Source organism: Convolutriloba macropyga, chromosome 6 (genome assembly GCF_964194025.1).
Source record: "Convolutriloba macropyga chromosome 6, txConMacr16.3, whole genome shotgun sequence".
NCBI classification, from domain to species: domain Eukaryota; kingdom Metazoa; phylum Xenacoelomorpha; order Acoela; family Convolutidae; genus Convolutriloba; species Convolutriloba macropyga.
The window spans coordinates 33,481,898-33,608,469 of NC_134473.1; the positions used below are offsets into that span (position 1 = coordinate 33,481,898).

At 35.6% G+C, this 126,572-nt stretch overlaps 2 protein-coding genes and 1 pseudogene across 2 annotated transcripts; 1 reads left to right on the forward strand and 2 right to left on the reverse strand.

Annotated features, from left to right (window-relative positions):
• Positions 1 to 63,318: 63,318 nt before the first annotated feature.
• On the reverse strand, positions 63,319 to 74,854 carry LOC142341629 (uncharacterized). The gene has a single exon (XM_075392730.1). The coding sequence runs from the start codon at positions 74,767 to 74,769 to the stop codon at positions 63,610 to 63,612; it is 11,160 nt and encodes a 3,719-aa protein (XP_075248845.1). The 5' UTR covers positions 74,770 to 74,854; the 3' UTR covers positions 63,319 to 63,609.
• A 362-nt stretch (positions 74,855 to 75,216) lies between these two features.
• On the reverse strand, positions 75,217 to 112,882 carry LOC142341630 (alpha-ketoglutarate-dependent dioxygenase alkB homolog 4-like). Its single transcript, XM_075392732.1, has 4 exons — positions 112,741 to 112,882; positions 112,367 to 112,672; positions 89,237 to 89,524; positions 75,217 to 75,520 (listed from the first exon to the last, which is right to left on the reverse strand). The coding sequence occupies exons 1-4, from the start codon at positions 112,843 to 112,845 to the stop codon at positions 75,311 to 75,313; spliced, it is 909 nt and encodes a 302-aa protein (XP_075248847.1). The 5' UTR covers positions 112,846 to 112,882; the 3' UTR covers positions 75,217 to 75,310.
• On the forward strand, positions 77,438 to 88,973 carry LOC142340637 (uncharacterized; annotated as a pseudogene).
• Positions 112,883 to 126,572: the final 13,690 nt, after the last annotated feature.

The window sequence follows — 126,572 nt, forward strand, 5'->3', positions numbered from 1 at the left end:
GTCAATTTTCTGCTGATATGGGTTGGTGTCATGACATCTTTGGGCGATCTTGATGTTTTGATTATGACGGGGCTCTGTTGTGGTGAATCTGATACCAAACTGAATACTTCAATGGTGGCTGGGTTTCTCCATTCTGTTGAGTCTGTAAAAATAAATTAAAATGGGATTCCATTTTTGGCGATGTTCTGTTTTTCCTTGTCTTGATTGGGCGAGTGCGGATTCTTTAGATTTTGTGTCGAAGTTGGATAATGTTCTTTTTTTGCAATTGACATTCTTGTAGGCCGTGCTTTTGTTTTTGCGTTTTGGGCTGCCCGTTGAATGTCTCATTCAGGTTCTTTGCTTCTTGGGGTTTTTGATCGTCGATGATGATGGTCCCAGACGGGTCCGTTCTTGATTTTTTGCTGGTCGTTTCCTGCTTTTTTCTCTCATAAACAAAACGTTTTCAGCTTGGTTTCTCTTACGCTACCCGCTGTTTTTGCGCACTACGAAATCGTCGCTGTTTAGTATCAGTAGTTAATGCGATGTAGCTCTTAAGGATGGTACTATCTGGGATTATGTTCCATAGGGTTTTCACTGTGGTTCTTGGTTCTTTTGCAGTTCTCGTCAGCGTTTTTTCTGCTACCTGTTTTTTTTGTGTTAATGAATCCCAATGTTTCATCTCCAAGGGTTACGCTTAATTTATCAGGTGTGATACGGACTGAAGACCTGAAGACATATTTTTACGTTTTAGTGCTGATGCGATGAGTTTGCTGCTTAGGGGCATTGCGTTAGAGTCTGAGTCCAAGTTTGATGGGGTTGGATACTGGATATCCAACCTGGGTCTCTGAATGGAAACCTGGTTTCACATCGTTGTTTCTCTCAGCATGGCTGTTCGCCGTCTCTTCTTCTCTAGATCAAATGTTTTTATTTTATCGTAGGCTTGCTTGAAAAGGCTGTGTGAGTGTGTTTGTAAGTTTTGTGTTTGGTTTTCTACCGCAGTGGTTTCAAAAGGTGTGATGCGTGTAGTTGTGTTTGGAACGAGTTTGATATTTTCTATCAATTGTGCTAATTGTTCTGCGAGTGTTTTTTCGCCGGCGGAACCGACGTTTAGAACTGACGGGCGTGTTTTTGAATTTTGTGTCGTTCGTTCGACCATACCGGTTCCTCTATGATCGCCAGTTGGCGCTATAATTAATTTTTTCGCATTGTCCTTACAAAAAAATTCAAAACTTTTTCATTTGAATGCTTGTGCTTAGTCGCATACTATTGAACGAGATATTCCGTAATTTAATATAGCTTTTAATTTTTTTGTTGCGTCTGCGTTGCAGTTGTGATATGCTTCTTTCAAACCTATCTTTTAACACTTGGACTTATGACTCCTTGTTTTTTATCAGGGATTCGTCCCGCAAAGTCTATTTGAAGCTCTTCATTATCTTCCGATAGTGGACTAAGTTTTCTATGTTTCTATGTTTGTTTTCGGGAGTAAAGTCTTTGAAGCTCTTACCAAAAGCAGTGCAGGATTTGCACCGTTGTGCGATCAGCACTATGTCCGCAAAGATTTGGAGGAACGTTGCTTGTTGTGGCATGTACATCAATCCAACTTGGCCCGTATGGGTTGTATGAATTGATTGAATTACTATGTCATGTAATTGTGGAGGCAATTATAATTTGCTATCGTAAAGGATACATCCGTTCTCATTTACGGATAAGTCATTATGTAACGTATGCAAGTATGTTGAGTAGTCTTTTAACGTTAACCAATCTTTGTTGGCGATCGTTTTTCTAATTCTTGCGCTTTCATTGTCAATTTTAGGGGCTTCAGCTTTGAAGCCTTCGCTCAGGGCTCTATGGATAAAAGTTAATTGCTGGAGTTTTTCTTCCGATAATAGAATATCAAATAGATTTTTGATCTGTTTGTGATCTAAGGGTCAAATGCTTTTATACCGATTGTACCTAACTACCGAGGGGGGGGGGAGTTGTTAATCGATAACAGGCTATTTAGTAAGTTGCTGTTTTGTCGGAGGAAGTTTTCATTCAATTTGTTTCTGTTAGCTGCACGGAATTGTTTTAATTCTTGGTCAATTGCATTTATGTCTTTGCGCGTTATTACTTGTGCTCACAGACACTTTTGAATCAAATGAATAATGTTTATTTACTGTGCGCATGTGCGACTGATTTTGACGAGACAAAGGCGAAAGGTGTGTGTTTTAATGTTGTTAAGTTCTCTACTGTTTATGACTTCATTTCTTTCGAGTGAATTTGTTGCAATTTTATAGGTTGAAATTCTTTCTGTGCGTTGCAGTGTATGTTTGAATGTATCAATTAGATGCATTCAGGCAAAAAGCCGTGAACCAACGTCAGTCAAGCTGACCGTTAAAGTGTTAACAGAGAACACTGGTTACCAATATGTTTAACAACTCAAATACTTATCGCAGTTTACATACTAAACAGTGGATCCCTATCCGGATTCGCAAATTAGAATAACTATGAAATAGTTTAGATGTATTTATCTTAGTACGTCGATTTCTTGGTTGCACTCCAGATTACTGCTTTACTGTCAGGGAAATTTTCCATTAGTTTCATTTTCCAGCAATAATATGGGACTGATATCACCGATAGCCGGCCTTGTTATGTCCGATGGGGCCGCACTGTAGTTTGATGTTGGGCTGCCGCGTACTTCTACTATATTTGCAATAGTTTGTTTGACCTCAGACAATGTAATTTCAATTGCGTAGGTTTTGTGAGTGTCAAGTAGGCGCGTTGACTCTAATTGCTTGAGTTCGTCTTGTCGTGGTATGTTGATGGTCGAATTGGGAACACTGAATAGGGAGTTCGTCCCCTCGTCGGTGTCACTTATGTTTTGATTAGGTTCCCAATCAGGACGTTGATGACATTTGGGACGTTTGGCTGCTCGCGACTCTTGCGGCTCGTGCTTTGGCTTCTGTTTACTTTCTGTGATGTAGAGTCTGTCAATTTTCTGCTGATATGGGTTGGTGTCATGACATCTTTGGGCGATCTTGATGTTTTGATTATGACGGGGCTCTGTTGTGGTGAATCTGATACCAAACTGAATACTTCAATGGTGGCTGGGTTTCTCCATTCTGTTAGGTCTGTAAAAATAAATTAAAATGGGATTCCATTTTTGGCGATGTTCTGTTTTTCCTTGTCTTGATTGGGCGAGTGCGGATTCTTTAGATTTTGTGTCGAAGTTGGAGAATGTTCTTTTTTTTAAAAAAATTGACATTCTTGTAGGCCGTGCTTTTGTTTTTGCGTTTTGGGCTGCCCGTTGAATGTCTCATTCAGGTTCTTTGCTTCTTGGGGTTTTTGATCGTCGATGATGATGGTCCCGGACGGGTGCGTTCTTGATTTTTTGCTGGTCGTTTCCTGCTTTTTTCTCTCATAAACAAAACGTTTTCAGCTTGGTTTCTCTTACGCTACCCGCTGTTTTTGCGCACTACGAAATCGTCGCTGTTTAGTATCAGTAGTTAATGCGATGTAGCTCTTAAGGATGGTACTATCTGGGATTATGTTCCATAGGGGTTTCACTGTGGTTCTTGGTTCTTTTGCAGTTCTCGTCAGCGTTTTTTCTGCTACCTGTTTTTTTGTGTGTTAATGAATCCCAATGTTTCATCTCCAAGGGTTACGCTTAATTTATCAGGTGTGATACGGACTGAAGACCTGAAGACATATTTTTACGTTTTAGTGCTGATGCGATGAGTTTGCTGCTTAGGGGCATTGCGTTAGAGTCTGAGTCCAAGTTTGATGGGGTTGGATACTGGATATCCAACCTGGGTCTCTGAATGGAAACCTGGTTTCACATCGTTGTTTCTCTCAGCATGGCTGTTCGCCGTCTCTTCTTCTCTAGATCAAATGTTTTGATTTTATCGTAGGCTTGCTTGAAAAGGCTGTGTGAGTGTGTTTGTAAGTTTTGTGTTTGGTTTTCTACCGCAGTGGTTTCAAAAGGTGTGATGCGTGTAGTTGTGTTTGGAACGAGTTTGATATTTTCTATCAATTGTGCTAATTGTTCTGCGAGTGTTTTTTCGCCGGCGGAACCGACGTTTAGAACTGACGGGCGTGTTTTTGAATTTTGTGTCGTTCGTTCGACCATACCGGTTCCTCTATGATCGCCAGTTGGCGCTATAATTAATTTTTTCGCATTGTCCTTACAAAAAAATTCAAAACTTTTTCATTTGAATGCTTGTGCTTAGTCGCATACTATTGAACGAGATATTCCGTAATTTAATATAGCTTTTAATTTTTTTTGTTGTGTCTGCGTTGCAGTTGTGATATGCTTCTGCGTGGGGTATCTTTCAAACCTATCTTTTAACACTTGGACTTATGACTCCTTGTTTTTTATCAGGGATTCGTCCCGCAAAGTCTATTTGAAGCTCTTCATTATCTTCCGATAATGGACTAAGTTTTCTATGTTTCTATGTTTGTTTTCGGGAGTAAAGTCTCTGAAGCTCTTACCAATAGCAGTGCAGGATTTGCATCGTTGTGCGATCAGCACTATGTCCACGAAGATTTGGTGGAACGTTGCTTGTTGTGGCATGTACATCAATCCAACTTGGCCCGTATGGGTTGTATGAATTGATTGAATTACTATGTCATGTAATTGTGGAGGCAATTATAATTTGCTATCGTAAAGGATACATCCGTTCTCATTTACGGATAAGTCATTATGTAACGTATGCAAGTATGTTGAGTAGTCTTTTAACGTTAACCAATCTTTGTTGGCGATCGTTTTTCTAAGTCTTGCGCTTTCATTGTCAATTTTAGGGGCTTCAGCTTTGAAGCCTTCGCTCAGGGCTCTATGGAGAAAAGTTAATTGCTGGAGTTTTTCTTCCAATAATAGAATATCAAATAGATTTTTGATCTGTTTGTGATCTAAGGGTCAAATTCTTTTATACCGATTGTACCTAACTACCGAGGGGGGGTTGTTAATCGATAACAGGCTATTTAGTAAGTTGCTGTTTTGTCGGAGGGAGTTTTCATTCAATTTGTTTCTGTTAGCTGCACGGAATTGTTTTAATTCTTGGTCAATTGCATTTATGTCTTTGCGCGTTATTACTTGTGCTCACAGACACTTTTGAATCAAATGAATAATGTTTATTTACTGTGCGCATGTGCGACTGATTTTGACGAGACAAAGGAGAAAGGTGTGTGTTTTAATGTTGTTAAGTTCTCTACTGTTTATGACTTCATTTCTTTCGAGTGAACTTGTTGCAATTTTATAGGTTGAAATTCTTTCTGTGCGTTGAAGTGTATGTTTGAATGTATCAATTAGATGCATTCAGGCAAAAAGCCATGAACCAACGTCAGTCAAGCTGACCGTTAAAGTGTTAACAGAGAATACCGGTTACCAATATGTTTAACAGCTCAAATACTTATCACAGTTTACATACTAAACAGTGGATCCCTATCCGGATTCGCAAATTAGAATAACTATAAAATAGTTTAGATGAATTTATCTTAGTACGTCGATTTCTTGGTTGCACTCCAGATTACTGCTTTACTGTCAGGGAAATTTTCCATTAGTTTCATTTTCCAGCAATAATATGGGACTGATATCACCGATAGCCGGCCTTGTTATGTCCGATGGGGCCGCACTGTAGTTTGATGTTGGGCTGCCGCGTACTTCTACTATATTTGCCATATTTTGTTTGACCTCAGACAATGTAAGTTCAATTGCGTAGGTTTTGTGAGTGTCAAGTAGGCGCGTTGACTCTAATTGCTTGAGTTCGTCTTGTCGTGGTATGTTGATGGTCGAATTGGGAACACTGAATAGCGAGTTCGTCCCCTCGTCGGTGTCACTTATGTTTTGATTAGGTTCCCAATCAGGACGTTGATGACATTTGGGACGTTTGGCTGCTCCCGACTCTTGCGGCTCGTGCTTTGGCTTCTGTTTACTTTCTGTGATGTAGAGTCTGTCAATTTTCTGCTGATATGGGTTGGTGTCATGACATCTTTGGGCGATCTTGATGTTTTGATTATGACGGGGCTCTGTTGTGGTGAATCTGATACCAAACTGAATACTTCAATGGTGGCTGGGTTTCTCCATTCTGTTGAGTCTGTAAAAATAAATTAAAATGGGATTCCATTTTTGGCGATGTTCTGTTTTTCCTTGTCTTGATTGGGCGAGTGCGGATTCTTTAGAATTTGTGTCGAAGTTGGAGAATGTTCTTTTTTTTGCAATTGACATTCTTGTAGGCCGTGCTTTTGTTTTTGCGTTTTGGGCTGCCCGTTGAATGTCTCATTCAGGTTCTTTGCTTCTTGGGGTTTTTGATCGTCGATGATGAGGGTCCCGGACGGGTGCGTTCTTGATTTTTTGCTGGTCGTTTCCTGCTTTTTTCTCTGATAAACAAAACGTTTTCAAATCGCTTGGTTTCTCTTACGCTACCCACTGTTTTTGCGCACTACGAAATCGTCGCTGTTTAGTATCAGTAGTTAATGCGATGTAGCTCTTAAGGATGGTACTATCTGGGATTATGTTCCATAGGGGTTTCACTGTGGTTCTTGGTTCTTTTGCAGTTCTCGTCAGCGTTTTTTCTGCTACTTGTTTTTCTTGTGTTAATGAATCCCAATGTTTCATCTCTAAGGGTTACGCTTAATTTATCAGGTGTGATACGGACTGAAGACCTGAAGACATATTTTTACGTTTTGGTGCTGATGCGATGAGTTTGCTGCTTAGGGGCATTGCGTTAGAGTCTGAGTCCAAGTTTGATGGGGTTGGATACTGGATATCCAACCTGGGTCTCTGAATGGAAACCTGGTTTCACATCGTTGTTTCTCTCAGCATGGTTGTTCGCCGTCTCTTCTTCTCTAGATCAAATGTTTTGATTTTATCGTAGGCTTGCTTGAATAGGCTGTGTGAGTGTGTTTGTAAGTTTTGTGTTTGGTTTTCTACCGCAGTGGTTTCAAAAGGTGTGATGCGTGTAGTTGTGTTTGGAACAAGTTTGATATTTTCTATCAATTGTGCTAATTGTTCTGCGAGTGTTTTTTGCCGGCGGAACCGACGTTTAGAACTGACGGGCGTGTTTTTGAATTTTGTGTCGTTTGTTCGACCATACCGGTTCCTCTATGATCGCCAGTTGGCGCTATAATTAATTTTTTGGCATTGTCCTTACAAAAAAATTCAAAAAATTTTTTCATTTGAATGCTTGTGCTTAGTCGCATACTATTGAACGAGATATTCCGTAATTTAATATAGCTTTTAATTTTTTTTGTTGTGTCTGCGTTGCAGTTGTGATATGCTTCTGCGTGGGGTATCTTTCAAACCTATCTTTTAACACTTGGACTTATGACTCCTTGTTTTTTATCAGGGATTCGTCCCGCAAAGTCTATTTGAAGCTCTTCATTATCTTCCGATAGTGGACTAAGTTTTCTATGTTTCTATGTTTGTTTTCGGGAGTAAAGTCTCTGAAGCTCTTACCAATAGCAGTGCAGGATTTACACCGTTGCGCGATCAGCACTATGTCTACAAAGATTTGGAGGAACATTGATTGTTGTGGCTTGTACATCAATCAAACTTGGCCCGTATGGGTTCTATGAATTGATTGAAATACTCTGTCATGTATGTGGAGGAAATTATAATTTGCTATCGTAAAGGATACATCCGTTCTCATTTACGGATAAGTCATTATGTAACGTATGCAAGTATGTTGAGTAGTCTTTTAACGTTAACCAATTTTTGTTGGCAATCGTTTTCCTAATTCTTGCGCTTTCATTGTCAATTTTAGGGGCCTCGGCTTTGAAGCCTTCGCTCAGGGCTCTATGGAGAAATGATAACTGCTGGAGTTTTTCTTCCCATAATAGAATATCAAATGGCTTTTGATCTGTTTGTGATCTAAGGGTCCAATGCTTTTATACCGATTGTAACTAACTACCGAGGGGGGGTTGTTAATCGATAACAGGCTTTTTAGTAAGTTGCTGTTTTGTCGGAGGGAGTTTTCATTCAATTTGTTTCTGTTAGCTGCACGGAATTGTTTTAATTCTTGGTCAATTGCATGTATGTTTTTGCGCGTTATTACTTGTGCTCACAGACACTTTTGAATCAAATGAATAATGTTTATTTGCTGTGCGCATGTGGGACTGATTTTGACGAGACAAAGGCGAAAGCTGTGTGTTTTAATGTTGTTAAGTTTTCTACTGTTTATGACGTCATTTCTTTCGAGTGAATTCGTTGCAATTTTATAGGTTGAAATTTTCTCTGTTTGTTGCAGTGTATGTTTGAATGTATCAATTAGATGCATGAGGTAATTCTTAACTATGTTTGATGGGGGTGGTGATGATGATATAGGATATGTACAGAAATACTCTGCAAATCCCCTATTCTTGAGGAAAGGTGAACTAAAAAATGGGAAGGAGGTAGCCTATCAAGGCATCTTGTTAGGCGGCTTGGATATGTTCTCTCTGTTGTTTTTGAGGTCTGACAAAAATGCCTGGTGATCGGTTTGCAGATCGAAAGTTGAACCATTGAGGATGTATTTGAAGAGTTCTAATTCTTTGTGCTTCAATTTTGTTCGTTGCTGTTTAAGAATCTAGTGGCGTATGATATAGATTGCCAGCGATTGTCTGTCTGTTGTTCTAGGCAGGCGCCTGGTACGTTTTTACTTGCGTAGCATCTTAGTCTTATTTGTCTTTCAGTATCAAAAAGTTTTGTTTTCGATTATTTTGTCTATGACATTCTTTGCATTCGCAAATGCTACGTCTTGTTCCTGTAACCATTTATTTTTGTACACTTGGTACGGTTTTTTGATGAAAGTAATGGTTTAAGGGTTGTTGTAAATTCTGCTATGTTTGGTATGAATTTGGAAATGTGGTGTATGCTCCCCATGAGTTAGCGTAGTTGTTTTAGCGTTCAAGGTTGTCCCAATTGAGATATTCCGTTTAGTTTTTATTAATGATGGTGAGATCCCATTTGGGTTTATTTGGTAACCTAGCCATGTAATTTCTGTTTTGCCAAATTCGCAATTTTGTAGGCTGATAGCGATCTTTTGGTTATGATCATTATATCGTCTATCAAAACGTGTGCTGATTTGATCCGGTATAAGGTGAAGTCCCTTTTTTGGAATGTAGACGGCTTATTGGTAAGGCCGTAGAATCCGTTGAAAAATCCTTATGTTCCTGTTGCATTGCCTCCAAATATCTCTCCATATAAGTTGCGGTATTTTTGTGTATTTTTGTGTAGTGGTATTTTAAGTCTAGTTTTGAAAAGTAAAGTTTACCCTATTTGACGTTCAATTCGTTAATTTTGTTGGAGAGTTTATCCATAAGGTCCTCGATACTATGAATTTAGTATTTTTTGCGTATTGCATCACTTAGTTCAATTGAGTCGAATGTTAATTTAATTGTGTTGTCCCCTTTAATTATGATTAGGAGGGGATTTATGAAGTATTTGTCTGAACAGCTTTCGAGTTTTATTATTTTTTTTAGTCTTTTAAATTTTGTAGCTTTTTTCCACCTTATTCATTAGGTGGATGGGAACTCGGCGTCGCTTGTGTTGTGTTGGTTTGAAGTATTGTTTGCATGTTGATTATCAAAAATGGTTGTCGGGTATACAAATGTAGAAAAATTTTTTATGCTTTTTGTGTTATGTTTTGGGGTTGTGTTGTGGATAAATTCAAAATTTTCACACCTGTATTTCTTCATATCACTAGATTTTGTAGTATGGCCTTGCCCAGAAGGTTCACTGTTTTCTGCGGTACTACCATGATGTCGCAACTTTTTGTAATGCTGTTTCCAGACGCTAAGTCCATTTTCACGATACTTCTTATGTGTATATTTTTGTTGAAGCATCTACACCCTCCGGTGCGCTTTGAATCTTTGAGGGTGGTTTTTCCTAAGAATGTAGTTAGTAGTTTGTGATAGAAAGCTCTGTGGACTGCCTGTGTCTACTAGCCATTTTAGTTTTGGTCCTCCCGAATGGGTTTCCAGCCAGATAACTCCGGGCTACATTTTGTTGATTGTGTTTACTTTTGTTGCCGTTGGGTTTAGTGTGTTCATGAAATCGACTGTTTTTCAGTTTTCCATCATGTCCCGGGTATAGCATGTGCTCTCGAAATCTATTGGTTTCTCTTCCTGTGAATGAGTGCTTCCAGGCTTTGACATGTTTTCTTCGTTTGTGGGTTTGATGCTTCTGTCTCTTCGTGTGTTTTGTGCAAAGGAGCTGCTTTGTGAGTTGTTTGGGTTGAATTTGTTTTGCTTTATGTTCCTATTGCGTGCTCTTGGCGTTGGCCTTTGTGGAATCTGCGCTTCATACATTTTGCATAGAGTGCAGTCTTCTTACAAATTTGGCTTTTTCCGTTTTTAGCCGGACATGAGTTTAAGTGGCCCGGTACAAACTTGTGGCCGCCTTTCCAACTGTCTGGAGTGGGTCCTGTTTTCATTGTGGGAAGTGTGCATCTTCTATGTTGGTTGCTGCCGCGTGTTACGTGTTGGAGGTCTGACGTCCCATCTGGGTGTGCGCTTTTGCAATTGTGGAAAGTGTTTGCATTGGATATTCTTTGCTGATTTTCTGTCCTCCCTCTCGGGCAAGGGCGTACAGTAGTGTGCCCAAAGGGTCTCTGTCTTTTGATAGTAAGTCCCTTTGCATTTGTCAGTTTCTCGTTCTTTGTATGAAGATGGTTTTTAGTACACTGTCTTCTAAGTCTTCCGGGCTGCAAAGTGCTGCTTTTTGCTTCACTCTCGAGTGGAAATTTTCCAGTGGTTCATTGATGTTTTGCTTGCAATTGAAGAATTGATATCTGTCAAATGTCTCGTTGCGTATCTCTTTAAATGTATCCATTAGCTGATCAACGAATGCGTCTGTTGAGAATTTTACCATTTCTGTATGTGTGTTCCTTTGATGGAAAATGTTTGTGGCTTCTTGTTCAAGTGATTGATACATGAGACTCTTTGCCTTAGTATCTGACTCTTCCCATGGTTTGTTATCAACATAGAGGCCTTTGTTTCGACCGCCTGGCAGAAGTTTTTCCAGTCTTTTTTTTCTCTTGATGTTTTTTTTGCTCCCTTGTCGTAATTTTATTTCTGTTTCATCTACAATTGGGAGTTCATAGAGTGGCTCTTGGGGGTAGTCTATATCTGCGTTTGTGGGACGCGGTCTGAGTAGTTTCTCAATTTGAAGGTCTTCGTTCGTTATAATTGCCAGCTTGGCAGTACACGTCCATTTGTCCCAGGCCATGTTTGGTTGGGGTCACTTATACCAAAATAGTATTACCCCAAATGGGTAATTAGCTGACTGAGCCATGTGGTAAGTAAGAAAAAAGAGCAGTTGAAAGAAATTTTTTGAACGTTTAACATAGTTTGTTCAGGCAAAAAAGCCATGAATCAACGTCAATTATGCTGTCAGTTAAAATGCTACCAGACACCACCTGTTAGCACTATGTTTAACAACTCAAATAGCTACGTCACAGTTTACACATTAAATATTGGATAGTATCCGGATGAGCAAAGTAAAATAATAATAAAATAGTTTAGATGTATTTATATTAGTACATCGATGTCTTGGTTGCTCTCTAGAGTACGTCTTCCCTACCAAATTAACAGTAATAGTTATGTAAAAAAGTTTAAATTTTAATAAGATTAAAAATGTTGCCAATGGCCCGGTACAAACTTGTGGCCGCCTTTCCAACTGTCTGGAATGGGTCCTGTTTTCGTTGTGGGAGGTATGGATATTCTATGTTGGTTGCTGCCGCGTTTTACGTATTGGAGGTCTGACATCCCATCTGGGTTTGCGCTTTTGCATTTGTGGAAAGTGTTTGCATTGGATATTCTTTGCTGATTTTCCTGTCCTCCCTCTCGGGCAAGGGCGTACAGTAGTGTGCACAAAGGGTTTGTTTCTTCTGATAGTAAGTCCCTTTAAATTTGTCGGTTTCTAGTTCTTTGTATGAAGATGGTTTTCAGTACACTGCCTTCTAAGTCCTCCGGGCTGAAAAGTGCTGCTTTTTGCTTCACCCTCGAGTGGAAATTTCCCAGTGGTGCATTGATGTTTTGCTTGCAATTGAAGAATTGATATCTATCAAATGTCTCGTTGCGTATCTCTTTAAATGTATCCTTTCGCTGTTCAACGAATGCGTTTGTTGTGCATTTTGCCATTTCGCTATGTGTGTTCCTTTGGTGGAATAAGTATGTGGCTTCTTGTTCAAGTGATTGATACATGAGACTCTTTGCCTTAGTATCTGACTCTTCCCATGGTTTGTTATCAACATAGAGGCCTTTGTTTCGACCGCCTGGCAGAAGTTTTTCCAGTCTTTTTTTTCTCTTGATGTTTTTTTGCTCCCTTGTCGTAATTTTATTTTTGTTTCATCTACAATTGGGAGTTCATAGAGTGGCTCTTGGGGGTAGTCTATATCTGCGTTTGTGGGACGCGGTCTGAGTAGTTTCTCAATTTGAAGGTCTTCGTTCGTTATAATTGCCAGCTTGGCAGTACACGTCCATTTGTCCCAGGCCATGTTTGGTTGGGGTCACTTATACCAAAATAGTATTACCCAAATGGGTAATTAGTTGACTGTGCCATGTGGTAAGTAAGAAAAAAGAGCAGTTGAAAGAATTTTTCTGAACGTTTAACATAGTTTGTTCAGGCAAAAAAGCCATGAGTCAACGTCAATTATGCTGTCAGTTAAAATGCTACCAGACACCACCTGTTAGCACTATGTTTAACAACTCAAAAAGCTACGTCACAGTTTACATATTAAATATTGGATAGTATCCGGATGAGCAAAGTAAAATAATAATAAAATAGTTTAGATGTATTTATATTAGTACATCGATGTCTTGGTTGCTCTCTAGAGTACGTCTTCCCTACCAAATTAACAGTAATAGTTATGTAAAAAAGTTTAAATTTTAATAAGATTAAAAATGTTGCCAATGGCCCGGTACAAACTTGTGGCCGCCTTTCCAACTGTCTGGAATGGGTCCTGTTTTCGTTGTGGGAGGTATGGATATTCTATGTTGGTTGCTGCCGCGTTTTACGTATTGGAGGTCTGACATCCCATCTGGGTTTGCGCTTTTGCATTTGTGGAAAGTGTTTGCATTGGATATTCTTTGCTGATTTTCCTGTCCTCCCCTCGGGCAAGGGCGTACAGTAGTCTGCCCAAAGGGTCTCTTTCTTCTGATAGTAAGTCCCGTTTTATTTGTCGGTTTCTCGTTCTTTGTATGAAGATGGTTTTTAGTACACTGTCTTCTATGTCCTCCGGGCTGCAAAGTGCTGCTTTTTGCTTCACCCTCGAGTGGAAATATTCCAGTGGTTCATTGATGTTTTGCTTGTAATTGAAGAATTGATATCTATCAGATGTCTCGTTGCGTATCTCTTTAACTGTATCCCTTAGCTGTTCAACGAATGCGTTTGTTGTGCATTTTGCCATTTCTGTATGTGTGTTCCTTTGGTGGAATATGTTTGTGGCTTCTTGGTCAAGTGATTGATACATGAGACTCTTTGCCTCAGTATCTGACTCTTCCCATGGGTTGTTATCAACATAGAGGCCTTATTTTCGACTGCCTGGCAGAAGTTTTTCCGCTCTTTTTTTTCTTTTGATTTGTTTTTGCTCCCTTGTCGTATTTTTTTTGTTGTTTCATCTGCAATTGGGAGTTGAAAGAGTGGCTCTTGTGGGTAGTCTATATCTCCGTTTGTGGGGCGTGGTCTGAGTAGTTTCTCAATTTGAAGCTCTTCGTTGGTTATAATTGCCAGTTTGGCTGTACACCTCCATTTGTCCCAGGCCATGTTTGGTTGGGGTCACTTATACCAAAATAATATTACCCCAAATGGGTATTTAGCTGACTGTGCCAGGTGGTACGTAAGAAAAAAGAGCAGTTCAAAGAATTTTCTTAACGTTTAACATAGTTTGTTCAAGCAAAAAAGCCATGAGTCAACGTCAATCATGCTGTCAGTTAAAGTGCTACCACACAACACCTTTTAGCACTATGTTTAACTACTCAAATAGCTATTTCACAGTTTACATATTAAATATTGGATAGTATCCGGATGAGCAAATTAGAAATATAAAATAGTTTAGATGTTTTTATATTAGTACATCGATGTCTTGGTTAATCTCTAGAGTACGTCTTATTTACAAAATTAACAGTAATAGTCATATTTAAAAAAGTTTGAATAATAATGAGAATAAAAATATTGCCGATGCAAATTCGTGTGAGTAAATTAAATGAGTATATTACTTGTACAATGACACAAATTTTTACAAATGGGATATAGCCTAATGGTCAGATCCTAGGTCCCTTAACTTAGAGCTCGCGATTCGAGCTGCGCTGGGAACCAGATTTGCACTTTAGTTTAATTGGAAATTACCAAAACCTGAATTTTATTACAGATAAATTAGCTTTGAATCTTTTATTAAATTTTTAGCAGCGCTTGCTTCGTGCAGGAGGAGGAGGCAATGAATTGGGATGCACATAAAGATGATCTAAGGGCAATTGTAAATCTTATGGCAAACAAGATACCGACCGCTAGAAAAACCGCATCTGCGTCAAATTTTCCGAAAAATTTTTTTTCGACGTTTCTGATATTGAAAGGAACAATCCAAACCCTTCTATTTGAAGTTTCTGACATTGTAAGGAAAAAAACCACATTCTCTTATTTGACGTTTCTGACTTTGTAAGCAACAATCCAAAATCAGTTTTTTTTACGTTTCTGACATTGTAAGGTAAAATTCAAAATTTATTTGACGTTTCTGACATTTTAAGGAACAATAAAAAATCTTCCATTTGGCGTTTCTGAAATTATAAGGAACAATCCAAAATCTTCTGATTGACATTTCTGACATTGTAAGGAAAAAACCAAAATCTCCTATTTGACGTTTCTGACATGGAAAGCAACAATCGAAAATCATCTTTTTGACGTTTCTGACATTGTAAGGTAAAATTCAAAATCTATTTGACGTTTCTGACATTTTAGGGAACAATCTAAAATCTTAAAAATGACATCTTTGACATTGCCAGAAACAATCCAAAATCTTCTAATTAGCGTTTCTGTCATTATAATGAACAATCCAAAATCATCTAAATGAAGTTTTTGTCATTGTAAGGAACAATCCAGAATCTTCTACATGGCGTTTTGGACATTATAAGGAACAACCCAAAATCTTCTGTTTGAAGTTTCTGAAATTGTAAGGAACAATCAAAAATCTTCTTTTTGGCGTTTCTGACATTATAGGGAACAATCCCAAATCTTCCAAATGACATTTTTGACATTGCAAGGAACCATCCAAAATCTTCTATTTGGCGTTTTTGACATTATAGGGAACCATCCAAAATCTTCTAAATAATGTTTTTGACACTGTAAGGAACAATCCAAAATCTTCTATTTAACGTTTCTGACATTTTTTAAAACAATCAAAAATCTTCTATTTGGCGTTTCTGACATCTTAGGGAACCATCCAAAACTTTCTAAATGACGTTTTTGACATAGAAAGGAACAATACAAAATCTTCTATTTGGCGTTTTTGACGTTATAGGGAACAATTCAAAGTCCTTTATCTGACGTTTCTGACATTGTAAGTAACAAACCAATATAATATATTGACGTTTCTGTTTTTGTGAGGAAAAAACCAAAAACTCCTAATTGTCGTTTCTGACATGGTAAGGAACAATGCAAAATCTTCTATTTGACGTTTCTGACGTTGTAAAGATCAATCCAAAATCTTCTATTTGACGTTTCTGACATTGTAAAGAACAATCAAAAATCTTCTATTTGGCGTTTCTGACATCTTAGGGAACCATTCAAAATTTTCTAAATGACGTTTTTGACATAGCAAGGAACAATCCAAAATCTTCTATTTGGCGTTTTTGACGTTATAGGAAACAATCCAGAGTCCTCTATCTGACGTTTCTGACATTGTAAGTAAAAAACCAATATAACATATTGACGTTTCTGTTTTTGTGAGGAAAAAACCAAAAACTGCTGTTTGTCGTTTCTGACATGGTAAGGAGCAATCCAAAATCTTCTATTTGACGTTTCTGACGTTGTAAAGATCAATCCAAAATCTTCTCTTTGACGTTTCTGACATTGTAAAGAACAATCCAAAATCTTCTATTTGGCGTTTTTGACGTTATAGGGAACAATCCAAAGTCCTCTATCTGAAGTTTCTGACATTGTAAGTAAAAAACCAATATAATATATTGACGTTTCTGTTTTTGTGAGCAAAAAACCAAAAACTCCTATTTGTCGTTTCTGACATGGTAAGGAACAATCCAAAATCTTCTATTTGACGTTTCTGACGTTGTAAAGATCAATCCAAAATCTTCTCTTTGACGTTTCTGACATTCTAAAGAACAATCCAAAATCTTCTATTTGGCGTTTTTGACGTTATAGGGAACAATCCAAAGTCCTATATCTGAAGTTTCTGACATTGTAAGTAAAAAACCAATATAATATATTGACGTTTCTGTTTTTGTGAGCAAAAAACCAAAAACTCCTATTTGTCGTTTCTGACATGGTAAGGAACAATCCAAAATCTTCTATTTGACGTTTCTGACGTTGTAAAGATCAATCCAAAATCTTCAATTTGACGTTTCTTACATTGTAAAGAACAATCAAAAATTGTCTATTTGGCGTTTCTGACATCTTAGGGAACCATCCAAAATTTTCTAAATGACGTTTTTGACATTATAGGGAACCATCCAAAATCTTCTAAATAATGTTTTTGACATTGTAAGGAACAATCCAAAATCTTCTATTTAACGTTTCTGACATTTTTTGAAACAATCAAAAATCTTCTATTTGGCGTTTCTGACATCTTAGGGAACCATTCAAAATTTTCTAAATGACGTTTTTGACATAGAAAGGAACAATACAAAATCTTCTATTTGGCGTTTTTGACGTTATAGGGAACAATCCAAAGTCCTATATCTGAAGTTTCTGACATTGTAAGTAAAAAACCAATATAATATATTGACGTTTCTGTTTTTGTGAGGAAAAAACCAAAAACTCCTATTTGTCGTTTCTGACATGGTAAGGAACAATGCAAAATCTTCTATTTGACGTTTCTGACGTTGTAAAGATCAATCCAAAATCTTCTATTTGACGTTTCTGACATTGTAAAGAACAATCAAAAATCTTCTATTTGGCGTTTCTGACATCTTAGGGAACCATTCAAAATTTTCTAAATGACTTTTTTGACATAGCAAGGAACAATCCAAAATCTTCTATTTGGCGTTTTTGACGTTATAGGGAACAATCCAAAGTCCTTTATTTGACGTTTCTGACATTGTAAGTAACAAACCAATATAATATATTGACGTTTCTGTTTTTGTGAGGAAAAAACCAAAAACTCCTGTTTGTCGTTTCTGACATGGTAAGGAGCAATCCAAAATCTTCTAATTGACGTTTCTGACATTGTAAAGAACAATCCAAAATCTTCTATTTTGGCGTTTTTGACGTTATAGGGAACAATCCAAAGTCCTCTATCTGAAGTTTCTGACATTGTAAGTAAAAAACCAATATAACATATTGACGTTTCTGTTTTTGTGAGGAAAAAACCAAAAACTCCTGTTTGTCGTTTCTGACATGGTAAGGAGCAATCCAAAATCTTCTATTTGACGTTTCTGACGTTGTAAAGATCAATCCAAAATCTTCTCTTTGACGTTTCTGACATTGTAAAGAACAATCCAAAATCTTCTATTTGGCGTTTTTGACGTTATAGGGAACAATCCAAAGTCCTTTATCTGACGTTTCTGACATTGTAAGTAAAAAACCGATATAATATATTGACGTTTCTGTTTTTGTGAGGAAAAAACCAAAAACTCCTATTTGTCGTTTCTGACATGGTAAGGAACAATGCAAAATCTTCTGTTTGACGTTTCTGACGTTGTAAAGATCAATCCAAAATCTTCTATTTGACGTTTCTGACATTGTAAAGAACAATCAAAAATCTTCTATTTGGCGTTTCTGACATCTTAGGGAACCATCCAAAATTTTCTAAATGACGTTTTTGACATAGCAAGGAACAATGAAAAATCTTCTATTTGGCGTTTTTGACGTTATAGGAAACAATCCAAAGTCCTCTATCTGACGTTTCTGACATTGTAAGTAAAAAACCAATGTAATATATTGACGTTTCTGTTTTTGTGAGGAAAAAACCAAAAACTCCTGTTTGTCGTTTCTGACATGGTAAGGAGCAATCCAAAATCTTCTATTTGACGTTTCTGACGTTGTAAAGATCAATCCAAAATCTTCTCTTTGGCGTTTCTGACATTGTAAAGAACAATCCAAAATCTTCTATTTGGCGTTTTTGACGTTATAGGGAACAATCCAAAGTCCTCTATCTGAAGTTTCTGACATTGTAAGTAAAAAACCAATATAATATATTGACGTTTCTGTTTTTGTGAGCAAAAAACCAAAAACTCCTATTTGTCGTTTCTGACATGGTAAGGAACAATCCAAAATCTTCTATTTGACGTTTCTGACGTTGTAAAGATCAATCCAAAATCTTCTATTTGACGTTTCTGACATTGTAAAGAACAATCAAAAATCTTCTATTTGGCGTTTCTGACATCTCAGGGAACCATCCAAAATTTTCTAAATGACGTTTTTGACATAGCAAGGAACAATCCAAAATCTTCTATTTGGCGTTTTTGACGTTATAGGAAACAATCCAAAGTCCTCTATCTGACGTTTCTGACATTGTAAGTAAAAAACCAATATAATATATTGACGTTTCTGTTTTTGTGAGGAAAAAACCAAAAACTCCTGTTTGTCGTTTCTGACATGGTAAGGAGCAATCCAAAATCTTCTAATTGACGTTTCTGACATTGTAAAGAACAATCCAAAATCTTCTATTTGGCGTTTTTGACGTTATGGGGAACAATCCAAAGTCCTCTATCTGAAGTTTCTGACATTGTAAGTAAAAAACCAATATAATATATTGACGTTTCTGTTTTTGTGAGCAAAAAACCAAAAACTCCTATTTGTCGTTTCTGACATGGTAAGGAACAATCCAAAATCTTCTATTTGACGTTTCTGACGTTGTAAAGATCAATCCAAAGTCTTCTATTTGACGTTTCTGACATTGTAAAGAACAATCCAAAATCTTCTTTTTGGCGTTTTTGACGTTATAGGAAACAATCCAAAGTCCTCTATCTGACGTTTCTGACATTGTAAGTAAAAAACCAATATAATATATTGACGTTTCTGTTTTTGTGAGGAAAAAACCAAAAACTCCTGTTTGTCGTTTCTGACATGGTAAGGAGCTATCCAAAATCTTCTAATTGACGTTTCTGACATTGTAAAGAACAATCCAAAATCTTCTATTTGGCGTTTTTGACGTTATAGGGAACAATCCAAAGTCCTCTATCTGAAGTTTCTGACATTGTAAGTAAAAAACCAATATAATATATTGACGTTTCTGTTTTTGTGAGCAAAAAACCAAAAACTCCTATTTGTCGTTTCTGACATGGTAAGGAACAATCCAAAATCTTCTATTTGACGTTTCTGACGTTGTAAAGATCAATCCAAAGTCTTCTATTTGACGTTTCTGGCATTGTAAAGAACAATCCAAAATCTTCTTTTTGGCGTTTTTGACGTTATAGGGAACAATCCAAAGTCCTCTATCTGAAATTTCTGACATTGTAAGTAAAAAACCAATATAATATATTGACGTTTCTATTTTTGTGAGGAAAAAAACCAAAAACTCCTTTTGTCGTTTCTGAAATGGTAATGAACAATCCAAAATCTTCTATTTGACGTTTCTGACGTTGTAAAGATCAATCCAAAATCTTCTCTTTGACGTTTCTGACATTGTAAAGAACAATCAAAAATCTTCTATTTGGCGTTTCTGACATCTTAGGGAACCATCCAAAATTTTCTAAATGACGTTTTTGACATAGCAAGGAACAATCCAAAATCTTCTATTTGGCGTTTTTGACGTTATAGGAAACAATCCAAAGTCCTCTATCTGACGTTTCTGACATTGTAAGTAAAAAACCAATATAATACATTGACGTTTCTGTTTTTGTGAGGAAAAAACCAAAAACTCCTGTTTGTCGTTTCTGACATGGTAAGGAGCAATCCAAAATCTTCTATTTGACGTTTCTGACGTTGTAAAGATCAATCCAAAATCTTCTATTTGGCGTTTCTGACATTGTAAAGAACAATCCAAAATCTTCTATTTGGCGTTTATGACGTTATAGGGAACAATCCAAAGTCCTCTATCTGAAGTTTCTGACATTGTAAGTAAAAAACCAATATAATATATTGACGTTTCTGTTTTTGTGAGCAAAAAACCAAAAACTCCTATTTGTCGTTTCTGACATGGTAAGGAACAATCCAAAATCTTCTATTTGCCGTTTCTGACGTTGTAAAGATCAATCCAAAATCTTCTATTTGACGTTTCTAACATTGTAAAGAACAATACAAAATCTTCTTTTTGGAGTTTTTGACGTTATAGGGAACAATCCAAAGTCCTCTATCTGACGTTTCTGACATTGTAAGTAAAAAACCAATATAATATATTGACGTTTCTGTTTTTGTGAGGAAAAAACCAAAAACTCCTTTTGTCGTTTCTGAAATGGTAATGAACAATCCAAAATCTTCTATTTGACGTTTCTGACGTTGTAAAGATCAATCCAAAATCCTCTATTTGATGTTTCTGACATTGTAAAGAACAATCCAAAATCTTCTATTTGGCGTTTCTGACATTTTAGGGAACCATCCAAAATCCTCTAAATGACATTTTTGACATAGCAAGGAACCATCCAAAATCTTCTATTTGGCGTTTTTGCCGTTATAGGGAACAATCCAAAGTCCTCTATCTGACGTTTCTGACATTGTAAGTAAAAAACCAATATAATATATTGGAATTTCTGTTTTTGTGAGGAAAAACCAAAAACTCCTATTTGTCGTTTCTGAAATGGTAAGGAACAATCCAAAATCTTCTATTTGACGTTTCTGACGTTGTAAAGATCAATCCAAAATCTTCTATTTGACGTTTCTGACATTTTAAAGAACAATCCAAAATCTTCTATTTGGCGTTTCTGACATTTTAGGGAACCATCCAAAATCCTCTAAATGACATTTTTGACATAGCAAGGAACCATCCAAAATCTTCTATTTGGCGTTTTTGCCGTTATAGGGAACAATCCAAAGTCCTCTATCTGACGTTTCTGACATTGTAAGTAAAAAACCAATATAATATATTGGAGTTTCTGTTTTTGTGAGGAAAAACCAAAACCTTCTATTTGTCGTTTCTGAAATGGTAAGGAACAATCCAAAATCTTCTATTTGACGTTTCTGACATTGTAAAGAACAATCCGAAATCTTCTATTTGGCGTTTCTGAAATTTTAGGGAACCATCCAAAATCCTCTAAATGACGTTTTTGACATAGCAAGGAACAATCCAAAATCTTTTACTTGGCGTTTTTGACGTTATAGAAAACAATCCAAAGTCCTCTATCTGACGTTTCTGACATTGTAAGTAAAAAACCAATATAATATAGACGTTTCTGTTTTTGTGAGGAAAAAACCAAAAACTCCTATTTGTCGTTTCTGACATGGTAAGGAACAATCCAAAATCTTCTATTTGACGTTTCTGACGCGGTAAAGATCAATCCAAAATCTTCTATTTGACGTTTCTGACATTGTAAAGAACAATCCAAAATCTTCTATTTGGCGTTTCTGACATTTTAGGGAACCATCCAAAATCTTCTAAATGACGTTTTTGACATAGCAAGGAACAATCCAAAATCTTCTATTTGGCGTTTTTGACGTTATAGGGAACAATCCAAAGTCCTCTATCTGACGTTTCTGACATTGTAAGTAAAAAACCAAAATAATATATTGACGTTTCTGTTTTTGTGAGGAAAAAACCAAAAATTTCTATTTGTTGTTTCTGACATGGTAAGGAACAATCCAAAATCTTTTATTTGACATTTCTGAAGTTGTGAAGATCAATCCAAAATCTTCTATTTGACGTTTCTGACATTGTAAAGAACAATCCAAAATCTTCTTTTTGACGTTTCTGACGTGGTAAAGATCAATCCAAAATCTTCTATTTGACGTTTCTGACATTGTAAAGAACAATCCAAAATCTTCTATTTGGCGTTTCTGACATTTTAGGGAACCATCCAAAATCTTCTAAATGACGTTTTTGACATAGCAAGGAACAATCCAAAATCTTCTATTTGGCGTTTTTGACGTTATAGGGAACAATCCAAAGTCCTCTATCTGACGTTTCTGACATTGTAAGTAAAAAACCAAAATAATATATTGACGTTTCTGTTTTTGTGAGGAAAAAACCAAAAACTCCTGTTTGTCGTTTCTGACATGGTAAGGAACAATCCAAAATCTTCTATTTGACGTTTCTGACGTGGTAAAGATCAATCCAAAATCTTCTATTTGACGTTTCTGACATTGTAAAGAACAATCCAAAATCTTCTATTTGGCGTTTCTGACATTTTAGGGAACCATCCAAAATCTTCTAAATGACGTTTTTGACATAGCAAGGAACAATCCAAAATCTTCTATTTGGCGTTTTTGACGTTATAGGGAACAATCCAAAGTCCTCTATCTGACGTTTCTGACATTGTAAGTAAAAAACCAAAATAATATATTGACGTTTCTGTTTTTGTGAGGAAAAAACCAAAAATTTCTATTTGTTGTTTCTGACATGGTAAGGAACAATCCAAAATCTTTTATTTGACGTTTCTGAAGTTGTGAAGATCAATCCAAAATCTTCTATTTGACGTTTCTGACATTGTAAAGAACAATCCAAAATCTTCTTTTTGACGTTTCTGACGTGGTAAAGATCAATCCAAAATCTTCTATTTGACGTTTCTGACATTGTAAAGAACAATCCAAAATCTTCTATTTGGCGTTTCTGACATTTTAGGGAACCATCCAAAATCTTCTAAATGACGTTTTTGACATAGCAAGGAACAATCCAAAATCTTCTATTTGGCGTTTTTGACGTTATAGGGAACAATCCAAAGTCCTCTATCTGACGTTTCTGACATTGTAAGTAAAAAACCAAAATAATATATTGACGTTTCTGTTTTTGTGAGGAAAAAACCAAAAATTTCTATTTGTTGTTTCTGACATGGTAAGGAACAATCCAAAATCTTTTATTTGACATTTCTGAAGTTGTGAAGATCAATCCAAAATCTTCTATTTGACGTTTCTGACATTGTAAAGAACAATCCAAAATCTTCTTTTTGACGTTTCTGACGTGGTAAAGATCAATCCAAAATCTTCTATTTGACGTTTCTGACATTGTAAAGAACAATCCAAAATCTTCTATTTGGCGTTTCTGACATTTTAGGGAACCATCCAAAATCTTCTAAATGACGTTTTTGACATAGCAAGGAACAATCCAAAATCTTCTATTTGGCGTTTTTGACGTTATAGGGAACAATCCAAAGTCCTCTATCTGACGTTTCTGACATTGTAAGTAAAAAACCAAAATAATATATTGACGTTTCTGTTTTTGTGAGGAAAAAACCAAAAACTCCTGTTTGTCGTTTCTGACATGGTAAGGAACAATCCAAAATCTTCTATTTGACGTTTCTGACGTGGTAAAGATCAATCCAAAATCTTCTATTTGACGTTTCTGACATTGTAAAGAACAATCCAAAATCTTCTATTTGGCGTTTCTGACATTTTAGGGAACCATCCAAAATCTTCTAAATGACGTTTTTGACATAGCAAGGAACAATCCAAAATCTTCTATTTGGCGTTTTTGACGTTATAGGGAACAATCCAAAGTCCTCTATCTGACGTTTCTGACATTGTAAGTAAAAAACCAAAATAATATATTGACGTTTCTGTTTTTGTGAGGAAAAAACCAAAAATTTCTATTTGTTGTTTCTGACATGGTAAGGAACAATCTAAAATCTTTTATTTGACGTTTCTGAAGTTGTGAAGATCAATCCAAAATCTTCTATTTGACGTTTCTGACATTGTAAAGAACAATCCAAAATCTTCTTTTTGACGTTTCTGACGTGGTAAAGATCAATCCAAAATCTTCTATTTGACGTTTCTGACATTGTAAAGAACAATCCAAAATCTTCTATTTGGCGTTTCTGACATTTTAGGGAACCATCCAAAATCTTCTAAATGACGTTTTTGACATAGCAAGGAACAATCCAAAATCTTCTATTTGGCGTTTTTGACGTTATAGGGAACAATCCAAAGTCCTCTATCTGACGTTTCTGACATTGTAAGTAAAAAACCAAAATAATATATTGACGTTTCTGTTTTTGTGAGGAAAAAACCAAAAATTTCTATTTGTTGTTTCTGACATGGTAAGGAACAATCCAAAATCTTTTATTTGACATTTCTGAAGTTGTGAAGATCAATCCAAAATCTTCTATTTGACGTTTCTGACATTGTAAAGAACAATCCAAAATCTTCTTTTTGACGTTTCTGACGTGGTAAAGATCAATCCAAAATCTTCTATTTGACGTTTCTGACATTGTAAAGAACAATCCAAAATCTTCTATTTGGCGTTTCTGACATTTTAGGGAACCATCCAAAATCTTCTAAATGACGTTTTTGACATAGCAAGGAACAATCCAAAATCTTCTATTTGGCGTTTTTGACGTTATAGGGAACAATCCAAAGTCCTCTATCTGACGTTTCTGACATTGTAAGTAAAAAACCAAAATAATATATTGACGTTTCTGTTTTTGTGAGGAAAAAACCAAAAACTCCTGTTTGTCGTTTCTGACATGGTAAGGAACAATCCAAAATCTTCTATTTGACGTTTCTGACGTGGTAAAGATCAATCCAAAATCTTCTATTTGACGTTTCTGACATTGTAAAGAACAATCCAAAATCTTCTATTTGGCGTTTCTGACATTTTAGGGAACCATCCAAAATCTTCTAAATGACGTTTTTGACATAGCAAGGAACAATCCAAAATCTTCTATTTGGCGTTTTTGACGTTATAGGGAACAATCCAAAGTCCTCTATCTGACGTTTCTGACATTGTAAGTAAAAAACCAAAATAATATATTGACGTTTCTGTTTTTGTGAGGAAAAAACCAAAAATTTCTATTTGTTGTTTCTGACATGGTAAGGAACAATCCAAAATCTTTTATTTGACGTTTCTGAAGTTGTGAAGATCAATCCAAAATCTTCTATTTGACGTTTCTGACATTGTAAAGAACAATCCAAAATCTTCTTTTTGACGTTTCTGACGTGGTAAAGATCAATCCAAAATCTTCTATTTGACGTTTCTGACATTGTAAAGAACAATCCAAAATCTTCTATTTGGCGTTTCTGACATTTTAGGGAACCATCCAAAATCTTCTAAATGACGTTTTTGACATAGCAAGGAACAATCCAAAATCTTCTATTTGGCGTTTTTGACGTTATAGGGAACAATCCAAAGTCCTCTATCTGACGTTTCTGACATTGTAAGTAAAAAACCAAAATAATATATTGACGTTTCTGTTTTTGTGAGGAAAAAACCAAAAATTTCTATTTGTTGTTTCTGACATGGTAAGGAACAATCCAAAATCTTTTATTTGACGTTTCTGAAGTTGTGAAGATCAATCCAAAATCTTCTATTTGACGTTTCTGACATTGTAAAGAACAATCCAACATCTTCTTTTTGACGTTTCTGACGTGGTAAAGATCAATCCAAAATCTTCTATTTGACGTTTCTGACATTGTAAAGAACAATCCAAAATCTTCTATTTGGCGTTTCTGACATTTTAGGGAACCATCCAAAATCTTCTAAATGACGTTTTTGACATAGCAAGGAACAATCCAAAATCTTCTATTTGGCGTTTTTGACGTTATAGGGAACAATCCAAAGTCCTCTATCTGACGTTTCTGACATTGTAAGTAAAAAACCAAAATAATATATTGACGTTTCTGTTTTTGTGAGGAAAAAACCAAAAATTTCTATTTGTTGTTTCTGACATGGTAAGGAACAATCCAAAATCTTTTATTTGACATTTCTGAAGTTGTGAAGATCAATCCAAAATCTTCTATTTGACGTTTCTGACATTGTAAAGAACAATCCAAAATCTTCTTTTTGACGTTTCTGACGTGGTAAAGATCAATCCAAAATCTTCTATTTGACGTTTCTGACATTGTAAAGAACAATCCAAAATCTTCTATTTGGCGTTTCTGACATTTTAGGGAACCATCCAAAATCTTCTAAATGACGTTTTTGACATAGCAAGGAACAATCCAAAATCTTCTATTTGGCGTTTTTGACGTTATAGGGAACAATCCAAAGTCCTCTATCTGACGTTTCTGACATTGTAAGTAAAAAACCAAAATAATATATTGACGTTTCTGTTTTTGTGAGGAAAAAACCAAAAACTCCTGTTTGTCGTTTCTGACATGGTAAGGAACAATCCAAAATCTTCTATTTGACGTTTCTGACGTGGTAAAGATCAATCCAAAATCTTCTATTTGACGTTTCTGACATTGTAAAGAACAATCCAAAATCTTCTATTTGGCGTTTCTGACATTTTAGGGAACCATCCAAAATCTTCTAAATGACGTTTTTGATATAGCATAGCAAGGAACAATCCAAAATCTTCTATTTGGCGTTTTTGACGTTATAGGGAACAATCCAAAGTCCTCTATCTGACGTTTCTGACATTGTAAGTAAAAAACCAAAATAATATATTGACGTTTCTGTTTTTGTGAGGAAAAAACCAAAAATTTCTATTTGTTGTTTCTGACATGGTAAGGAACAATCCAAAATCTTTTATTTGACGTTTCTGAAGTTGTGAAGATCAATCCAAAATCTTCTATTTGACGTTTCTGACATTGTAAAGAACAATCCAAAATCTTCTTTTTGACGTTTCTGACGTGGTAAAGATCAATCCAAAATCTTCTATTTGACGTTTCTGACATTGTAAAGAACAATCCAAAATCTTCTATTTGGCGTTTCTGACATTTTAGGGAACCATCCAAAATCTTCTAAATGACGTTTTTGACATAGCAAGGAACAATCCAAAATCTTCTATTTGGCGTTTTTGACGTTATAGGGAACAATCCAAAGTCCTCTATCTGACGTTTCTGACATTGTAAGTAAAAAACCAATATAATATATTGACGTTTCTGTTTTTGTGAGGAAAAAACCAAAAACTCCTGTTTGTCGTTTCTGACATGGTAAGGAGCAACCCAAAATCTTCTATTTGACGTTTCTGACGTTGTAAAGATCAATCCAAAATCTTCTATTTGACGTTTCTGACATTGTAAAGAACAATCCAAAATCTTCTATTTGGCGTTTTTGACGTTATAGGGAAAAATCCAAAGTCCTCTATCTGAAGTTTCTGACATTGTAAGTAAAAAACCAATATAATATATTCACGTTTCTGTTTTTATGAGCAAAAAACCAAAAACTCCTATTTGTCGTTTCTGACATGGTAAGGAACAATCCAAAATCTTCTAATTGACGTTTCTGACGTTGTAAAGATCAATCCAAAATCTTCTATTCGACGTTTCTGACGTTATAGGGAACAATCCAAAGTCCTCTATCTGACGTTTCTGACATTGTAAGTAAAAAACCAACATAATATATTGACGTTTCTGTTTTTGTGAGCAAAAAACCAAAAACTCCTATTTGTCGTTTCTGACATGGTAAGGAACAATCCAAAATCTTCTATTTGACGTTTCTGACGTTGTAAAGAACAATCCAAAATCTTCTATTTGGCGTTTCTGACATTTTAGGGAACCATCCAAAATCTTCTAAATGACGTTTTTGACATAGCAAGGAACAATCCAAAATCTTCTATTTGGCGTTTTTGACGTTATAGGGAACAATCCAAAGTCCTCTATCTGACGTTTCTGACATTGTAAGTAAAAAACCAATATAATATATTGACGTTTCTGTTTTTGTGAGGAAAAAACCAAAAACTCCTGTTTGTCGTTTCTGACATGGTAAGGAGCAATCCAAAATCTTCTATTTGACGTTTCTGACGTTGTAAAGATCAATCCAAAATCTTCTATTTGACGTTTCTGACATTGTAAAGAACAATCCAAAATCTTCTATTTGGCGTTTTTGACGTTATAGGGAAAAATCCAAAGTCCTCTATCTGAAGTTTCTGACATTGTAAGTAAAAAACCAATATAATATTTTCACGTTTCTGTTTTTGTGAGCAAAAAACCAAAAACTCCTATTTGTCGTTTCTGACATGGTAAGGAACAATCCAAAATCTTCTTTTTGACGTTTCTGACGTTGTAAAGATCAATCCAAAATCTTCTATTTGACGTTTCTGACGTTATAGGGAACAATCCAAAGTCCTCTATCTGACGTTTCTGACATTGTAAGTAAAAAACCAATATAATATATTGACGTTTCTGTTTTTGTGAGCAAAAAACCAAAAACTCCTATTTGTCGTTTCTGACATGGTAAGGAACAATCCAAAATCTTCTATTTGACGTTTCTGACGTTGTAAAGAACAATCCAAAATCTTCTTTTTGGCGTTTTTGACGTCATAGGGAACAATCCAAAGTCCTCTATCTGACGTTTCTGACACTGTAAGTAAAAAACCAATATAATATATTGACGTTTCTGTTTTTGTGAGGAAAAATCCAAAAACTCCTTTTGTCGTTTCTGAAATGGTAATGAACAATCCAAAATCTTCTATTTGACGTTTCTGACGTTGTAAAGATCAATCCAAAATCCTCTATTTGATGTTTCTGACATTGTAAAGAACAATCCAAAATCTTCTATAAGGCGTTTCTGACATTTTAGGGAACCATCCAAAATCCTCTAAATGACATTTTTGACATAGCAAGGAACCATCCAAAATCTTCTATTTGGCGTTTTTGACGTTATAGGGAACAATCCAAAGTCCTCTATCTGACGTTTCTGACCTTGTAAGTAAAAAACCAATATAATATATTGACGTTTCTGTTTTTGTGAGCAAAAAAACAAAAACTCCTATTTGTCGTTTCGTTTCTGACATGGTAAGGAACAATCCATAATCTTCTATTTGACGTTTCTGACATTGTAAAGAACAATCCAAAATCTTCTATTTGGCGTTTTTGACATCATAGGGAACACTCCAAAGTCCTCTATCTGACGTTTCTGACATTGTAAGTAAAAAACCAATATAATATATTGGAGTTTCTGTTTTTGTGAGGAAAAACCAAAAACTCCTATTTGTCGTTTCTGAAATGGTAAGGAACAATCCAAAATCTTCTATTTGACGTTTCTGACGTTGTAAAGATCAATCCAAAATCTTCTATTTGACGTTTCTGACATTTTAAAGAACAATCCAAAATCTTCTATTTGGCGTTTTTGACGTCATAGGGAACAATCCAAAGTCCTCTATCTGACGTTTCTGACATTGTAAGTAAAAAACCAATATAACATATTGGAGTTTCTGTTTTTGTGAGGAAAAACCAAAAACTTCTATTTGTCGTTTTTGAAATGGTAAGGAACAATCCAAAATCTTCTATTTGACATTTTTGACGTTGTAAAGATCAATCCAAAATCCTCTATTTGACGTTTCTGACATTGTAAATAAAAATCCGAAATCTTCTATTTGGCGTTTCTGAAATTTTAGGGAACCATCCAAAATCCTCTAAATGACGTTTTTGACATAGCAAGGAACAATCCAAAATCTTTTATTTAGCGTTTTTGACGTTATAGGGAACAATCCAAAGTCCTCTATCTGACGTTTTTGACATTGTAAGTAAAAAACCAATATAATATAGACGTTTCTGTTTTTGTGGGGAAAAACACAAAAACTCCTATTTGTCGTTTCTGACATGGTAAGGAACAATCCAAAATCTTCTATTTGACGTTTCTGACGTTGTAAAGATCAATCCAAAATCTTCTATTTGACGTTTCTGACATTGTAAAGAACAATCAAAAATCTTCTATTTGGCGTTTCTGACATCTTAGGGAACCATCCAAAATCTTCTAAATGACGTTTTTGACATAGCTAGGAACAATCCAAAATCTTCTATTTGGCGTTTTTGACGTTATAGGGAACAATCCAAAGTCCTCTATCTGACGTTTCTGACATTGTAAGTAAAAAACCAATATAATATATTGGAGTTTCTGTTTTTGTGAAGAAAAACCAAAAACTTCTATTTGTCATTTCTGAAATGGTAAGGAACAATCCAAAATCTTCTATTTGACGTTTCTGACGTTGAAAAGATCAATCCAAAATCCTCTATTTGACGTTTCTGACATTGTAAAGAACAATCCGAAATCTTCTATTTGGCGTTTCTGAAATTTTAGGGAACCATCCAAAATCCTCTAAATGACGTTTTTGACATAGCAAGGAACAATCCAAAATCTTTTATTTGGCGTTTTTGACGTCATAGGGAACAATCCAAAGTCCTCTATCTGACGTTTTTGTTATTGTAAGTAAAAAACCAATATAATATAGACGTTTCTGTTTTTGTGAGGAAAAACACAAAAACTCCTATTTGTCGTTTCTGACATGGTAAGGAACAATCCAAAATCTTCTATTTGACGATTCTGACGTGGTAAAGATCAATCCAAAATCTTCTATTTGACGTTTCTGACATTGTAAAGAACAATCCAAAATCTTCTATTTGGCGTTTCTGACATTTTAGGGAACCATCTAAAATCTTCTAAATGACGTTTTTGACATAGCAAGGAACAATCCAAAATCTTCTATTTGGCGTTTTTGACGTTATTGTGGACAATCCAAAGTCCTCTATCTGACGTTTCTGACATTGTAAGTAAAAAACCAATATAATATATTGACGTTTCTGTTTTTGTGAGGACAAAACCAAAAATTCCTATTTGTTGTTTCTGACATGGTAAGGAACAATCCGAAATCTTCTATTTGACGTTTCTGACATTGTAAAGAACAATCCAAAATCTTCTATTTGGCGTTTCTGACATTTTAGGGAACCATCCAAAATCTTCTAAATGACGTTTTTCACATAACAATGAACCATCAAAAATCTTCTATTTGGCGTTTTTGACGTTATAGGGAACAATCCAAAGTCATCTATCTGACGTTTCTGACATTGTAAGTAAAAAACCAATATAATATAGACGTTTCTGTTTTTGTGAGGAAAAACACAAAAACTCCTATTTGTCGTTTCTGACATGGTAAGGAACAATCCAAAATGTTCTATTTGACGTTTCTGACGTTGTAAAGATCAATCCAGAATCTTCTATTTGACGTTTCTGACATTGTAAAGAACAATCCAAAATCTTCTATTTGGCGTTTCTGACATTTTAGGGAACCATCCAAAATCCTCTAAATGACGTTTTTGACATAGCAATTAACAATCCAAAATCTTTTATTTGGCGTTTTTGACGTCATAGGGAACAATCCAAAGTCCTCTATCTGACGTTTTTGTTATTGTAAGTAAAAAACCAATATAATATAGACGTTTCTGTTTTTGTGAGGAAAAACACAAAAACTCCTATTTGTCGTTTCTGACATGGTAAGGAACAATCCAAAATGTTCTATTTGACGTTTCTGACGTTGTAAAGATCAATCCAAAATCTTCTATTTGACGTTTCTGACATTGTAAAGAACAATCCAAAATCTTCTATTTGGCGTTTCTGACATTTTAGGGAACCATCCAAATTCTTCTAAATGACGTTTTTGACATAGCTAGGAACAATCCAAAATCTTCTATTTGGCGTTTTTGACGTTATAGGGAACAATCCAAAGTCCTCTATCTGACGTTTCTGACATTGTAAGTAAAAAACCAATATAATATATTGACGTTTCTGTTTTTGTGAGGAAAAAACCAAAAATTCCTATTTGTTGTTTCTGACATGGTAAGGAACAATCCAAAATCTTCTATTTGGCGTTTCTGACGTTTTAAAGATCAATCCAAAATTTTCTATTTGACGTTTCTGACATTGTAAAGAACAATCCAAAATCTTCTATTTGGCGTTTCTGACTTTTTAGGGAACCATCCAAAATCTTCTAAATGACGTTTTTGACATAGCTAGGAACAATCCAAAATCTTCTATTTGGCGTTTTTGACGTTATAGGGAACAATCCAAAGTCCTCTATCTGACGTTTCTGACATTGTAAGTAAGAAACCAATATAATATATTGACGTTTCTGTTTTTGTGAAGAAAAAACCAAAAACTCCTGTTTGTCGTTTCTGACATGAGGAACAATCCAAAATCTACTATTTGACGTTTCTGACGTTGTAAAGATCAATCCAAAATCTTCTATTTGACGTTTCTGACATTGTATAGAACAATCCAAAATCTTCTATTTGGCGTTTCTGACATTTTAGGGAACCATCCAAAATCTTCTAATTGACGTTTTTGACATAGCAAGGAACAATGCAAAATCTTCTATTTGGCGTTTTTGACGTTATAGGTAACACTCCAAAGTCCGCTATCTGACGTTTCTGACATTGTAAGTGAAAAACCAATATAATCTATTAGACGTTTCTGTTATTGTGAGGAAAAACCAAAAACTCCTATTTGTCGTTTCTGACATGGTAAGGAACAATCCAAAATCTTCTATTTGACGTTTCTGACGTTGTAAAGATCAATCCAAAATCTTCTATTTGACGTTTCTGAAATTGTAAAGAACAATCCAAAATCTTCTATTTGGCGTTTCTGACATTTTAGGGAACCATCCAAAATCTTCTAAATGACGTTTTTGACATAGCTAGGAACAATCCAAAATCTTCTATTTGGCGTTTTTGACCTTATAGGGAACAATTCAAAGTCTTCTATCTGACGTTTCTGACATTGTAAGTAAAAAACCAATATAATATATTGACGTTTCTGTTTTTGTGAGGAAAAAACCAAAAATTCCTATTTGTTGTTTCTGACATGGTAAGGAACAATCCAAAATCTTCTATTTGACGTTTCTGACGTTTTAAAGATCAATCCAAAATCTTCTATTTGACGTTTCTGACATTGTAAAGAACAATCCAAAATCTTCTATTTGGCGTTTCCGACTTTTTAGGGAACCATCCAAAATCTTCTAAATGACGTTTTTGACATAGCTAGGAACAATCCAAAATCTTCTATTTGGCGTTTTTGACCTTATAGGGAACAATCCAAAGTCCTCTATCTGACGTTTCTGACATTGTAAGTAAGAAACCAATATAATATATTGACGTTTCTGTTTTTGTGAATAAAAAACCAAAAACTCCTGTTTGTCGTTTCTGACATGAGGAACAATCCAAAATCTTCTATTTGACGTTTCTGACGTTGTAAAGATCAATCCAAAATCTTCTAGTTGACGTTTCTGACATTGTAAAGATTAATCCAAAATCTTCTATTTGGCGTTTCTGACATTTTAGGGAACCATCCAAAATTTTCTAATTGACGTTTTTGACATAGCTAGGAACAATCCAAAATCTTCTATTTGGCGTTTTTGACGTTATAGGGAACAATCCAAAGTCCTCTATCTGACGTTTCTGACATTGTAAGTAAGAAACCAATATAATATATTGACGTTTCTGTTTTTGTGAAGAAAAAATTAAAAACTCCTGTTTGTCGTTTCTGACATGAGGAACAATCCAAAATCTTCTATTTGACGTTTCTGACGTTGTAAAGATCAATCCAAAATCTTCTATTTCACGTTTCTGACATTGTAAAGAACAATCCAAAATCTTCTATTTGGCGTTTCTGACATTTTAGGGAACCATCCAAAATCTTCTAATTGACGTTTTTGACATAGCAAGGAACAATGCAAAATCTTCTATTTGGCGTTTTTGACGTTATAGGTAACACTCCAAAGTCCGCTATCTGACGTTTCTGACATTGTAAGTAAAAAACCAATATAATCTATTAGACGTTTCTGTTATTGTGAGGAAAAAACCAAAAACTCCTATTTGTCGTTTCTGACATGGTAAGGAACAATCCAAAATCTTCTATTTGACGTTTCTGACGTTGTAAAGATCAATCCAAAATCTTCTATTTGACGTTTCTGACATTGTAAAGAACAATCCAAAATCTTCTATTTGGCGTTTCTGACATTTTAGGGGACCATCCAAAATCTTCTAAATGACGTTTTTGACATAGCAAGGAACAATCCAAAATCTTCTTTTTGGCGTTTTTGACTTTATAGGGAACAATCCAAAGTCCTCTATCTGACGTTTCTGACATTGTAAGTAAAGAACCAATATAATACATTGACGTTTCTGTTTTAGTGAGGAAAAAACCAAAAACTCCTATTTGTCGTTTCTGACATGGTAAGGAACAATCCAAAATCTTCTATTTGACGTTTCTGACGTTGTAAAGATCAATCCAAAATCTTCTATTTGACGTTTCTGACATTTAAAAGAACAATCCAAAATCTTCTATTTGGCGTTTCTGACATTTTAGGGAACCATCCAAAATCTTCTAAATGACGTTTTTGACATAGCAAGGAACAATCCAAAATCTTCTATTTGGCGTTTTTGACGTTATAGGGAACAATCCAAAGTCCTCTATCTGACGTTTCTGACATTGTAAGTAAAAAACCAATATAATATATTGACGTTTTGTTTTTGTGAGGAAAAAAAACCAAAAACTCCTATTTGTCGTTTCTGACATGGTAAGGAACAATCCAAAATCTTCTATTTGACGTTTCTGACGTTGTAAAGATCAATCCAAAATCTTCTATTTGACGTTTCTGACATTGTAAAGAACAATCCAAAATCTTCTATTTGGCGTTTCTGACATTTTAGGGAACCATCCAAAATCTTCTAAATGACAATTTTGACATAGCAAGGAACAATCAAAAATCTTTTATTTGGCGTTTTTGACGTTATAGGGAAAAATCCAAAGTCCTCTATCTGACGTTTCTGACATTGTAAGTAAAAAACCAATATAATATATTGAAGTTTCTGTTTTTGTTAGGAAAAAATCAAAAACTCCTATTTGTCGTTTCTGACATGGTAAGGAACAATCCAAATTCTTCTTTTTGACGTTTCTGACGTTGTAAAGATCAATCCAAAATCTTCTATTTGACGTTTCTGACACTGTAAAGAACAATCCAAAATCTTCTATTTGGCGTTTCTGACATTTTAGGGAACCATCCAAAATCTTCTAAATGACGTTTTTGACATAGCAAGGAACAATCCAAAATCTTCTATTTGGCGTTTTCGACGTTATAGGGAACAATCCAAAGTCCTCTATCTGACGTTTCTGACATTGTAAGTAAAAAACCAATATAATATATTGACGTTTCTGTTTTTGTGAAGAAAAAACCAAAAACTCCTATTTGTCGTTTCTGACATGGTAAGGAGCAATCCAAAATCTTCTTTTTGACGTTTCTGACGTTGTAAAGATCAATCCAAAATCTTCTATTTGACGTTTCTGACATTTTAAAGAACGATCCAAAATCTTCTATTTGGCGTTTCTGACATTTTAGGCAACCATCCAAAATCTTATAAATGACGTTTTTGACATAGCAAAAAACAATCCAAAATCTTCTATTAAGCGTTTTTGACGTTATAGGGAACAATCCAAAGTCCTCTATCTGACGTTTCTGACATTGTAAGTAAAAAACCAATATAATATATTGACGTTTCTGTATTTGTGAGGAAAAAACCAAAAACTCCTATTTGTCGTTTCTGACATGGTAAGGAACAATCCAAAATGTTCTATTTGACGTTTCTGACGTTGTAATGATCAATCCAAAATCTTCTATTTGTCGTTTTTGACATTGTAAAGAACAATCCAAAGTCTTCTATTTGGCGTTTCTGACATTTTAGGGAACCATCCAAAATCTTCTAAATGACTATTTTGGCATAGCAAGGAATAATCCAAAATCTTCTATTTGGCGTTTTTGACGTTATAAAGAACAATCCAAAGTCCTATATCTGACGTTTCTGACATTGTAAGTAAAAAACCAATATAATATATTGACGTTTCTGTTTTTGTGAGGAAAAAACCAAAAACTCCTATTTGTCATTTCTGACATGGTAAGGAACAATCCAAAATCTTCTATTTGACGTTTCTGACGTTGTAATGATCAATCCAAAATCTTCTATTTGACGTTTCTGACATTGTAAAGAACAATCCAAAATCTTCTATTTGGCGTTTCTGACATTTTAGGGAACCATCCAAACTCCTGTTTGTCGTTTCTGACATGAGGAACAATCCAAAATCTTCTATTTGACGTTTCTGACGTTGTAAAGATCAATCCAAAATCTTCTATTTCACGTTTCTGACATTGTAAAGAACAATCCAAAATCTTCTATTTGGCGTTTCTGACATTTTAGGGAACCATCCAAAATCTTCTAATTGACGTTTTTGACATAGCAAGGAACAATGCAAAATCTTCTATTTGGCGTTTTTGACGTTATAGGTAACACTCCAAAGTCCGCTATCTGACGTTTCTGACATTGTAAGTAAAAAACCAATATAACCTATTAGACGTTTCTGTTATTGTGAGAAAAAAACCAAAAACTCCTATTTGTCGTTTCTGACATGGTAAGGAACAATCCAAAATCTTCTATTTGACGTTTCTGACGTTGTAAAGATCAATCCAAAATCTTCTATTTGACGTTTCTGACATTGTAAAGAACAATCCAAAATCTTCTATTTGGCGTTTCTGACATTTTAGGGGACCATCCAAAATCTTCTAAATGACGTTTTTGACATAGCAAGGAACAATCCAAAATCTTCTTTTTGGCGTTTTTGACTTTATAGGGAACAATCCAAAGTCCTCTATCTGACGTTTCTGACATTGTAAGTAAAGAACCAATATAATACATTGACGTTTCTGTTTTAGTGAGGAAAAAACCAAAAACTCCTATTTGTCGTTTCTGACATGGTAACGAACAATCCAAAATCTTCTATTTGACGTTTCTGACGTTGTAAAGATCAATCCAAAATCTTCTATTTGACGTTTCTGACATTTAAAAGAACAATCCAAAATCTTCTATTTGGCGTTTCTGACATTTTAGGGAACCATCCAAAATCTTCTAAATGACGTTTTTGACATAGCAAGGAACAATCCAAAATCTTCTATTTGGCGTTTTTGACGTTATAGGGAACAATCCAAAGTCCTCTATCTGACGTTTCTGACATTGTAAGTAAAAAACCAATATAATATATTGACGTTTTGTTTTTGTGAGGAAAAAAACCAAAAACTCCTATTTGTCGTTTCTGACATGGTAAGGAACAATCCAAAATCTTCTATTTGACGTTTCTGACGTTGTAAAGATCAATCCAAAATCTTCTATTTGACGTTTCTGACATTGTAAAGAACAATCCAAAATCTTCTATTTGGCGTTTCTGACATTTTAGGGAACCATCCAAAATCTTCTAAATGACAATTTTGACATAGCAAGGAACAATCAAAAATCTTTTATTTGGCGTTTTTGACGTTATAGGGAAAAATCCAAAGTCCTCTATCTGACGTTTCTGACATTGTAAGTAAAAAACCAATATAATATATTGAAGTTTCTGTTTTTGTTAGGAAAAAATCAAAAACTCCTATTTGTCGTTTCTGACATGGTAAGGAACAATCCAAATTCTTCTTTTTGACGTTTCTGACGTTGTAAAGATCAATCCAAAATCTTCTATTTGACGTTTCTGACACTGTAAAGAACAATCCAAAATCTTCTATTTGGCGTTTCTGACATTTTAGGGAACCATCCAAAATCTTCTAAATGACGTTTTTGACATAGCAAGGAACAATCCAAAATCTTCTATTTGGCGTTTTCGACGTTATAGGGAACAATCCAAAGTCCTCTATCTGACGTTTCTGACATTGTAAGTAAAAAACCAATATAATATATTGACGTTTCTGTTTTTGTGAGGAAAAAACCAAAAACTCCTATTTGTCGTTTCTGACATGGTAAGGAGCAATCCAAAATCTTCTTTTTGACGTTTCTGACGTTGTAAAGATCAATCCAAAATCTTCTATTTGACGTTTCTGACATTGTAAAGAACGATCCAAAATCTTCTATTTGGCGTTTCTGACATTTTAGGCAACCATCCAAAATCTTCTAAATGACGTTTTTGACATAGCAAAAAACAATCCAAAATCTTCTATTAAGCGTTTTTGACGTTATAGGGAACAATCCAAAGTCCTCTATCTGACGTTTCTGACATTGTAAGTAAAAAATCAATATAATATATTGACGTTTCTGTATTTGTGAGGAAAAAACCAAAAACTCCTATTTGTCGTTTCTGACATGGTAAGGAACAATCCAAAATGTTCTATTTGACGTTTCTGACGTTGTAATGATCAATCCAAAATCTTCTATTTGTCGTTTTTGACATTGTAAAGAACAATCCAAAGTCTTCTATTTGGCGTTTCTGACATTTTAGGGAACCATCCAAAATCTTCTAAATGACTATTTTGGCATAGCAAGGAATAATCCAAAATCTTCTATTTGGCGTTTTTGACGTTATAAAGAACAATCCAAAGTCCTATATCTGACGTTTCTGACATTGTAAGTAAAAAACCAATATAATATATTGACGTTTCTGTTTTTGTGAGGAAAAAACCAAAAACACCTATTTGTCGTTTCTGACATGGTAAGGAACAATCCAAAATCTTCTATTTGACGTTTCTGACGTTGTAATGATCAATCCAAAATCTTCTATTTGACGTTTCTGACATTGTAAAGAACAATCCAAAATCTTCTATTTGGCGTTTCTGACATTTTAGGGAACCATCCAAAATCTTTTAAACGACGTTTTTGACATTGCAAGGAACAATCCAAAAATCTTCTATTGGGCGTTTTTGACGTTATAGGTAACACTCCAAAGTCCACTATCTGACGTTTCTGACATTGTAAATAAAAAACCAATATAATCTATTAGACGTTTCTGTTATTGTGAGGAAAAAACCAAAAACTCCTATTTGTCGTTTCTGACATGGTAAGGAACAATCCAAAATCTTCTATTTGACGTTTCTGACGTTGTAAAGACCAATCCAAAATCTTCTATTTGAGGTTTCTGACACTGTAAAGAATAATCCAAAATCTTCCATTTGGCGTTTTTGACATTATAGGGAACCATCCAAAATCTTCTAAATGACGTTTTTGACATTGTAAGGAACAATCCAAAATCTTCTATCTGGCGTTTTTGACAAAATAGGGAACCATCCAAAATCTTCTAAATGATGTTTTTTGACATTGTAAGGAACAATCCAAGATCTTCTATTTAACGTTTCTTACATTTTATGAAACAATCAAAAATCTTCTATTTGGCGTTTCTGACATTTTAGGGAACTATCCAAAATCTTCTAAATGATGTTTTTGACATTATAAGGAACAATCCAAATTCTTCTATTTAACGTTTCTGACATTTTATGAAACAATCAAAAATCTTCTATTTGGTGTTTCTGACATTTTAGGGAACCACCCACAATTATCTAAATGACGTTTTTGACATTGTAAGGAACAATCCAAAATCTTCTATTTGGCGTTTTTGACGTTATGGGGAACAATCCAAAGTCCTCTATCTGACGTTTCTGACCTTGTAAGTAAAAAACCAATATAATATAATGACGTTTCTGTTTTTGTGAGGAAAAAACCAAAAACTCCTATTTGTCGTTTCTGACATGGTAAGGAACAATCCAAAATCTTCTATTTGACGTTTCTGACGTTGTAAAGATCAATCCAAAATCTTCTATTTGACGTTTCTGACATTTCAAAGAACAATCCAAAATCTTCCATTTGGCGTTTCTGACATTTTAGGGAACCATCCAAAATCTTTTAAATGAAGTTTTTGACATTGCTAGGAACAATCCAAAAATCTTCTATTTGGCGTTTTTGACGTTATAGGTAACACTCCAAAGTCCGCTATCTGACGTTTCTGACATTGTAAGTAAAAAACCAATATAATCTATTAGACGTTTCTGTTATTGTGAGGAAAAAACTAAAAACTCCTATTTGTCGTTTCTGACATGGTAAGGAACAATCCAAAATATTCTATTTGACGTTTCTGACGTTGCAAAGAGCAATCCAAATTCTTCTATTTGAGGTTTCTGACATTGTAAAGAATAATCTAAAATCTTCCATTTGGCGCTTTTGACATTATAGGGAACCATCCAAAATCTTCTAAATGACGTTTTTGACATTGTAAGGAACAATCCAAAATCATCTATTTGGTGTTTTTGACATAAGAGGGAACCATCCAAAATCTTCTAAATGATTTTTTTGACATTGTAAGGAACAATCCAAGATCTTCTATTTAACGTTTCTTACATTTTATGAAACAATCAAAAATCTTCTATTTGGCGTTTCTGACATTTTAGGGAACTATCCAAAATCTTCTAAATGATGTTTTTGACATTGTAAGGAACAATCCAAAATATTCTATTTGACGTTTCTTACATTTTATGAAACAATCAAAAATCTTCTATTTGGCGTTTGTGACATTTTAGGGAACTATCCAAAATCTTCTAAATGATGTTTCTGACATGGTAAGGAACAATCCAAAATATTCTATTTGACGTTTCTGACGTTGCAAAGAGCAATCCAAATTCTTCTATTTGAGGTTTCTGACATTGTAAAGAATAATCCAAAATCTTCCATTTGGCGCTTTTGACATTATAGGGAACCATCCAAAATCTTCTAAATGACGTTTTTGACATTGTAAGGAACAATCCAAGATCTTCTATTTAACGTTTCTTACATTTTATGAAACAATCCAAAATCTTCTATTTAACGTTTCTGACATTTTATGAAACAATCGAAAATCTTCTATTTGGTGTTTCTGACATTTTAGGGAACCACCCACAATCTTCTAAATGACGTTTTTGACATTGCATGGAACAATCCAAAATCTTCTAATTGGCGTTTTTGACGTTATAGGGAACAATCCAAAGTCCTCTATCTGACGTTTCTGACATTGTAAGTAAAAAACCAAAATAATCTATTTGACGTTTCTGATATTGTGAGGAAAAAACCAAAAACTCCTATTTGTCGTTTCTGACATGGTAAGGAACAATCCAAAATCTTCTATTTGTCGTTTCTGACGTTGTAAAGACCAATCCAAAATCTTCTATTTGACGTTTCTGACATTGTAAAGAATAATACAAAATCTTCTATTTGACGTTTCTATTACGACGCAGAGATATACCCAATTCGTCACGGGCAGATATGCCCAATGCATGTATCTCGTGTTCGTTTTTACTATGTTAATACATTGAAAGTGGAACTATTTTGCAGAAAATAGCTACTTTAGCAGAAACCGGAAAAATGGAAGGGAAATTAGAATACCGTGTTCACAAAAATGTCTCAATCCTAGCCGCAAAATACAAGTACAAATTCTATAACCTATTTGTTGCACGGCTTGTATTACGCATCTGCTCCATTTAGGTATCGATTTTTCGTACGCAATGTAGCTCGATTTCGCATATAATCTGCAATTAAGCCTAACTTAATTACTACTTATTTAATTAAGCCTACCCTATGACTACTATTAATATTTTTTACTACTTTATTACTACTTATAGTACTTTATTACTAATAATTACTATTTATTAGTTTTATTTTTCACTACTTATTAAAATCGGCCAGTCCCACACTGATATACAAAGCCTTTGATGTGCAAGGGATTTTTCGGAAAAAAATCAGTTTTTGTGGTTGCATTTATTTAAAGCACTTTAAAGCTTTGAAAGCTTCAAATAAATCTTTATTAAAGTGCTTATTGCAAGCTCAAAATGCGCGCGAATAGTAGATACCTAAATTGAGCGGAAACATGCTACAAGATTTGTAACCTAATTTTCGCACCGAATGCTTTTTTATTTCGCAAAATTGGCGGAACCCCTCTTGCGAAAAGTAAGATACAAAGGATGTCTCCTAATTTCGTTCATTGTAAGTATCTAATTTTCTAGCCAATTTTACTGAGGCGGAAATTTTGGGGTATACCTCTGCGTCCTAATGTCTGACATTGCAAAGAACAATTTTTGAGCTTTACGTAGCTTTTTGGTGCCAAAGTGTATGAAAAATAAGATTTAATGCTCCAATTTATCTTATTATAAACTTTCTGTTGATAATGATGTTCCTAATCTTTAGTGCGCTAAATTTCATCCTCGCATTGTCTCATGCCTTTTATATTACGTAAAATGTTAATCTGCATAAAAAACATTAGTGGCATCAGCTAGGTGTTATTTAAGATTCCATACTTTGCGCGTATTCGTTCGTTTTCAGGTTTCTTGACACATTTGTTACTCTCTTTGTAAATTATTTTATCCATTAGGTTTAATAAATATTGGTTTCTGTAGGACCAAGTCAGCATTAAAAATGAACACGGATTTTTGTTCCAATTGATATAGGTAAGATTGTTTTAGGTGCACAAGAAGTCACCAAAACTTTGCTCTCATAATTCTAAAGCGATCCCCAGGTTGAGGAGCCATCCGGAAGTGACCTCTGATCAGACCAAGTCCAACGCACACGGTGTGTTCCCAGACCAAAATTACAGGGTCTGGGATTTGGTTCCAGCGCACAATAGTATGATCAGAGGTCACTTCGGTCTGGGGATGGTATGATCAGAGGTCACTTCGGTCTGGGGATGGTATGATCAGAGGTCACTTCGGTCTGGGGATGGTATGATCAGAGGTCACTTCGGTCTGGGGATGGTATGATCAGAGGTCACTTTGGTCTGGGGATGGTATGATCAGAGACAGTTTCGAGCGCACTTAGAGCGCACACGGTGTTTCGAGCGCACTTTAGTCTGATCAGAGGATACTTTGGTCTGGGAGGGTCTGATCAGAGGTAACTTTCGTCTGGCACGGTCTGATCAGGGGTCACTTCCGGATGGCACCTCAACCTGGGTCATGCTATCCAGTTTGAGGTCCCGCCAGCATCAACCAACTTTTCAGAGCATCTTCCAGCGCACACGGCGGGGAAATCTGCGCTTGAATACTCACTTTTCAGTCTGGCCCATACCCATTCTTAGGTCTGTTCGGTCTGGCCCATACCTAATTTTTGGCCTGAGAACAAAAAAACATTTCAGATCTTTTAACTTCCGTGGAGAGGTAACATCAAGAGACTTGGCTCTAATTAGTGTCCATGCACACTATATGGACTGATCAAAGGACAGAACTCCAGCCCAAAAAAGAGGAATTGTAATTCGAATGCTGTCTGTTAATTGGGGAGGCATTTTCCCCCTGACTGATTTTGTTTATATGAATGGATCTACTTATTGTGAAATAAACTAACGTCATAATTTATAATTTCTCTGTAGGCAGCAACATCCATGGGTTCTAGAGTGAGTTTCTCAAGCTTCTTCACACCAGGCAGCTGCGAGATGTTACGAATGACGATTTCAGGATCTAAAACATTTTAATTATTTTCCTATTAACACCCAGCATAAAACTCTCGACCCAAAACCGGTATGGACCAGAAGAACTTGGGTCACGGACACGGGTGTTCAAACCGAACAGACCAAAATTCACGTATAGGCTAGACCGAACAGACTTTGTTCATCAAGGACCAACATAACAGACTCTGGTCATCAAGGACCAACATAACAGACTTTGGTCATCAAGGACCAACATAAAAGACTCTGGTCATCAAGGACCAACATAACAGACTCTGGTCATCAAGGACCAACATAACAGACTCTGGTCATCAAGGACCAACATAACAGACTCTGGTCATCAAGGACCAACATAACAGACTCTGGTCATCAAGGACCAACATAACAGACTTTGGTCATCAAGGACCAACATAACAGACTCTGGTCATCAGGGCCAACATAACAGACTCTGGTCATCAAGGACCAACATAACAGACTCTGGTCATCAAGGACCAACATAACAGACTCTGGTCATCAAGGACCAACATAACAGACTTTGGTCATCAAGGACCAACATAACAAACTCTGGTCATCAAGGACCAACATAACAGACTCTGGTCATCAAGGACCAACATAACAGACTCTGGTTATCAAGGACCAACATAACAGACTCTGGTCATCAAGGACCAACATAACAGACTCTGGTCATCAAGGACCAACATAACAGACTTTGGTCATCAAGGACCAACATAACAGACTCTGGTCATCAAGGACCAACATAACAGACTCTGGTCATCAAGGACCAACATAACAGACTCTGGTCATCAAGGACCAACATAACAGACTTTGGTCATCAAGGACCAACATAACAGACTCTGGTCATCAAGGACCAACATAACAGACTTTGGTCATCAATGACCAACATAACAGACTCTGGTCATCAAGGACCAACATAACAGACTCTGGTCATCAAGGACCAACATAACAGACTCTGGTCATCAAGGACCAACATAACAGACTTTGGTCATCACGGACCAACATAACAGACTCTAGTCATCAAGGACCAACATAACAGACTTTGGTCATCAAGGACCAACATAACAGACTCTGGTCATCAAGGACCAACATAACAGACTCTGGTCATCAAGGACCAACATAACACACTCTGGTCATCAAGGACCAACATAACAGACTGTGGTCATCAAGGACCAACATAACAGACTCTGGTCATCAAGGACCAACATAACAGACTCTGGTCATCAAGGACCAACATAACAGACTCTGGTCATCAAGGACCAACATAACAGACTCTGGTCATCAAGGACCAACATAACAGACTCTGGTCATCAAGGACCAACATAACAGACTCTGGTCATCAAGGACCAACATAACAGACTCTGGTCATCAAGGACCAACATAACAGACTTTGGTCATCAAGGACCAACATAACAGACTCTGGTCATCAAGGACCAACATAACAGACTTTGGTCATCAATGACCAACATAACAGACTCTGGTCATCAAGGACCAACATAACAGACTCTGGTCATCAAGGACCAACATAACAGACTCTGGTCATCAAGGACCAACATAACAGACTTTGGTCATCACGGACCAACATAACAGACTCTAGTCATCAAGGACCAACATAACAGACTTTGGTCATCAAGGACCAACATAACAGACTCTGGTCATCAAGGACCAACATAACAGACTCTGGTCATCAAGGACCAACATAACACACTCTGGTCATCAAGGACCAACATAACAGACTGTGGTCATCAAGGACCAACATAACAGACTCTGGTCATCAAGGACCAACATAACAGACTCTGGTCATCAAGGACCAACATAACAGACTCTGGTCATCAACGACCAAAATAACAGATTTTGGTCATCAAGGACCAACATAACAGACTCTGGTCATCAAGGACCAACATAACAGACTTTGGTCATCAAGGACCAACATAACAGACTCTGGTCATCAAGGACCAACATAACAGACTCTGGTCATCAAGGACCAACATAACAGACTCTAGTCATCAAGGACCAACATAACAGACTGTGGTCATCAAGGACCAACATAACAGACTCTGGTCATCAAGGACCAACATAACAGACTCTGGTCATCAGGACCAACATAACAGACTCTGGTCATCAAGGGCCAACATAACAGACTTTGGTCATCAAGGACCAACATAAAAGACTCTGGTCATCAAGGACCAACATAACAGACTTTGGTCATCAAGGACCAACATAAAAGACTCTGGTCATCAAGGACCAACATAACAGACGCCGGTCATCAATGACCAACATAACAGACTCTGGTCATCAAGGACCAACATAACATACTCTGTTCATCAAGGACCAACATAACAGACTCTGGTCATCAAGGACCAACATAAAAGACTCTGGTGATCAAGGACCAACATAACAGACTCTGGTCATCAAGGACCAACATAACAGACTCTGGTCATCAAGGACCAACATAACAGACTTTGCTCATCAAGGACCAACATAACAGACTTTGTTCATCAAGGACCAACATAACAGACTCTGGTCATCAAGGACCAACATAACAGATACTGGTCATCAAGGACCAACATAACAGACTCTGGTCATCAAGGACCAACTTAACAGACTTTGGTCATCAAGGACCAACATAACAGACTCTGGTCATCAAGGACCAATATAACAGACTCTGGTCATCAAGGACCAACATAACAGACTTTGGTCATCAAGGACCAACATAACAGACTCTGGTCATCAAGGACCAACATAACAGACTCTGGTCATCAAGGACCAACATAACAGACTCTGGTCATCAAGGACCAACATAACAGACTCTGGTCATCAAGGACCAACATAACAGACTCTGGTCATCAAGGACCAACATAACAGACTCTGGTCATCAAGGACCAACATAACAGACTCTGGTCATCAAGGACCAACATAACAGACTCTGGTCATCAAAGACCAACATAACAGACTCTGGTCATCAAGGACCAACATAACAGACTTTGGTCATCTTGGGTCAAGTCGAACAGACTCAAGACCTATCCTGGACCAGACCTATATACCACACCACATACCTCTCATGGGTTTTATAGTGGGCAATCGGTTAAAGGATCACGGCTTTCAGTAAGTTCACACAAAGAACTTCAAACAAAGCAGAGATTCGTACAAAGAACAAGCTGAAAAGAAGCTTAGTTAAAAGCACATTAAGAGAATAGCAGAGCGGATTTTGAAAACTATTTTACAAGTAAGGAACTGTGGAGTTTTGTTAATAAGATAACTGGACGAGAAAAAATGATATCATTATCAATAAAATTGAAGATGATGAAAACATTTTACAGAACAAAACAGCTATTGCAGAATTGTTTTTATGTTCGGCAAAAAACGGAGAATCTAATTTTGGTTTTAAAAGTTTAACTTGAGAATTAGAACGCATATTTTACATCTGATTTATAATTTTTAAGCCTTTGGTTATGAAATTATTTTAATTGAGAACTCGGAAAAAATAGCTTACACAAGTTTTCAACAGTTAGAGATGTACACTTGAGCGAAGTAAGGAATCAGATTCTTTTCAGTTAACAATAACGACGCTCTGTGTCAAGAAATTTTCAGTAATTAGGCTTTTTAAGTCCGCACTTCAGAAAGAAAACCATTTCCAGTTTATATTTTTTGCTTGAAATTTATTTTTCCGACAACTCTCAAAGTTATTTTTGTCCGTCTAATTTACACAAAAATGGCAGGTACAAACATAGGATAATCTCTGTTACTCCAACCTTCTCAAAACCCCTGGAACCTATCGGCTTGATCATGTGAATAAGTGAACGAATACATTAAAAAATCAACTTAATGATTCTCAGTTTGGATTTCAAAGAGAGAATTCGTTCACAGCTTTTGTTTTACAATTAGTTGAAGCCTTAGAATGTAGTAAATCTTCACCATTATTTTTCTTTTCTACATCAGTTACTTCAAAAATGGCAATAAAAGTTTTCAAAATTGTTAACTTTGCAGACAAAATTTATATAACAAAAACACTGCCGAATTGGAAAACTCTGGCCCTAATTACCTTTGGAAAAAATGGATGAGCACCTTAAAGAAAATCTACCAATGAATACTGAAAAACCTATTTTTTTTCGAGACGGCAATGATTTTGTGATGTTAAAGTGAAGAAGAAAAAATGAAAAGAAAATTGCGGACTTTGCTTCGGAAACTGATTCAGTTTGATTTGTTTTCTCGAAATTTACAGAAATTCACTCAAATTGGTTGCGATGATTAGATCAATAAACTTCTTTGGTTGCATGAAATACCTCTTGAAGCAAGATTACTGTTGCTTAAATCTCAAAATTCTCTCAGGACAATAAAATTTTAGTCCATTTTTTCAAAATCTGAAAGGTACATTTGAGCAATAAAGCAGATAAATTGCTAGATAAACTTGGGGAATAAAAGTGTGCCACAAAAAATTGAAAGGAAGAGATCTCTCGATGACATCTAACATATTACCAGCAAATTTGATAAGAACCCAAATTAGTGTTTCTAAATTAAGAATAGATATTTCTTCAGCAAACGCATTTACTACCGATAAATTATTCCTGAGTGAAATGTTTTTTTTTTGAGAAAACAATTGCAGGACAAAACATCTTAACATCATTCAGAATCATAATGTAAGCCAGCAGCCGTTCCTTACAATTAAAAAAGCAGTTGGAAATAGATAAAGATAAACTTCTTGAATGAAGCACGGAAAATAAAATCTCAAACAAAATATAAATGAATGTTAAAACAGCTACCATTCAAAATAAAAATTAGCTACTTCAGATGTTATTTTTAGCAGAATACAGAACCTCAAATATTGATTTGAAATATTTTAAGAGAAAAATGTAATGTAGGTAATGTTTTGCACTCATAAACTTTAACGAGTTGATTATGAATATAACTTACTTTTTGTTCAATTAATTCAATTATTGTTCAATCAACCAACTTTAATTCTGTATATTGAACTTGCAACCATAAAATCTAAGAAGATACTTAAAAATGTGACCTCTAAATATTGCTGCGCATTACATCATGTACCTGGAACTGGTTTGGGCACCCATGATGTGAATATTAAATACTGGTTGCAACAGAGCACTGCCAGAATCACAATAACTGTTAAAAAGGTCAAGTTCATAAAAGTGTTGAGCTTCCCCGCAGTCTCCAATCTCGCCTCGTGAGTTTCCTGAGAGATCTTGCTCCTTCTGTCCTCCATTCTCTCGCACAATCTTTGACTGGAATAAATCCACATATTGCGAAATCGCTCATTAATGATGTATAGAATGGAATTAAGGTTTTTCAGGGAATTTCGATAGAAAATATGATAAATTCTGTTTCGATAGGATCCAAGTAGCGGACAAAGTCTGGGTAAAATTTGCATGTAACGTAAAAACATTGCAAAAACAATTGTGTGAAAAAAAGAAAAAAAATTCTTTGATTTCTGTTTTTAGAATAAATTTTTGCTAAGAATTGTTTGTTAAGTTTTCGCTAAGTTCGTTAAGAATTTAAGTTTTTGGCCTTGCTTTATGTTCAGCAGATACGTACATGAAAATTCCAATTTCATATGTTACTGAATGAACAGAGGAAAAAAGCAACCTAGATTTTTATCAACTTTTAATTGCATGTTTAACTTTTTAGTAAAGCAATTTTTTTTAAAAAAAAGATCTGATCTGCTTCGAAGATGTTGATGTAAATCTTGTTGGAACTACTTTTAAGTTCACTGAAAGTAAATGAATTGCAAAAAAAAGATATTTGGACAAAAAATAAGGGTAGCGGCCTTTACCATTGTTTTGTGCGTTTTATGAACGGCTACATAACTTTGCTTCATTACTGTTTACATTTTGACTGAGTCAGTCCAAATCGCCTCTTCCTTATAGGGAGCATATATTTTTTGAGAAGCAAGCAAGTTATACAGTTTATCTCGTTGGAATAGAAATTCTTAAGAGGTACAATTTTTTTCTGAATCTGTTGAGTAGATTTTCTTTTAAGTTTTGTTTAACTAGTAGTCGCAAATGACAAACATAATTGTTTTTCAAAAAAAAACACATTTGTGTCGAAATGAAAAAGAGCAGCTCTCTGGTTTCAGAAAACGTAAGCAGGGTAAATTTTCCCTGCATCCCTAAAATTGTTTTTTATTTGTAATCTGTTTGTAAGTATCACAGCAGTCAAAATTCAACTGAATTGGTTGAGGCAAAATATGGAAGCTGTCTGGGGTAAATAGGTACAGCAATTGACCTTACACTAATTTTTTATGGCAACAGTAGATAGGAGAAAGTTAAATTAGTTTACTTCTTTATAATCCATAGGTTTGTGTTTGTACTGGTGCTTTGTATTTTTTCTTTCAAAATGGAAAGAACAGTCAAAATACTGAGTGCATTATAACTCCATAGAAGCTCGAAGCAAGTTTTAGTAGTCTTACAAGTGGTAAGTTTATTGCATTTTGGCTATTCTTGGAGCTCCTTGACGTTTGAAGCCCATTGCATCTTTTAAAAACAGATCCTTTTAAGAGCCCCTGGGATAATTCCGACAGCACACCACTGGTTATGAAGACACCAGGTTCATGAACATTAGCAAAGTTTTACTGATTTCAATCAACATTATTTGCTCGCATCTGTTTGTTTCTTATAATTACCATCATATTTCTATAAGCCCACAAATTAGATGTTCGGCCGATTTTGTCAGGGCTGAATCGGTTTTGAGGACATAAGTATCAGAAATTGCAAAAATAAAGAGCAATGTTGACAAATTGTTCGTCATTTCCTGAAATTTCTAAGTAATTGTTGTGTTCTTTAAATTTACGCGTTCCATAAAAGCAATTGCAAGCTTGCACCTTATCTCTTGTGCACATATTAGTTGTACAATGTTGCTAAGACCTGAAAGCCCAGATATACCAGCAACATTTTGATATAATAGATAATTTAAATTTTTGAGATTAATTCCTGATTTTGCCTATTTCTCTCAAATCTCAAGTAAAGTTTTTTAAAGGCCAAGTTTTCTGTTATTTTGCTGTTCTTTAGTAAGTTCAATGTTTCTTCAATTATTAGGTTGTTGTACTTGAATTTCATTTATTGACAAAAAGAATGCCTTTAAAGTAGCAAGCCCCTTTAGTTTTGATTCTGTCGGCTATTCAAAAGCTGGAAGCTTCTTTAAAAATTCAACTAAAATCATGAAAAACATTTTGCCCTAATACATGAGTACATTATAAAACTCATTCGGTATCAAAACTGAAATATTGTTGTGAGGCCAATTTGATTAAATGAAAACAGAATGTTATCCCTCTATTTCAGAACTGTTAGTGTTTTGAAAAATGCATGACTGTTTTCTTCAAGAATTCAAAATTTTTTTGTGTGTGTTTTATAAAAGGGTACATAACTATGCTTCATTACTGCGTACAATTCGACTGAGCTACTTTAAATCCCTTCTTCCTTATACGGCAAATATCATTTTTTGACAAGTGAGCAAGCTGAACACTTTATCTCATCGAGAATAAAGAAATTCTTCATATAAAAGAACAAAAATTTCTGTTTTATTTCTAAATCTGATGAGTAGGTTTTTTGTTCTTTTAATTTCTGTTTAACCAGTAGTCGGTCGGAAATGACACACCAAATTGTTTTTCGAGAACGCATTTGTGTTGAAATGAAAAAGAACTGCTCTGGTTTCAGAAATTGTAACCAACGTAAAATTTTGCTGCCTCCCGAAAGTTGTTTTTTTATCTGTAATTTGTTTGTAAGTACCACAGCCGTCACAATTCATTTGAATTGGTTGAGATAAAATATAAAAACTATCCGGGGTGAATAGTTACAGCAATTGACTGTTTTTTTATGGCAACAGTAGACAGGAAATAGTTAAATTAAGTTTACTTCTTTACAATCCATAGGTTTGTGTTTGTACTGGTGCTCTGTATTTTTTCTTTCAAAATGGAAAGAACAGTCAAAATACTGCATGCATTATAACTCCCTAGAAGCCCGAAGCAAGTTTTAGTAGTCTTACAACTGGTAAGTTTAATGCATTTTGGCTTTTCTTGGAGTTCCTTGACGTTTGAGGCCCATTGCATCTTTTAAGAAACATATCTTTTTAACAACGCCTGGGATAATTTTGACAGCACACAATTAGTTATGAAGACATCAGCTTCAAGGACATTAGCCAAGTTTTATTAATTTCAATCAACATAATGAGGCTCGCTTCTGTTTGTCTCTTATAATAACCGCCATTTTCCTATAATCGCACAAAATAGATATTCTATAGATTTTGTCAGGGCCGAATGGGTTTTGAGGACTGAATTAGCGGCGATTGGACAAATTAGGAGTGATCTTTGTCACTTAGTTCTTTTTTTCTAAAGTTTTTTTTTGGTATTGTTGTGTTCTTTAAATTCACGTGCTCAGTAAAAGCAACTTTGAGCTTGCACCTTCTCTGTTGCGCACATTTTAGTTGTACAATCTTGTTAAGACGCAAAAGCCAAGAAATGTAAGCAAAATTTTGATTTTTTGATAATTTCAAATTTTGAAATCACTTGCTGTTTTGCCTATTTTTGCTTTCTCTTAAATGCCAAGCAGTGTCTTTTAGATGCTAAGTTTTCTGTTCTTTTGTTGTTCTTTGGTAAGTTCAATGTTTTTTCCATGATTAGCTTTTTGTACTTGAATTTTACATTTTGACAAAATCAACACCCTTGAATTAGCAAGCGCATTTAGTTCTTTGATTCAGTTAGCTATTCGATGGCTACAATATAACATAACACTCATTCCATGTCAAAAAAGAAATATTGTTCTGAGGCCAATTTGGTTAAAAGAAGACAGTTATCCCTGTACCTCGGAATTGTGAGTATTTTTGAAAGCAGATAGACGATCGTTTTCTAGAAGAACAAATACATTTCTTTAATGGACGTCGCTATTTACAGTTGTCAACAAATTGACATTTCATCAGAAAATTTCTGTCTTCAAATAAAAAAGGAACATTTTGAGATTGCGGAATTTTCGAATACTACAAGCTCGTTTTTTATTGAAAATATTTTTCCAAACAAAAATGCAACAACCATTGGGACAAAAAACGAGTTGTTTATAGATTATATAATGATCTATTGACCCTCTTATGCAGTTTTGATCAATTATTTACCAAATGGCGGGTTGGAACATTATGTGCGAACGCACATTACCGGTCCTCTTTATATGGATTAAAACTGTGCATGATTGCAGCCACTCTGTCAAACTGAACTCTGCAGCAGCTCTGACAAACTGCACAAGATTATGATACCCATTTTTCAAATCTTTTCTTGTGCATTTTTTAAAACAATAAATCAAACTATAGAACTTTTTCAGCCGTCATTGTTAAAATTGATATTTCGATCAATGATCGCAAAAAATATTCGTACACAATTTAAATGGACAGGTTATTCGCCACTTGAAAATTTTTGCTCTTACTATTAAGCTGCTAATTAAATTTGCTAAGAAAAGTTTATATTTGTTTGGTTTTATGCATAATATCCGAAAATCGTTTACTGATCAAAATTGTACGCATGTTTTCTTAGGCCTCTCTTAAAATGTTTAGTGAGGTGGATCTTTTTTATTTTTTTAAATTTAAAAATGGTTTTATAATTAGCCTGTATTCTAATCTTATTGGCGATGCAAGCTTAAAAATTGATCGGGTATAAGACAAGAGACAGCTGGAATTCATTTTATTGAAAATAATTCTCTCAGAGATTCACTCCAGTTTTTGAAACTTTTCTGTTCCCTCACGTCCTAAAGCCTAGCAATTTCTACTATTTTTGTGCTTATCTTTCATAGGATTTATGGCAGTAAATTTTTTGACAACCGGTAACAAAAATCCATCCAATTTTGTACCGGTGCCGGCAATTGATTATGACTAATGACTAATACAAGGGATCTCTAAAGGCAAAAAGTACATTTTTTGGGGGGTGGGGGGGGGGGGGTGGTGCAAACGGACTGGTTATGGTTATACTGGACTGAGGGGGCGCAAACAGAAAAGATCCAATTTTCCGATACTAGCTTGCTTTGTTTTGTGTTCACGAAAACCTCAATAATTCAGAAAAGATGTCCAAAAGATGCTATGGTTGATTTCTACATTAGCATTCTTTTGGTTTTGATGCAACCATACTTGGCTACCATTTCAAGCTAACTGGAGACTTTAAATTAAACATGAGCTTATATTTCTAATTTTCCATTTTACATTCCCCTTTCAATATTCAATTGCCAACTAATGGTCTAAAATTTTATCGAATTGTAAAATTTTATAAATATATTGGATCTTTATTCATAGACTCATTGAACGCCCATGAGCTATCATTGGGAAACAAATACTTTCAAGAAATTTGATAACAGCTCCCAGTTAACTCCGCAAGAAGTTATCCTATCACAAAAAGATTTTAGCATCTTTACTTGGCAGTTTTTGTTTTCAGTTACTCTTTTTCGAATAATTTTTCAAAGCTTGCTTAAATGTAAATTTTTAATGCAATGTAACATTTCACTCACTCCGAAAAAAATCCGCTTCTATCTCTTTTTAATATTATTACAGTGATTCTCATCAAAGCAATGACGGAGAAAACGGTTTTTCTGATTGTAACAATTTACCTTTGCAATAAAATATTTATTTAATTACGAAAATTTGTTAACTGAGAAAATGAGGTGCCATGGGGCTTCCCGCCTTTGATGAACAAAATAGCTGCCAACATTTTAGCTATTCATTACAATGAAACTGTATTTCATTTACTTTAAACTAAGCAGTTTCATACCAATTTTTGCGTCCAATTTTGAAGGAGTTGTATTAAGATGATCAGCAAAAATACATTGATAGATTGAATATGGACAAAATTGAGCTTCCAGAGTTCCTTTCTAAGTTCAGAGCTATTTCTCAGGCTAAGAAGAAAACTTAGCTAGATAAACACACAATGGGTCGTGGAAAGGTTTGTCCGCGCAAAATTCTATGTACTTTAAGCTTTTTAGCGCTAATAAAGCATCGGAAATTTAATTTGATTATTGCCGAGCTATCAGCATTCCTTACCCATTAGATCCACCGGATGAAAAATTCTCTCAGAAATTCTAAAAACAATGAATGAAGATTTTTCTCCAGTTTCTAATATTACAAACTTTTGCAGTTTTGAACACGTTGAACATTACAGACAATAAGAAAACAGGGTGCAGAAAAAACAACAGAAGATATAAAAGAAAAATAACAAAGTTCAGCTTTTAGCAGTTTGAAATCCATTTGATACATTATGTGATTTAAATTAGCGTCGCGTCGACTGAAGTATGTTCGTGAGCTGTAGTCGTCCTGTCCAATATTTGACTCTTTGACGATGAGAAAATTTGGTTTCTGCACATTTTGCTAAACAAATCACAAAAAACTGTTTTCTTGCAACTTTTCCAGTTTCTGCCGCAACTATCAGTCCAATCAAATTTCTCAGACTATCCGCAGAAAAAGGAAAGAAGCAATATCTAAATGCATGTCTTCTAAATACCTTCAGAGAGAACATTCTCAACACAATTAGTCGTCGTTCAGCTGATTTGATCCGTTTTCGAGAGTTCCAAAAAAATTATCAAACTCTTGAATCAGATAACAGAACTTCATTTCAATTCTTCTATAGCTGAAGCTCTGCAAATTTTTCCAAAAAATAAGGGGTATGTTGTGCGGTTGGTTTGACAGAAATAAGCTAATAGTAAATTTCTCAAAATGTAACAGGACGTGTTTTACAAAAAAGAAACTGCGAAAAGACAACAAATACAAGGCATTCCATTGTATAACAAAGAGAGCGCAAAAAACCTCTGCGTGCACGTCGATAAAAACTGAGCTTTAAAACGCACATAGAAAATAAGAGCAAGCTTAAAAGACTATCTATTCTACCAATACGAAAATAGATTCATAGGGGATACTTTGATTAAGTAATAAAAACTCTATGTCCAACTACTTTTGAAGAATGGTGTACTAATTTATGGTTGCGCAAATAAAATAAGGCATAATCAACTTAACTGGTCACAAAATCACAAGATCAGAATAATTTTTGGACTAAAAAAGTTTAATAGTGTCCGCGAGATCAAAGAAAATATACATTACTGATACCTATGGAGTACTGATACCAATGGAGATTTTCAACAATGAGCAAATCCACAACATTCTGATGAGGACTTCAAACCGTAAAAACCTCGAGTTTGACGACGTGCAAACAAAAAATTCATATACCGAACAAGAAAGTTATTTAATATTCTGGCTACACAATAAAAACACATTGTAAGAGAAATCTTAGTTGTAAATGAATCTGTTCTAGTAAAAATCCTCTATACCTTAAGAGACAATTACATACCGGGAAACAAAGTAATGACCGGACAGTTTTGGTAATTTTATGAGTAGCGTAAGATAACTTCTTTATTATGCAAGCTTAATAGAGGCACCACCCTATGAACAAGCTACGGCCTTTTTGGCGAACTCTTGAATGTGTTGTATATCTATAAGCTAGTTGGGAAATAAGTTATTAGTTATTATAATTCCTTCTGATTGCGTTCCGTCAAGGCCTATCAATTTTTTTCAGGAAGTTTTCACAGGATCTCTACAAACAGCCGATTCCTTCAACGCACAATTTCTTTTGTTGTTCTAAATTGATTCAAGTTTACTGCTGGCTCCGATTTGTCCATTGATTCTCACCTCTGCTTGGAATACAATAATTTTTATGACAGCGAATTGCACACCAAGCTTTAAAATTGCAGCTCAGGATCTGATTCTTACAACCGCTTACATACTTTTTAACGAGGAATTTGGCAAATAAACATTGTAGGGAATGAAGAAACGTTCGAAGTCGCATAATGTAATCCACTCAAAATTCCGCCAGATAATGTCGGCCGATCTTAGGTTTCAATAACAAATATTTTTCGATATTAATTACATCGTTCTGCAATACATGGCTAGTGGCCATTTTAAAAAACTATATGTTTCTTAATAAAAGTTTGAAAAAGTTTCAAGCTTTTTGGAGTTAGCAAAAAACTCTGATAAGAGAACGTAAATTTTGAGTTTTAGCAACCAGCGCTTTCTGATCGTAAACATTCCCAAAAAGATACAAAACGCAAAACCGATTGTGCAAGATAAAATAATTGGATGTATTCTGGTCATAAAAACACTGGGGGGGGGGGCAAAACAGAATAGATCCAAATTGTTTTTGAAACTTATAAAATTTGAATGTAAATCTGCAAGAAAATTTGAAAAAAAAACGTTGACAGAAATTAAAACAGTAAGCGAGCAACTCACTAAAGGTCAAATTCTACATCAAAAGTCATTCAATCACGGCACTTGAAATCAATATAAAGTATTTCCCAAAAAATTTGCAACTTCATTTTACATTTAAATTGACTTTGGCTAAAACTTAAAACCACACACAATCGTGCTAATTTCGAGCAAGTAACATTTGACATCAATTGCGGTCAAAAAATTTAGCATTTGCAAAATACAGATTGACAAAAAACCCTTTTCCAGAAAAATGTTATTGCATGCAGGCTACGATAATTAATGACAGCTAAGTTACTGAAATAAAAAATTGAGTTCTTTGCAGATCAAGTAAAAAAAATCGTTTCCATGAGCACAAGTTGGCGAATGAAATCTGCAGATTTAAGAACGATGAGCCCCTTCGCTCTTCACGAAAATCGTGAAATTCGAGTTCTCAATTAAGGCAAAACTTCACAACTGGCAAAATCATAGACAAAATGAAACGAAATAACACCTAATATTTTTTTAGTTCTTTTTCAGCACTTACAAAACAAAAGTTTGATTCTTTGCAAAATTTTATTATTGTTGAAAGTCGCCCATAAATCAATCTATATAGACTCATTTTCTAGGACTATTTTTGATACGTCGGCAAAGACATCCCTCGGTCGCAATTCCCAAAAAACTAGCTAGAAAAAAATTTCAGCCACTAAATGAGCCGCTGAATGATGTTCTCTTGTTCCAACATTTTTTTTCAAAATCGGAAATATAAGCAGTACCAGCTTTTTTCTTCACTCAAGCTTTTAAATTTTTGTGTATGCATCATAGAGAAAAAATAAGAACAATCATTTTGAAGCCCCTAGAGGCCAATTTCAATTTTTATAAAATCTTAAAATTTTATTGCACGTTGAAAAAGTGGAGCTGTTTAAAAAAAGAGAGGAAAACAGGAAAAGGACCAAAGGGAAACTATTGGTAATGGGGTAGTGTTTGAGGGGGTGCTACATTATGAAAAAAATAATTGCTACAAAATTTGTCATTAAAAAGTAGATTTAAAAACTAGATTTATTGCATTATAAAATTTTGATTGAAAACAACACATGTAACCTTCTAAAATGTCCATATAACAAGTACCTGAAATAAAGACACTTAAGTAGAAAAAGCCTTTTTAAATTTCAAGGGGCTCTCTGTACTTTTTTAAGTTCTTACGTGTTTGCAGTTCAATAGAGTTTTAGTTTACAAGAATAAGTATAGTTAATTTCATTGATCACATCTCCGCAGAACCGCAATAAAGTGAAGTTGAAATATTCCGTTAGTCTCCTTGATAGTTTCTCTTGCTTCTCGAACAAACTATTTTGCGATCAAAAAGGTCTTATATATCAGACCGATTCTTCGACCGAAAAAAGCATAGGAACACAAACTTTTTGATTCAAGAAATTTAAGATGCGATTTTTTTTTGACGAAATAACATAATTTTATGAATTTCTGTGGGCAGCTAAGATAAATCTCAAAAACGTCCTCTGCTTTATTTGAAATATTTGAATGAAGTTTTACAGAAATTGCAGAATCTCGGGCATTAGAAAATATACCCGGAAGATTGCTGAAAAATAGCCGCCATTGATTCCAATAAGCATGATTGGGATTGAAAGAATAGATATTAAAAAAAAAATTTTGGTACGAAAACATTTTTTAAGTCCAATTTATTTTGATGGCATTTCACAGTTAACATACTTCTGTTTCTTAGATAGAGGCTACAGGGGCTACTATCAATACCAATAAGCATTAGAGATGGTAACTAAGACTTATCGGAACGACGTTCAAACAGCGGGCATCTAAAATTGGGCTTTATGGGTTTATCACGTTTCTACTTCTGACTTCAATTTTTTATACTGAATCTGTTGATTTTGAATGGCTTTGCTGAGCAACTGATGTTCAAAAGCACTTAGCAGAATGAGAGAAACTAGCCTAGAGAAGTCAAAAAGATTTCACGCAAAATGTTGAAGAAAAAACGGCAAAATGAGGTAAAGCGATAAATTTTTCGGTTCGACGAACTAAAAAAACATACCGAGACAAGTCCTGTCGTACAATTCAAAGAATTTTCATTGAACAAAGAGGAAACTAGACCAATAACGGAATATGAATTGATTGGGAAAACCATTCGAAAAAATCCGATCCAAAAAACCGAAAAAAACTGTTAAAATCAAAGTGAAATTACCGCATGTGAACAAAAAAACCACTAGCGAGAAAGCGAAAATTTGTTCAAACACCGTTTTCTCACTCTACTTTAAATTTCGAGTGAAAAAATCTCACGCCGCAAAAACCACTCGCTTTTTCGCTCCACTTCCTGTTTCAGCGTGACCAAAATCACTACTCCAATTTGACTCCAAAAATCTTGAAAATGTGTGAAAAGATCTTAAAAAAAGACAGCGCCCCAATACAATTCAAATTCTTTGAATTGTAAAAAAAGATAGGAGCGCTATAGCCAGCTGCAAAGATGAGGGCGGCTATTAACAAGCACCTAAAGTAATTTCGTGATACAAAAAATTGTTTTTCTTCAACTTTACTTTCAGTTGATTGTTCCTGATGCAGGTGTCCTTTAAGTTCCACCAATCCTTACATAGGTCTCAGGCTGACCAAGAATTTCATTTAACAGAAGAAAAAAAAACGTGAAGGTGTTGCGATCATATGTTTGCTTTAAATAGTAATAATAATTCAAATCAGGAATTTTTATTGGAGAAGTAGAACATCATTTCTTGCTCAAAAAAAATTTAAAATTTAGCTTAAACTTACGTTGTTTATTGCTACCCTTCCAAGCTACTTTTGGGTGTTAATACGACATGAAACAACCGAACTGTTTTTTCGAGAATTTACAAAACAACAGGAAATGAGAAAACAACAAAAGGACTTGAGGAGAGAACGAAAAAAGTGTTACTTTTCGCAACCTGTTCCGCTCCAGAATTTCAATACATTTGATGCTTGAGCTGTTCAAATATATTCAAATTCATTCGTATTCTGATTGAAGGAAATTACGTGGGAAATCTTTATGTTTTCTCTTCTAAAAATAAAAATAGGTAAAGTTTTAGTGAGGTTGATTTTGACTTGCTGCAAAAAACTATCGAAAACAAGGCCTCCAGTTACTTAATAATTACAAGCTGAGTTGATTAGCAGACTTTGATTAGCTCAATAGATTATTTGGGGAGTTTGTAACAAGAATTAGAAAAAAATGACATTTGAAAACAATACGAAAAGGAATGTTATCTTGTCAACACTTTCAAACGGTGCTTGGTTGAAAAACTCTAAAAACGTGCCTTCTCCAATTGACTGAAATGATTGCGTCATAAAATTATATAACCTAACTGGGTTAGTAAATATTATTAAAATAATGTTAGCACATCAGTTAAAAAATCTGAAGAATTGCATACTTTTTCTTCGATTCCTCACGCATATATTGAAAAAAATTGTTTCGTTTAATCTCAATTGTTTAATCTCAACAAAAAATAACCTGCAACAAATTTTTGCGAAAATGACAAAAGTTGACAGTCATCAAATGATTTAGTGATATTCGGTAACATTTTTAACTCTATCTTAATTAAATTGATTGACAGAGTTGATAACAAAAGGAAATTTTAGAAGAACAATTAGATGAGATTAAAAAGTCATTTTTGGTTTGCTACTCCTAGCGTGTAAACTGATCGCTGCAGTTTTCCTGCAAAAAGCTATCCCTTTCTTCAGGATTTATGTTCTTTACAACTGATAACCCAATGTGAAATCCAGTTTTCTGGAAGCAATTTTGCTTTAAAGAATAATTGACAATGCAAAATTTAGTTTATTAATTGCTAAAATTCTGTCTAAATTATGGTTCTGACGTTCTGAGTTTTAATATTTAACAATGTTGCAATAAACGTTGCTCCAAAAAACAAGTTAATTTGAGCACTTACAAAACAAAAATTTGATTTTTTGCAATATTTTATTATTGTTGAAAGTCGCCCATAAATTAATCTATATAGACTCATTTTCTAGGACTATTTTTGATACGTCGGCAAAGACATCCCTCGGTCGCAATTCCCAAAAAACTAGCTAGAAAAAAATTTCAGCCACTAAATGAGCCGCTGAATGATGTTCTCTTGTTCCAACATTTTTTTTCAAAATCGGAAATATAAGCAGTACCAGCTTTTTTCTTCACTCAAGCTTTTAAATTTTTGTGTATGCATCATAGAGAAAAAATAAGAACAATCATTTTGAAGCCCCTAGAGGCCAATTTCAATTTTTATAAAATCTTAAAATTTTATTGCACGTTGAAAAAGTGGAGCTGTTTAAAAAAAGAGAGGAAAACAGGAAAAGGACCAAAGGGAAACTATTGGTAATGGGGTAGTGTTTGAGGGGGTGCTACATTATGAAAAAAAAAATTGCTACAAAATTTGTCATTAAAAAGTAGATTTAAAAACTAGATTTATTGCATTATAAAATTTTGATTGAAAACAACACATGTAACCTTCTAAAATTTCCATATAACAAGTACCTGAAATAAAGACACTTAAGTAGAAAAAGCCTTTTTAAATTTCAAGTGGCTCTCTGTACTTTCTTAGGTTCTTACGTGTTTGCAGTTCAATAGAGTATTAGTTTACAAGAACAAAAGATATTAAAAAAAGACAGCGCCCCAATACAATTCAAATTCTTTGAATTGTAAAAAAATAGGAGCGCAATAATAGCCGGCTGCAAAGATGAGGGCGGCTATTAACAAGCACCGAAAGTAATTTCGTGATACAAAAAATTGTTTTTCTTCAACTTTACATTCAGTTGATTGTTCCTGATGCAGGTGACCTTTAAGTTCCACCAATACTTACATAGGTCTCAGGCTGACCAAGAATTTCATTCAACAGAAGAATAAAAAACGTGAAGGGGTAGCGATCATATGTTTGCTGTAAATAGTAATAATAATTCAAATCAGGAATTTTTATTGGAGAAGTAGAACATCATTTCTTGCTCAAAAAAATTTAAAAATTTAGCTGAAACTTACGTTGTTTATTGCTACCCTTCCACGCTGCTTTTAGGTGTTAATATGACATGAAACAACAGAACTGTTTTTTCGAGAATTTACAAAACATAACAGGAAATGAGAAAACAACAAAAGGACTTGAGGAAAGACCGAAAAAAGTGTTACTTTTCGCAACCTGTTCCGCTCCAGAATTTCAATAATTTTGATGCTTGAGCTGTTCAAATATATTCAAATTCATTCGTATTCTGATTGAAGGAAATTACGTGGGAATTCTTTATGTTTTCTCTTCTAAAAATAAAAACAGGTAAAGTTTTAGTGAGGTAGATTTTGACTTGCTGCAAAAAACTATCGAAAACAAGGCCTCCAGTTACTTAAAGGTTACAAGCTGAGTTGATTAGCAGACTTTGATTAGCTCAATAGATTATTTGGGGAGTGTGTAACAAGAATTAGAAAAAAAATGACATTTGAAAACAATACGAAAAGGAATGTTATCTTGTCAACACTTTCAAACGGTGCTTGGTTGAAAAACTCTAAAAACGTGCCTTCTCCAATTGACTGAAATGATTGCGTCATGAAATTATAACCCAACTGGGTGAGTAAATATTATTAAAATAATGTTAGCACATCAGTTAAAAAAATCTGAAGAATTGCGTACTTTTTCTTCGATTCTGTCTCAACAAACTGTCTCTTTCATTAGGATGTATGTTCTTTACAACTGATAACCCAAAGTGAAATCCAGTTTTCTGGAGGCAATTTTGCTTTGAAGAATAATTGACAATGCAAAATTTAGTTTATTAATTGCTAAAATTCTGTCTAAATTATGGTTCTGACGTTTTGAGTTTTAATATTTAATAATGTTGCAATAAACATTGCTTCAAAGAATAAGTTAATTTGAGCTTTGCAAAACTGATAGTGAAAAGACCTTCTCTCAAAACAAATTTTTGACAAACTTGAAACTTTGTGCTACGCAGTCTCGCACGAGGTCTGGATTCTATTCTGCCGAGCGCTTCCAAAGCGGTTTTATAACTATACATAGAGATAAATACTAGCACTACTCACACTATGAACTGAAGTCTCCACGGCAGCTTCAAATAATTGCACTTAGTGACCAGAAATGCTCCCAGAGAACTACTCGGCAAAAAGGCCTTCGCCCTTCACCAGTTTATCCCGTTTTTCAAGACAAAAGTTACAAATAATTAAGTCAGACACGAAACTCAATACGAAAAAAATAACCCACTAACGTTAGAAGAATTACTCTTGAACGACTAGGGGAGCTCGACTCTCTAAGTTAATGCTTACGGTGGAATTTTCATTTGACTTTTAGTAGTGAACTGCCGCCACTTCACCGCTTACACTTGTGAATGAGAGATAAAATTAGATAGCACAAAAAGAAAAAGCTAAAGGCAAAGAATTCATTCGAAAAATCACAACGATCAAGAGATAATTTTGTAGTAAAAAAGACCAACGCGTGTGCAATAATTGCATCAAACTTCGTTCGAGATTAATTAAACACATAAAAAACCCAATTTAATTGCAACGAAAGTTTCAAAGTAATCAATTTATTATGAACAAAATTTGAGGAAATGAAGCAACGCGAAACATTGCGCTTCACTTTTAAGCTATGGTTTATAAGTTCAATCCATGTTCATGGTTTTTTTATTAGAAATGGAATTGCCCTTCATAATATTGAATTTTTTCTCATATTTCGCGAATTGCATACTAGAAACTCTGAGGGCTCAAAGATTAACTGCTCAGGAGTTTATTGATCTCGGATTTTAAGAGCATCCCATTTCTATACATGACAAATCAAAAATTTGCGTCAGACGAAAAACTTGTACAACGAAGCTCATCAAACAGCATGACAAAAAATTCTATCTTTGTTCGAGAGCAATTAACAAAGGTGATAATGCGCATCGGGTCGCAGAAACATTTAAACATTAAGTAAACTGCTAGATTGCTTCCAGTATAAGAACCAAAAAAACTTAATCAGAAGCACTTATTAAGCGCGACAAAACATGAAAGAAAAATAATTTATTGAATGAGCATATAATTTGTAAACAAGCAACAATAGACATTACTTTCCGGAAAAAGCACGGCAGTATCAATAAATTCACTAACTAATATTTATTTCCTCTTCTATCTACGGCTCAAAAATAATAGTTAAATTGAAAAAATATAACATTTTGACAAACAATCAAGGCGCAACAAAGGCAACACCGCTTTTTGCCAAAGCTTGATTATACGTTAGATGAATTCAACTCGTGATAGAGGTAGCGCAAGAAAGAGTCTAAGCACGAAATAAGAGTTTTACGTAATAGTTGTTAATTTCTGTACGTTACGAGAGTTAGACGATCCAGGTAAGTTTTTTGGCTCCACTGCCATTGGGTAGAAAGCTTTTACATCTCCGTTTAGCTCTTTTGGCCCCATCGCAATCAACCAACCGTCTTCATACGATACATATAGAATTTGAGCGTCGTTTCTATATGCCAGAGCTATAACTGGGCCATGAGCTTCTGCAATGTTCATCTCTCGACATTGTTGGATCAACCACGAGTCTAAAGTTACCAAGTTACCCGATGAGAGTCCGGCTACAATTAGATTGATTGAAATTCCCTCCGGTGCGTTTGAATATGTTAAGGAGGTCACTTTAGATCCGTTTGGTGATTCCCATTTTCCAATGATGTCTCCGTTAATGGTGTAGGCAGCCACTATGCTGGCGTTCTCTTGTGTCTCATAAACCAACGCTATGTCTCCGAGAGTTTCACTGATGGTAACATTTTTCACTGGTCCTGATACTTGGATTTCCCTCACGTATCTGTTACGATTAGAGTCCCAAATAGCTGCTCTGCAGTCCTCGGAGCCACTTACAAATATGCTATAGGCTCTACAGCTTGCTAACACGTTAACTCGTTTGTGGTGACAAGGAAGCCTGCAGTACGGCACAATTTTGACTTCCGACTCAAATTTCAACTCCAAATTATCAATTTTGATGGAAGCGCACCAAATGAGTCCTGATTCACAGCCTGCAAACAGAGTGTACGCATCAGCTGATACACACATACACGTCACAGGATCTTCAAATGGCTCATGCATCAATCGTTTCCACACTTTACTGTTATTGAATTCGAATCGAATGAATCTGTCGGGAAAACCAAACTTGAGCACTCCGCGCCACGTAACTGAGTGACTGTTTTCTGAGCTTTCGTTCTCTTCGTGAATGCCCAAGTCTTTCTCTCGCCTGTGCAGCAGAACGCTGTTAATTGGAATACCCACGGTCTTATAGCCTTCCATGGTGCCGATGCTGAAGATGGGAGGTCTGTAATGGTTGCTCCAGCATTCAGTTGGCTCTCGCAACGCTGGAGATCCGCAGTAGTTGCCCCATTTGAGACCAAAAACACTTGGCAAAGGCGATGAGGGTTTCTTTGGGTTCAATTTCTCCAAATTGTCATCACTTATTGTGACCATACCTAAAGCACCTCCAAACACAAAGTCCATCAACTTGAAATCCAGAATTTGGGCCCCTGGGTTTCTTCCCCTGCTTGAATGTGCATTTTTGAAAATCTGTTTTGGTGTTTGGCCGTAAGTTCGAATCATTCGTTCGACCGCTTCTCGACTTTGTGGATCTGAGATCTGATCAAGGTTGAACCCATAGTACAAACAGGGTCTGTAAACGTTATGCGCTTCTATGGCTGCTTTCCCAGTCTGTTTACATCCGAAAATCAAATCAATCCACTTCTGCAGATGTTTGCTCACAAAAGCGCTTTCCAATGCCTGCCTGTGCACTAAAATGAATAGTCGTGGATCATCTAAACACCACGGAGGAAGCTTCACGTTATGTACAATCTGTTTATCTTGGCGCTCTCCGAAATCAAAGTTAGTTTTGTTCAACAAAAATTCAGGCAGGTAGAAAAATTCGGGAATGAGTTCTTTCACATCTGTCATTGAGGTATGGGCAGCCAGCTTCCAAGTGCTGCTTATGTCGAAAAAAGTTCGATCTGGAATGTCAAAGCTATCCCCTTGGTAGTGGAGGAACATCCTTGCAAATGGCAGCAGCCGTACTAGATAATGCAATACAATGCCTGAGTTGCTGTAGAGCGAGCTGTAATGGTACGGTCCAAAATCAGTCGGCCCAGAGAACTCATTGTTCATCATTTCTTTGTACTTCTTTTCATACATCTCTTCTTTCTCTGGTTTCTGTACAGACACTGGTTTGGATAGGTCTCGATAGACACTTGGGTTCTGTAAGTTGAGTTCTGAAGAATCATAATCACAGAGAACAAAAGGGAAAACGGGATACTGCATCAAGTCATTACTGCTTCGACCAGCATACTTATTCACAGCTGTCAAGTATGCAAAGTTGGTCATGTGGTCCGATGTCCATGCTTTCATTGATTCTTCTAGAACTTTGCCCTTGACAAGATTCGGTAAGTTCTGCTCTAGCAACTGCTGGTGGAACAGATTACGCGTTTTCGGGTCATCGAAAGACAACATGCAACTGAGTCCAGTGGTGAAGAAAATTTCAGTTGCGCAATCTTTCAAAGAGTAGAGACGCTCGTGTACTTCGCGTATACTTGTATATGGCCACTTAAAGTCTTCGGAGCTATTCGATCCAATAAGAGCCGAGTTAAAATTGGACGAGGAAAGAGCTGTTGAGTTGTCAGGCCAGAAGAATAAGTTGGCACGACTTATCAAAACATCGCCCCATATCTCACAATAGGGCAAAATTCGGCTGCAACGATGGATTGCCAAGATACCAAGGTTGGCCTCTTGCTCCAAATCCACCTCCTCTTTCCTTTTTGCAGTTGAAAATGAGGAAAGAGAAAATACAGCAGCTCTTTGTTGCCTCCTGCTGAAAATGTAGTCCAGATAGCCAGTTCGTTCGTTCAAAATAGAACTACAAGACAGTGGTCCATCTGTTATAGTATGAGTCAAATCTTCGCGTGGTGGACTTCTATCCGATGATCTTAGATGACGTCGATGCACATTCAACATACAGCTCTCAAGACGTCGCTTAGTCCTCAGAGGTCCCTCTGTTTGATCAAGTTGCCAGAACTGAGCGCCCTTAGAGGCTTCAAACCAGACCGCACCAGGATGGGTAACTTCATTCACACCAAAAGCTAATAGCCCAATATTTTCTAAATTTTCATTCTTAAGTTTCAGAAAGTGCGTTTGGGTTTCCAGCCATTCTTTTGAGAGAGCTTCCACCGCAATAGCGGCCCGAATGATATCATCTTGCAGGTCATCGTAGATAGGATCCCAGCGATGTTTTGTTTCAGACACTTGTGCAATCCACAGTGCTCGCTTCTGTGGCCAGTAACTGGGACTCATCGAATGTTGCGTATCACGAGTTTCGTCATACGTCATAGAAGTTGCATAATCGGCTGAGCGATCAATACTGAAAGTCCTTTGGAGGGAGCCATTAATTTGCATGCTACTTTGTGGGAACATCAATAGCTTCTGCTGCGCAACTTGGGATGGAGTTTGTGGAATCGAAAGTTCAAGCCTTCGAATAACTTTCCTGTGGCTGTTTGAAATGTCTCGACATTGGTTGCAGACTAAATCTAGCCTGTGTTTGGTGGCATTGTTTAAAATGAGGTCTTCTCCTTCTTTGCTGGATGAGAGACAGCCATAGACGGCTTTCACAATAGCTTCAAAGAAATGGTCCGTGTAGAACAACAGAGGCAGAGTCTGAATCGGTCCACAATAGTCTGGACTGACAAGAATATGTGTAATCTGCTCTACACATTTCACCATGTGTGGTCTCAAATCTTTCAGCAACCGAACCCATTTTGAGGAAGTCGTGGCAGACAGGTACGTATTTAGAAGTTCTCGTAACTTCTTGATGAAAAACTCAACGAAATCATGATACTTGAAGCACCAATCTGCTTTATGCTGCTCCGCTGATAATTTGGCAGGCAACGAAAATATCGTTAAATTCTTCATTGTTACCAGAATAAATTTCAATTTGGTAACAACGCTTTTGATTTTAGACTGGCTCAGTAGTTTGTTGATATCATTAGCTTGCATGAATAAGGTATTACTTCTCGGTTCTTCTTTAAAGTCGATGAAGAGATCACTCGCAGAAATTGATAGTGAAGTTTTCGGGCTTCGGAACAAATAGCTTGACGAAGACACTGAAACTTGACTTCCAGAGCTTTTTCGATGCTTGTGAGAGAGCAAGTCTTCGGATGATAATTTCAAACTTGTTCGGCTGTCTGATAAACTGGTTATACTTTCTGTATCGGAGCTCTGATCCCGTGAGGCCATTTTCTGCAACAGATTTGGCTTCGATGACTTCGAGGTTTTAAATGACAACATTTTGGATAATCCTTTCTCTGATTTCTCTGGGCTTGGGGGGCTGAAGAATGTTTTGAAGAGGGACAGTCTTTGCAGGGCGACTTTTAAAACGTACGCAAACATTTGGAATATGAGGATGTTCATTTGATCGTTGAGATAATCATCAGCTTGTCTTTTAGCAACTCTGTTCCATACTAAACAAATGGAATCGATCAAGTGCCTCAGCAAATTGAACATGGGGCGCTCCTTTGATTCATCAGGGCTCAAAACTGTAAATTCTGCTATTGTTCCAAGGAACTCAGTTATATTTTTAATGAGCAACTGCTGTATTAAGGGGGCAGTATGTCTTTGAAAAATCTCCACGGATGCATTAAGAACTGCCGGTATCACTCCGAATTTAAGCATCACATCGCGTGACTTTTTGCAGAAAATGAAGACTGAGGTGAAAAGAGAGATCAGCGAGTTTGCCATGTCACAATGCCACTGGCTGTTTGCGTATGAGTTGGCACAATTCAAGTACAATGTTAGCAGTATCGGAAACGACTCAAGGTGGAATGTCGATTGGATCTGTTTCGATATCCAGTTTTTGACCATTTTGGGTTCGACGTCCGGGAAGTTAAGAAAATTGACTGCTTCCTGAGATGCAAAAAACAGAGCTAAGGCGCTGTGTATTAAATCTTCCGAGACTTGTCTTGATATGTAAAGTTGACTCGAAATGATATGAAAAAGTTTTTCGCGCAAGAAATCATCTCTCTTCCCGGGTTCTGTCACTTCATACACCTTTCTGATCAAATTTAACAACGCCGTGGATATTCTGTGATCATTGTTATTGAACAAAACTGCCCAGTACTTTGGCGCTTTCACAAGATGTCGGTTGGCCAGATCTGAGAAATCGAGAGACAAGCACAAAGGTGTGTACAGTCTCTGAATCAGCTTCAGCATAGTCTCCGATATCACACAACTTCTCGAGCTTCCTTCTCCTGCAAATTTAAACGTCGCTTCCGTTCCTCCTGTTTCATTCCCAGAGTCGAACACGATTGTATTATTTCCATTCGGATCCCGTAAACTTGAATCACCTAATCGCACCTCGATACCATTGACGTCATACTCAGAAATCGAACGTGTGACGTCATCGAGGAACTGTGTCATCACATCCGACTTTCCCTCTCTTGACTTGTCCAGGTCTATCGGAGACTGTATAACTACTGTAGGGCTCATTTTGTTGTCATTCAGAAACAGGGGACTCTCTTCGTTAAAATTAAAAATGTCTCCTCTCGCAAATCTTTCACTTAACTCGGTCAGAGAACTTTCCATGTCAGATAGAATACTTTGGGTCCGATCCAGGAAGTTGAAAGCCGACTCTGCGTGATGGACGAACAAGTTCGAGCCAGGGTGCAATTGGCAAATTAGTTTCTGGATTTCCTCGACCTGACCTCTCTCGACCACTTGACCAGTATCCAATAGAAGCAAGCTAACCAGAAACTCAACCAAACAATCGACCATTTCAACCATCTCAAAATTTGAGCTCCAATTCCAAATTAGCGTGATGCAATGTTCAAGGATGTTACAGTCATTCAGCAGGCGTCGGTTATGTGAGCTCAAAGCAGAATTCTGCTGCTTTATACACTTTTCAATTTGAGCAACGTAGAACTTGAGGACTTCTGTTCTCTCTACAGTCCATAATGACTTGTGTTTAAACAGCATCAGGACCATCTCCACGTTTCTGATTATATACTCCACTTTTTGAGAAGACTTCGAACCCTGTAAGGTATCAAATTGAATCGCACTTTCAACAAAACAGGAGACCAGTTTCTCCGAAAAGATACATTTTGGACTGGCTAAAATTGGCTCGAGGGCATTCAACACGTTTTCATCGCTCCGCAAGTTGCAGAGTGAAAGAGCTCTGCTTGCGAAAAATTTCAAAACAATCGACAAGGTTCGACGTTGTTCAGACTCAGCTACTGTCGCATCTTTCGCCAAAGTTGAGTCCTCGACAATTTTGGCGAAAAAGTAAATAAGAGAGTAAGGTCCACCGAGGGTTTCAATGGCCTTTTCGAACGTCAGTTTGTTCTGAATCGTTACATGCGCTGGAAACGGGTACGATGATGGCGTTCTCAATGAAAACTCTTTTGGGTTTGGCTGCTCGTCGTAGACTGTTATGAACCCAGATTTTGGGTCTACTTCAAGTATCAGTTTGTCCATCAAATCTTTGAATTCTTCCTCAATTGTCGTCGAGAGATTTGAGAAGTTATTTCTGTAATATCTGGTTGACACTCTCGTTAACATTTTTTCTGGCTGCAATTTGAGTTGGCCCCTGTTAGACAATTCTCCTTTAGGGCCACCTAACCACATATACATTGCGCACTTTTTCCAGTAACTGGGAGAGTGGTTGTAAATTTGCAACTTGTCAACATGCAGAGTGTATTTGAACTTCAACCAATCCTTGAATGACCCTTTTGTATCAGCTTTTGAGCCAGTAGAGATTTTAGGTTGGACGGATGTCTGTTGCTCTGTGTTGTTAGTTTTCTGCACTTGAGACGGCATCTGTTGTGCGCCAAAACTGACCACAAGGTCCGGACTATCTGACAGACTATATTTCTCAGAAGGCGGGGGTTCGCATTTAGCCGTGAGCATTCCATTGAATGCAAAATGAACTACTTTCAATTTATCAACAGTGAAAAACACATGCAGCCATTCGTTTGCTTTCCATTCAAATTCAGGAGCAAGTTCCACTTTTCCCTCCGTTTGTACCTCTTGGCATCTTTTGTCTTTTGGCAACACGTTCAGCTGAATTTTGGACACAAAATAAATCAGAAACCACTTTACACCATTCACTGTTTCATCCTCTCTCTTCAAGAAAAACGACACTTTGCTTCTGATGGTGCTGAAGGTGAAAATGTGAACGTTCACCTCAGTTTTAATATCAAAACAATGCAATCGATCATCTTCTTCATCTACTACTGGCACAAATTTGATCCAGAACGCACAACTGAATCCAAGATTTAAATCTCTCGCTGGGCTTTCTCTCAACTCTTTTCTCTGGTTCACAACTATCTCAAACATTCTGGACTTTTCGCTTTCGAACAGCATGCAAACATTCGGTTCACTCGCAAAGCCATTCGAGACCTGTTCAAAGTAGCTGAGCACTTTTGATTTTGGAGCACTTTTATCAAGTAAAAGGCGGAAAAACAGGGAGAGGTCATTGGGTAAGACGTAATCTTTGGACAGAACTTCAGAAAAGTTTAGCAGAGGTTCCAAAACTCTGTGAACTAAGTCAGGATTAACAAAAAGCGGCTTCGCTAAAGCAGAAATGCTCATATCACATTTTTCGTAAATAAACACTTGTGACGAAAGTAAGTCTGTAGGCTTTAAAGTTCGAAATGTAGCTGATAACTTGTCGAGATAAAACTTTAACACAGAGGGCGACTTTACTGAGAAAACGACCCGTAGGAATGTCGGCAGAACTTCCGGATTAAAAATGTATTCCTGATTTGCAATATGTTCGCACGGGTCGCATGTGAAAATGTGCACAGCTGACCCCGAGCCTGTCTTTTTCTTCCATCTTGGGTCACTTTGAGACTCTCCGCCGGATGTATCTGCGAATGACGAAGACCACCAGTTATCTTCAGAGACTTCCGGATTTTTCACTTCATCCCGATCATAATTTCCAAAGAGTTCATGTCTCTTTTCACAGTTAGCCACGGGGAAGGTATATCGCCACAAAATGCGCACTATTTCGAACGCCAATTTAGAAGAACTTGAGTTTATCGACTGAATGAAAGCCGGTGTCAACTGGTCAATTGACGAATTCTCAAACTTTCTCCGATTAGAGATGACACAGCAACATATAACATTGAGACATTCAGTCAGCAATTGGAATGCAGATGAGGTTAACTTGGCTTCCGGATCGCAACTAGAATCAATTTTAGGCAATGCAAAAAGTAGAACAGCCACATTTGACAAAATGACATCTATCACTTTTTCTGGGGGAATTTCTTGAGATCCGCACGCTTCTATCTGTTCACTTTCTAAAGCCAAGAATTCGTGGAAAAGTTTGAAACAGTTGGACAACACTTCAAAGTAGCTGGCTATTCCCTCTTCTTCGAAAAGCAATTCAAGGTCAACAAATTTGTTGGTAGCTTTCACGACACCTTCCAGAGAAACGTTGACAATGGTTCGCTTCCTTAGCGTACTTTCTCGCTTCAAGCCCTGGCTGGATTTTATGAACTGGGTTTCTGGAGTTTTGATAAGCTCATAGTCATCGCAGATATCCGCACCCTCTGAGCACTCTGATTCGTTCCTTGTAATTGGTAAATACCGATCCGGGTCTATGTCGTCTATATCTTCAAGAACTTTCTCAGCTGACGTCTTAGCTCGCTCGTGTTTCTCTTGAGCCCTGAGCTTTTCAACCAGTTTCCTCAAGTCCTTCGAAAAGCAGAGGTAGCCGACATTGAATTGTTCGCAAAAGTGAGATAAAGGTTTCAGGACATTCGAAACGAACTCGGTCTGTCCTTTTCCCGATAATGTATGCGAGTGAATGCAAGTTTGTATCAGCTGAGCTGCAAAAAGCGCAGGTTTAAAACAATTATGAGTACAGAACATCAACATTACAACACTTTTCGATTCCAAAGATTTGAGAAGCATTTCTGCTACGCTTTCCGACATTTGGAGAATTCTGTGTGATTTCTCTTTCAGTTTTTGTAGAACGTTCAGGTCAATTGTAAGAGTGCTTCTGTTTTTCTCCTTCAATGCTTCTACCAACTTAGTGTCTAACTGTAGTGAAAAGAGACTGTGGTTGCCCAATATTTCAATGACGGCTTTCTCCGATCTATTCAAATCGGGAACATCAGTGCTCTTGAAATAGTTAAGTGCTAATTGTGTGAATTTTAGTAAGTAATGGAACAGATCTAATGGCAGTTCCCTCGCAGCCTTATTAATTTGAAATGGCATTTTACCTTTATCCATATCTTCAGACCATATGCTCTTTTTCATTTTGCCAGGCAAATAAAGTTTCGACTTTGATAACGTTAAATGACTACTTTTTGTTAAGTCAAAACTTTGCGACACCTGGTCTGTTTGTGTGATAACTTTCTTAAAAATGTCATATCTTGTCAATTTCTCTTTGAGGAACCGCAAGGCTGGCACATGTATAACACTACACAATGCAAACAGATTCTCAGTAGTGAAATCGAACTGTTCAAGGGACCTTAACACGTAAGTCTGTAAGCACTGTCGTGGAACTTTTTCGTTTGTTTTCTGAAGGATTCGTTTGTAGAATTTGAACTTGGTATCTGCTCTGTTCTCCGGATGGCACGTTATTTTTGTCATGAATGCTATCACTGTCTCCAGACTTCTGTTATCCTCATCATAGGCACTTTCATCCCTTTCACTTTGCTCTATTCCTTTTCGTTTCACAATCACATATTTGGACAGTCTTTTCAAAAATTCTTCAAGGAAACCAAGGTTAGACTCAAGTTGCTGACAGGAGCAGAGTTTAATCTTCATTAGAGTTGCAACTACGTCAAAATGAGTTCCCGATTCGAGAAAAACTGGAAGGCAACTTACAACTAAGTCAAGCACCACTTTGAAAGGACAAGACGTCGAATGATCGTTATTGACGTTTTCTGATCCCAGACATTTGATGACGCAAACAATTTTATCAACATAATCTCTGTTTGACAAATCTATTCGCTTCAGAAGCACCATTTGTTTAATCGTACTGCTATTAGTTATTAAGGGAGCTGAGCTGCGTTTCGTCATGTGTTTTAACAGGTCTCGATTCTTGTCCCACAGGAACCCAAATAGTGTCAAACTTCGCCAAGAGCAACCAAAAAGTCGGTCAATCACAAACTGCTCCTCGACGTTTCCAAGACTTAATTGGTGCGCTCGCGTGACAGCAGACACAACCTCTGTGAAAGTAGCCTCCACTTCGGCAATGAGAGAACCCTCGGACTTTGAGTGGACACGACGGAATCTGTGGTCATTTCCAAAAACGTAAGAGAAAATGGCAAGGTTAAGCACCATAAAAGAGCACAGAAAATCGATACTAAATAATGGATTAAATCTACTTAAAGAGAAGTTAATGTTTGATTTTGAGGAGCAATTAATACGGACTGTTTTTGAGCACCATTTCAACACAGCTCTCCATAGAGGGCGAACTATTGACGTGTGACTAACGAACTCATGGAATAATAGCCTGGTCACCACCATTAGAACAGCTGATATCACATCTCGCGAGTCACGCATTTCAGATTCTTGTAAAAGATTCGCCAGCTTTTGATCAATAGTTTCAACAATTTGTATTCTCCTAGGAACTTTTACTTCAGAGCTGATTAAACTTGAACAGCTACCAGTTCGACTGGATTCGTCTATTCCGTTTGACAGCACTGATGTCGATCTATATTTGGGCAAATCAACAGAATAGGAACTCAACTTCCGTCCGTCGAATTCGTCAAATGCAACTGAAGTTCTACTTGAGACATGTTCTGACTTTGCAACTGATGCTTTCTTCTGTCTAGGAAGAGGCAGTGTAGCAAAATTGTAGGAACTTTCTTTGGCATTTCGGATGGTTTTTGACCTGTCTCTCTTTCGAATACCAGAGACCTTTCGTTGTCGCCTTAGGTTCCCTTTTCTTGGAGCATCAGACCCTTCAGTTGTTCTAGTGCTGATCTCGTCGTCAGTGGAAAACTCGGCTTCAATTTTTTTATTACGTGCCCTCACTCCATCTTCAAGTTTTGACAACTTGCGCTTTTTACATTTCTTGGGCTCCTCACTTCTTATAATGAGGTAATCAAGCACAAAACTGATCAACTGCGAATCAAACAGGTTGACTGGAAGCCTTTCCCAAAAACTGTCCACAGAACTGTCCTCATTCTGTAAGGCTTCAGCTTGACTGATCAGAACTTGACTAAGAAGTTCTGATACGATTTCAAGCAAGACCTCCACAAGCTCAGACGTAATTGACACATTTTGGCCGAAATATAAGCATTCTGATATCTGTGATAAAAACTTTTTCCCATCTCCGTGAACAAAAAAATCAACAACGACATTCAATTCGTCCGCTTCAGGTTCTTTTTCGCATCTTTCCTCCTGTTGTGATTGGTCACATTTAGCACTCAGCTCGGACAACTTCGTGAGAAATTCCTTGGATGTCTGCGACAATTGGCTCATTTGAATAGAGAACTTGAGCGGGCACTGGTAAAATGATCATTTGAAACTGAAAATTACACCAGTGTAATTTACTTAAGAAACTATCAGAATAAGCGAAATGAACGGGTAGTCAAAACATTTAAACTTATTTTGCCAATCGAGTTTGAGGTATAAAGTTGGTTGCGAACAGCTATTTTACCATTTCCGCTAACGATAAGCTCTCAACTTGCACCAAATTTGATTTGCCTATCAATGCAAGTTTTCACCATGTTGCAAACTAGCTTCGATATGACATCAAATCAACATCCGATTACAGTATTAGTATGGTATAGAAGAACAGACTGCACATGCAAACTAAACAAATAAAATTGAGCAAAAACAAAAATAGATTACTTGTCGCACCTGTTTATCTACACAGTGCCCCAGGAACTAATCAACGGCAAGTTTTCAAACTAAAGGCTAATAGAGTTATTTCGAAATCTCAATTACACTAAAAGCGCTACTTGAGGGGAATAGGTTCCAATTAATTCTAGCAAAATAAAATTAGGTTATTGCGGTTTAGTCACGATGAAGTTTGAACGGCGCCAAAATTGGATGCAATTTCAGTCACCTTCCGACCAACTTCTGTACTTTTCATTTCCTTGGTTAATTCTCGATAAGTAATAGCAACTCTTCTATCAATGATATGATTCGGGTAAATTCCGTGCAGCCACTCATTTCTAGCCTCGCTTGACAAAACCACAACTGAGTATCTCGGTTGGCCGATTAGAACCTAGAACACAAAGAATTTAGAATCCTTGCATTGATCCCCAGTGCTTTTGAGTTATGGACACTTTGGAACTCAATCGAAATAAGCTCTAGATATAGGCATAGCTACATCTCACGACTACGATGTAGCGGGCGTTCCAATTGCAATGTAGTAGACGTGACCTTAAAACCTTACAATATTTCAGGAGCTAAGTTGAATTTAGGTTTCAAGCAAGCAATGCAATATCCAATTTGGCACCAGATTTAGCTACGGGGTTCGAAATAATACGAGAACTACTTTTGCGTTTACCAATTAAATATTGTTCCGGGCAATGTTGATCACGCAAAATGGGGTATACTTCAAGCATATCTTTTTCCTGCAATTTATTATGAATCAATCGAACTGCTTTCAGGGGCCAAGACTTCAACAACACGCTTGAAGCATAGCATTGGTTCAAACACAAAGCAGAACAACGAAAACCCTTTCTAGTGACCTGACAATAGATTGAAAACAGATAGAAAATTAATAGGACCATTCCGCTTTGGACAATTCCCCCCTTTGGTACCTAGAAGAGAACCCCACCCCCTTCTGTGCTATAATTTATCACAACATTACTTGGCCTACAGTTTTAGATAGCCGAATATCAATTTAAGCGCAATTGCTGACCACTGCAAGGCCTTGCCTCTCATGCGCTGTGAAATGTATTCCGGAAATCGCGGATCGGTTATCGCGGCGCGCCCATCGACCCATCAATAGAAAAATCTTTTCATTTTGCATTCCAATTCGGCTAATTAACGTATCATGGCATATTTTAATCTATTCAATTTGAAGTATGCGCAAAAACATTTTTGAGCAAAAAACGCAGGTCGATATAACAATTCACATAAATTCTAAATTTCGAATGTCTGCAAACTCGATTTTTTGCAAACAGACCTCGGTGAGTTTTGAGGATTGGCCACAACACGCAACTTGAATGATTTCATTTTCGATCCATTTTGGTCCAAAATTTTGCTTTGATCTGTTTTCCTTTCTATCTATTGTCCTAGCACCGCGCTTTCTTTTGCAACAGAAACAAAAATTGTTTCAGAAATATGGAGTCACGCATCACGAGCATGCACGCGTGATTTATTTTCCAGTGGTTAAGACATCAAAAATTTGAAACAAAAAGAAAAGTGTATCCCACTTTGAACTGTGATTAGGTATTGTCATATCTCTTCAACTATAGACGATTTAAGTCCTTATGCTGAATTTTTTTGCAGGCTGCAATATTGTTTATCGAGAACTTTTCAGAGTTTAGGAATACTCTGCTATTCAAATCTTTCAGTTAGTGTACAGTATTCCTAAGTGATAAAATTTCTCGATAAACAAAATTGCAGGCTGCAAAAATTTTGATAAGAAACGTCGCTCACCGGACCTCAATCGTCAAAAGGTGAAGGGATATAAGAACATTTTAATTGACCTTTAACAAAACAATTCCAAAGATACGAATGTATCTCACAAAGAGCTTACGAAACAGCAATGGATCTATATTAACAACAGAATTAAATAAATTGATGCAAATATACTAATTGTTTACTTTTTGAATATTTTCTTGCAACTGTAATTAACCTTTGTGGTTATATACTTCATTTATTTCAGAAAATTTTGCTACAAACAAACTGGGCCAAAGCTAAATAGTTATACAATCATGTGCTTACGATACACCATAGACTCTAGAAGATACATTCGTAAGCTCCCATCTTACTGTTTAACGGAAACTTTTCATGCTGAAAAATGAAAAAGTGTTCAGTTGCTCCATAAAAATGTATGGATCTTTTTTGAATGAATGCCTTGTGGCAACATGTTCCACCGAAGAACAATTTTGCATTCATACCAAAGATCGTTTTGCCATTTTGTCTGAATTTGAACAATTTACTTCTAGTTTTGTTTGAATGAAAAAAAATGCCGTGAGTTTTATCAGAATTGTCTAAAACTATATCGTATTTTATCCGTGACATCTTGGTTATAAAAAGTTTCAAGCAACTTTGCCTCTATGCGACCATCTTGTCTCATCGTCCTTGTTCGCAGAAAACACCTGTTCTAAAATAATAATTGTTGATTTAGAAAAAACATCGAGGAAATTATAAGCACTTGAAAACATAGCCGGCAGATTGCCGGAATAGCTCCGAAAGAATAGACTTGCGTGCCATATAATAGATATAGAAACCGATACAGATTTAAGTTGAAAAAGGAATCGACGCCGCTCAAAAAGCTGTAAAAAAAATTCAGCGATAAATTAATAAAGCTTGCAAAAATTCATTGCGCTGAAGCCCTTTCATTAGGGACCTTTATTGCACATATGAGTTCAAACTGTTTTGCGCCCATATTACACATATGGGCGCAAAACAGTTCGAAGGAGCGTTCGAACCCCAGACCTTCGTTGTAATATAACTAGCAGGCCAGCAAAAGCATCACAAGAAAATCATTTAAAAGAAAAGATACTAGGTTAAAAAATCGGATTTTTATTGCACCTCATGGGGCTGGAACCTATGCTCCTCGTTCAAAAGCAATAGGTATTACGTTTCATCACCAATGTGTTTTGTTTGAGTATATTACCCTATGTGCAAACAATTTTTTGTTCAACCACGTTTTCTGCCTTACCATTTTGCATATTTAAGGAGCGCTAAGACTTGTACAGATAACGATATTCTACATGGTCACATAGTGTAACTCATGTTCCACGTTAGGCTGCATGTATAAGGAGCGTTTGCAACATGCGATGAACCGGAGCTTAAACATACGAAAGAGAAAAGAGAAGAAAGAAACGAAAGAGAAAAGACAAAGGAAAGAGAGAAAACGAACGCAGAAAAAAAGAACAGGAAAGAGATAAACAAAAGAGAGAAAAGGAGCGAAAAAAGAAAAAAACAGAACAGAAGAGAAAGACAGAGAAACGAAACACAAAAAAAGACAAAAAGAAAGTGGGAAAAGAGAAAAACAAACGAAAAAAAAACCAAGACAGAAAAGAAAGAGAAAAGAAAGAGCGAAAAGAAAGAGAGAAAAGAAATCGAGAAACGAAAGACAGAAATGAAAGAGAAGAAAAGCAAAAAAAGAGAAAAGCAAAAGAGAAAATAGAGAAAAGCGAGAGAAAAGGAGAGAGGACAGACAAAAATAAATGCACAAAATGAACAGAAAAAAGAAATAGAAAAACAAAAAAGAGAAAAGACAGAGAAAAGCAAAAAAAAGAAAGAAGAGAAAAGCAAAGAAAAGAAGAGAGAAGATAGAGTAGAAAGAGAAGAAAGGAGAGAAAAGACACAGGAAAAAAATAGAAAAGAAACGATACAGAAAAAAGAGAAAGAAACGAAAGAAAGAAAAGGAAGGCAGAAGAAAAAGACGAAAAAAGAAAAATAGAAAAGAAACAACAGAAAAAAGAAAAGCAGAAAAGAAGAACAGAAAAAAAGAGAGAAGAGAGCCGAAAAAGGCAAAGAGAAAAGCAAGACAGAAAACAGGGATAAAAGAGAGGCAAAAAAAGAAACACAAGAGAAAGGAAAAACAGAAGGGAAACAGAGAACAAAAACCTAAACAAAAAAAACGAAGGAGAGGAACCAAAGAGAGGAACAAAAGAGAAAAGAATGAGAAAGAAAGGCAAAAAAGACCAGAAGATAAAAAGAGAAAAGAATGAGAAAAAGAGGAGAAAGGCAGAAAAAAGAATAGAAAAAAGAGAAAAGAAACGAAAGAGAAAAGTAAGGAAGAGAAAAGAGCAGAAAAGAGGGAAAAAGAGAAGACAGAAACAAAAGGCACAAAAAGAGAAAAGCGAAGTAAGAGAAAAGCAAGAGAGAGAAGAGAGACAGAAACGAAAGAGAAAAGTAAGAGATAAAATGAAGGAACCAAAAGAGAAAAGGAAGCGAAAGGGAGGAGAAAAACGAAAGAGAAAAGAGACTGAAAAGAAAGACCGAAAGGAAAGAAAAAAAAAGGAGAGAAAAGGAAACAAATAAGACAGAAAAGAAAAAGCAGACAAAAGAAAAAGAAAATACAAAACGGAGAAATGAAAGCGAAATCAATTCAGAAAAGAAAAAAAAAGAGAAAAGCAGGAAAGAAACGAAAGAAAAGAAAAAGAAAGACAGAAAAGAAGGAGATAGAGAAAAGGAAACAATAGAAAAAAGAAAGGCTTCAAAGAACAAAAAAAGAAGGACGGAACCGAAGGACAGAAAAAGAGTGAAAAGCAAGACAGAAAAGAAAGAGAGAAAACCAAAAAGAAGGGCTGACAAGAAGGAAAAAAGCAAGGAGATAAAAGAAAAAACAATCGATAGAAAATAACAAAAAACTAAAAAAAGAGGGACGAAAGAGAAGAATGGGGGAGAAAGGTAAAAAAACAAAAAGAACAGAAGAACAGAGAAAAGAAGGTGAAAAAAGAAGAAAGTAAAAAAACAAAAGAGAAGAAAGGCAGCAAAAGAACAAAGGCAGAAAAGCAAAAGCCAAAAGAACACAAAAAAAGAGAAAAGAGCAAAGAAATACAGAAACGAAAGACAAGAGAGATAAAACCAAGAGAGAGAAAGAGAAAAGAAAGACAGTAAAGAAAGAGAAAGGAGCGAGAGAGAGGAGAGAGAAAAGACAGAAAAAAAACAGAAAAGAGATCACAGAAACCGAAAAAATACAAAGAAGATAAGGAGAGAAAAAAAAAGAGAAAAGCCAGATACAAATGGAGAGAAAAAAGACAATAAAGAGAAAAAGAAACAATACAGAGAAAAGAGACAGAAACAAAAGATAGAGCAAGAAGAGAAAAGCAAAAAAGTTGAAAAGCAGAAGAAAAGTAGAAAAGAAAAAACAGAAATTGGAGCAAGAAAAAAGACCAGAGACAGAAAAGAAAGAAAAGCAAGATAGAACGAGAGGAAAGAGAAAAGCATGAGTGCAAGGCAGAGAGAAAAGACAGAAAAAAAACAGAAAAAGAAACGATACAGAGAAAAGAGACAGAAGAGAAAGATAGAGAAGAGAAAAGAAAGAAAAGGCAGAAGAAACTCAGAACAGAAAGAGAAAAGCAAGAGAAAGAAAAAACGGAAAGGAAATCGAAAAGAACGAAAAACTGAAAAAAAACGAAATAGAAGAACAAAAGAGAGAAGGATAAGAAAGAAAGGCGAAAGAAATAGAAAGAAAATAGAAAAAGAAAAAAAAACGAAGAAACAAAAGAAAGAAGAAAGGCAAAAAGAAAGAGAAAAGAAGGCAAAAAGTAGAACAGAAAAGAGAAAAGAAAAAGAAAAAAGAATAGAAGAGAAAAAGAAAGAGATCAAGAGAAAGACAGAAAGGAAAGAGAAAAGAAAGCGAAAACAAAGAAAGAAGCGAAAGAGAAGAGAGACAGAAAAGAAAGAGAAAGGAAAGCGAGAGGAGAGGAAAAAAACAAAAAAGAGAGAAGACAGAAACTAAAAAGTACAAAGAAGGTAGAGAAAACAAAGCAAGAAAAGCAAATAAGAAAAGGAGAAAATGAAGAGAAAAGCAGGATACAAATGGAGAGAAAAAAGACAGAAAAGAAAGAGAAAGAAACAATACAGAGAAAAGAAACGAAAGATAGAGAAAGAAGAGAAATGCAAGAAAACAAAAAGCAGAAGAATGGCAGAAAAAGGAGAAAAACAGAAATGAGAGCGAAAAAAAACAAGAGATAAAAGAAAGGCAGAAAAAGAGAAAAAACAGAGCAGAAAATAGACGAAAGACGGAAAAGAAAGACAAAAGCAAGAGAGAAAAGAAAGAAACGGAAAAAGGAAAGGCAAAGGAAAGAAAGAGAGAGAAAAAAAGAAAGAGAAAGAGATGAACGAAAGAGAGAAAAGAAAGAAGAGAACAGACAGAAGCAGAAAGGAAAAAAGCGAATAGAAAGTGAAAAGAAAGAAATAGAAGGGAGAAAAGAGACAGAAACGAAATACAGAAATGAAAGAGAGAAGCGAAAGAGAAGCGAGAAAAATGAGAAAGAGCGAGAAACCGAAGAGAGAAGAACAAAAGACGGCGAAAGGAATCAGAAAGGCAGAAAAAAGAAGAGAAAAGAAAGCGATAAAAGAAAGGCGGAAGAGAAAAAGACAAAACAAAGACAAAAGACAGACAGACAGGAAATATTGAAAAGAGAGAAGCAAGACAGAAAAGCAAGAGATAAACGAAAGAGAGAAAAGATAGAAGAGAAAAGACAGACAGAAAACTGGAAATGAAGAATAGGAGAAAAGAAAGAAAAAGAAGGGAGAAAAGAAAGACAACAGAAAAAAAGCAACAAAGAAAAGAAGGAAAAAAAGAAACGAGAAACTAAAGAGTAGCTAAACAAGAACGAAAGAAAAACTAATGAGAGAAAGAAACCCAGAAAAAACGAACAGAAGAGAAAATAAAGAAAGAAATATAGAAGAAAAAGACAAAAAACAGAAGAAAGAAAAGAAATACGGAAAAGAAAAATAAACTAAAGAGAAAGGGGGAGAGAAAAGATCGAAAGAGAAAAGAGATACAGAAAAAAGAAAAACGAAAAGAGAGAAAATATAATTAGAAAAATGAAAAAAAGAAACGCGAAAGAGAACAGAAAGAGAAAAGCAGAAAAAAGGAGAGAAAATTGAAAAAAAGACAGACACGAAAGACAGAAAAGAAAGAAACAATAGAAAAAAGAAAAAAGACAGATAAAAGAGAGAGGGAAAACAGAAACGAATGAAAGAAAGAACAAACAAATGAAAAGACAGAAAAAAGAGAAAATAAAGAGAAAGAAAAAAACGTTAGAGAAAAAGCAGGAAAGAACAGAAAAAACACAAGACAGAAAAGAAAGAGAAAAGAAAAAGAGAAAAGAAAGAGAAAAGAAAATAAAGGCAGAAAAGAAGGACAGAAAAATAGAAGAAAGAGAAAAAAGAAAGACAAACGAAAGACAGGAAAGGCAGAGAGGAAAACGGAAAAGAAAGAAAAGCAAGACAAAAAAGAAAGAAGAGAACAGACAGACAGAAAACAGAAAAAAAGCGAATAGAAAAAGAAAAGAAACAAAAGGGAGAAAAGAAAGACAGAAACGAAAGACAGAAAGTACTGCGAGAAAAGAAAGTAGAAAGGGAAAAAACGAAAACGAAAAGAAAGACAAAAAAGACAGAAAAGGAATACAAAAAAAAGAAGGAAAGAAAGGCCGAAGAAAGGAGGGGATAAAGAGCGAAAGAATAAATACAGAGAGAAAAAGAAAAACGAAAGAGGAAAGCAAGAGAAAAAAGAAAGACACAAAAAAGCAACGGAGATAAGCACGACAGAAAAGAAAGAGAAAAGCAAAAAGAAAAACAAAGGAAAAAAGATGCGAGAAACTAAAGAGAAGCGTAAGAGGAACAAAGAGAACAAAGAATAACAAAAAGAGAGACAGAGACAAAAGAAAGAGATAAAAAGACTGAACAAGAGAGAAAAGACAAACGAAAGAAAGAAAAGACAAATAAAAAGACAGAAAAGAAAAAAGAGAAGAACGAAGGAAAAGAAAGGCAGAACAGAAGAAAAGAAAAAAAGAGGAAGAAAGACAAGCCAAAGACAGAAAACACAGACAGGAAAAAAAAAGTGAGAGGAAAGCAAGAGAGAAAAGCAAGAGATGAACGAAAGAGAGAAAAGAAAGAAGAGAACAGACAGAAGCAGAAAGGAAAAAAGCGAATAGAAAGTGAAAAGAAAGAAATAGAAGGGAGAAAAGAGACAGAAACGAAATCATAAAAGAAAGCGAGAAAAGAAAGACGGAAGAGAAAAAACAAAAGAAAGAGAAAAGAAAGACAAAAAAGACAGACAAGGAATACAAAAAAAAGAAGGAAAGAAAGGCCAAAGAAAGGAGGGGAGAAAGAGCGAAAGAGGAAATACAGAGAGAAAAAGAAAAACGAAAGAGAAAAGCAAGAGAAAAAAGAAAGACACAAAAAAGCAACAGAGATAAGCACGACAGAAAAGAAAGAGAAAAGCAAAAAGAAAAACAGAAAGCAAAAAAGATGCGAGAAACTAAAGAGAAGCGGAAGAGGAACAAAGAATAAGAAAAAGAAAGACAGAGACAAAAGAAAGAGATAAAAAGACTGCACAAGAGAGAAAAGACAAACGAAAAAAAAACACAAAAAGACAGAACAGAGAGAAAAGGCAGAGAGAAAAGACAGAAAAGAAACAGAAAAAGAAACGATACAGAGAAAAGAGACAGAAGAGAAAGATAGAGAAAAAGAGAAAAGAAAGAAAAGGCAGAAGAAACTCAGAACAGAAAGAGAAAAGCAAGAGAAAGAAAAAACGGAAAGGAAATCGAAAAGAACGAAAAACTGAAAAAAAAACGAAATAGAAGAACAAAAGAGAGAAGGATAAGAAAGAAAGGCGAAAGAAATAGAAAGAAAATAGAAAAAGAAAAAAAAACGAAGAAACAAAAGAAAGAAGAAAGGCAAAAAGAAAGAGAAAAGAAGGCAAAAAGTAGAACAGAAAAGAGAAAAGAAAAAGAAAAAAGAATAGAAGAGAAAAAGAAAGAGATCAAGAGAAAGACAGAAAGGAAAGAGAAAAGAAAGCGAAAACAAAGAAAGAAGCGAAAGAGAAGAGAGACAGAAAAGAAAGAGAAAGGAAAGCGAGAGGAGAGGAAAAAAACAAAAAAGAGAGAAGACAGAAACTAAAAAGTACAAAGAAGGTAGAGAAAACAAAGCAAGAAAAGCAAATAAGAAAAGGAGAAAATGAAGAGAAAAGCAGGATACAAATGGAGAGAAAAAAGACAGAAAAGAAAGAGAAAGAAACAATACAGAGAAAAGAAACGAAAGATAGAGAAAGAAGAGAAATGCAAGAAAACAAAAAGCAGAAGAATGGCAGAAAAAGAAAAACAGAAATGAGAGCGAGAAAAAACAAGAGATAAAAGAAAGGCAGAAAAAGAGAAAAAACAGAGCAGAAAATAGACGAAAGACGGAAAAGAAAGACAAAAGCAAGAGAGAAAAGAAAGAAACGGAAAAAGGAAAGGCAAAGGAAAGAAAGAGAGAGAAGAAAAGAAAGAGAAAGAGATGAACGAAAGAGAGAAAAGAAAGAAGAGAACAGACAGAAGCAGAAAGGAAAAAAGCGAATAGAAAGTGAAAAGAAAGAAATAGAAGGGAGAAAAGAGACAGAAACGAAATCATAAAAGAAAGCGAGAAAAGAAAGACGGAAGAGAAAAAAACAAAAGAAAGAGAAAAGAAAGACAAAAAAGACAGACAAGGAATACAAAAAAAGAAGGAAAGAAAGGCCAAAGAAAGGAGGGGAGAAAGAGCGAAAGAGGAAATACAGAGAGAAAAAGAAAAACGAAAGAGAAAAGCAAGAGAAAAAAGAAAGACACAAAAAAGCAACAGAGATAAGCACGACAGAAAAGAAAGAGAAAAGCAAAAAGAAAAACAGAAAGCAAAAAAGATGCGAGAAACTAAAGAGAAGCGGAAGAGGAACAAAGAATAAGAAAAAGAAAGACAGAGACAAAAGAAAGAGATAAAAAGACTGCACAAGAGAGAAAAGACAAACGAAAAAAAAACACAAAAAGACAGAACAGAAAAAGAAAGAGAAGAACGAAGGAAAAGAAAGGCAGAAAAGAAGAACACAAAAAAAGAGGAAGAAAGACAAGCCAAAGACAGAAAACACAGACAGGAAATACAAAAAAGTGAGAGGAAAGCAAAAGAGAAAAGCAAGAGATGAACGAAAGAGAAAAGAAAGAAGAGAACAGACAGACAGAAACAAAAAGGAAAAAAGCGAATAGAAAGTGAAAAGAAAGAAACAGAAGGGAGAAAAGAGACAGAAACGAAAGTCAGAAAAGAAAGCGAGAAAAGAAAGACGGAAGAGAAAAGACAAAAGAAAGAGGAAAGATAAAAAAGACGGACAGGAAAAACAGAAAAGAAGAGAAGCAAGAGATAATCGAAAGAAGAGAGTAGACAGAGATGAAAACAAAAAACAAATAGAAAGAGAAGAAGGAAACAGAAGGGATAAAAAGACAGAAAAGAAACGGAAAAGCAAGAGAGAAAAGAAAGACAGAAAAAAACAAAGGAACAACAGAAAAGGAGAAAAGCGACAGAGAAGAAAAACAAAGGGAAAAAAGATACGAGAAACTAAAGAGAAGCGGAAGAGAAACTAAAGAGAAGAGATTCAGAGTAAGAGAGACAGATAAAAAACAGAAAAGAAAGAGAAAAGACAGAAAAGGAAAGCAGAAAAGAAAGAAAAGCCAAAGAGAGGGGAAAAAGAAAGAGCGAAAGAAGAAGCACAAAGAAAAACGAAAGAGAAAAGCAAAAGAAAGCCAGAAAAAAGCACGACAGAAAAAAGAGAGAAAAGCGAAAAAGAAAAACGCGAGCAACTAAAGAGAAGCGAAAGAGGAACAAAGAGAAAAAAGAATGAGAAAAAGGAAAACAGAAAAGAAACAGTCAAAAGGAAGAAAAAGAAGACTGAAAAAGAGTGAAAAGACAGAGAAACGAAAGAGAGGAAAGACAAATAAAAAGACAGAAAAGAAAAAGAGAGCGAGAGAAACGAAGGGAAAAGAAAGGCAGAAAAGAAGAACAAAAAAGAGGAAGAAAAAAGAAAGACAAGCCAAAGACAGAAAACACTGACAGGAAATACGAAAAAGTGAGAGGAAAGCAAGAGAGAAAAGCAAGAGATGAACGAAAGAGAGAACAGACAGACAGAAGCAAAAAGGGAAAAAGCGAATAGAAAGTGAAAAGAAAGAAACAGAAGGGAGAAAAGAGACAGAAACGAAAGTCAGAAAAGAAAGCGAGAAAAGAAAGACGGAAGAGGAAAAACAAAAGAAAGAGAAAAGAAAGATAAAAAAGACGGACAGGAAAAACAGAAAAGAAGAAAAGCAAGAGAGAAAAGCAAGAGATAATCGAAAGAAGAGAGTAGACAGAGAGATGAAAACAAAAAACAAATAGAAAGAGAAGAAGGAAACAGAAGGGAGAAAAAGAGAAAAGAGATTCAGAGTAAGAGAGACAGATAAAAAACAGAAAAGAAAGAGAAAAGACAGAAAAGGAAAGCAGAAAAGAAAGAAAGAAAAGCCAAAGAGAGGGGGAAAAGAAAGAGCGAAAGAAGAAGCACAGAAAGAAAAAGAAAAACGAAAGCGAAAAGCAAGAGAAGAAAGCCAGAAAAAAGCACGACAGAAAAAAAAGAGAAAAGCGAAAAAGAAAAACGCGAACAACTAAAGAGAAGCGAAAGAGGAACAAAGAGAAAAAAGAATGAGAAAAAGGAAAACAGAAAAGAAACAGTCAAAAGGAAGAGAAAGAAGACTGAAAAAGAGTGAAAAGACAGAAAAACGAAAGAGAGGAAAGACAAATAAAAAGACAGAAAAGAAGAAGAGAGAGCGAGAGAAACGAAGGGAAAAGAAAGGCAGAAAAGAAGAATAAAAAAGAGGAAGAAAAAAAAAAGACAAGCCAAAGACAGAAAACACAGACAGGAAATACGAAAAAGTGAGAGGAAAGCAAGAGAGAAAAGCAAGAGATGAACGAAAGAGAGAACAGACAGACAGAAGCAAAAAGGGAAAAAGCGAATAGAAAGTGAAAAGAAAGAAACAGAAGGGAGAAAAGAGACAGAAACGAAAGTCAGAAAAGAAAGCGAGAAAAGAAAGACGGAAGAGGAAAAACAAAAGAAAGAGAAAAGAAAGATAAAAAAGACGGACAGGAAAAACAGAAAAGAAGAAAAGCAAGAGAGAAAAGCAAGAGATAATCGAAAGAAGAGAGTAGACAGAGAGATGAAAACAAAAAACAAATAGAAAGAGAAGAAGGAAACAGAAGGGAGAAAAAGAGAAAAGAGATTCAGAGTAAGAGAGACAGATAAAAAACAGAAAAGAAAGAGAAAAGACAGAAAAGGAAAGCAGAAAAGAAAGAAAGAAAAGCCAAAGAGAGTGGGAAAAGAAAGAGCGAAAGAAGAAGCACAGAAAGAAAAAGAAAAACGAAAGAGAAAAGCAAGAGAAGAAAGCCAGAAAAAAGCACGACAGAAAAAAAAGAGAAAAGCAAAAAGAAAAACGCGAGCAACTAAAGAGAAGCGAAAGAGGAACAAAGAGAAAAAAGAATGAGAAAAAGGAAAACAGAAAAGAAACCGTCAAAAGGAAGAGAAAGAAGACTGAAAAAGAGTGAAAAGACAGAGAAACGAAAGAGAGAAAAGAGAAAGACAAATGAAAAGACAGAAAAGACAGACCGGAAATTCAGAAAAGAGAAAAACAAGAGAAAAGAAAGAGATAAACGAAAGAAGAGAACAGACAGGCAGAAGAAAACAGAAAAAAAGCTAATAGAAAGAGAAAAGAAACGGAAGGGAGAAAAGACAGAAACGAAAGACAGAAAAGAAAGCAAGAAAAGAAAGATGGAAGAGAAACAACACAAAAGAAAGAAAAGAAAGACACAAAAGACAGACAGGAAACACAGAAAAGAGAATGAAAAGCCAGAGATAATTGAAAGAGAGAAAAGAAAGAAGAGAATAGACAGACAGACGAGAACAACAAAAAAAAATCGAATAGAAAGAGAAAAGAAAAAGAGTGAAAAACACAGAAAGGAAAAACAAAAAAAAGAGAAAAGAAAGACAGGAAAAAAAGCAACAGAGAAACGAACGACTGAAAGGAAAGAGAAAAGCAAAAGAGCAGAACGGAAACAGAAAACAAAGAGAGAAATGGAGAAAAAAAGATAGAAAAGACAGAAAAGGAGCACAGGAAAGAAAGGAAAACGAAAGAGAGGGGAAAACAGCGAAAGAGGAAATACAGAAAGAAAAAGAAAAAAGAGAGAAAAGATACAGAAAAAAAAACAGAAAGAGAAAAGAAATCGCAACAATCTTTGTTGAGAATTGAAAAACGCTACACAAAATCTTGACCGTGTTGCACTTCTATCTAGGTAATTCAAATTTCTTTATCATTTTTTATCATTTAAATGGACAATTTTTCATCTTCGATTTCATTTCGGACTTTAACTTAAAGAATCTTTATTCTATCAATATCTGTGATGCATCGCAAATGTCATTCAAGGACTGTTTTCGGGTGAAAATTTTTCGGCGATAGAAAAAATTTGTATAAGTAGGTTTTCAGTCAATGACCTATTTTTGCATCCCCAGTTTTTCGGTCGTTGACCTTTTTGGCACAGGCAGCTTTTCGGACATTGGCAGCTTCTCGGACAATGACCTAATTTTGCATCCACGGCTAATCAGTCATTGACCTTTACGGCATAGGTAGCCTTTCGGTCAAAGACTATTCTGGCAATCGCAAGCATGCATGCAAAACGATGTGGCGCATGGTGTTCAGTGGCTCTCTATCGACGTTGAATTAATAGATGCTTAACAGCAAGGGATTTAGCCTAGTGGTTTCCCAACGTTTTTATACCCTGATCGAACTCAAGACCCCGGTTCGAATCCACCTCGCAGCGCTAGAAACGCTAGGCTGCATGTTTAAGGGACGCTAAAACATGTGAAGATTAGGAGCTTAAACATGGTGACATAGCATTCGAGTTAGAATTAATATATAGATAGATAGATAGATAGATGAAGCCATTCGACTCTCAGCGCCTTGTAGTTGTTCACCTTACAATCGCGCTTGTTTTAGCCAGACTTAACTTCTGAATAAGAGTAATTTTAGTCACGCAAAAATCAAGTCAAACGTGAAAAAAGTCACCCGAGAAGTGAAATCGAAAGATTCTTCTAGAACAAAACGATCAGGTAAAAATTTTGCATAAAAAGACACACATTTGTACATCGTTCATTGTACATTTGTTTCAAACATCGTTCGAGAGCAATAAAAAATTGACGGCAATGTGGCAAGTGATATAATTGAGTAAATAAGCAATAAAAAGGTAATTGACGCCAATTATGGAAAGTTTTTGAACTTACGGTATATGGCAATTGCGGGTGAGTGAGTGATATGATTGAGTCACTCAGCAGATTCACAGTCACCAATCGATCTCCCCAAAGCCAGAAATCATCATAGTGCATGTCAATGTGAGATCCCCGAATGGGATCGTAATCTAGGTGGCACTGCTCAACAGCTTCGAAATCGTCCAAAACACCGTTAGCTTCAACCTTCAGCTTAGGAAGCAATTTCTCTGAGAACGAGGGTAGACCAGTGAAGGATTCCAGTCGCAGTTTCTTCTTCTTGAAATTTGGCTTTGGACCAAAATCCTGTAAAATTTAATACATACTCGATGCGGCATGGACAAATATAATGGTCATATATAAAGAAGTCACAACAAAAACAAAGCAGCAACGGAAATTTGTTCGGAAGAACAACAATTTCGGTCGTCCCTGATTGGCAAGTAAACAAACAATAACCATGTGAGAAAAAGTCTGTTTAGACTACATATAATTCTTATGTACAGAAACGAATTAGAAAAACTGGGTTGTCAGTTTCGAAAATCTTGTTGCTAAAAAGTACTCATCCTTAGGTTTTCACCCATAAACTACTTAAATTGACAAAAACCAATATTCGCTGAAAAACTGAATACACGCGTATTTCAAAATTCTAAACATTGCCATAATTCAAAGAACGTGATCAAAAAAACTCCCATTAATTATAGAACCAATTCTTCAATTCTGCGTTCCAGAATGATCTCCTTCATATTAAAAAAAAGTTTTGTGAAAACTATTTGCTTTTCTAAGCAGACGGTTTGACAAGGCCGTAATTGGGGGATGTGAAATTGAGATCTGTGAATGCAACACGGAGAAGCAGAAGCAACTGGACTGCATTTATCTCAGGAAACCATTTTTTCTAAAAACTAAATTAACACCTAACGTACAATTAACGCTTTTCTTGCTGGAAGCCAATTGTCCCATGAAAACATTTATTTTAGAATGATAAATAATCATATATACATAACCCTCTAACGTTGGGCAAATAGCTCATAAACAACTGACGAGCTGTTGGCTTAGTTGGTAGCTACCTACAGCTTAGGGGGTTTTAGCATATTTTAGCTTAATTGAGGGGGTTGGGTGGGATGACAATAGGGGGGGGGGGTGGTAACTCTGTTGGGGTTACGGGTAGTATGAGGCGGAGGGGGGTTAAATAGTGGGCTAAATAGAGGTTAAGAACCGCCCGTAAAACCGTAAATACAAATTTATGTTTCTCAAAAAGCTTCTGTGGATCACATAATTAGAGACTAGTGAGCCGTAAGGCTCTAAGCAAACTTGATGCCCTCCAGGCTTTACCTGTTTATCTCGTTTTTGAGGACAACAAGTCAAGCGATCAGACAAAAAATTGAAGGAATAAAATATAGCAAAAAGACAAGCCGGACTAACATAATCACTCAAGAGCTTTGCTTGAGATTAATCAAAAAAATTACAAACAGTAGGTTAAACACAATATAAATATGAAGAAATCATTTATTGAACAGCAAATAACGGATCTTACTAAGTCACAGTAAGTTTAACAGCAAAGGTCAGCAAAAGTTTCACTCGCGATAGTATTTTGATTGAGATAACAATTAGGTAAAGTTATGTACTGAACAAGAAGATGCTAGGTGCTTTACAAACACCCATCTTAGACACTTTTTATGAAATTTTTCGAGTGATCAAAGAATTAGGCCCACCAAATGTTGGAGCCATAAAGCAGTACGGAGAGAACAAAGGAATATAGAAGGCAGTGAAACGTGAGGGGCTCTGTAGAAGAGAAAGCAGGACTTGAGTTTGTGAAATGACCACCAAGATTTTTGTACTTAGCATTTAACAAAGCTCGGTCAATTAAAATTCTGACTCGTCCAACGAGATTCAGAATTAACGGTGCGAGAGTAATCGGCTCGTTATTGTAACTGAAAGACGAGGTAGATAAAGTGATGGACGAGAATATTGCTAATGATCTCTTGCTGTTAGAATGTAGTTATCGTTATACAAATACAGATAGTATAATTAAGGTATAATATTAAGGTTCCTATTGGTGGTAGTATTAATGAAGAGACGAATACGACAAAAAAATATATTAAGTAATAGTGAACTGGCTAAGATGAAAGATGACCTAATGACACTATTGTAGAAGCCTGTTTCCTTAAAGCTAAAGCATATTGTTATACAACAGGTAAAGGTAAAGAAGAGAACAAGTTAAAGGGAATAACTAAAGCTAATATTAATCAAATATTATATCAAATAACTATAGAAGATTATAAAAATGCTATATATAATTTAGGAGTAAATATGTAACTAATTAAACAATTGATAGTAAAAAAATCATGTGGAAACAAAAGAGCAACATAAAATAGCCATAGATCCATTTGATGATAAGGGTATTAGAGATTGTAATTGTAAATATATATTCTACGGCAGTTAGTTCATTTTTTTAAATAAAATAAGGAAAAATGTGAAAATTAGTACAATTTTATTTTTTTTTCAAAAGTCGAAAAATGGCAAAATTTGAAATATTTCATTACTTTTTTCTCCATGGTCGGGAGATAGCAATATACACATTACTGACACTTCCGTAAACGGGTTCGAACCTTTCACCTCTTGCATGTCTTCATCTTCTTATTCCACTGCACCAACTGTCAATTACTTCTATGATATTTCTTGTGACTTTACATCAGATTCATTAAACGTTGGAAAACATGCAACCTCTTGCATGTCTTCAACTTCTTATTCCACTGCACCAACTGTCACTTACTTCTATGATATTTCTTGTGACTTTACATCAGATTCATTAACCGTTGGAAAACATGTGCGGTAAATATTTGTAGGAAATGCAGTGAATTTAGTGGCGAATTTTCGAAAGAAATGCGTTGAATTATTTTTTTTACCGCATTCATTGCATTCACAGCAATTCCTACTTTAATTTGCCACAAAAGTGCGGTGAACTTCGTGGTGAATTTTCGTGAGAAATGCGGTAATTTTTTCGCCACAATCTTTGCTTATCTTACAAAAATTCAGCGCATTTCCTAAAAAATCCACCAAAAGACCTCGACCAGGGTTGTAAGGTGTAAGTACAACATTTTCAACAGTTCCGAGAGTCTGATTGAAACCAAGAGGTCCAGCCACAGAAAGCAGCCATTTCACCGAGAAAATTAATGAGCCGCCGAAAAGACACGTTTTGAGAAACATACCTGACTTAAGCTGATAGGCAGACCAGACCTAGCCAATGGATAAGTAATGTTGAGTTGAAGGGGTTTCGTTTAACACAAAATACTACCTCATCCTGATGAGATAAAGTTATCGTATATTATTTTTCTGACAACACTTTAAACCAGTATTCGCTGCAGGCCAAAACACCTACAAAATTTTAAAAAAATTCCCCAGTGCGCGACCAAAATAGGTTTGACACACCATTTCAGCAACCCAAGTTTGTCTGATTACCGGCAATATCAGTCTGGGTGGACTGGTAACCTCTGCATGTTCGCAATTCAGTCTCATCAAAAAACCCTGATGAACACGCGTGAGGTCAAGGGGAAAATTAGCGAGAAAAAAATGGTTTGGATTTGGACGTACATGCAAAGATTTAAACACACAAACGAACGAACGGTTGCAGAACGCGCAAAGTGATAACAAAAGGCAAAAATCTTACAATAAATGCACACAAAAAAAGCGAGCACACAGGTAAAATTTATGAACGCCAAAATTGCGAACTTGAAGGCACGAAATTCTGAACACAAATGCATGAAACTCTTGTGAAAGCTTCTATTTCCTCTGCCAATAAGCTTCACAATTTCTGTTGCTCCGACGCTCTCATCAAACTTATGGTACGGTATGCTTGCAGAAGCTGTTTTGGATTATTCCGAAAAGTTTTCTATCTGTCTCCAAGAATAATTTTTTTGCTCTTACGTTTGTTTCTGTTGACTAAGACAAAGCAGATGAAGAGTTTCGTCAACCCAAAGAGTCAAGTGTACAAGATTGTATTTTTCTAAAATTTCGAGGGGGAGGGGAAATGAGTAGAACATTAGCTCTTCTATTGCCTCAGATGTGTTTTTCTGTTGGAGCAAGCCTGTTCTGTTTAGATGGAACACGTTTCTGGATACTTTCCATGTTTGCATTATTTTCCTAAATTGCTAGGCTGAGAGTCTCTAGAAGGTTTTTCTTTTTTTTTCTGAAAAACATTCTGTGTTGTTTGGTACAAACAATTCTTCAGGCTAAGTCTAATCTCCTTTTTGGGTACTATGAAATGATTGCTGATGCAGCTCCTTTGTTAAACTTGAATTAATAACCTTACTGAAATTCTCGTTTTCCTGATTTAGAGTTTTCATTTGATTTCGATCTGGGGGTATTAATAGTTTGATTCGCTTTGCAATCTTACGTTCACTCGGCTACCAATAAATTCTTTTTCTCTCAAATTCAGCACAAAACTCCTTGCCGGATTCTGTAAGTGTTGCTTGAAACAAGTAACTCGAATGAATTGTTTTTTAACAAGTCAAAGAATGACAATTGGAACTACTGGAAATGGATTTTTTTCACCCTTTAGTTCTCGGTAGTTTTATTTTATTGAATAATTCGACGGCACAGTGGTCCTTTAATGGACAGGTATGTAACTTCTTGAATCAACAGGACCTGTTTCATGACTTTCTGGTCCCAGCTGTGCTGAAGCTGAAATTGAGTTTTCAAATGACTCAATTTGGGTTCAATTGACGCCGATTTTGAATTTTAGGATGAGAACCTTCGAAAGTTTCAGTGTACTTTTCTTGCCGGTTGAGACATTCGGTCTTTATTGTATGCAAGACGGCGTTTATTTTGAAGATTTGATATCTCTTCCTTTAGTTGAAAACGGTAGCATTTGCCATTTTGTCTTCTGTACTGAAGAATTCATTGAGGACGTTTTCAAGATTTCGCTCGGGGTTTTTCGACTTCTCTTCCTTTCCTGTGATAATTGTAATAATCGACGTAATGTTTCTTGTTCAACTGTTTCAGCTGACGTTTGCGTAACTCATTGTGTTTTTGGTTATTGTTGCCAGTTTCAATTCTAGACGCTTTTGTTACGTTCTTAGCTTGGACATCTTGATGTTGATAGTCGCTAATTCTTTGACTCATTAGAAAAGTTTCTGAAGATACTGCTCATCAAAATAGCTCAAATCGGTGTCTGGGCTGCTGCTATAGTCCTGGTTGTCGTTGTGTTGCTTTGCTAAGAAGAATGAATTGAATTTCGAATACCCAATTAATTTCATAAAGACCTTAAGCTTGTGTTAAATTATTTTTCACTTAATTCATTTTCCATATGATGCTTTTGACATTTACTCTCTGAAAACGGGATAAACTGTTATAACCCGAGGGCATTTAGTGTCTATTCGATGCTCAGGTCGATCTATTGTATTATTTTGGAAAATGAGCGCTTTTCTGGTCCTTACTCTAATTTCGCAAGATGCTCGCCTACTTTACGCAACGACGATGATTCACAAGGGAGCTTAATTGATGTTGACATGAATAAATTACCATATATGAAGATACTCAAGACACTAATAGAAAATTTTACTATGCTTCCTCAGTCACTTTTTGCATCCACAGGCGCCTTTACTCAGTAAACTTCTCTTTGTTATATCTTCGTCTAATCTTCTGAGCCTCATTTTTCCTGCTATTTGGAAAGTGGCGCTCATTTTTCCTATTCATAAATTAGGGTCACGAAACAAAATTACGAATTATCGGACCAGTTCTTATTCAGAGCTCAGATCTGAGAAAATCTAAAATTAATTTAGCTCATGTTTTCATACGCAGTTATTTATCTATTCCGGAGTTATGAAACTTGATTAAGTGCCGTTTACATCAAAATCGGGAATTCATCTCGTTGTAAGTCCTCAAAGGAGAATGTTGAAGCATTCAGTAGTATATCGTGAGCAGATCAGAGGGGGGTAAAAGGAAGTACCTATGTATTAAGATTAGGTATAGCCCATTTTCGCTCAAATTCCAAGGAAGTACCTCACAGCATGATACACAAGCTGTTCACACGAGGGGGATTAGCAAGTTAATCCCTTAATATTAAATTAGGTCATTTACTCATTCCCATATTGCACTTTAACAATGTAAATTTTCAAACACGTACCTCACAGCATAACACCCAAGCTGTTCTCACAAAGGGGATTAGTTTGGTAATGTTTAAGTATTAAATTAGATAGGGTGACTCATTTACACTTACGTACGGTTTACTAGATTTTCAAAAGTGTACCTCACAGCATGATACCCAAGCTGTTCACACGAAGGGGATTAGTTAGGTAATGTTTTAATATTAAATTAGATAGGGTGACTCATTTACATTACGTACGGTTTACGTGATTTTCAAAAGTGTACCTCACAGCATGATACCCAAGCTGTTCACACTAAAGAGATTAGCAAGACAGTGCCTTAACAAATTAGTAAGGACATTGACCCCCTACCATATTACAGTTTACTAATGTAAATTTCCAAAGACGTACCTCACAGCATGACACCCAATCTGTTCTCTCAAAGGGGATTAGTTAGGTAATGTTTTAATATTAAATTAGATAGGGTGACTCATTTACACTACGTACGGTTTACGTGATTTTCAAAAGTGTACCTCACAGCATGATACCCAAGCTGTTCACACGAAGGGGATTAGCAAGACAGTGCCTTAACAAATTAGTAAGGACATTGACCCACTACCATATTACAGTTTACTAATTAAGTTTACAAAGACGTACGTCACAGCATAACACCCAAGCTGTTCACACTAAAGGGATTAGCAAGAGTGCCTTAACAACAAATCAGTAAGGTCATTGACCCCCTTCCATTTTACACTTTAATAATGTAAATTTTCAAAAGTGTACCTCACAGCATGATACCCAAGCTGTTCACACGAAGGGGATTAGCAAAATAGTGCCTTAACAACAAATCAGTAAGGTCATTGACCCTCTACCATTTTACACTTTAATAATGCAAATTTCCAATAACGTACCTCACAGCATGACACCCAAGCTGTTCACACGAAGGGAATTAGCAAAATAGTGCCTTAACAACGAATCAGTAAGGTCATTGACCCCCTACCATATTGCACTTTACTAATGTCAATTTCAAAAGACGTACATCACAACATGATACCCAAGCTCTTCCCACGAAGGGGATTAGCAAGATAATCCCTTAATAACAAAATAAGAAAGTCAATTACCCATTCCCATATTATACTTCACTAATGTCGATTGCCAAAGACGCACTTCACAGTATGATATCCAAGCTGTTCACACAAAGGGGATAAGCTAGGTAATGTTTTAATATTAAATTAGATAGGGTGACTCATTCACACTACGTACGGTTTACGTGATTTTCCAAAGTGTACCTCACAGCATGATACCCAAGCTGTTGACACGAAGTAGATTAGTAAGATAATCCCTTAATAATATTATCCCGCGTAGATAAAAAAATACCCAATTCTGTCTAAAAATTACCCAAAACTTGCTAAAAAGTACCGAATTCTTGCCAAAAATAGACAACTGTTACCAAAAATTATCCAATTATTACCAAAAAAATACCAAATTCTTGCTTAAAAATACAATTCTTGCCAAAAATATCCAATTCTTGCTAAAAAATACCCAACTCTTGAAAAACACCCATTTCATGCCAAAAATACCGAATTCTGTCTAAAAAATACCCAAAACTTGCTAAAAAGTACCAAAAATTAGACAGATGTTATCAAAAATTATCCAATTATTGCCGAAAAATTCACAATTCTTGCCTAAAAACACACAATTTCTGCCAAAAATACCCAATTCTTGCTAAAAATATCGAATTCTTGAGAAAAACACACAAATCATGCCAAAAAATACCCAATTTTATCAAAAAAATACCCAAAAAATGCAAAAATATTACCCAATTCATGCTAAAAAAATACCCAAATCTGTCTAAAAACTACACAAAACTTGCTAAAAAGTACCCAATTGCTGCCAAAAAAAGCCAAAAATTATCCAATTATTGCCAAAAAAATCAAATTCTTGCTTAAAAATGCCCAATTCTTGCCAAAATACCCAATTCTTGATAAAATCCCCAATTCTTGAAAAAAATGCCCAATTCTGACAAACACTTTCCAAAACCTTAAAAGAAATTAACCAATACAGGTTGAAAATAGCCATTTCTTATCAAAAAAAACTACATTTTTGCCAAAAAAAAAACCTAATTCCTATCAAAACCGAAACAATTCTATTAAAAACTGTCCAATTCCTGCCACTTATATTTACCAAAAGTAGCTGAATCTTGTCAAAAATACTCAAATTTTACCCAATTTTCTTTAGTATTGTCGAAAAACACCCAAATTATAAGCAATATAACAAAATTTTATCAAATATTTATCCAAAATATATCAAAAATTATACAACTTGCCATCATCTGTATTTATTTAAATTCATTCTGTCAACCCAATTATTTAGTGATCTTACAAACACCATTTTTTGACATCTTCTTTTGTAAGAGCGAATCTTCTCAGGTGATCGATAAAGGTTTTATGAGCACAAATTTATCAGGAATTTTTCACTATCGTTACAAATTAGTCGTAAATGTATCAATTAAGTCCTAATACCACAAAAATCACGTCATACTGTCTTCGCAAATACGGACAATTAGGTGATTTCATCCTTGCAAGGGAGCCGCTCAACAAATTGTAGGTCAACTAAGACGTATGATTACCACAATTACCGAATTACAGATACCTAGGTATTGTATGGGGTCATTGAACTCTTGTGACCCACATCGAAAACAAAACTTTACAAGTCTCAGACAACATGGAACTAAGCAGATTCGTCCGTGGACATTTTCGTGACTATGAGTTTGCTTATCGACCAATCTATAAAAATTTACTCGGATTTTTTGAGCAGGAGAGAGAACTTAAATTCCTCTGATGTTTGTCTGACGACTTTGAAAATTTGCAGAAACCTGATAAGGATTGTGACGAGTGAGAAAATGTGTCACTGACAGAGTTTTATTGCAAGTAGAGAAGAAGAAAACGCAATTGACCCCAAGTTTGCCATGAAAAAATTTGACAAGACAGCTCCCTTGTCGTGTTTTTCTACGGAAACTGGGCAAGATGCAAAGGAAGAGGTACAGGAAGCGTCGGCTGTTAAAAACACTTCACTAAAGTCTGTCGGAACCAACCTTAGTACAATCTAGCTTGCTGGTATTCCTCGCTATACTCTCCATCACTTGACTAATGAAAAACTCATTACTAACATCACGTGACCTTACTAAAAACAGAAATGACATAAACACTAAATCATTTTCTACACAACTTTCATTGACATAACAAAATGTTTTATAAGATCTTATCGGCTACGAGGTTTTTTGTTCCCAATTCTTCTGTGTTTTAATTAAGTTTCATTGGCTCGATACATCGAGGTTAATTGTCAAGATATTTCAGTCATTTGTTTCTTTACCCTTACATTGTTCAGTTACCCTTATTCATCCAGGTTTTCTTATTTTCTGCTTCCAGATCTCATCTTTTGCTCAATTCACTAAAAGTAACTACCAAAAGTAGTAGTTCCAGTCATATCTTTTGGTAGTTTCATTCTTGTCAACATATTCAATTGTTACGGAAACATACTTTCATGGTTTCCCGAAAATGAAAAACGCAAAAACTCTTTCTTATCAGCCTGTAAAATATGGGACAAAAATATAAATTCCGAATAAAATTACCAAAAATTTCCTCATGGAGGACTTATTGGTTAAGCAAGTTCCTTTCTTGACTTTTTCTTTACTAGATTGAAAGTTTTTCGATTACTTGCTGTACTGCACGATTCTGCCGAAGGGTTCAGGATACTGTTACATGTTACCAAATTTTCCCAGCTCATGTTTCATGGGTTAACTGGGTCAATCTTTTTTGTTCTTATTAAACTTTTCCATCCTCAATTTTTCAAAAGAGAAGACTGCTAATCATTTTTTGATATTGTAATCTAGAAAAAGGAATGTCTCTCGTTGTATTTGATATTGAGTGCTTGGAGGGGAAAATTGTTAAGGAGTTGGGTGTTTTCAAGGACGGAATTGTTTTGGGATTCAGTTTCCTGCCACCCAAAGACTACCAACCTACTTTTCAAGCAAGGTGGAACACTAAAAATTTACATGGGATCAATTGGAGCAGTGGAAAACTGGAATATATTGAGTTGTCATCAATCATTCACCATTATTGTTCACCTACAACAGAATACTTTGCGAAAGGTTTGGAGGAATGTAATCTCCTCTCGAATTACTTGTGTAAAGATGTGGAGAATCTAGATGATCTTGGTTGTCCAAAAATTCCAAACTTCTCAACAAATTGGATACTGACTGGGATTGCAGCACTTATCCGTATCGACACGAAAAAACCTTTCACTGTGCAGAGAAGAAAGCTTATGCTTTCGGAATTTGGACTCTTGATCATTTTGATAACGTATAATATTTGTAATTTCTAATTGTATTTGTGATCGTTTTGTAATTAATTGTTTTTATTTTACTACTTTTTAAATCAGAGAAAGGTCGCATTGGAATATGATTAGCTCGCTGCAGATTATATGATGGCATAATAATGCTAGAAATTGACTAGTTTTCAAAATAATAAGATATTTCTTTTGAAATTGGGAACCAAGAAATTTCAGTTTAAAAGGTCAAAGTAAAATGAAACATTAAAAATTAAATTAAAAAAACATTCGAAAACTTCAAAAACTGGAGATTTGAAAAGGAGAAAAATTTAAAAAACACAATTTTTGTTGAAAACCTTATGTCGACCAAAAAGGATATTTTGAATCAACATGTGTTTAAAAAAAACGACTATAAAAAAAATTATTGAAAAAAAGTAGCTTAAAAACATCGAAAACTAACAAACCGAAAATAAAAAAATCAATACACACGTTTGTTTGCTTAAAACTTTATGTAATAAAAAATTGTACGTTTTTCATTGTTTTTTATGTTAAACAATGCAAGATAATGCCTTAAAAAATTAGTTTTTAACAAAAAACATTTAAAAAAATATTAAAATGATAATGTATAAAGATTACGTATAGCCCATTTTACCTCAAATCCCAAAGAGGTACCTCACAGCATGATACCCAAGCTGTTCACGCGAGGGGGTTTAGCAAGATAATCCCTAAATATTAAATTAGTAAGGTCATTTACCCATTCCCATATTGCGCTTTAATAAGGTAAATTTCCAAAGACGTACCTCACAGAATGACACCCAAGCAGTTCACATAAAGGGGATAAGCAAGATAGTGCCTTAACAAGGAATCAGTAAGGTCCTTTACACCTTACCATATTACACTTTAATAATGTAAGTTTCCGAAGTCGTACCTCACGGCATGACACGCAAGCCTTTCACACGAGGGGGATTTGCAAGATAATCCCTTAATATTAAATTAGTAAGGTCATTTACCTATTCCCATATTGCAGTTTAATAATGTAAATTTCCAAAAACGTGCCTCAAAGCATGACACCCAAGCTGTTCAAACGAAGGGGATTAGCAAGATAGTGCCTTAACAACAAATTTGTTAGAATGAGTCATATGTTCACCAGAAGGAACTAGGGGTATTAGTAGGTATTAAAGAAACAGCGGGTATCCAGCTGTTGTGACATAAGCTAATTACTCAATATCATGGGTCTTTTTGAATTGGGTATATGTTGAATTAGGTATTTTATTGTAAAATTGTGAATTGGGTATATATTGAATTGGGTATTTTTATGTAAAATTTTGAATTTAATTGTTTTGTTTGAAAAAGTTTTACTAAAATAGTTTTTAATCAAAGATTTCGTTTTCTACATAAGGCTTTTAACGAATAATGTAAACTTTAATGTTTTTTATTTTTCTGTTTTTCCATTTTTCAGTTTTTGAAGTTTTTCCAATGTAAAATTTTCATTTTTATTGTTTTTTATTAAAAAATATTGTTTTACTAAAACAATTTTTTTCAAAAATGTCGTTTTTTACATAAGAGTTAACAAAAAATGTAAATTTTGTTGTTTTTGTTTTTCTATTTTTACATTTTTCAGTTTTTGAAGTTTTTCATTGCAAAATTTTTAAATTATATTTTTTCATTAAAAAGTGTCGTTTTACTAAAATATTTTTTTCTCAAAAATGTCGTTTTTCATATAAGGTTTTCTTAAAAAAAAAGTAAATTTTGTTGATTTTTATTTTTCTATTTTTACATTTTTCAGTTTTTGAAGTTTTTTAATGTAAAATTTTCAAAATAATTATTTTTTTATTAAAAAATGTCGTTTTACTAAAATAATTTTTTTTTCAAAAATGTCGTTTTTTACATAAGGTTTTTAACAAAAAATGTAAACTTTGTTGTTTCTTATTTTTCTATTTTTACATTTTTCAGTATTTGGAGTTTTTTTCATGTAAAATTTTTAATTTAATTATTTTTTTCATTAAAAAATGTTGTTTTACTAAAATTTAAATATTTAAACAATAATTCGTAAAATGATGCAAATGGTTTTCAAAACTTTAAAAGTTTGTAAATTTTGTATTTAATTGATTGTATGTGTATTTGTTTCTAATTCATTTGTTTCAAAAAAACGGCTTTTGTTAAAAAGAGATATTGGTAGGAAAACTGTGAATTAAAAACAGAGGCGATATAAATATAAAACTAAAGAAAACGAGTTATAAATCCAAAGGAGTAGTGTGAATACCATCTTCACAGACTTTACGCTTGGGATAAAAATATGACAGTCCCACTTTCTTTAGTTCATAGGTACAAATTTTCTTGTTGTCAACAACTCTGAAGCCACGATTTGTTGAATAAACTCGCTCCTCATTGAACAGAACTTTTCTATACTTGTTTAGGGGCTCCTCAATGTTGCTCTTGTTGAGTCCTTTACTTGATAGTTTAACTGAGTCTGTTTCCTCATCGTAACAGCAATACGTCTTTGAACAAAGAGCAATCATTTCAGAGCATCTAAATTCTTCCTTAAAAAGTCCAGGAGTTCTCTTGTCAAAGGCAGCATGTTTTCTGCAACATTCTCGTGGGAAGAAATTGCTGCTAGAGTTTGCTGCAAAGTTATCATTGCAGTCGCTCTGTCTCATCCAGTACCACACTGATCGCATTTCTGGTCGAATGATGTCTTCAATTTTTTCTTCACTAAGGGCCATGTAGAGACTGTCGGTATCCATTTCAATAAGTTCGTACTTGTTCTTATCACAGAAAGGGGTTAAGAAGTTGTATTTAAGTTGTAACATGGTGAGTTTGGCGTACTGGAGGATGAAGAAGCCTACAATTATTGGCTCTTTATGATCGATACGCGACTTGCTCATTTCTACCTCATATATCTGCTCTGGTAGCTCATTCATAGTCTTGAAAAACCTTTTGTTAATAAATTTGTCCACCTCTGATCCTTTCACGTACTTGGTATTTGTATGTCGACTACGGTCCATGATCTGATATCCATACGAACTGTTTCCAATCAGCTTCATTGTCTCAGCAACGACTGTTGACTCCTTATTCTGGTCTCCTTCGCGGCGGGCATCGACAACATTCTGAACAAATGTCTCAAAGCAGCGTCGGGGAGTGTATTGAAGAAACCAAAAGACGTCTTTTAGGATCACACCTTTTTCTAGATAAAATAACAAAAGTGGTGTAATAACTGGTCCTCGTTCAAGCTTGAAACTGGAAATGAGCATTTTTCTGGGTCTGCATAGTAATTTGTTGCGTTCTGCAAACTCTTTCATATGGTCCCCAATATCATCTCGTCCCACTTCACAATTCTTGAAAATTGGAGGAAAGTCTTCAAAGTAAGGATACATTTCCTCTGGAACCTCAAGACTACAATCGACGACACCAAACAGTTCTCCACGTTTAATTTTCTCAATGAGCGAGTGCTTGTTCATCGCTGGTTGGAAGGGATAATTTGACTTGAGAAAGTCTTTAAACCCATTTGTGTTTTCGCTCCTCCACTTCTTCCATTGACACTCCCAGATCTCTTCAACATTCAACCCCAATCCCTTCAGGTACTCTCTTCTTTCATTGTCACGTTCTCTTCGCTTCAATCCGCTTTCTATGTCCTCGAAGAGAAGCGGTTTTTCCTCTTGACACGGACAAAAATGAAAGAAGCAACCCATCGCTTCAAAAACCGTGTTGCAATGGTTACAAAACCCATCAACTAAATAAGGACCGAGCTTCTTTTGTTTCTTGTGTCTGAACTGGGTTTGTATTTTACAATTGGGGTGAACCTGTTGGAAGTAGTCCATGACCTGCTGTTCAAAGTAGCTTCTCCAGTTCCTGTTTGGATGAAATTTTTCAGTCTCTTCATTGTAATCCCACTTTGTATAGGGTCCTGTTGGCATCTCTTTTGTCATGGAAAAAGGGTACAACTGACTGGCATCTATTCCGACGATGGACTTGCAAACGTTTTCTGACTCTCGAATTTTTGTTTCACCAACTTTTGCATACCTTGTAAAGATAATTGAGGGTCCCCCTGTTAACCACTTTCGAATGTAATTATCATATTCTTTATCCTTCTCACAAAACGGAAAAAAAGCTGCATCTGTTGACGAATGAAGGAACCTGTTTGCCAAGTTGGGAAGAGTGTAGCCCAACTTCAACATGTCTACTTGTCTTGAGTGGTAAAAACTGATCATTTTCTTCATAGCCTCAAGTGTAGGTTCGACATCTTTGTTATTGTACCACATGAGGAAGTCACAAAACGTCTGCATACCTTTTCTTTCCCATATATTTTGGAGCTCCAAGTAATTTTCTTCGGCATTTTGTGGAGCTTTCTTGAGTCTCAACTTCTTCAAAATTTCATCCTGTTCCATTCCACCGTTTTTCAATTCCACAAACTTATCGTAATCGACTGAAAGAACGTTGTGATTCTTCAACTTGCTCCAAAAGCTGTCAATGGGTGGCAGTTGGGATACATTCAACTTCTCAATACTGTCGAACCATTCATAGGGGAAGAAACCTTTCTCTTCACTCGCTCCATAGGCTTTTAGGAAATTATCCAGAGTTGTCGCTCCTCCCAGGAAGTTTAAAATGTCCAGAAACTGTAGACCAAGAAAATTCATGCCAATATATTTATTCCCCATTCGAATCACTTTAGGAATAACGTTTTTTTCTATTAAGAGGTGATGCAGAAGATACTCTTTTATTAGGTTTAAATCATACCGAGAGCTGTTGAATCCGAAAACAGGTATGGTACTGTAATAATTTTCAAAATCTTGTCTCAATGTTGATATCACCCTGAGCTCGCTTCTCAGTCTCCTAATTTCAAGATCTTCGTCTTCCTCCACCTCGGGTTCAGCTTCGTTCTCAAATAAGTCTTCCGCTCCGGTGGGTACCTGCTTGTCTTTCACTGGAACCAGTTGTCGAAGAGCCCAATATTTTTCTTCCAATACCAGTACGAAATCATTGAGTTTCTCCCTCATTAGAAGCGTGCTCTTTTCCGCTATATTACTCAAGCTGGATACAAAATCACGGATTAGTTGAAGTGGATCTTCGTTGCAAATAAAAATTGGTTCGGAGAGCAGATTCGAGGATATTGACACACTAATGGGGACATGTTTTCCAATCCATGAAGTCAAATCTGTGTTTTTGAGTGTACTGTCGGGGACTGTTACTGACTCAAAATCGAATACGATAAGATGAGAAAACAATCTCAGCTCTTGCGGAACATTAATATTTACATCTTCCAAACGTTCAAAAATAGTTTCAGATAACTGATAGGCTCCTGTTGGATATTTGTGTTGCGTGTTTTCTGAGCAGTTTTGCATGTGCCGCAATAGGTTGAAGGATCTGTCGAAAAACTGATCGCATACGTAGCACCGGAACTTTTTAAGGAACTTGTTGATGTCTGCTGTCCAACAAATGTGATTTTCATATCTCAGTAACGAAGTTGTCTTTGAACGTTTCATCGAGGAGCGACGAGTAAGTTCAGCAAACATTTCCGATTCTTCATCAAAAAAAATGGAGTAAATCTGAATATTTCTGTCAACTATAGCCTCAAGAACAGGAATATCGTCTTCATGTATTCCTTGAAACGTTTCGTCATTTCTCCGTGTCGCTGAGAGAAACATCCGCATCAATTCCATTGTATTATGTTGTAGCTCATTGCTACCATGTAATTCATAGGCCAGTGCACGGAACATACACAAATTGTCTTGGTAAGGTTTGTTTTCGCAGTCAGATACAAAACATTTAACTATTGGATTCTTGACTAAGGCTGACGGAATAGGTTGTTCTATGCATCCTAGCGGAACACCACTGAGGAGAAATACAAAGAAAGTGACATTTGTAACACAATAAAATTTCCACTTTGTGTCTGGACGTTGATTAATTAGATTTGGTAAAAATTCATCTTGTCTCAGCATTGATTTAATATAACTGAGATCTGAGTCATCAGAGAGAACCATGGGATTTAGGAATACGGGGTTGTTATCTGCTGCGTAGTAGTAGCGAAATTCGTCAGGATTTTGCACACTCTGCAGCACGAATCCAAACGAAATATTGATTTTGGCTGAACTGGTTAACTCGTTGTAAATGCAATCCAATTTGTCGATCACTGTTTCATGGTTGATCTCCATTATTTTGAAGTTGTGAATTTTCTTTCTGGACAATTCAAGAACCGAGTCTCTCAGAAAGTGTTGAACCGTTTGAAGTTCACTATGAAGAGCGGGAGAGTCTCCATAGATAGATAAGTCAACTTCCTCGTAGGTGCTAGGAGTTGAACGTTGGTGACTGTTTCGTTTGTGATGCAGAAGTTGATAATAAGTGGAGAAGGATAAGGGACAGCCGCTACAAGAAAACTTCTTTTTGATAACCAGAGACGGTGCATGTACGGAAGCAATGTGTTTCTGCAATTTATCTTGGTCAGGAAATGACTGGGAGCACTGTAAACATCTTTTTGCGTGAAGCTTCTGATGTCTTCTCATATTGGATTTCAAAATAAGCTTATCGCAAGAACTGCAAAGTTCTTTTTGGTCCGACTTTCGAGGCATCTCTGAAAATAAACTAAATTGTAAGATCAGAAGTGAGAAAGGAGGAGTGAAAAAAAAATTGTTAAAATGAAAGTTGCGATGAAATAAAATATTTTTCAGAAGTTTTAATGATTATTATACTCAACTGCACTCAATTATGTCAATCAGAAAAATGAAAATGAAACCAACATGAAATATCCTTTCATAAATATGACGTCATGATGACAACATTATGACGTAATTGTGACGACAGAATGACGTAATTATGACGTTATTGTGACGAATTTATGACGACACTATGACGTAATTGTGACGACACTGACGTTATTGTGACGACAGAATGACGTAATTGTGACGTTATTATGACGTAATTATGGCGAAACTATGACGTAATTGTGACGACACTGACGTAATTGTGAAGTTACTATGACGTAATTATGACGACACTATGACGTAATTGTGACGACACTATGACGTAATTGTGACGATAGAATGGAGTTTTTATGGCGTAATTATGACAACACTATGACGTTATTGTCACGTGCTATGGTGTAATTGTGATGTTTTGAGTCGAAAATTTTTTGATCATTAATGGTTGTTTTTAACCAGTACTTGGGTATGTATTCTTATATCCTCAAAAACAGTTTTAATAAAAGCAAACTTACCAGTTTGTGTTCTGATTTAGCAGCGAAGTGAAGTGTTGCGTTATCTGCTATTGGGGTAAATTTTGGTCGGCTAAAATGGTTCAGTTTAAAAACAGGAACAAAAGAAGATTTCAATCAGTTTACTTTTTGTGCTTACCCGCTTCAACACTAAATGTTCAACTTGAAACTGGCAACAAGGAGTCGGAAACAAAATCTATCTGAAAACAAAAAGATAAATTAAACTTGAATTTTGATCAACTGATTTTTATTAGTTGTTTTGAGATAATGAATAGTATTGCTGAATGTATGAGTAATCCGAATTAATTTCTTATTGAGATATTATTTCGCTAATCCCTTTCGTGTGAACAGCTTGGGTACCATACTGTGAGGTACATTTTTGAAAAGTCGTACGTAACTGTAAATGAGTCATCCTTAAGTATTATTAAACTATTGTCTTACTAATCCCCTTCGTGTGAACAGCTTGGGTATCATGCTGTGCGGTACGTCTTTGGAAATTTGCATTATTAAAGTGTAATATGGTAGCGGGTCAATGACCTTACTGATTTAATATTAAAGGATTATTTTGCTAATCCCTTTCGTATGAACAGCTTGGATATCATGCTGTGAGGCACAGTTTTGAAAATCACGTAAGTCGTACATAACTGTAAATGATTCATACTGTCTAACTTAATATTAAAACTGATTCCTTGTTAAGGCACTATCTTGCTTATCCCCTTTATGTGAACTGCTTGGGTGTCATTCTGTGAGGTACGTCTTTGGAAATTTACATTATTAAGGTGTAATGTGGTAGGGGGTCAATGCCTTTACTGATTTGTTGTTAAGGCACTATATTGCTAATCCCTTTCGTGTGAACAGCTTGGGTGTCATGCTTTGAGGTACGTCTTTTATGGGAAGGGGTAAATTACCTTACTAATTTAATATTAAGGGATTATCTGTCTAATCCCCCTCATGTGAACAGCGTGGGTATCATGCTGTGAGGTACGTCTTTGGGTTTGAGGGAAAATGGGCTATACGTAATCTTTATACATAGGTACGTCTTTTTACCCCCCCTGTCTTGCTCACGATATACTACTGCATTCTCTGCCAGGGATTTTGAAAAATTAATTCCAATTAATTGGCTAGACAAAAAGAGGAGCAATCAATTAATTTAATTGGCAAAACAAAAATCAATTATTACAATAATTGCAATTACTGATCAATTAAATTTGATGTTCCATCAATTATTTTTTTTCATAGATTTAAGAATAATTCTGCCTTGATTTACCCAAAAATGTACGCAAATGGTTATGTTATCAGAATTATTCAATTTCTTATAGTAGTAGTAGTAGTACAAGCTTCGGGTTATTGCCCCTGGGGTGTGAATCCCAGTGTTTGTCAAGTCTATTTCAGTTTATCTTTTTTCCAGTTGTTGCATGTTTAACATTTGCACATTATTCGCCAGGTGCACTTGTTCAGTTGATTTATAATAACATAATGATAATAATAACAAAGGATTTAGAATAAAGTAATCCACGGGTTCGCATAAAACCCGGTTATTGAGTTGTTCAAAATTTTGTGTTATTTACGTAAAGATGAGTTTCTTCAAGTCTCTACAGTTATTGCAGCCACACAAGAGACGCCAAGTGCAAGGGTCTGATTCGTTGTAGCGGGATATGAAGAACCGATTGTAGAGTTCCAGGAGTTTGCTCTTGTGCTCTCGATCAAGGAGGATATCATATTTGAAATAATCATTGAACAGATTTGCAAGGTGACAGGCTCGGTACCAAAAATCTGAATCACTCTTCTGCAACCCCATTTGCTTACAGATAAAATTTCTAGTGACTTGGGCTCTCCGGATTCCCACCTCAGCGAGAGTGACATGGCTTTGCCAGTCTATATCAAATTTTCCCGATAACATTTTTGCAAATAATAACACGACATGAAGTTCTTGATATAGAGACAGTGGCAAGATGTTGATTTTCTGAAATTTTTCCTTGTATGAGAGGACGCTGTTGCTGGTCTTGAATATCCAGGCCATTGCTTTTCGTTGAACACATTCAAGTAAAGTTAAATCGCCCTTTGATGGTTTCCACAAGGCCGCGCCATAGCTGACAATTGGCACGACGTAGCAAACATATGCATTTTTCCTGGTTGCAAAATTTGCCTTGCAAAGGTTTCATTTTAGCAGAAGGAATGCGTTCAAGGCTTTTTCAGTTCTTTTCTTCGCGTGTAGTGTTCAGATTAAAGAGTCAGTAACAAAGAGGCCCAAATCTTTAATCGATTGAGTGGCTTCGAAGGTATAATTGAGCAGAGATATTTGGGCAGAGCCTTTAATACACAGCAGCTTGCTTTTCGTAAGGTTCATTGACATCAGATTATCATCGCACCACCTCTACAGTTTTCTGACATCTATGTTGAGCGTCACAGGATTGGTCCCTACAATTTTGTAATCATCCGCATAGCCAAAAGCCTTTGACATAACACAGGACGGCAAATCGTTTATGAAGACTAGGAAGAACAGCGGGCCTAGAATGGAACCTTGGGGGACGCCACTAAAGACATCAAGTTCTTTTGGGGTTGTACTATTTATTCGCACTGTTTGTTTCCGATTTGACAGATAGCTTCGAAGCAGGCTTAGGCAGTTTCCTCCGATGCCAAGCGCCGATAGTTTGTCTAAAAGTAGATCGTGAGAGACTTTGTCGAATGCCTTCTGGAAATCGATATAAAAGGTCGTGAGGTAGGAAGGGTTGGAGTCCAGGCAGCTGAAGATCTCATGCAAGTACTCTATTAGATTTGTTGTGGTCGATCGTTTAGGCCGAAAACCATGCTGTGCGGGATTTAAGGTTGAGTAGACTACTGGAATCAGTTTGTTGAAGATCAGCGTTTCTAGTAATTTCGACACTGCAGACAGAAGGCTGATTGGTCTGTAGTTAAAGGCGTCCTGTTTGTCACCATCTTTATAGATTGGTACAATTTCAGCTACTTTCCATTTAGTTGGGAAATGAGCTTTGCAAGCTATTAAATTGAAGAGTAGACAAAGCGATTTTGGCAATGAATTGTGGAGGTTTTTTAAGAGCGCATTCCCTATCCTGTCTGGTCCTTTGGCTTTGTTTACATCAAGTTGCAGCAGTGAGCTCTGGATTTCTTCGGTGGTGAAGTAAACGTGGCTCAACTGAATTACAACGTTCTTGTTGTCTGTTGTGACTCTGTAAGGCATCTGTGTGAACACTGACTGGAAGTAGTCGTTAAACAGTTCGGCTTTAGCAACGTCAGTAGTAGCTGTTCGGTGATTCAGGATGATTTCGGCGGGCACAGAACTTGACTTGGTGACAGACTTGAGATAGCGTTGTATGTCAGTAAACTTGCCATCTTGGAAGAGTCGGAGTTCATGCTCTTGTTGGTCGTGTTGAAGTGCTAGAGCAAGATTCGTTTGCACCTGCTCGATTTTGAGTTTAGTTGTGAGCGTTGGTTTCCGTTGCGCCGCTTTAGTTGAAGGGTATTCAATTTTTTGATAAGGTGAGACGATCCATGACTGACCCAGGGCGCGAGTTCAGATCTGTGTTTTGTGATGATAGGTAAGAAATCTTGGAGGATTTCATAAAGCCATTGGTTATGTACCAAAGATCTAACATCAAGTCTACGTTGCTCAGACAGTAAGGAAGAAAAGGATGCTGAGCAATAAACTCGTTTATCTCGTTCCAATTAGCTTTCTTATATGCAAAGGCTCCAAAGTCGAGCTTCTGCCTTGGTTTTGGCGGTTGTGTGTGTGATAGCTCCTCGTGCCGCTCCAGCCGTATCACATTTCCAATATCCGCATTGACCTCGACGTGCGCCAGTTTTCGGTGGCGCTTCAGGTTTTGGAGTTGGTACAACAGTGGGGACTGCTTCTATTTGGGGCTTGCTTGTGAGGAACGACTTGATCTCAGAGACAGCTTTCTTGAGGTCAGTCATTTCGCTCTCAAGGTTTTTCATTTTGTTTTCCTGGTGCTCTTTTACCGTCGCGTGCTCTTGAAGTGCATATTCAATCTTTTCTTGGCGTTTATCTTCAACGCAAGCGTTACAAAGCAGTAGGGCATTTTTACCGAGGGCAAAGACTCCTTTCATTGCCGTTTCACTTAGGCCTGTGCAGTTCTCTGTTAGGTGCATTCGACGTCCACAAAAGAAGCAGTCACAAGAGCTTTCATTTTTCAGAATTTTCTCGGCACATGTAGAGCAACAATCGGAGATTAACTTCATTCGATGGCGGGTATTGTGTTTAGACATCTTCCAGGGGCTCAGAGCCAGAGACTCAATAAGCGCGCCTTAGAACATTAACAGTTTGACAAATGAACAAGAACTAGTAGGGGCTCAGAGCCAAAGACTCAATAAGCACGCCTACCTGATCTAGAGTTTTCGTTTGGCTTCCCGTCGTTCACCAGCCGATCGTCGCGTCGTACCACGTGTCTTGAAGATTCGCTTGATGTCAGTGTTGTAGTGTAGTACTGATTCCAGGCTTCGCAGTTCCTCGTCTGGGTGTTGATGGAGCACTCGGTATTCTGCTAATACCAACTCGTCGATTTGTTCGGAGGCACTAATGATGTGCTTTGTCACGTCGATTACGTAACACTTTAGAGCCTTTACAAGTTTGTCAAAGATATAAGGCGCTCCTTCGCGTTGGCAGGTGACAACACAAAGAGGTTGAGAACAGTCTTCAAGGTTTCGATCAATTCGTCAACCGTTTGAGGGGTGTTTTTCTTCCTGGGATGAGAGGTTAGAGTATTATTCAGAAGATCGTGCCAAAGAAAAATGTTTCGGTTTCTCAAAGGAGCTGATGTAAGATAATCGTAACAATAGTTTGATGTGTTTGGGTCTAGGTTAAGGCCAGGGAAAGAGTAAACAATGTCAGAAAGTTTCTCTTGTTCTGATGGTTTTAACTTGTTGATGGAATGATAAAGGGAACTTGCCGCAACTATTTTGATCAAACGGATAGAGAGGTGAAAGATACAAATGATATAATATAAATTGAGAGGAACTAAGCTGGTTGAGGAAGGGTGTTGACTACAGTGTCGAGGTAGGACGTCCTGACAGTAGGTCCACCCAAAGATATCGTTAGAGATAATTGATATATCCTCGTGATAAGCTTTTCCAGAAATCAATGAGACTGGGGGCCACCATGGCTGCCCCGCGTATTCATTTTAATAATCTGAAACTATTTAATAATATTTAATATTTTTTAACACAACGACAAAAACTTTTTCAACGACAAAAACTTTTTCAACTTTTTTCCTTATAGCAACGACAAAAACTTTTTTAACACCCAAATCTACCAAATTACATGCGATCTCTGACAGAAGTTTGTGCTCTAGGAACTTTTTCTCTAGTGGCGGGTTTGTGACCAGGCAAAATGCTGATTCAATTTTTGTCAATTATTGGGCAATTAATTGGGTCGTTCCAATCAATTAATTGCCAATTATTGCAATTACAATTAATTTTTCCAAATCCCTGTTCTCTGCTACGCATAGAATCACTCCAGCCTCGTTGTTACTGGTTATAAAAACTAGGGTTTAAATTTACCTGCTTCAAACGCCCTGATTGTGACGCTTTCCACTGGAAACATTCTATTTCTTCAATAATTTTGGCCTCGTATTTTGGATCCATAAAAGAGCAGAATACGAAAATTCCACAAACTGTTAGTCGTTCGCTGGTCTTTTTGGCAAGGTGTTCTTCCAGACACTCCAGAATACATCTATTGAAGGTTTCACTTCGTATGTATATCCTACAAAGCGTGGTCACCAATTCGTTGCTTTCACACCAATCAGCATCTATTACACAATGAAAATTGTGGGCGAGATGACAAAAGGGACAGTATATGAACGTATTCTGTAGAAAAAAAATAGGTTATAAAAGACAAACTTATGGACACATTTGATATATAAATTCTATTTTACCTCATCTGTAGCAAAATTTTTAGAGTTCAGATGGTTCACTTTGTCAATCGAACATAAGATACAACTCCGTGCACCCTTGCAACCGCAGGGAGTCAATGAGTGCATATGTATACTAAAATTGACAGAAAAGACGAGATTATGAGAGAGGGAGAGCACTGGAATTCATTTTGAACTATAAAAACAATGAGTTGTTCAAATTGAAAGTGTGATATATATATATATATAAAGAAAAAGTTTTTTGAACAGATAATAATGAAAAAACACAGTGGATGAAGTTAGTGATGATGCATTAAACGGAGCGGAAACCTTTCGAAGTTTCAGTCCGCTTTTGTATTGCACCTAATAAGGATTTTAACTTCATGGAAGTTTGGTCAAAAAATGAATTCCCTAGAAAGGCCGATGATCTGTGGTCTTGAAACGTGATGTGATTAGTTCTATTATTTATGAGAAAATTAGCACTGGGGAGACTAACACGTTGTTCGAACGCTTTCTTGTTACCTTTGATTTAGTAAAAATATAAAGATTTGTTGCTGAATGCATTGGTCAATGCTCAAAAACTTTTTTCCTACGCGCAGTTCAGATAAAGACTTTACAAATGAGCAGAAAAATTCAGTTTTTAGATCCCAATTTAGCAGCCTTTCCAGAGAATGTATAAACTTTTCCTTATAGCAACGAAGAAAAGGCTATTGTAGACAAGATGAGAAAACAATAGCATCTAAACATAACCGACTAACGTCGGGCGAATCGCTTTCAAACGACCGGCGAGCGGTTGGCTTCGTCAGTAGCTATCCACGGTTTAGTGAACCTAGCTTGATTTGACTCAGCAACTTTTAGTTTTATAGCTTTGTTAGTAAATAAATCAGAACTGATTTTAAAAAAATTGCAAAATTTTGCGAAACTAAAAAGAAAGCTTCCAGATTTTGTAGTGAAAATGTTCCCAACTATTTTTTGTCCCTGGAGTTATGTCAATTAACCCATCTGCAAGGCTTGAAAATTTCGTTGGTCACTGATGATCGTTAAATTCAGAAAAGGACAAAATTATTCAAAAATTTCGAAAGCAATAGCAAATTTTATTAAATCTTTATTTCAAGATAATAAAATCTTCAAAACCGTTTCATTGTCTCAAGAGACTATCCTGTATCCTTATTCCCAGCTTTAAATAGTTTCACTGGCTCATGAAGATGCATAAACTTGGAAAATGATAACATTTTTCCAAAAATTTTGTCAAAAAACTGCTAAGAGCTGGAGTCATAACAATTTTGATAACCATTCCAGTAACTGTATAAACTATGCAACAGTTTATCATCAAGCAACGAGGAGGTCCCTATGACTGTGGTACCCTAAAAAATGATTAAAAATCAAAAAGATTCAAAAAATTTGAAAAATTGCAAATATTTCTTAAAATTGCTTGTATTAATATCTTGAAAAACATTCCATTACATCTAGAATTATGCAGTAAACTACAATCAAACACAAAAGGAGGTTATGTGGCTTTTAAGGCTGGAGAAACTTAAACACCTACAAAAATTTTTTAAAAAAGTTGAAAAAAGCAAGTTTTGTCAAAACAATTGATAAAACTTGAAATATTAAAAAATTGAATGCTTTTCCCTGACAAATGATATTTTTCAGTAACTTATTATCAAACCCTTAAGTGCGTTTTCTGGCCCCTGCGTCTAGAAGGTTGCGTATAATGAAATATAAATGTCCAAAAAGTGGAAAAATTTGAACATTTTAACTTCACTCCACAAGTATAAGTCTCCAAAACAGTTTGAGCTAAAACAGAGCTAAAAGGCTCTAAGAGCACTTAATGACCACTGGGCGCTACCAATTTATCACGTTTTTGAGGACGAAAAGTCAAAAGCGTCACACACAAAATCGGTCCCGCGAAAAGTCGCTTAAAAAATACAGACAAGACAAATATAATAATAATATAATTGCTACAAAGTTCGTTCGATAGCAATTAATAAAACTTTTAAAGATTTTGAAGGGAGCTGATTCCTAATTATGATTTGGAGTGAGATTCAGGATCAATTGCAAGTATCTACAATCAGTTTTCTTTTTTTATTCTTTGGTTGTCCAGACGACTTGTTTCCAATAAATTGTGAAGTTTGTAATGATAATTGAGTACCTTAAATGTATCGTAATCAGATATTCCATATAATAATTTACCTTAATGGGCTTGTGTTTGATCTTGAATAAAAGCTTGCAATAAGCGGTGCTTCATGTGAGTACCACGGCAATTTTATTCAATATCTGCCCTGAGTTTTCGAACTCCTGATCCAGCGAAGCCAACCCAAGAGCAAGGGTCCTGGTGGATGCAATGCTTTGCTGATGGTCTAACAATCAATGGAATTACGGAAGACTCCCATAAGCCTCAATTTTCAGATCACATGGAGGGCGGGACTCTTTAGTATTCTCTCGTGAGCAACTATTTTTGAGGATGAAAACCGTATTCTGGATGCTCAATTCAAAAAACCTTCAAGAATAATATACGCAGCCATCAAGTCCTCTCCGGCTAGCTGCGAGAAAATAAGTTCAACATAATGTATTTTTAGTGAATACGGAACTTGTTGAGCGCTGTGAAGGCACAGACTTCATTGTGCAGCAACACAAATTCATACCTCTTTGCGATGTTTCAGTTTCTGGCCTTATATCTCATGAAAAACGTGTTCAACTTTTGGAGTTGCCGGACTCATAAGCTTCGCTTGAGCGATGCATTTCCCTTGCCACTGCAGTTGCAGTATCTGTCAATTTCTGCCATTTTATCGATTACCACTCAGACACTCCACCATCTACAGCTAGAGCATGCACACGTCGGAAACATTTCTGCTGTCAATAAAAGAACAGCTCATCCTAATAAGGCTTCGAATCATAAACGTGGATTTTTTGGTCTGGAAGAAGATCCATTGAATAAATCCCCAGCGAGGCAAGGTACGTGTCTGAATTGGGGCAAATAAGGGTACTGAGCAGCAGCGCGTGTGTCAACTGTTGCAACTGTCGCTTCGGATAACGATAAATAATTAGCTTATGTACAGTGCAGTGTGAAGACAACGAAAGAAGTGGCAAGATCCCCCAATGGAACCTACGAAAATATTTTCATTGGCGAAGGTTATTGATCGCGTCTCCATTCTTTCATTTATAACGGCCGATGTGTGTGAGCGTTTGCGATTGCCAATCCAGCAAATTAAGCCGAAGTTCTTCTCGCAAAAGGAGAAGACTTTCCAGCTTTTGGAATTTGTAGTGCGTTACCAATCATGAATAACTTTTTTTATAGTGTTTCCTTCTCTATAGATAGTCACTAAAATTGTAACTCAGTCTTTAGCCTGGATGTACTCTCACAAAAGAAACAATGTTACCTAATTTTTGTGAAAAGGAGACTCAGTCGTACGTTTCTATTTTGGAAGCCATTGCTCAAAATATTGAGTTGAACACAACGGTAATTGACACACAGAGGATTTTTTCCAACGATGTTTAAAAAGCTAAACCCACCGCAATGAAGTCCAGACACTCAAACAGAGGAGATTTTGACTTTAAGCAGAATGAAACATCGGATCTCCTAAATAAAGGAAAAGTCCGTTTTCGAACAACTCCATGGCGAGTTCAGGCGCTTTTTTGTAAAAGCCAAATACGACCCATGTTAACTGTCTACTCCACGACAGTCAATCTATTTACAAGTCTTGATAAGTACCCAATTCCGAACAAGGCAGATTGATGAACAAAACTTCTGATAATCATTTTTTCTAGAAGATTGACCTAAGGACCGTTTATCATCAGCTACCAGTGAAAGAAGAAGATAAGCATTCTACAGACTTTGACTTTGGTGGAAGACTATACGAATTTAGTTGTCTTGCTTTTGGGCTAACTATAGCTGTAGCTGCGTTTCAGAGATTTATTGAAGTTTTCGATTACCGAAACAACCTTGATAGGAAGTAGCCTCAACTTGACGATGTAGTAATTGGTGAACGTTGCAAAGACGAGCAATAAAAAACCGTTAATGCATTTCTTCATGCTGATGAAAAAGGAATCGCCCCAAAAATGGACTGTCTCAATGACATTTATTTGTTAGGCCACATCGTCTCAGCAGGTTCTAAGTGGTCAGACCCAGAGAGACTCAAGGCCCTGAAGGAGTATCCAATTCAGGCATTCCAAAGCATTGCTTTGTTTAATCGGATTTTTTGGATACGATGCGAAATGGGTCCCGCAACACTCAAGCACTATAATGCCGCTCTTAGCAGCTCAAAAGCAACGATTTTTTTCCGATGAGCTTTACTGTTAATTCTTGTATCAACGTTGTTTTGTTGCATAAAGCCAAATTACCCTCAAGGTGACGGACAAAATGAACGTTACAATGGAGTTATCTAGAAGGCTATTAGCTGCATTTTGGTTTACAGGAAACTTCTGACGAACCACTGAGAGCTGTTCTTTGGGAGGTACGTTTTTCAATTAGAGGATTAATTTGTACCAGCACAAATTAACTGCCTCACTGCCATTTTTTGCAATTCCCGCGGAACAAGTATGGAAGTTTTAACGTCTCAGATTGGCTGCTATAGGCATTACAGCGTATCTGAGAATCTTCCTACGAAGCAAACCTGATCTTTATAGCTGTAAAAAACAGACGTTATTAGCGAGAAGTTTGTCCCATTCCAATATTCTAGTAGAAGGCAAAGCACTGTCTTTGCTCGAGACTTAGCTCCGTCCTCAAAGTGTTATTCGGACACTGCTTTGAAAGAACAGCAAGCTGTTGTTTCTGAAGAGACAAAGAGCACATCAAACTCACAGAACGAAACCATTACAGTCCAAATGTTGGAAAATATCGACGTTCCTACTGGCGAAGTGCCCCACGCGCCCATAAAATTGCCCGAAAAATCTTTCAACCCGATGGCACAGCAAGAAGTGGAAATGAGACAACCTGGACGCCTGAGAAATTGACCGAAGTGTTAATATGATTACGATGGATTTTAAAATGGGGTTTGCATGTAATGATGATTGAGTAACTTTTTTTTATCGTAATCAAATGTTCCTTTTAATAAATTAAGTTTATTGATTTGTGTTTCAGCTGTTGAATATTACAAAAAATATTACAAAAAATTGACAAAAGAATATTCACAATATGAAAAGAAAATTTTGTATTTTTCAGCAACTTGTCTGTAGCTCGATCCCGAACGTGGTTTGCGATAGATCCCGATATTGCGTTAGTAGTAAGGAACTAGTACACCCGTACTCATGTTTTGACTCTTTGTCACCGAAATTTTTGATCAAGAGCGCGGATGAAAAGGTCTTTACAATTATTCCCTAGATGTCAGGCTTTTTGACTGAATATTTAAAACGCTTACCTCAACTCCATTTTGAAATCAATAGGTTTGATTACGCTGTTATTAAGGGATCAAGCGCTTATGCAGTAGATATTATAGTGTTTTTCCTATGCCCGACAAATGCCTGAGGGCTCTAAAACCAGTCATTATAAATATCAACAACACTTTTGCGCGGTACTAAAATCTGTTCTTCTAATATGAATAATTTATATATTGGTTTTGCTATGCAAACTCAGATGTTTCTCACGCGCAAAGCAAAACGAAATACTTTTGTAATTAATACGAAAAGTCTGGAGAGTTGTTTTTGAACCATTCTACATTTTGAAGAAAAAATTACCAGAAGGCATATTTAGGAAAACAAATTCAAACCCAAACTTGAACCGTTCAGACTTTGAATAGACTTCCCTTTCATCATCCACTTCCATCAAATGCTCGCCTTTTTAACTCACCCACTGATCAAACAGTAAAACTAGTTAGTCGGAACGTGAAAATTTTGCATCTCTTAATCATCAGCAAGCTTTTTTTATGTTTTAAAGAAGAGACTTTTTAAATCTATTTTTCAGTTTTTAAGGAACTAAGTTAAAATCAAACAATTTTTTAATCCGAACACTTTTAACATTTGTCAAGAATGCATCACACAAACAATATATATCACCCAACAAAGGCCAATTGTACATTAATTGTTTTCTCTCAAGGTAAAAGTGTCGATGATTTTTTTCAAAGGTTGAAAATAGCAGAAAACATTTTTTAAAAACATCTTCTTCACATATAGTATATATGAGTAATCAAAGGTCAATTGTACATCATTTTTTTCTCTCTTATTATTCAAGTCCCACAGAAAAATTTCCTTAAGCAAAAATTGCTCCATTAGTGAAAATCAACAGAAAACTACTTTAAAAAAACAGCAATTTAGCTCACGCAAAGTTTATATGAGTCATCAGAGGTCAATTGTACATTACAAATAGTTCAAAACTAACTCAAAATGCTTGAAAGATCAAACCTGCTTAGATAGATCATTTTTGAGTCTTCAGAGGACAATTGTACATTATTTTTACCTCCTAATGTACAAGTACCAGAGAAAAATTTTTCGAAAAAAAGTTGCTCCCTTTGTAAAATTAACACAAAACTATTTTAAAAAACATCATTTGGTCTCAAACAAAAAATATACGAGTCATCAAAGGACCGTTGTACATTATTTTTCCCTTCCAAATGTGCAAGTCCCAGAGAAACTTCTTAAGGAAAATTTGCTCCATTAGTGTAAACAAACACTGAAATACTATGAAAAACAACAACTCAGCTTTCCAAAATTATATAAGAGCCATCAAATTCCAATTGCACATCATTGTTTTTCCTCTTGATGAAAAATTCCTAGAAAAAATTGTTTTAGGAACAGTTGCTCCATTAAAGAAAACTAACTCAAAACTACTTTTTAATAAGTCAATTTTGTTCACATAAAGAACACGTGAGTCTTCAAAGTTCAATAGTACATCAATTTTCTTCTTGTTGTATAAGTGCCAGAGGAATTTTTTTACGATAAGGTCACTCCATCAGTGAAAATTAACAGAGAACCACTTCAGAAAACATCAAAATGACTCACAAAACATATAAATGAGTCATCAAATGTCAATTGTACATCATTTTTTCCCTCTTACTGTAAGAGTCCCAAATAAATCCCTAATTAAAAATGGGTGAATTAGTGAAAACTTAAATGAAACTACTCTAAAAATATCAATTTGGCTCAAAAATACTAGAAAAAATTTAATTTTGATTAAATTGCTTGGTCGTGAACAATGTTTTGGTCATGAATTTTGAGTTTTACTTTTCAGATCTTTTAATATACAAGTAAAAAAAGCAAATTGTACTGGAGCAATAAAGATTCAAAGGTAAATTTGTTTCAAAAAGTCTCAAATTGCATCAATTTTCCGCTCAATTGCCACATATTAGTCCTGAGATGCTCGCGCAAAATCTTTGTAATTATTTGGTAAACAAGTATTGCAGAACGTTGTTTCATAGGTAAACACTCACCAAAAAAGTCAACTCTGCTCCTATACAAAACATACGAGTCGTCAAACGTCAATTGTCCATCATTTTTTTGCCTCTTAATGTACAATTCCCAGAGGAAAATTTCTGAGGATGAAGTGTCTCCATTATTCAAAGCTAACACAAAGCTACTTTAAGAAACATTAAATGAGCTAACAATGGTATACCTTAGGCATCTAATGTCACTTGTAATTCAATTTTTTCCTGTTAAGGTTTAAGTCCTAGAGAAAAAGTATCTTCTAGAAAAGTTGCTCCAATAGTGAGAACTGACACAAACCTCTTTGAAAAAAACTTCAATTTGCCCCACATAAAGTTTGTTATGAGGCCTCAAATTTCAATTGTACATTTTTTTACACTTAATGTACAAGTCTCAGAGAAAAATTTCTTGAGTAAAAACTGCTCCCTTAATGAAAATTAACACAAAACTAATTTGAAAAAGATCAATTGGTCTCAAACAAAGAGCATATGAGCCATCAAATGTCAGTTGTAAAACAATGGTTTCCTCCTAATTCCCAGAGGAAAATTTCTTTAGGATAAGTTGCTCCATCAATGAAAACAAAATCAAAACTACTTTAGCAAAAGTCAATTTTTCTCTCATTAAGAACACGTGAGTCATCAAAGATCATGTTTAGATAATTTTTCCTCCTAATTTACAAGTTCCAGAGAAAATTTCTTCAAGAAAAGAGGCTCCCTTTGTTAAAACTAACACTAAACTGGTTAAAAAAACCTCAATTTTGCTCACATAAAGAACATATGAGTCATCAATGCTCAGTACTACATGATTTTTTCTCTTATTGTACAAGTACCAGAGGAAAATTTTTTACAGTAAGGTCACTTCATTAGTGAAAACTAACACAGAACTACTTTGAAAACATCAAATTGGCTCACACAACGTGTATATGAGTCAATTATACATCATTTTTTCCTTCTTAATGAAAACTTCCCAAAAAAAATCTCTGAACAAATATTGGTGTTTTACTCTGAAAATATCAATATAATGAGTATACATTGAAAATATATATGAGTCATTGAAGGTTACTTGTACATCTTTTTTCCCGCTAAAATTACGACACATACAGAAATTTTATGTAAATCAAAGTTGTTTCATAAGTGAAAACTAACAAAAAAATTATTTAAAAAAGTATTAGTTTTGGTTATTTGAAGTACATATGAGTCATCAAAGGTCTATTAGTATCATTTGTTCTGCTCTTAAGGGACAAGTCCCAGAAGAAGAATGTCTTTAGTAAAATTTCGTTCATCAGTAAAAGTTAACTGATACATTTTAATAGACTGTTATTTTTGTTCACACCAAGTATATATGAGGCATCAAGGTCGCGTGTACATCATTTTTGTCCGCTTTATGGACGAGTCACAAAGAAAGATATCTGAAGTTAAAGTTGTTTCATAAGTAAAGTTCACAAAGTTACTTTAAACTAAATCAATTTTACTCATACAGAACTTGGAAATGATTTTTGTGGTGAAAGCCGTTTCATAGTTCAAAACTATCACAAAATACATGAAAGATCAAACTTGCTGAGATAGAGCATTTTTTGAGTTTCAGAGGAAATTTGAGCACTTTTTCTGGATCTTAATGTACAAGTACTACAGCAAGGTTCACTTAGTGAAAATGTATTTTGCAGGTCAAAACTACAATTATTTAATCTAAAACTTTGTGACATATATGCGTGTACAGTGTGAATGAGTAATCGGTGTTAAACTATGCGGCTATTCAGTTCTTTTTATTAAGTAATGCTGCAAAGTCTATTTATTGAAAACTGTTTGGTAGACGAAAACATAAACAGAAGACAACTGAAAATATCTAATTATGCTCCTTTACTTTGCTTTGGTCACCAAAAATCATTTTCACTCCCCCTTTTTTAGAACTCTTCCTGTGCATGTGTTGCTGCAAAAATAATTGACGAAAATTGCTCTTAAAGTGATATCCTCAAAAATGTTTATCTTAGATAAACTGGTTTGATCACGAACAATTAATGAGTCTTGAATTCTCATTATAAAACTTTAAGGATCTTTTAATATACAAGTAAAAAAGCAGACTATACTGAAGGAAAGAGGTTTCATAGGTAAATTAGTTTCAAAAAATCTCAAAACGCATCAATTTTCCGCTCAAATGCCACACTTCATTCCAGAGAATTTCATGGTAAATCTTTACATTTCTTTTAGTGAACCCGTTTTTCAGCAGTGTTTTCTCTATAAACGTTGATTAAAAGGTGAACATTCTCAAAAAAATTTTCCGAAAAGTTAGTTGTCTTTTATGCTCAGTTGTAATGTATGAGATATCAGAGGTCAATTGTTCATCTTTTTAGAACTTTTAAAAGTTTTGCAAAATGAAAGGTTACTTTGTGGAATTTTTTTACAGGTAAACAAAAAAGTAAACAAAAACTTTAAAAGAAGCGCTACTTTCAGACCCTAACATTGTGTGTGTTGTGGAAGGTGAATTGTTTGTATTTTTTCTCATACAGAACATAGAAATGACTTGTTTGTTTTAATTGAATGCAGTTTTATCGGTCAAAACTCACAACAATTTGTTTGAAAGATCAACTTTGTTTAGATGGAGCATTTTTGAATCTTCAGACAACGATTGTACAAATTTATTGTTTCTTAATGGGAAAGTAATAGAGCAAATATCACATATTGAAAGTTGTTTTACAGGTAAAATCTAAAACAATTAAATCAAAACTTCGAGACAATCGTTCGCGTACACTGGGAATGAGTAATTAATGGTAAATTATACGGCTGCACGTAATGCTGCAAAGTTTACTTAACGAAAACTGTTTATTAGATAAATATATAAAAAGAAGTCTTGGGAAAATATCTGGTTTTGCACCCTTACGTTTTTTCAGTCCCAAAAACTGAATTGCACCTCTTATAGTAATCTTCCTGTGTCTATGTCAGCAAAATATAATGGACAGAAATTCCTTTTGCAGTGAAATACTCAAAAAAGTTTATCTTGGATAAATTTGTTGATCAGGAACAATTTATGAGTCTCGAAATTTCATTTTAAATGTTTTCAGATATTTTAACATAGTGAATCAGTATTGCAGCAGTGTTTACTCAATGAACATTGTCTCATAGGCAAACTCTCATTAAAAAATTTTTGGAAAAGATTCTTTTGAATGCTTATTTATAATATATGAGATATCAGTGTTCAATTATACATCTTTTTATACTTCTTAAAGTTTGTGCAATATTATAAATTCACTTAATGGGAATTTTTAAAGGTGAAAATGTAAACAAGAATCCTAAAAAGAACGCTGCTTTCATATCCTAACACTATATGTGTTGTGGAAGGTGAATTATTTTTTTTTTCTTCTCATATAGAACATAGAAAAAAATTTTTGAGTGAAAGCTGGTTCATAGTTCAAATCTATCACATTATTACTTAAAGACATAATTTGCTTAGATAAAGCAATATTGGGTCTTCAGAGGACAATTGTACTTTTTTTTGCTCCCTATGCACAAATAATACAGCAAAATTCACTTAGTGAAAGTTGATTTGCAGGTGAAATCTAAAAACTATTACTTTAAAACTTCGAGACAACCCTGCGAGTACAATGCGTAATCAGTGGTAAATTATATGTTTTTTTCAGTTCTTTTGCTGTACAAGTAATGCTGCAATGTCTACTTACTAAAAACTGTTTGTTGGATAAAGATTTAAAACGAAGTTTTGGGAAATTATATGATTATGCTCCTATACTTTGTTGAGTCACAAAAAATTAAATGCAGTTCTTTTAGAACTCTTTATGTGCATGTGTTGCTGCAAAATATACTCGACAAAAATTGTTGTTAAAGTGAAATCCTCAAAAAAGATTATCTTGGATAAATTGGTTGATCATGAACAATGTATGAGTATTGAAATGTCAATTTAAAACTTATAAGATCTTTCAATATACAAGTAAAAAAGCAGGCTGTACTGGAGGAAAGAGGTTTCATAGGTAATTTTGTTCTGAAAAGTCTCAAAACTCATCAATTTTCTGCTCAAATGCCACACTTTTGTCCTGAGGAGTTCATGGTAAACCTTTACATTTCTTTTAGTAAATAATTATTGCAGCAATGTTTAATCAATGAACGTTGTAAACAGGTAAACATTCAGTCAAAGTTTTTGGGAAAAATTTATTTATTGCCCATTTATAAGTAGTACGATAACTGAAGTCAATTGTACACCTTTTTATACCTCTTAAAGTTTGTGCAATACTGACAATTTACCTAAGGAAAGCTTCTTCACAGGTGAAAATGTGAACGAAACTTCTAAATGGAGCGTTACTTGCATACCCTATTACAACATGTGTTGTTGAAGCTTGATAGTTTATCTTTTAACTCATTATCTTCTTAGGCTAAAGAAATGTGAACTTTTAATTAATTTTTTTTCCTCAGGTGAAGATTTAATCAAATTCTTAATTATGCGTAAAAATAATTGCCCAATCCTTATGAATGTCATCATAGGCCTGCTGTAGAATGTTTCATCTCGTAATGCAACGAAGTTTTTTGACTGAGGGGTCTATCATTCTCATATCGCTACTCTATTAAACCCGTTTTTAATCACCTGGTGTTTTTTTATCTCTTAAATATACCAGTAATGCAACAAAAAGTACTAACATGAAAGGTATTTTGTAGATCAAAATATAAATAATGAAGTCTTGAAAGGAGCATCACGCTCATGCGCCTACTCTACCTATGGGTTGACGAAGCTCAAATCTTCAGCTTTCTTTAACTCCTAATGTACAATTAGTAGAGCAAAATTTCTCGCCGATAATTGTTTTTTGCAATGCTGCTGACAAAATTGTTGTTTAAATTGATGTTCACTCAATAGTTATGAGTTATCAGAAGCCGACTGTACTTCATTTTCTTTTCATCTCTCAGTGTTCATGTAAAGCATCAGAAGCAACTGAATCAAAGTTGTCTTGTAATTAAAAGGTTAGATAATAGTCTTCATAAATGCATCAATCTTATGCTCATACACATACTATGGGTTATCAAAAATCAGCTTTTATAATTTCATATCTAATGTACAACCATAATTGCAATTTTTTAAATAAAAATGTCTTTTAAGAGAAAAATCAAAACAAAAACTTTCAAAAAGCATCATTTATTAGGATTATAGACTACACATACAATGTCTGATTCATCGAATGCTCAAAGCACATCATTTGAGATGTCGGCACTTGCATATTTTACAGCAAAGAGTGCTTACTTACTAGAAATACAAAGCTACAAAAAAGCAAAAAAAGTAACTGTTTGTGGTTTTTCTGTCGATAAGCTTAGAGACATTTACTATTGCTTGAATCGGATCGAGAGACAAAATTTTTGGGAACAATCCGTGTGCCTTTGGTGCACAGTAGTGTACTACCAGCAGTCATCTGGCGCGCCAAAGACACACAGATTGCCCCCAAAAACATGTCACCCGATCCGATTCAACCAGTAGTGAAAGTATCTGAGCTTATCATTTGAAAGGGCAGAAAAATAGTATATTACTTTTTTGCTTTCTATATTAGCTTTGTTTTTCTAGTTAGCAAACGTTGCTCTAAAACTTGCAAATTTCGACATCTCAAATGATGTGCTTTGAGCTTTCGATGAATCAGACTTTTTATGTGTAGTGTTTAACCGCAATAATTGATGCTTTTTGAACGTTATTGTTTTAATTATAACTTAGAAAGAGCAGTTAAACAAAAAATGGCTGTTTGGGGTGTAAATTAGATTTTAAACGATAAGGAACTGTCCTCTAAAAACCCATAATTAGTGTATGAGCATGATGCGTTTGTGAAGACGTATGTCTAACCTTTTGACTGCAAAAAAACTTCAATTCAGTAGCTTCTGATGATTGAACACTGAGAGATGTAAAGAAAACGAATTACTGTCAACTTCTGATGATTCATAAGTAGAAAGTGATCATCAAGTTATTTAACAAATTCCTTAGCAGAATTGCATAAAACATTTATCAGTAAGAAATTTTGCTCTAATAATTGTATATTAGGAGTTAAAGAAAGCTGAACAATTTGATCTTCGTCAACCCATAGGTAGTGTAGGCATATGAGAGTGATTCTCCTTTCAAAACTTTATTATTTACATTTTGATCTACAAATCATTTTTTATATTAGAACATTTTGTTGCATTACTTGTATAATTAGCAGATATAAAAAAACATCAGGTGGTTTAAGACGGGTATACTAGAGTAGCGATATGAGAATGATAGACCTTTCATTCAAAAAAATTTTGCCTAACGAGATTAAGAATTGTACAGTAGGCCTATGATGACATTCATAAAGATTGGGCATTGATTTCAACGCATAATTGAACATTTTGATTGAATCCTCACCTGAAGAAAGTTTATGATTAAAAGTGCTTGTTTTTTAAACATAAGAAGATAATGAGGGAAAAGATTAAAAATGAACTTTTGACAACACATTCTGTGATAGAATATGCAAGTAACCCTCCGTTTAAGATTTTTGTTTAATTTTTTACCTG

Bases quoted from the DNA above. Each gene is read 5' to 3' on its own strand.
- LOC142341629 (XM_075392730.1), bottom strand. From the start codon at position 74,769: ATGAGCCAATTGTCGCAGACATCCAAGGAATTTCTCACGAAGTTGTCC.
- LOC142341630 (XM_075392732.1), bottom strand. From the start codon at position 112,845: ATGCACTCATTGACTCCCTGCGGTTGCAAGGGTGCACGGAGTTGTATC. The intron at 89,525-112,366 runs GTAAATTTAAAC...TAAATTTTACAG, and splicing joins AATCAGGGCGTTTGAAGCAG to GATTTTGGTCCAAAGCCAAA. The intron at 75,521-89,236 runs GTAAGTTCAAAA...TTTGTGTTCTAG, and splicing joins ACCCGCAATTGCCATATACC to GTTCTAATCGGCCAACCGAG.